Source organism: Pogonomyrmex barbatus, unplaced genomic scaffold (genome assembly GCF_055798465.1).
Source record: "Pogonomyrmex barbatus isolate J1 unplaced genomic scaffold, ASM5579846v1 scaffold12, whole genome shotgun sequence".
NCBI classification, from domain to species: domain Eukaryota; kingdom Metazoa; phylum Arthropoda; class Insecta; order Hymenoptera; family Formicidae; genus Pogonomyrmex; species Pogonomyrmex barbatus.
Genome location: NW_028297108.1, coordinates 5179319 through 5297472, shown reverse-complemented (window position 1 = coordinate 5297472; position 118154 = coordinate 5179319). Strand labels below are relative to the sequence as shown.

Here is a 118154-nt window from a genome sequence, read left to right as displayed (position 1 = left end):
CCATTCGCGCGTTGAAAGAAAAATTTCAACAAATAACAATTTACAGGAGATACAAAATGTTTTCGAACAAAATGTCAGACGATGATTCCGCGACCGATTTATTGACATTTCAAAGATGATGGCAAATTACTGTCTTTAGAGTAATTTAAGAAACGCGAATTATTATAACAGCCCGAGATGCGCGAGCGGCATGCCAATGTTCATTAGCGGCACGATTTATCGAGTGATTAGCAAAACGAGGAGCAAGGTGATCTCAACTTAACGATCCATCGGCTCGATCCTTTTTGTTTCTTTACTTAACTTTGTGAGTCACGCATCATGCGAGACTGCAGGCGAGTCATTATTTTCTGTAATAGTAATCTTACTCTGTCGCGTGCCTTTGTGCAAAATCGAATCTGCCGTAGCACTCCCCGGTACCTGCTTCGCCGGGCTTTTTGCTCCAATTTGCGCGACGATCGAATTTCCACCACCGCGCGCCTAGAAATATGAAATAGCGAAATATGAAGTGTTGACGACGTTATCGTTGGCTTTGCCGACGATTGATAACTTTGCGATTTCTGATAGCCGCGATGACTTTATTTCTCCCGTACGGAACGAAGGTGTATCTCGTGAGATCCAGTTCTCGCTCTAGTTTCTCGCTCGCTCGCCTACGGAAATGTGTGTTTTGCGTGGGCGGAAATCTTTGGCGGAAATCTACGGAATGCGAAACTTTCGCTTCCTTGCCGCGGAGGAGGCTCGCTTTCAAAGATCCGCGTTTCCGAGAATCGAACGAATAAAAAAGTATCAGTCGCTTCCTACTCGAAAGTGCTTCGCCGACGTGCATCAGCGACCTGCCTTAATGCAACGTGCATATGTAATAGCGATTAGTGCGTGCCGAGGTACAATGACTCGGTAAACGGCGGACCGCACGCAACCGATGCATGTCTTCTCGAACGTACGTCGCGTGATAGCATGTGTTAAAATATATATATATATATATATATCGTGTATGTGTGTATCCTCTCATATTTACGGCATGACCGATAGCGATATATTTAACAGCGATAAAAAAAAAAATGTGGAGACATCGCGATTTATGAGAGTAAGTCATAAAAACAGTCTGCTCGGGTTGAAATATCAGAATCCTTGAAATCACGAGAGATCATTTATCAAAAAGTGGTTTGCCAAAGAGTTTAATTATCAATATCTAAATAGTTTTATTTTATTTATCTCTGAGATAAATAAATCTTCGTCTTATCACGTTTACTGATAACGTATTCAATTATAAAACATCTGTATCTGTAGTTGTATGAAATTTAATTTAATTTTGTACTCAAAGAAAACGGATTTTGCGCCATGCTTTGACACCGCATTTGTGGATAATTGTGATTATAACATCGTTTTTTTGCGATTATGATTAGAAAGACGGAAGAAATTCATTCGCGTGAATTAATTTCATCACAACGGTTGAAAGAGCATCTTTTCGCATTTCAACAGAGTACAATGTGGGCTGCATTGTACTCCATTCGCATTGTTCGTCATATGCACGATAACTAAACACAACTGACTATTCAATTGCATTATACGTTTCTAATGTCATTCTTCGCACACCGAGACGACGTAATGAAACAGATATTAATTTACAAAATATTTATCTTTGTTCATTTTACTATGTCAAAATAGTTATAGATTTTGCTGTAATTATTGAAATTTTATAGATTTATACTCATTTGGACTTTTTTTTAGCTTTAGCTAACTATTTTTTAGCAATCTTAGATTATTTTCCATTTGACAAATACTTATATTAAATCAACAGTTTTAATATCTTTATTAAGTATCTCATGTGATTCTTAGTGATTCACGCTTGACGACTTACCTTTACATTAGTCAACATTCATCAATTTATAGAAATCCGTATATTCAGAAAATCCATCATCTAGAAGACATTTTAAAATTTCGAAGATGTTTGAATATTTAGATTAATTATAACGTTTTCGAAACATCATTGTTTTAAGATATCTTTTAAAATATTTTATTTGTATCGCATTAAATAATAATCTTTTTTTTTTGTTTCAAAATATTTATAACATTTTCCTAATAATGTTTTGAATTTTTTAATTTTAACATTTATATATTCGTGTTAAAAAAAAAATCTTTGAAATTTTTGAAGTTTTTTTAAATATGCATATTATTCGAATGCATATTATTTACAGCCGATTTACAATGTATCATCAGAAGGTAAGTTACTAACTAGAGAAATAACAGAAATTTCTTTTGTCAACTATCAGTACATTACTAGTTAACAACTGCCAGTAATTATTTATCTACTTATTTATCTACAGATGGTAACCAGGGTTCACCAGACAAAAAAATTATTTTTACAAACTATTTACATATTTTAATAAAATACAATGCAGATAATCACAGTTTTAATGAGTTGATATAAACAAGAATAAATGTTCGTGCAATCATTACAGCAACACTGATATTCGTCACGAGCTAGTCAATTCCTGGAATTGTGTATCCTCAGCAAGTTTTTTCTTCTTTTTCAAAGCTTTCATATGTTTTCCGCCTTTCAAGTGGGCTTGCCATTGATTCTCTTCAATAAATACTCTCTCACATACCTAACATAACAAAAGAGATTTTTTACTCCAAAGACACATTTTTAACACGATCTTTTTGAAAAATACAAGGTATTAACAAAGTTTTTGAATTATCGCACTATTTAATCTCTGATTAATCAAAACGTAACATAAATTTAAATAATTAAATCTTTATATTGCTATAAAATGAAGCAAAACTTTTAGCACGATAGTATGAAAATATTATGGAAATATTATATTTAAAAAATTACGTATAATGTACAGAATTTTATTTCTATCACATCTCAGAAAGCAATTTATTTTTAATTAATTATGTTAATTAATTATGTTAATTTTTTATTATTACCTTGCAATAGTTATATATATTTGTACTACTATCGGTATTCTTTTGGTTCTCGAAATTCTCGTTCAATGGTCGCTGTTCCGGCTTTTCACCTCGCAATATCGCGGAAATAATCGCTGTCGCAGGTTCTAAGACGCGGTTGTCCCAATTTGTCACGTCGGTACAATCTAAAGAATAAACAGGAGGAACCTCGAAAAAAGCAGAGCAGTTGTATGATTTATACTTTCCTCAATTTAGTTATAAACGTATCTTTTTCGTGAAAAAAAAAGAGAAAGGAAAAAGATAAACCCTTTAGTCAAATTGTTAATTGTAATATAAATACGTATATCATTAATGACGAGACGAGGTAAATGATTTACCTGCCGATCACCACGTCGAATCAGTCTGTTCATCACCCATTTATCTTGTCTCTTTGCATATCTCCCAGTGACGAGTTTTAAATCATCGATTCCTTGTTGTAATAATTTTTTTCCCTGCATAAATTTAATCAGATATCGATATTTTACTACTTAATAATTATAAGTTTCAAATATAAAACAAAAATTTGTTGTGAAATAAGTACATTTTTGTTCAATTTGTTTATGTTAATTATGCCAATATTGCTCATGTTATAATTTAATTATACGAAACCGAGTAAAAAAATTACGTGAGAAAATTTTATATTAAAAAACATATATCCAATATAAAATATCACGATTTGTTGACGCGCATTTAAAATATAAAATCGGTAATCGATCTGTCACTGTTATTAAATTTTAATTCGAAAATATACGACATATCTTTTGCGTCCGTCTGTCCCTTCTTCATCCCGTCTTATAATCGCACCGGAGATAGAATCACGCCGAGTCCTCCGGATCATCCGACAATCTTTGACAGCTCTCGCGAATGGTTTTCGTTCCGATATTAAAATCGTGTTCGTAAAAAGTCGCGACATACAGTCGTGAGAATATCGCGCGACGAGAGAAGCAAAAACGAGGACCGTAGGCGGAGATACATCGCGATACGACCGCGAGGTAATAGACTACCTATTGCGAGTCGCGCGGTACATTTTAACAGCAGAAAAATGACCGAGGATTCTAGCTGCTGGGGCGAATGGCGATCTCGGTGGTCACGCGGATGAGCGTAGCTCGTATCGAAAAGCCATCTCACGCTCGTCGCTTACCTTCTCGCTCGCACGCTCCTTCTCGGACAGTATGAGGTAAGCGTGAAACTCCTTGAAGCCGATGCTCTGGAAGATGCCTTTCGTGTAATCGGGTGACCTGGAATGTAAACATTCTCTCTTGAATCGCGCGTACGGTCTTTCCTTCCCCGTCCCTTCGGCAGGGACTTCTTCTCGCACCCCCTCTTCCTCCCGCCTATTTCGTTCATCCGTTTTTAATCGAGGTGTCGCTGGTGATCGATTAACCGAGATACCCCGAACCCTCAATTATGATGTCTGCACCTGGTGTACCGAATCACCGATCGTGCAATCGGAGAAATTGAGCGCGTCATTTTTGCCGACCTTTAAAATGCGGACGGTCTTTTAAATTTCAGTCGTGCCTGAAGTCCGTTCAAAATGGAATATTTATGGTTTTTTCGAATAGCCAAATATGTAAAGAATTTTAAATTACAGAGAAAGAGAGAGGGAGGGAGATCCTTTTAATAATAATGTACCGCGAAATAAAATTACAAAAAAAAAAAAAAATATATCAAGTGAAAAAGATGTTGAACTCATCTAACACCGGCAAAAAGCAATCAGCAAATAATCAGCAAATTTATCTAACATAGTTAGTTATGCAATTATTTTCATATATAATTACATCAAATAATATTAAAATGTTTCCCTTAGGATGTAATATTAGAAATTTTAATTAAACCTGCATCCAGAAAGTACGTCATCATACTGTTGTGAATTAATAGAAAAAAAATATTCGTCCGTGAATAAAATTAATTATAGAATTAATCGTTTTTAATCAACGAAATATTATATATTACTTAGATAACTTTACGCGAAGAGAATTTTAAGATTTCTTGGGATTCCGATAGCGTAACGAATTGCGTAATGCCACGCGCTGCGTATAGCCAGAGGAAGTGCAAAGATAACGCTGATAAGAATTTTTCTTTGCAGACATGGTCATCTCATTGCAATTATGTATAATTGGAAATGTAACATCATTCAAGTTTTGCATATCTTGCGTCTGCGTTCGGTGAAGGTTCGTTTGATTAAAAATTTAGAGTGTCTCGTTATCTCCGAGATAGTTCGCCAATCGCAAAAAAGTTCAGATCGAAATAAGAGTTCGGGACATCGTTAAACTGATAATAAATACTACGAATAAAATTCTTTTCTTCTAACGTGATATTTCGTCATTCGACTGTCACTCGTCTTATCAAAAATCCAATGTCTGTCAGTTAACAATAGTTTATTCGTTCTTGTAATAATAACACATATAATAGCACATATGTATATGTATTATGTAAATGTTTTATTCATTGATTTATCGTGGGAATGCATCCTAACCAAGATGACCGATGACATACGAGTGCGTGCGCTTCAATTTTGTGCGAATCTTATCATGCACGTCCGATTAGCAATCGCGAGACGACCTCGCTCGACGTAACGCGACTTATATACGACGGGAAAAAGCCGGCGCTATCGCAAATACGACTCACTGATTCGCACACGTGTCAATGCCAAATGCATACTTGTGCCTTGAGGAATCGGATCCAAAACGTTACATGTCGCGGCTTTTGTACCGATATAAATTCTGAAGTATCATGTCGATGCCGACGATAATTCGATTAAAGGACAATAAAAGTCAAGATGATTCTTTTTTTCTCTCGAACATTACATACTGATATCTTCTTTTATCGCTTGCCATTAATATATTCGTAGCTTCTGCATTTCTTCTCGTGCTTTGTGTAGGCGGCATCAAACTGAATTGAAAGTACTTCGTAATAAAGAATTTCAAAATTTTCGTGATTATTTAACCTTGATTTCATTTATCCTCCTTAATAATGTTAATTCGTAAATTCGCTAAAAATATAAAAGTAATCTTAAATTATTTTTAGTAACAAAAGAAGATAATAATAATATAAAATTATGCGGTTTAACAATTTAGTAAAACAACGAGTTCCAAGTTCAACTATTATTTCTAATAGCTACTACATACTAATCAATTTATTAATGTTAATGGTCTTATTCGAGGTAATACATTAATATAAGCATATAAGCGACTTATCGGTAAAAGAAAATAGTATTCTCTCATTTCCAAAAATAACGTCATTTATAAGATTTTAAGTTCAGTCGGGAAGTATAACGAGGTCCGCTTTCTCACTCTTAAGCAACCTTTAACATTTTTGTCCGAGAAACGAGCACAATAATGATAATAATAAAGTACTGATAATAGTCGCGACGATATTTAACGACAGAGACCACGGTCCGCAACTGGTAGCAGCAATGATAGCGCTTGTACGCCAGTAACAGAGTACTAGAGCTTGTGATTAAGATAACGACAGAGTGTCAGCAATCAGCGTCGCGCGAATACGTAACAGCTCTAAAATATTTTTACAACCTGTTGCCAGGCAGGCCTGTACAGGCCGCACGCGTCGCGCGGCATTACATTTTCTCCATCGCGAAATATAGAGTTATCTCGCGGATATTACCGCGAGAAGGAGAGAGATAATCGGCATTGTCAGGATTTATGGTCTTCGCGAAACAGTAGCACGCTATCTTTCCCGCCGCATCTTTATTCGATATCCACGATGATCAACGTGGATCGAATGCAAATGAGAAACGTTACTGCTTAAATAAGTAAATAAAAAAAAAAAAAAGACAAGCTTCGCGAGTTGAAACCTTTTCCGAAAATCGTTAATGTTTGATCACTCATTGGTGTAGATGAAAATCGACGATACTATACAAATCTGTCGATAAACTTTCACCGATAGACTTTTAATTGAGGAGTTCAATCGAGAAGGAATTTTTAAAAATACTGATTATACAACTTTGCGTTTACGATTTCCATCTTACAATTTATTTTGCAAAGAATTATTTTTTTACATATATTTTTGAATATTAATTGAAATACGACTTTGACATATTATCGTATATAAGGCAATTTTTTTTTTTTTTTTTTAAAGAAATAGTCGTCCAATTTTATTTCATAAAATGTTTTAAAATGCGGATGGAAATTTTATAGTAAAATCGATAACGGCAAACTTGTTTCGTTTGAAGACGATTGATATCAGATCGAGGATTTCCGCGTACTCGCTTTAATGTGACGTACATTCAACAATCTTTCAATCCTTTCAAGGCTAATCGATTTACATTGACTACGTCGCTACGACAGTCACTTCCCGATAATAAAATTATGTATGCTACATTGCGCGCGATTACTTCATTAACGGTATCAATTGTAGGTTAACAGAGCGTAATACAATAGCGCCGTATCGTTTACTAGGATCCTTATACTTATCCCATTATAATCCCCCCCCCCCCATTATAATCGTGTCCATCCTTATTGCAATCACACTTTTTACGATTACAATCACCCACTCGAACAAAACACGTTGCTGATCTCATTTGCGGAAGTGCGCGAATTACAATGAAAAGATTCTAATCTTTTTAATTTTTCTTCGCCATTTATCCGCCAGATGTATCTTCATTTACTCGAAATTAATGATGCATTATACCAATTATGTACGATTAAATTGCAGTTGCTTTTTTGGCGTCAAAATAATCGAATATTGTAGAAAGAATTTTGCAAATGTTAAAATAGAATAAGTATATAAAATATATATTTAAATAAATCTATAAATATATATATATATATATATATATATAAAATTCTCTTTAAGTAAATCCGTAGCTAATATATCTGATTCATTGATATAACATACGAAAAGAATCATCAGTGATAGTTATCGACAATACGTTACGAGAAATTCGCGTGTTATTTTTATCAGAATATTATGTATATCTATTACTAAAAGTGTATTGTAATTGACAAATAAATCTACAAAACGTGAGAAACGTTTAACTTCTATATAATTGGCCAGTTCAAACTTGATTGTTGTCTGCAATTTATCAAAAACCCAGTGAGAAATACTTTTCTCTGGATTATTCAACGACAATAAATAAGAATCTTATTTTTCTATCGATGGACTGCTATATACAGAATAAATATTTTCCAAAACTGTTTCATGTTTGAATTATGTTCCATTTTATGTCTTAATTTAATAGGTATCGATGAATAATCGATTGCAAAAGCCATAGAACGTATCGAAAGATTAAAAAAGAATTAGGAATCCGGTATATCTATTCTATCTTGTTACAATCGAGTTTCATAGGGATTATCTGTTCCCCTTGGCAATGTTGCTCGGTTATCGTCGACATTATTTCCAAATTGGATTTCTATTATAATCTGAATGTATGCGATAAGATGCGATAAGATGCTTATCTATATTTTACGAAATTGTGTCAACAATTTGTTTTACCGTTAAGATACTTCTGTCACAAACTTGTCTTGCAACAAACATTGATATCCTATTTCATAATTACAATGCGTGAACTAAAGCGATATTCCCGCAATGCATTATTCACGCGAGAAAAGAAACGGAGTTGATTGACGTTTGATGTTATGTAGATGATCAGAAATTTATTTCTTCCTGCACAATAACGTATATAATGTATATTAAGCAATTATCTTTTTCTCATACGCCATGTGTGTATCATATTTTAAAAAGAGACATGCATTTATTACGTTTTATTCATATTTGATATATATATAGATATATATAAAATCGCCATCGGCTTAAGAACGACAATTTTTCTAATAGACACCACTATCAATCATTTTCTCAAAGCTATAATATGCGAGTTAAATAACTGAACCTTCTGAATTATTTAACATCCAAGTATGAGAAAAAGAAAAATAACGTCTCGATCTTTTATATTTTCAATTTGTTATTCCTAGATTTATAGTCTAGAAAATCAACCGAGACAATCGTGGCAATATTAGAAGGTAGATTTTTTCCATTTTTCGATAAATTTCCACTCTTTTACGTTCTCTTCTTTTTACTTTTTACATGATTTTATCCAAATAAACATTTAACAAGGCGAAAGTAAGCGGAACAATCGGCTCTTAATCAGTCCTTGGGGCTTTTCACTCGAATTAAATTTAACACTGCCTCTCCAACGTGCGTTTTGCACGTGCTGCAACGATCGCCAAGTGTACACCGCCAGCGGATTGATTTGCATCGCCGTCGCAGCGGATGCACCGTCGCGCCGCGATGCGCCTGTACGCCGGGTAATGCAACCACCGGTTAATAATTAATAGTAATTGCCCGGTAATATATTCCGAGTATCGATCGCAGCGGGACGCGCCAGATAAGGATTTATCCGGCAGATCGGAAAGTCGAGCGATATCGCTGCGAACGGGCGCGGAGAGAGATCACGAGGAACACGATCTGGGTGATACAGGTGTGACGAGGTGGACGAGGAAGCGAGCTCGCGGCTGTGATTGATAACCGATCGGACCCCACCTATCTATACCGTGTTCTCCGATTCCGTATCTGTGCCGGGTCCACCTCGGCAATAAGAGGACCGATAAGAGGAACGTCGCACGCGATGCCGCGATCGGCCGCGCCTTCCAGCGCGGGAAAGAAGCGATTCATTCCGATACTCGTCTCGCACGATTCCTCCCGGTTATACCGGTTAGAACAGATCGCGATTAACTTTATTGACAGTATCGAATAAAAACGGAAAAAAAAAAAAAAAAAAAAACGACACTTTTCGAACGGTAGCGTTTTGAAATAAACAGCTGAACGTATATACACAGTAGACCAAAGCTACTTACTCCCAGCTCGAGTGCGAGTGCTATTTGAATTCTAAGTGTTGCCTCAGTACAATATACATCGTGATTACCCTGTGATTACCTTTTTTTAATATATTCTTTGGAGTCTACAATTTATTATCATTGTGACTTACCAAGCGGCGATAAGGGCGGCTGCCGTCAAAAACACGTGCGATGTCGATTAAATTCTGTCAATTAAATTCTATCGCCGACAGGGAAAGCCGCCCACCCGCGGCTGGTTGCTCTAAGATGGTTGCCCATTTCTACTTTTTCTTCGTTACGATTCTCTCCGTGCCGCATGAAAACGGTGCTATTTCGCAACGTCGCAAATCGAAGGTAGCTCGAGGCGGCGGCTGCTCGCTCATCCGCGTATATACGAACGTGGTCCGGGAATAAACGCGAGCGTGACCCTCTATTTGCATTGCACGACTTTACCGCTATCACAATAACAGTGATCTTGGCGAAACTAAAGAGAGCGCCGAAACGCCGTAAACGCCTTCGTCGTTTCGTCCGGCAACAGATTCACGAGTGATCGTCGATTGTTGATCTATTTCGAAAGTGGCGTGAAGTGAATTTTGAAGCGGGGAACCGTAAAATAAAATTACGTAACGGAAAGGCGTGAGAATCAAGTAGCGAGAATTCGTGTAGAACCGCGTTATTTTGCAGAGTAACATCGAGAATTAAACCGATAATAATTCCCATTCTACTTTCATTAAACGATTAAATTTAAATCGCATTTTCAAATCAACTTTATACTAGAATTATGTCACGTCACTGTGATTTCTTAGGAAAATTATCTTCGAATAAAGGTTTAATTCCGTCCGTGTTTCATTACGAACTACGATTTTCGGAAATCTTGTTAAAATATGTATAAGTAAATCGCAAATTAATGTTCATTTTACTTCTATCTATTCTAAATTCTAAATTCGTCGTAAGATTTCAAACGCGGAACTAGGCCACTTAGAAATTAATTAAATCTCATCCGCTATTTTCGATATTTTGAAGCGAGGAGCGAATTGAGAACGATCAATCAATCTCGCACGGTTGTCGACAAACCTCGCGGATATTATCGCGTGCCAATAACAATGGGTTTCCTTCGCGTTGATTCTTCTTCGCGTCGAAGACAACGCGCGAACGGTAAGCAAAATATTTCGCGACGGCCATCGGATTCTCGCGGAATTCGATGACGCGGTGTGAATAGTTGGTCGGATATTTCTTTCTCTCTCGTGCGCGCGCGGCACGAAACACGGCAAATAAACTGAAGATCGTGGCCTGCGACCGACCGCAGAGTTCCGTGATTTAATGTGTTGCTCTGCTTGCGTGCGAGCAACTTTTAAATTACTCCGTTAAATAACAAAACTTAACGAGCTTGCATATGTGTAAAAGGCGTACGACGTTCCGATATATTTCCGTAATAATTAATGCCGCGTGGATAAAATACGCACGATTGAACGAACAACAATTGTCTATAATGAAATATAATATGTCTATAATGAAATTGATAATTAATATCAAGCCAATTGCCACTTTAAGAGATCTTTCTCTTTTGTTTAATACGACACACACACACACACACACACACACACACACGCGCGCGCGCGCGCGCGCGCACATATTATAGCTTTCTGATAAAAGAGTTGTTAAAAAAACAGGATGTGGAAGATTTAATTTGTATGTTCATGTAACAAGCATCAACAAAATGCGCAATATGTCGAGCAACAAAAATGTGCAGTATGTGTATAATGTGACACGATGCGCAAAGTGATAAAGTTACACTGTCGCGCGATACGTGTTACTTTCCATTCCTTCCTGGGAAAAAAACGTCAGGTTTCATTCGTGCATCAAGAATACGAGTTGGTTTTAAATAATCATACTGAGAGTCGCAAATCTCTTCATCTCTGAAAAAGTTTATGTCTCTTGCCAGGTCCAGGTACGATCGAAGGGATATCTTCTTCTCTCTGATCTACGCTTTATATCCCAATTCTGTATTCGTATATCGTGTGATATTTATTTTTGCAAACGCCAATGCAAACAACCTCAAGTCCCTAGACTAGTCGCTGGACTATAAGAAAAAAATTTGCGCAACATTTTTACGCGTTCCGCGAATAGTTACACGTCGAAGTTAACTAACATCTTTTCTGATTGCCCGGGATTTCTTATTTGCGACTTCTGGCTTGCGGTCGAAGGAAGTTTGTCGATACCATTTTTTACTTCGACTGAATTTCTACCACGCTATTATTTATTGCCCCTGGCGCGCGCATTGCTGCGAAAGATCGTGATAAAATAATTAGTTTAGTAGCAAACCGCACTTTCTTCGCAGTTCCTTTCAGAACTATCTACTTGGCGCATCATGTTTTCTTCGCGCTCGTTATATTTTCTCATAATTTACTCTGTCACATTTGATCAATATGTGTTCATTTGTAATAAAATAACTTATATTTACTGTTATTGCTTTAATGTCCAATTTTTATAAATAATTTCCGTTCTCCTCGTATTCACTCCGAATAATATATTCATCATGCTTATTAATGAATCGTGATTAACCTGACTCGAGTTATTCGAACTGCTCGTGAACACGAGTGTTTAATTTTGGTATTCTCAAATCTCTCCTGCTCATCCCACACAGTAACCAGGGACTGTAATTTTTCCGCTCAACACTTTCGTCAGAGTCGATCGCGTATATTTATCTTTGAGTTAGTCACGCATTTGTTACGCGCGTCCTAACATCAGTCACGCCGCTAATTGCGCCTTTCAATTACCACGGTCCGTCGAGTAATTAGCATTCCGCGCTATCGCGTATTCCCGTTTCCGAGACGGCGAAAACCCCGTAGTCGGCTCTTGCTCATGGGAAACCGCGCCTCAGTCATTTTATCGCGCCGTTCCTTTCTTCTCTACCGTCGGGGGAAGAGACCCGAGGAAGGGGGGGGAGGGGGGAAAGGGAGGCGGCTCATTAGACGGTGATTAATTTTCGGCTCCGACTCCGCACGCTCGTAATCGCGCCCGTGCTTTTCCTCGCGGCTGGCTACTTCCTTTATTTTTGCACCGACATCCGGCCGCAGTACGCCCGCGACTTCCGGAAGACCGAGGAAGACGAGGGGCGAGGTGATCACGGACGGGAGTTCCATTCACTAAAGCGTATCTGCATTAACAGCGTACGAGTCGCCTGATCACGTGCCTCGGCGGCGTGCATCGACAACGCGGCTTGCGACAACACGCGTGATACGACTGTGCGTCCGTCATGATGCATTCGCGGTGGAAATAAAACAACTGACTTCCGCAATTTGTTAAAAATTATTATGGTGAGAAAAATACAAAAGGGATTGCATTTGTTTTCAAAAGAGATTACAAGATTACAAAGTCATTCCTGAATCTGTTTATGTTAGTCGACGTTTCATTCGATATTTCTACTATTATTCAAGTATTTTACTTATACTTGCATCGCAAATATGCGTTTCAATAAAATTTTTCCAAGATATATATTTTAAACTTCTATGTATTAATTAAATAATTAAAATAAATAAATTTGTATGCTGTCTATATTTTTTCCTATAATTTAAAACATTTATCTATACTGATAAATTTTTTTCTTATTTATGTTAACGTAATTCGATTATAATCTGGGTTTTTCTACTGGCTACTTAATATTACAAAGAAGAAACGCGTTTTTTATTTCTTGTAATTTGACTCACGCGCATTACATATGCATAAGAAAGATATACGGGGTATCCCCAATCTATCGATTAATCTTTTCATTTATAGATTTTTCAATTGATTCAAAGTTGATATTTATTTAACAAATTATCATGCTGTCAATTAATATGTAGGCGTAATTAAATCATGTAAATAGATACTAAAATCTTTAGTTAATAATTAACGTCGCATAAATTCTTTATACGTGAAAGTTTACTATTAATGAAAGTTTACTACCAAGATATATAATGTAAAATAATAAAATTTGTGTGTGGGAACAAAGATATCTATGTATAAATCGCAACAAGGTATATACATATTATATTTAAATCCTTAATAAATTTTATCAATATCTCTGAAATTAAAATAATATGCACGAAATTATTTCTATGATAAATGGCGTACTAAGACAGGCAGAATCGTACGTGCATCAAAAGATTTTATATATTACGAGAAATCATGATAAGCGTCACAACTATATATTGATCCACTCGTTATCCTTGGCGCATTCCCATTTGCATTATTCGCTTGTAATAAGGAAACTTTTATTGTATCCGCAAAGTTCCTTCAGAAGAGGCATGCTAATTAGGACATTGATTGAAATCAGTGAAGTCCCGCATCAACTCTCGAGCGTAGTATTAACAACATTCGTTATTTAATTGTCAACTATAGCATTTCCATCACAAATTCGATACGTACGTAATATATATTTCCCATTATTACGTTTAAATCAATGAATCTTTTTCTTCTCTTTGTTTCTCATATACAAATCTATTTAGAATATTTAAAAATTTGCTTACAAATGTTTAAATATTTACGTTGCTGTAATCAGTATTTAGTAATAAAAAGCGAATTATAAATTAAAGTATATTTCAGTTAAAAATCAATTTTATAAATAATTTTCTAAAATATCAGATTTTTACTATTCAACGTGACAGATTTAAAAATATCAATTGAAGTATTACGTGCATGTGGCTGAGAACGAGAGGAAAAAAGGAAAATCAGCAAGACAGCAAATCCTTGAACTTGTATCGAATTCCGCATGATGTAACAATATGCTAAGAAGTGCACTCACGTGTTGGACTTAATCCGCTGTTCGTTGTATCTGCGATGAAAGTCGAGTAGTTCCTGTATCAGCCCGGTCTCTAACATGCCGTCGACCCTGTCATTCAGTCTGTTGTCGAGGACCTTCTGCAAAGAATTTCGGAGAAAGAGCTCCATTATTAATTAAACATGACGACGTCGACAGATATCGCCCGTTAAGAAACCGTTCGACTTGGTCGCATTTTCTAGCGTTTCCGAGCGTAGCGGCTCAAGACTGCGGGCATTAAATATTCTATCGTACGACAAAATCCCTTTTCGCGATCCGAACCAAATTTGTAATAAATAAACATTTTAACGACCGGCTTTACTGCAGGAACGCATTGCAAGGCAAAGGAGGAACAACGAGTAACACGCCATGGTACATATCCGATACTTAAATGCGAGCATTTTTTAACGCTACGGATTAAGCGCTATGACAAACTTGCACTTGTAAATTTCTTCCATTTCTATCTATTTATACATAATTTTTAAATTTTACATTAAATTCTTTTTTATTAAATTTTTATATTTATTAGAAATCTTTTCAATGTAAATGAAACATTTTATTATTAAATTAAACTTAACTTAATTTTTAACGATAACTATCTCTTAATTAATTAAATTCATATAGTACTAATTACAATTTAGTATTAATTAATTTAAAAAAGTAAATAATTACACGAGTTTTGCAATTTAAAATGCGAAACAAATTAGAGAAAATATTGAACAGATTATTGACATAAAAAAAAAATTCTAATATTCGTAACACCTATCGTGCTACGATACTATCAACTGAACCGATGTCGAATAAATTGGAGTCACACTGATTGTCCCTTGTCAAGATCACGATCGCGTTAAGAATAAACGGATCGATATGTACGGCTCAATACCAAGGACGATCCTTGCTATCGATTAGCCGTTCAACGACACCGGGAATAATGTGATCGTTAGAAGAAAAAAATCCAGCGACCTTGACAGGTACCCAAAATGTTTTGCAATTGTTCCTCTTCCATACAATCTCGCTAATGGCGAAGGCGCGTTAGAAAGTGACGTGTCCTCGAGCCAGCTGACGTGCAGGATTACAGGCCGTGCGTGTCGCTGGTTTTCGAGCGGTTGTTTCGCGTGAGGTAAGGATACGTGATACATCAATTTAATATACGTGATCCTGTAAGAAGTAGACTTTATATTCTCTTCATTAGCGATATATACACGTAGATTCGCAGTAGATATAGAATGCAAACGTTGAAAGCAAACGCGATATGTAACACCTGTGCCCCTGAGGATAACGGGGAAAGCGTTCGGTATCGAGCGGTAATCGCGCGCTTTATTTCATGTATAATCAAGTAAATAAACGGCTTTCGGACTCACGTGAGACGTGAGTCGGACGCGTGAGTCAGGATGCACGAAGATGTAGTTAAACGCACGCACGCGACTGCACATAAAATTCAATGTCAAACGCGGTTGTCCGGTTCTGCGGTTTAATTATCTAACGTGCCATAAAAAATTAAAAGATGAAAGCGTGTAATATGAATCGGAGAGTTAGTTAGCGTTAATCGTACAAACGCCGAGTTCCTGTTACGTGCACGATAATCATAGAGGCACGCGAGAGGTTTAATAGTAAGAAATGTTTCTTTTAGTTTTAGTTTCCTGTTTGGTAGATTTTCGCGGTGCTCAAAGACCTTGGTCAACGCCCGAGTCGAGGCCGGACAAGTCTCCTACAGACCGTAAAGTTTAAATTAATTAAATTCAGCTTTTAGCAAACCTTACTAATGATAAAATAACTGATAAACGCTAAATAATAAGTGCTCGACTGAGCGCGATTAAGTAGCGATAATGGAAACAGCGAAATGTAGAGTGCCTTCTGTATTCACGTATTGTAGCAATGCAAAGAGTCGAAACAGACGACTCGCCGTCGTTGTTGACATAATTGCAAACACTCGTAATTAAATAAGCGTTTGGCGAGCGGCCTCGATTGCATCGCGCAATTTTGGACTTTAATCGTCCAAAATTAAAATCACGTGCGTATTAGAAAGTGATGGAATGGCAAAGTTTTAGTCAAAGATATCACCGACTACAAGCAAAGACTTAGAGAGTATGTATGCATGTCTAAGACTTTGCTTAGCGCCATTGTGCCTAAGACAAACAAGTATAATATCAAAGTTTCTTGCGCAGGTCTTTGAGGATGACCATGAGACTAATTCTGCGAAATATATACGTAGCTTAAAAGAATTTAGTTAATGTTCAAGTGGTAAAAACTATCAAATATTGAAATATCAAAATAATTAGAAAATTAATATGATATACGATATACATCTATCTTCAACCATTAATTATATGTATTTAAATAAAAAATATATTTTTATAAATGAAAATCATAATCTTGGTAAATTTCGCAGTTTCCTGATATTATCGTCATTTTCGCTTCCGTCTTTCGCGGACGTTTAAATAATTGTGTGGATACACGTAGGATTTGTCGGTGTCGCGAGAAATTCGGAAGGATCTTTGTTTGAACACCGAAGGGACGTGAAAGAGACGCGCCCGAACGCTAGCGACTCGAATGACTGTTCTCACGATCGTTCATGGTTAAAACGCGACCTCCACAACCCGTTTCGGCTGTGCGTTCATTTTAAATCCCATTTAAATGCCGGAGCCTCGCGCCCTACACACACGCCCACACACGGGGACACGTGTGGCGCGCGCACACACACACACACGCATGCGTATACATCGTACGCAGCTTTCCTCTTCTCGTTTCATTCATGCGCGCCGCGGCGCTCGAACGCGACCGTCGATGACGCAAGCCGATAGCCAGAAAGTCAGTATTTGATGACCACACGGTACATGCGCCACTATGTGACCAAACTACATTCCACGTGTGCCCGCGTGCGTGTCCCGCGTGTGTGCTCACGCTATGACAGATTTTACGACCGGCACGGGTGGCATTGAGATATACATGTATGCGTGCATGCGCGCGCGCACACACACACACACACACGTGTGTGTGTGTGTGTGTGTGTGTGTGTGTGTGTGTGTGTCAAATTCGACATATCTATCTTTTTTTATGTCGAATGAGAGGTAAGAGATACGAATGTTGGGCGATTTATAATCGTTGACATCTTGTTGAAACAGCGCCTGCAACTCCGATAATGCAAATACAAAAAACGAGAAAAATTGACGACAGTAAAGAAGTATGCTTTAACCTAAAAAAAAAAAAAAAAATTGATAAATTTATTTCTATAAATAGGTTTTAGATCAAAGACGTGTGATAATCCATAATACATAATTCATAAGGCCTACTTTGAAAATACAATGTTTTATGCTTACGATGAACTCTGTACCCTTCGCTCACGTTATGATAAAGGAAAATAGACGCAGACTCGTAAAGTCTCGTCACTTTTCGTGAAAGCGCAGTTGAACAAAAACCGCGTATTTTTACGCTCCCAAATTTTCAATGGAACATTTATAGAAAAGCGCATAAGTACTCAACGAGAGTCTTGCTGGTCAAAACTGCGAGCTAGGATGCAAAAAAAAAAAAAAAGGAAAAAAAAAGAAGAATTGCTCAATAGTCCAGAGAGGTGCGGGACGTTCCGCAAATAGCACTGGATCCACTTGCGCGCCGATCGTTGCGGGCTTTTGCGTCGCGGCCTTCGCCGAAATCAATGATCCCGTCTGGAGGTGAAAAAGTCAAAGGCCCGAACGGACTCCCGCCGGACGGATTCGGTAACCACGTGCATACGAAGCCCGGGCCGTCGCCGTGTGGGCGGCGCTACCGGGAATACGCGATTAGATCACACGGATAAGACACGATCGCCGTTCGCGGCGAAAACGAAACGGCGAAACGACGACGTGCACGTCGAACGCGAATTCCACGACGTTGATGCAACGTCGAAGCCCCGGCGGAGGACCAGCATTAATCCTCGGACGATCTCCTTCAGTTGCCCCAGACGAAGGCGAAGGATAACGATATGCGTTGTCATACCTGAGACACACGTAAAGTATTGATCATTTCGTCTCATAGACAGCACCTTCGTATTTATCTGTCGTCAACGTTACAATGTATTATAAAGTTTATTTAGTCGATTTCAGCTTCTTTTTTTTATCTAATCTGATCGTTTCTTATGATGCAAGCAATATTAATTTCATAGGTTTTTTTCTTATCATGACGTTATACACGTGCAGAAAAATGTGGAAGAATAAAAAGTACGAATGTTTAAAAAAATATTCTAAACAGATACATTCTTTGACATTTCTAGAAGATAAATATCTTCTATTCTATTCTAAAATAAGATAGAAAACTTATCATTTTGTTGCTAGTTCTTCAAAATGTGTCGTGTCAAACGCGACTGGAAAGAATTTGAAATAGTTTCCGGCAAAAGCCATTGACCAGCTCGTTTACGACCTGCCGACTTTTTACAGCGGATAATACATTTTGTGGAATCAGCGAAATTGTATAATGTGACACGCAAATGCGGAGGATTTCGCAGTTCTTTTTTCTCTTAACATGTTATGAGTTAAAGAATGAAAAAGAGAGAAAGGAAGAGTGACTCGTCCTGTAATTTGGACAAATGATTTTCGTGGAAAATCGAGCACGCCCACGGCATCGGCCACACTTTCGTGCGAATTCGGTCGTTTGCGTCGATTTGTTGAATCCGCAAGAAAGAATTGCTGCGAGAAACAAAATAAAAGGAAGTCAATACAAAAAACGATTTACATCGAGATTTATTCATATATAATTCATTTCCGTTATATTTAACAAATAAAAAAAAAAATCTGTGTTATATCCAGTAAAATTAGGGTATGTCCTCTCTGGAACATCCAATATTATAATACTTAAAAAAAAAAAAAATCATGTTTTAGGAAATATTTATGTTTTTCCAATGGTAAAATTAAAATGGAAGATTAAAAAAAATGCAACACAACTTCAAATATTTCACGAGGTCAAGAATATTAATATGCAATCAAAGGAACGTAAAAAATAACTGTATAAATCTTCAATCAAATGATAAATATTTTCGATAATGAAATGTGAATGGATTCTTAATAGTATCAATTTGAGATAAGAGCACTTTCAAGAATGACCATCATGAGAATCTTGAAACACATTTTTTCGATAATTTTTTAAATAGGCAATAAAAATAAAACTGTAACCAATTTGATATGGCGATTATAAAACATACAATGAGTATGTTTTTTAATTGAATAAAGTTATCAGAAAAAAAAAATAGAAAATAATTTCTATTACTTCTTATCGTTATTTTAAAAAAAATCTTACTTATGTAACCAAGAAAAATCTTATAATCTTCTACTGTTTTGTTCTCTTGTTTTTAAGATTTAGCTAAGGGTTTAATAAAATCTGACATGTTCGCGAAATAAAATTAACATAATTAACATAATTACAAAAATGTCAAAATAATAAGTAAAGCACTTGAGATAAAAATCTTTTTATGCAAAACTTCAATTATTTAAATTGAAAGAGTATCTATCTTTATTATTTTAAATAATAATAATAATATAAAATAATATAATATTCTTACTTATCTCTTACTGATTCTCATCGAGGTTTGCACGCGTTTGTTCCTTTTTTATTTTCGGCGACTCGATGTAGACCCGCTGGGCATAATTTTTCGATCGAAGGGACGGCACGATAGAGAAAGAACAAGAGGGCAAAGAGAAACCGCCATATACAAATATGTGTGTCTGAGATATATATATATATATATATATATATATATATATATATATATATATATATATATGCATGTGACCCAAGGCATTAACAAGACAAGGGCACGAACACGAAGGAATTCTAGCCTCTACCGTTAAACCGCAATTCTAAGAACGCGAAAATTGCTCCGCTATCAAAGAATATTGTGTATAATATATAAGCTCCAATATCGAATTATTACCAACAACAGTTACGTATAAAATTCGCTGATTAAATCCAGCATAGTTCATTAACGTTCATCATCACTTTTTTTATAATCGTGACTTTTACATAAAGAGAGAAAGAAAATTAATTAGCCACGAATGTCAATAGATTAACGGTGTAACCAGCAATTAGAACTAAAAATACGGGATGATCTAATAGCCGATTCATGTTGCGTCGATAAGGACTGAATACACTGAAGAATTTATGAGATTGAATTTAATAAATATCTCCGCGAGATCTTAGCAAAACATTAGAAAATATAGAATAAAACATTTTAAGATACTAAAACACTTAAGATGTCCGCCATTAGATTTAACTGTGCGACGTGCAGATTCCTTCTGGATCGCGCCTTCTTGGATCACGCCGCGGTTTTCTTGGATCATTTTCGTTAAGAAGATGAGGTATGCGCCATGGATGCGCGTGCGAAGACGTTATCGGGCACACTCAATTACAAGGGAATCCTATGTGTATAATCTTATGTAATCCTATCCGTCGTTAAGTGGTAAAATCTATTATGCAGAAACTCACGCGGCGCCATGCGGTGCGTCTCGTACAAATCGCACATAAATTTCCAACGTGATGTACGAGTTAATGACGCGACGTTAGTGACTTCATTCGTCCATTCGTGGCATTCAGCAGGACGAACCCGCGCTTTACCACCGCGAAAGTCATTTAATTTTATTTCGTTTTACAGCGTTGGACGGCGGAGGAACGTGGTGTCTTCCACCGGTAATCGAAGCGCTTTTATTGGCCGAGTGCTTTCCAACGTGGCGATCCTGAGTTGTACCTCCCCGAGAGGTCATACCTCTCTTACCCTCTTTCAGATATGAATTCCAGATAAAATGGAATTTTTAATGTACATGGAATTGTCAGGTGTTATTCATAGGCATTATCAATCTTCAAGAAGGGCATTTAATCGGACTGTATCCAGTCCGAGTCTTCTCATTCTATTTATCGGGAAGATAAAAGATAGTACAATATTTGACATACGATATGTATATGTATATAATAGTTACTCATTGTTTACGATATTTATATCATTCTTCGATGTAATGTGTATTCGAACTTTTTATCGCTTTTTATGAATTTAAAAGAGAAAATGTTCGACAATACACCGTCAAGTTATTTGAATCCTTCCTATTAATATGATATTTGGAAATATTTAATACAGAAAAATATAATAAAGTAATCTGTCTGTATAATACACGACGAATCGAAAAGAAGATAGAAATTCATAAGACTTAAATTCCCTTTAAAAAATTATACCATCTGTCTTTCGACATATCCATAGAAAAATTTCATATTCGAATAGCCAGGAAATTTCCATGTCGTTTATCCTGGGACAACTTTACCGCATGAAAAAACTATGGGATTAGATCGTCTTAATTCCACCGTGAGCTTCCGGGGGATTCAGCGGACAGAACGGAAATACTCGGGGTTGAGAAGTGGCTTTTGGCGTAGCTCTCTTAACGAACGTCTGGGAAGAGGTATCCCTGTCATTGGACGATAATCCTCCCCGCAACTTCCGCTGGTTGCATTAACGCGAGTGTGTATACGAACGATCGTAAAACGACGCGTCGCCTCGCGCGTCATCATCCGCTCGCTTCATCCTTACGGTGAATCCAGCCAAATAAAAGGAACAACGGCCTCCCGATATTTTCTTCGTTCTTCTTCGCACTGCCATTCGCGAGTGCATTCGACGCTGCGCTGCGGGTCGAGTTGCCGGAAATGCCGTGCGTGCCGCGGCGTCTAAAACCATTGCAGTCAGATGCGAGACGCGGCCGATAAAAAGCGAGATGGGATATGAGAGATCAACGAACAGAAAAAGCTGACGCCGATCCCGAATCGCGCTCGTACCCCTTGGGAAATTCTGATGCGATTCCTTCTTCTCAGAAAGAGCAATTTTTGATCCAATATGACACGTACCCTTCAAATCCAAAAGATAATTGACCTGCCGATATTAATGAGAGATAGTTAATTTTATTCATCGGCTTAGCAATAATAAAATAAAGATGAATATATTTTTCATAAGATAAGAACATCGTATGAAACAAGTGCTTCGATATAAAGAAATATATCGATAAAAATATTTTATTACATTATATTAATTTATCTGTTTAAGAAAAAAACCGCGCTAAAAAAATTTCCACATTAAAGAGTATTAATAGTTTATTGTTAGTCTTCAATTAAAAAAATATTTTATTATTCTGAATTATTAATACACAAAAATACCGATATTGCGATAAAATACATTTGAATAAATGTGCGATGCATTTTCGAAGATGCATCCAAGTTTTATGATGTCGTTTAAATTCTTCTTCGACACGTTTAAATTTTATGAGCAAGCGAGCTCATAACCGAATAACGACGATAGGTCGTAGCCCTTATAATTGCTTTATTAATAGCGCCAACTGTAGACCCGTGATGTTAAGAGCACATTCACATCGCGGTACCGACATCGTGGGAGGCTTGTCTAATTTTAAAAGACGCTCCGCGTGTTGAAAATTTCAGATGTCGTCACTTCGGCGATTATGGCAAATCTTCAATCATCGAAACGGCTGAGTTCATAAACCAGTGAATGAATTTCGTATAAAATTGAGAGCATCGGGAAAATATCAAGAAATTTAAAAAAAGTTATGAGCTAGATTCTAGAGCATTCTAATGATAAATATATTGGTAATATATTACCAATATATTACCAATATATTTATCATTAGAATGCTCTAGAATCTAGCTCATAACTTTTTTTAAATTTCTTGATATTTTCCCGATGCTCTCAATTTTATACGAAATTCATTTCGTTAAATATAAAATATAAAATATTTGATTTATTTATTTAAACAAACAACGGAATATTTAAATATATCATTTTTAAATATATAATATACACAGTATTTAATACTTTTATTTTTTTTCTTCACACAATGCTTTGCTTTTTGTTTATCAATTTTGTACTTAGATGCAATTTAAATATATATATATATATATATATATATATATATATATATAAAACAATTATATTTTTTAACCAAAAAGAAGAGTAAATGTGAAAAACAGCGGCGAATTACATAAAATTTTATCACATAAATACGTAAAAAAGTAATGCAATGAATCGGAAAATCTTTACAACAAAAAAGATATTGTTTTCTTTCTATTGAATCGTATTCATAACTCTTCGCAGAAGAGTTTGATTTCGCAGCTGACTGGCTTAACTGAGTTTCTCTATCGACAGCTTCCCGGATTCTGAGGTATAGATTGGAGGCACGAGTGGTGCGACGTCCGGGATGATTTTCTCGAAATCGCGATAAGAGAGGCAGGCTCGATTCATCTGGTCCAAAGGGCGAGATCGGCCGAGAAGCAATGAGTTTTATAAGATTCCTTTGAAGCGTCACACGAGGAAATTCGAGAGAAAGCGATAATGCATCTCTTATAAATGCACTCCACGTCTGGAATAATCCAAAATGAAAAGACGATTTTGAATGCTTGAATATCGTCCGCTTTTCAGCGAAATTTCTGATTTTCTCTCTTCCTCGGTATAGCATCGGAAAAGTGATAGTATCCATAATTTTAAAGAAGTCGTTTATTTATCATACGACCTACATTTCTTCAAAGTTTTGCGTGCAAGACAAATAGCATTTTGAAACGCTGTTTGAATGAAGAGAGTTTTATTGAATGAAAAAAAAAATATTTTTTTTATACAACGTCGTCACGTTACTTTTGACTTTATTATTCCGAGGTTGATGACAGTCAAACCCTCTTTTTACGATCCGAGTCCTTCAATTTCTGGCTAGCCTGGAAAGGATTAAAAACGGCCAATTGGCAATACTCTGACTCAATGCGGTCCCTAACGTAAGCGCCACGAAGGTCAGAAGTTACGACCGGAGTCTGTGAAATGGCGTGTGGATGCGAGAAATAAATTCCTAAGGACTTATCCCGCTGAGAGGAACTATTCAGCACTATGGCCCGCAATTCTTATTGTGCCGTTCGTATCACTTTTTTTTTCAATTTTATTACCGAAAGTCAAAGAAACCTGAGCAATTACAATACCAGTCGCATTTACGCATCTGACAAATTGAAGACGATAAATCTTTTTTGATCAAGATTATATCAACATATATTTTTTTGTGATAACATGATGTATACAAATAAATAATTTTTTTTTAATCAAACATCTGATATGGAGTGATAACAATGATAAAAATAGCAACTTTGTCATTACTTTTTCCTAGCCTTTGTCTGAATTACAATAAAGCAGTCGTCTAGGAACAAAACATGAGAATGACGAATAATCACGCGCCGTACGTGGAAAAAAAGCTACTTGCATAAAATGCAAGAAATAACGTTTTGCTGAATATGACCTTCGCCTTTCTTTGCTATTGAACCGGGATACAGCCCCACACTTTATTGTCGGCTATAAAGGATATTGGACGACACTAAGCCGACTCGCGCGAGTGAACACCTTATTTCCGCGTCTGAAAACAATAAACTTTACTTTATAAACGCTACTATTATTCGGCTCAAAAAGTTTCACTAGATAGTTACAATTTTTTTTTCATCGGCCAAATTATTAATAAATAATTCATGTTTATTTTAATGTATATTATATTTCATATTCTTATTTTATTTTTATTTTATTTTTCATCCGGACAAACCTCGTAAAGTCATAACGTTTAATTACACTAATTTACAGTTATTTTAAACAAAATATATTTTTTATAGATTTTTGAATGCTAACAATGAGCAAGCCAAATTTTTCCAGTACATCAGGTTTTGTTAAAACAACAAAAATTTCACTATCTTAGCAAAACTCTATTCAAATTCTTCTTAACTAAACTTAACATAATTAAAAAAATATCAAAATAAAAATATGCATTTTATAAAGAATAAACAGTACTCTCATGATTTCTTAATCAAAATTTCAAGATGTCATTAACGATCTTTAAAAAATTTTCAAATATCGCAGAAAAGCCATTTTTTTGTATATTAAACTTCATTTATTTTGGAAACCTGACATGCTGGAAAAATTTGGTTTGCGGAATCGTTTTCAGCATATAAAAATCTATAAAACGCATCTTGTTTGGTTCAAAACAATGAAAAAAAAAAATATTTTGTAAACTATTGTTATTCACGTCAAGGTTGCTCGGCCGTTTCTCTTTTCGTCGCGATATTTGAAGGTCCGGCACGTCGACGGAACCGTCTTCGTTTTTGCGAGACACGAGCGGTACGCACAGTGCGACTATCGGGTGTCATACAGGAAGACGCAAACTACGTGTTTGTCGCCGTGCTTCGAAGCCGGCCGGCCGGCCGGTCGGTCGGTCGGTCTGTCGGTGGCAGGAAATGACGACACATCCTCGGGTCGTGGTGTAGGCTCCTCGCACATAGACGACCCAGCAGCTGCCGTCCAAGTGACACTCCCCGGGCACTTTAAAAGTCGCAAGCGATCGCACGCATAAACTGCGCAAGAAGAAATTGCAACGTGAAGGATAAGATCGGGAGGGAAGGAAGGTAGGACGAGACGAGAGGGAGGGAAGGAATGAAAGAAAGAAACGGCACTCGGCCAGATGCGCGGCACATTTTAATTAACGTCCAGACATCCTCCGAGACGGATGACCCCGAACTCAGGGCCATCCGATGACCCTTTTCCCATCGCGGCGCGTTCTCTGGATAACAGGAAGCGTGCCTTTCTAGTCATTCTCCTTGTCTGGACACGAGAAATGATCTTTTTCCATACAGGCGGGATGCGGGATATGGTTGAGTATGATGTTTCTTGAGAAAATATAATTTGATACGGGTTCTACAGTTCGCATAAAGGTTGTCGATATTTTATTCGCATTGCGTGAAATGCAGCAAGCAAATTTTTATGACTATAAGATAATTTTTATCCTCAGACATCAAAGTGTAATGCTAATTTTGATTTCAATACAAAAGATTTCGTTGTTTATCATGAAATCTTTTAAATTGTTCATTGAGAATGAAATCGTATTATATTAATTTTTCTCAGTAAAAGACAGAATCTCAATCGATATACGTATCTTGCGATTATCGCGCGATATTTCTGTCCCTTGGAAATCGAGGCAAAATTCCGGAAGCGTTTCATGCGAGATATTACATTACATAACATGATATAACGTAAACGGATTTTATCACGTGCGTCTGTATAATCTGTAACAACAAACATTACGAGCGATTGAGTTACTCTTATCGATAGCCGCAGAGAATCGATCGTCTATCTTTTCATGGAATAACGTTCTCTTGAAACAAGTATACATTCGATAAATTTCACAATATCTAATTTTTATCATCAACTTATTTTATACAATTTGTCATACACACCAAATAAATCTTTTAAATAAAACTTTTTAAACAAATCTTTTATAATTATATAAATAATTATCAAATTTACAACATCGTTATCTTCTAAATAATTGTCAAATTTAAAAACATCTTCTTCATCTTCTTCAAAAACATTACTTAAAATATTTCGACCAATAATTATATTTTACATAATTCTACATAAATCTCTACATCACAAAAAATATTCGGTTGAAAAAAAAGCGTGAAAATATAAGATTTAAAAAAATTTACACATTATCTTAATTGTTATTAAAAATGTATCAAAGTAGCGAAGAGATCTGCAAAAGTTTCTGCGAGAGGCGAATCGACTCTCTCACAGATCTCTCACATTTCCATTTTCAGACGATCCTTCCATAGATAGTAGCAGTCCGAGAACGAAATCACTGAACGCGGTTGAGGTCGCGCGTTTCATTCAACTTTCTATCGGAGCGCGGAGTGACGCGCGGATGATGCGTCGGTGAGGCTGCACGCCGTCGGTAGTTGCACGCGCGGGATTACGTTGCCGGCGAGTCATTCATAAAAATAACGCGGCCGGTGCACGCGCATGCCGCTACTACGAGGGGTCGCGCCTTCGGCACACACGAGTGTGCACGGTGCAGAACACGCGTAACGCGAAACCGGGGAATGCGTGCGCACACTCGCATACGCGAGAGACCACGTACCGAGGCGGATAGCTCGCCGCTAGCGAAGCTAGTAAGGGGCCGTAGAAAGTAGCTGCGGACCGATTCGAGTCAGACGAATTTTACGCTCGTCGCGCACGACGCCTTCGGTCGTCTCGAGTATCATTTTTCAACGTACGCGCTCGCCTCGTGCACTCATCGATCGTGTCTGTCGATAGAGCAATTATCCAAAAAAAAAAAAAAAAAATGATTCTTTTCTCCAAGGTTCGCTTGGACTCGTTTTATAAACGTTTTATTACGCGTTTTTTTGATTCGTATCCTTTAATGCCATAAATCGACAAAGATTTTCATTCAACAATAATGAAAACCTGTCACCGTGAAAGAAAGTAGTTTGCGTAGTATATTCGGTGCGATATAACTCATTTTTTATCTTTTCAACGTGTAGATATTATACACTGTATACGTAAACTGTAAAATGTAATAATTGTAATAATTGTATTACATATATTAAATCTTAGTTTATGATTTTATTTGCAAAATTCGTCTCTTAGATATATATTTAAATTTAAATTTATTAAATATATTTTAATATATTTTCATTATTTCATATTTGATGCCTACAACATGCTTTATTTAAAAAACTTGTTATCGCACAATTTAAAAGAAAAGGATAATGATCTAAGAAACGCCGAGCGTCAAACGATGTTCGATCTACATGGTGATGGTACAATTGCCATGCTACTTTATGATGCCCCTATCTGGAAGGTACAGTTTAATTCTCCATAGAGTTTGCATAATTTACTCGCGTCTGCGTGGACGATAAGTCATAAAAGACGGCTTGTAGGGTCTGGAACGTAACCTGGGAACGAAGTTACATCTCCATAATACTTTGCGAAATACCTAAGACGATATGAATTTTAAAATGTACACAACTCAGCTTTTGCGATTATTCAAGAAATTTTCAGAACTTATACATGTTAAATTATTAAATTAAATGCTATTAGTATCAACATACTAAATATACACAAGTTCTATAAATTAATAATTTATATAAAATATAGTGAAAATACAATAAATTTTTGTCATCAAAATTATTTAAGATTTTTAGTAAATCTGACGAAAAAACATAAGCATTATGTAAATAATATATTAAAAATAATGTAAATTATTGTAATATTATTTTGCAAAAATAAAATAATTATTATTAATTTTTCACTAAAGTAAAGTGACTATTTACATTATCATTAAAATTAAATGATATTGAGAATTATTTCATAAAAAATGCATCGAAAAAATAATTTATATTCTGCCGTGGAATATTTTTCCTTAATGTGAATACTAAATGTAAAAACATATCTTATATTCATAGTATTAAAATGTAAAAAATTAAAAAAAAGATTGTGCATGATGTTGTTTAGACAAACGGAAGTATTGCAAACATAGCCTTGAACTTCTCGGGCAAAGGAAAAATTAAAAAAAAAAAATATATATATATATATATAAACGATGCAAAAGCATCAATATGCAATATGAATAATTTTATAAACAAACAATCAGATTGCGCAAATAAATCGAGAAGTAGAGATATCGCAAATAAAAATATAACATAAGAACGATTTAATCGTTTTTAACAGCTGATAATAGCATTTTTTTTTAACTGCTGCTCGCTTTGAATTTTTTTAATATGTTTACGTTTCTCGTGATAAACATATTTTTCTGCCACTGAAATAGCAGCAATTAATATGAACGATGCAAGAATAAGCATAAACCGATTAAAATTAAAATAACGAAGAGTAATATTAAATCGAGACAAATATCTTTGTGCACGCTTGCATTAAATTATGCTAAAATTGCATCTAAAAAAATATTGAAATGACGAACATAAATTTGCCTAGATAATTTTCAAAGAAGTTTTCGATCAAAAATAGTTATGATTTATTTATAAATGCTAAATGCATTATTTATAAATGCTAAATGCTAAATTCTTAAATATACCTGCACACATATTTGCACACATTTTAATACACATAATAATTAATACTGGACGGCTCCAAGAGATTTTTTCGAGCCAACTGATTCATCTTGATGATTAGAAAAATCGCTTCGTACAAATTCCGCTCACGGCGATATACCAACCGCCAACGACTTTCCCGGGGCAATTTTCGCGATAGCCTCGTCTCGGCAGTTGGCAGAATTTAACGTGGCCCGAGCGATCGTAGGGCGTGCTTGTCGTCACCGGGATTTTTCATGAATCCGCGCTTTCGCATCCGCAATGCGGACGAAATGCGGCATCTCGCAGGCGAGTATCGCAGGCGTCGTTTCTCGACGAAAAATCACCGAACGGGCTCGTTAGTCTTAATGACTTGTAAAACGAAATTGCTACGTTAATGACTGCGCGCCAGGCCTGTATCCTTTTGAATCGTTTCGGTCTGAATGGAGACTCCATCATGACAGCATTAATCGCGGCGGATGACAGGAAAACCGATCTACGCGGCCGCATCGTAATCGCATATTTTTTTATTTACACTGCTGAAAAATTCTTTTTCAATTTTAACGAACTGCCAACTAGACGCGTGCATCCGGCAACCTTAGAACGTCGCGCGGAAGATGGAGAGCTGAGCACCGAGTCGCGAATGCGTATGCACTTAAACGCGTTTATGCCTCATCATAATAATTAGTATCTGTTCCACAAATTAGTCGCCACGTCCACTTCCGTCTGTCTTTCTTTCGCGTTGGTGACTCGTTCCTCGAGAATTTTCGGCTCCCTGTGCCTCTCTTCTTGCTTTTCACGAGCAGGAAATTCTCGTTTCCAAGACGAAACGCGCTCGGATATCTCGACAGAAAAAGAAATGGTACGACAAAATGCTCGTAACAGAATACAAACGTTAAGAAATGTAAGATTTCTCATGATATTTTGCATGACATGTTTGTGATGTTTATTAGCGAAGCATTTAAATCAATTGCATTTGCCATAATTATAGTACATAATTATAATAATATATAAATAAATATTGTATAAAAAAACAAAATTAATCTGCTAAATTAATAATAATATAATGCAATGTTATATTTAAAAAAAATTATTCTTTTCTCAGATAAATAACTCACGAATTGTCAATTAATATTGCTTAATTAAATATTATTTTTATTAATAAAACTATAATTTTTTAATTTGATTTATTTCTTAATTTCTTACTCCGATATAACTGTAAATTTTTTTATGTGATCTATATACATATACAAATGAACACTATTGTCAATGTTATATTACTATCGCGATCGTATTGACAGATGTAGACCTTGATCAACGATCTAGCTATATGTAAATATAACGGGAGAGATGGCACGTGACAATTTCTTCGTTGGTGTTCATAAATTTCGCTCCGCTCTCAACAACGTTCGTCGCGTGGGCGAAATTGCTCATATTTTTATTTTAACTCGACCCATTTCCCCGCAAAACGATCTATCGAGATCGCTCCCGTGAACGGAGGTTTATCGCGGAAGTGAAATAAGACACGTGACATTTATTAATAATAGAAGCGCAATGACGGAAATCGGGACGTTACTTAATGACCGAGTGACATGACTGCCATTACGGTTTCCTAGATTATAACCGATTCAAGCCACTGATAATTTTCGTATTACTCTATTTATATGTGATCGTAGATATATAATATATCGAGTATATAAGGAGTCCGTAAAATGTTTCGACGCTGTCAACGATTACATACGACTTCTAACGATTTCGACATAAGAAAATTGACCACGAAATAATATCGATTCTCTGAATTTATTATGACACGGTTTCTTAACCACGGTCTCTCCCGCTATCCCGTATTTATATCTCATTTATATTTCATTTTTCACTGTCTCACTCATATTTTCATTCTGTTCACTTTATATGCATATCTTTTTTTAGAATCTTTAGTTATCGTTTGGAATCGGAAAGATTCTTTCGTAACTCTGTAACCAGCCTGGGCACCAAGATTCTCGATCACGCGAGAGAACTTAATCGATCCACTCTATCAAAGGTGGCGGTTGCAGCCGATAACGGGAAAAGCAAATCGTATCGCCTCTCACTCTCCAGCGCCCAATGGAGAAGGGGCGGAAGTTCGTCCGCGCGATGCTGTATGCGTTCTGTATGTACTTGCATGTGTGCAAGTAGTTGCAAAGGATCGATGGAAAGGTAGCTAGGAGGGGGGTATTTGCACCATAGAAAAATCTGGCATTCCAGTGCGGCTGCTCGCGAAACGCAGTCAGTGATCCATGCACGAAATGATGACGTATGAGCCACATTAAGCCTTTCTCACACTACCTACTTCATTCTTTTCTTTCTTGATGAAAGCATTCTCGTTAGCGTAGGAGTAAGATTGCCGATAATAATTCCGAGCACATGATAGCAGTGATTATTTATTAATAATTTCACTTCACTATCTGTTAGTTGCTTCCAATTAGCAGGAATTTTCTTTATTAATTAACCCGTTTATTACAGTCTTCGATTTAATTATACATGTAACATTTTGGGGTAAAAGATAATCTAAATACGTGAAATTTGTATTTTTAACTTTATAATATAATCGAAGGACTGAGCAAATATAGAAATACGTTTCTGTATTTTTTATTATAAAAAAAAAAAAAAAAAAAAAAAAAAAACAATATATATTGAGAATGCAGTGGGTCAAAAAAGACTCGAAAATCGTATCAGAGTTAAGACAAAAATCAAACGATCGCTGAATAAAATCAATCTTATATATATTATTTTTATCAAACGTAGAGATCTATCGTTATTATCTACCGTCCACGCATGACAGAAGCATAATGAAAATTGCGTTAAACCTGACCAGAGTGTACTACCTCATGCGAAATGAAGCACAACTCCATTCATTCCCAAGCACATTACAATACGGACGTAGTCCACTTGGTTGAGAAATATGGTGTGAACGGGACCTTACTCGAGAACGCGCCGTTACTTAACGCCGCCGCTCTCGGGGAAAGTCTTAGACCACAGATTTGCGGTAATGTAAGGCTAAAGAAATTCTCAAACGGCCGTTGAGCGGGCACCGGTACACAGGCAAGGTTGCCGAGGGATCGACTTCCGATTTCGAAATCGCATGCTGGACACCGATCGTTTCGCGGTATCTAGGATACGGCGGTTTCGAGCGTGGTATTTGTGTCAGACGGCTTTGCGATTTTTGATATCGCCGCGTATTAACATACACCGGCTAACGCGGTGCTTTTACTTTTACAACGGCAAGTATGCCTCGCTCGAACGTCAGACGAAGGTTAATCGATTCAGTTGGAGTAATTAAACGTGTCTTGCAAATCCTCGCGAGTCCGATAGTTTAACTGCGAAACGACGTGGCATACATACATCGAAAAGTATCTCGCGCCTTTTAACTTACGTGGCAGAATAAAATTTGAGAGGAAGAAATGTGCAATCGCGTGAGCATTTTTTTATTACATAATCCAAGAGTAGTTTTGGGAAATTTCTAATTAATCGGAGAAAGTACTAATCGATAAAAGTCTTGTTGTATATCGCACATCGCTTTCGTTTATATTTATATTATGTTTTTTTTTTATGGAGTGTGTGTGTGTGTGTGTGTGTGTGTGTGTGTGTGTGTGTGTGTGTGTGTGTGTGTGTGTGTGTGTAAATATATATATTTCTATCAAAATAGCCGGTCTAGTAACTGTCAAAATAAGATATCTCGCATAATTGCAGCCAATTCTCTCCGAGACTGGTATTTATTGTCAGAAAGTATTTCTTAATTTGCTTTCCAATTCACGAGCGAGTCAGCGTAGCAGAACCGCGGATAAATTAATAACGCGGAAAGTGTTAGTGGAGAAATGATAGTTCTCGTGACAGTAGCTGTCGATCGACACTTCCGCTCTGCCAATTCTAAGCCATACTTCAGTAAACATTTCCGATGAAGTAACACTGTAGCCTAGAATCGAAGTTTCTATTCATTTTTATCCAAATACGTCGACGATTACACATTAGATCTGACAAATTGACAAGTGCAATCAACACACATCGCCTCGTAATTAGCCTGCATTTTCTTAAAATGTCATTCACTCAAAGCACGCATGATTTAATATTTCATTGCGAAACGGTGACAAGACTCTGACAAGACTGCAATTTCTGAGATCATAAGCTGATTAAAACAAATAAATAAGGCGCGATAAAAAGATGTGTCGCATGAAATTATAACTGATAGCAACGTTTCCTATATATAATCTGTCTACTTTCTACATACAATTCTTATTTCCTATCTCTTTTTATCTTTATATTTGCTACTACCACGTTATAAATAATCCTCGTTACTGACAGGAATTCTCATTTTATTTTTAACTTAACATCTTTTTCTTCAAAAGCTTAGCCGAGTAATATTTTCAGTGATCTCTGTCACGGGAAGCCTTGGATAGCGATTTCTTTCGAGAGAGTAGGCGGAACGGAGTGTCTGCGGTGCTGAAAGCGGCACCATCGATTATCCCGACCTATCGGAGGCGACGATAAACGAGACCGGGCCGCGTTCGAAGGCGATAAACTTTATCGTTTATCAAGGGAAACGAGCGGCGCACTACTGAGAACGTGATACAGTTACTTCTCAGTTGAGATCCAGAGTCAAAAACGGACGGGCCGGTCTCGCCGGTTTCGTCCTGAATTAACTCGAAGGATCTCGAGAATTACGTTATGGCGACAAGTCGGATAAAATGGGCGTAATCACCGATAATTAACGCTTCGCTTATGTGACGCTCCCGCGCGTTTCTTCCGCCGGGTGAGCGGCAATAATTTCTGTCCTTCGGATTTTTCTATCGCGCTCGTAAAATGAAACATTTATCACGACGCGCTGAATATGAACGCTGCCGATTAGCGCATTATGCTTCTGAGACTTCGATAAAACGAAGTTCCCCCCGGGGTATACCGAGTACAATAAACTGTAACTACGCACGACACGATAGCACTTTATGGTCACAGTGATTACATAAACGTTTTTTTTTTCTTTTGTTTAAATCAGCGATTCAAACCGGATTGTATTTTATCCAATTCGTTTTACTCTTATTTTTGTCATATTTAAAAATAAAAAATTCGATACGTAAATTTTTTAAAATTTTTACAAACAGTAGAGAGATTCTTTATCACGAAGATAATATCTCTATATTTGAAGATAGAACAAAATTTGAAGATACGATTACGAAAAGAATTGTATGCTTGCTTGAAAGTTTATGTATATGACACGATTTTACAGTTTCTATTATAAAAATCAATGATAACATTCTCATAAAAAAGATAAGACATTTTGAAAGATATAATGAAAGATGTATTAAAACACTCGCCGTGACACTTAAACGGAAAACGAATGCTTGATAAGAATGCTTGATAAGAATTTACGTAAGAGAAGTTTAAAATCGCAATCTAAAATAAATTTAATTTATTATAATCTATTTTACGATGTCGTAAAGAAAATAGTGCGTCTAGATCTTTATATCATCTTAAATAATCATTTCGTGAAATTCAGGACATGTCGATCTCTCTTTTTCTATCTACTAATTTCTACGGCTATTTCGTTTAAACGCCCATCATGAGATTCGCATTCAAAGGAAAATCGAATCGAAAAGCAATAAAATATACTGACAGAGACAAATTGCAAGAAGTAATGGTCCGGGAAACGCGACGGCGAGCTCAAACAGAGGGAATAGTTCCGTTGTTATTTTGGTAATACATCATATGATCTGTCTGTGACAGTAGTAGGGTGATATCGATCGTTCACATATCGAAGGCTAATCTATCGAAAGAACGTGACCACGTATGTGGAACGTACCTTATTGCAGCGAAGCCATAGGATAATAGAGTTCGGGTATCTCAAGGGTCCCCCTAATCCGCAGCCACCGGCGGTACGCTGGACTTTTAAAAGCTCGGAATGCGTTTTCCCGTGTTGGTGGAAGATCTCCAAAGATCTGCAACAGATTAAGAAAAGACCTTCAACCAATCTTTCGCAGAATTTTACATCCATTTTAACTTATCTTTTCTATAATAATGTAAAGACATGTATAAACAGAAAAAAAATTAGTTTTAAATCAAGACTATATATTGTATAAGCAAAAATATTATATAATTTTCTAAGAAAAATTTTAGTATTGATGATATAGATGATATATTCTCATATAAAAGAATATTATAATCTTCATGTAAAAAGTTTTTTATCTTAAATTTTTTATCTTGAGCAAAAATAATACTTGCATCAATAAAATTTAATCAATACAAATTAAGAATAAAATTTTTAGGAAGGTTATAATATTCTTGCTTATATATGAGAATATTTTTCTTGATTTTAGATTTCTTTTTATATAATTCCATTTAAATTTGAATCCTCTTTGAGTGTGGCACTTCCGAGAAATAATGCCTCTTAAAGTCTCGTAAAAAGAAGAATTACATTTCGTGTTATAACGAACTAATCAATGTGAAAACTAATATTACTTAATATTCTTATCATTGATTCATATCACTAGATATTAAATTTTATTAACGGCAATAAACTAGTAACATGCAACAATTAATCATGTATCATATGAAAATAATTTACCAACATAAAAGAATATTATGTAATTAAATTAAAAATACATTCACTATCATTGATAAACGTAAAAATATAAACAAATTATGAAAATTATATAATAAAAGAGAAATATATACATAAACAATAAAGATAGATATTGTCCGTGTGTTATTATACAATACACTATTGAAGATAGAGTTTTCATTGTGCTTCGTGAATTTGTCACTCGCGAAATCGTGCGTTTATTTTACGCGCTCGACAATACCAAAGTTTGCAATATTCAAGATACTTTCATCGCTGGGAAAGAGGAATTTTTCGTAATTAGCGAGCGTCTCGATGTCTCTCGGCCGGATGCCTAAGGTGATCGAACTCGTGTCTCGAAGATTTATGTTGAGCGACAAGTGACCGCACGAAAACATTCCGCAATTTAAAGAGAAAGATCGCGAGCGGTCGCCTCCCTCGTGAAAGCGCGAACCGGATTATTAAAAGCTCGTTCATCAAGCGATTGGAGAGACTGGAATGGTACTTGGTAATTAGCGCGCGTCGTCTCGTGCTCGTTAATTACACGGCGTATTACGCACCATCGTGATCCTTATCCGAACGCTAAAATAAAATCCAGGATAAAATTAGCAACGAGCACTGCTTAATACGCGTTAAATCTTCAGGAATCCGTCGTGTTTTCAAATAACCGATAAACACCGAAGTCTCGCATTTGCAATACAAACTAATTACGAGATGCAGTCGTGAGTTATTACTCACCGTGCATGTGATTGTAACAGAAATACGACTGTTTGCGCAAATATAACACGCCGCGGGATTGATTCTTCGTTGAAGCTGCAGCAATTTGTTTGCGAAAGGAGCGAAAAAGACTGAATGAGAATGTACACGTGACACAGAGCATATCTGACGAGTGTCGTCGCGCGTGTATAAATATATATACGACGTTGACATACGCCGATGATGAAAACAAAAGTCTCTATAAGCCTGACCAGAGAGCTGTCTCCAGAATTAACGATCATCCCGGCTTCCTCGATCGACAGCGGGAGGTCGCCTAATTCCGTGACTGGGTCGTCATCGAGTAAATGGATCTCGCGACACGCGGATCCTCCTCCCGGGAGAGGAAGGCTCTAAAGGCGGGGTTCAACACGGGCGAATTTGTCGACGACGTCGGGTCTGAGTGTCGCTTTCTATTTCCGTGACAATCGTCAGTGCCTCCTTCTAAGCGAGGTCCGACGGAAGGTGAGGACAAAGGGAGGAAAAAAAAAATGAAAATTAGACGCACGACGGTGCATCGTTTTCTTGGAGGAAACGGCGCCGCGGATGAAGTAAACGATCGAACGTCTCTGGCAATCGAGCGAAATTTTATTAATTTATTGGCCTAGCTTAAGCTACAGAACGAAGACATGCAATATGTCATTCATATGTCATTTCATAGAATTTCAGATTGTGTAATGGACCAATTCGAATCATTAGATAAGCAAAATATAAATATTCATAATTAGATTAATCATCTTAACATCGCTAAAAATGGATATTTTATAATTATTAAAAAAATATTTTAAAAAATTATTTATAATTTTAATATCAGAAAACCTTTGTGATCAGGCTCATGTCTGATGTTCAATCAATGCATGCTCAATCACGTTGAATGTGATTTTATTAAAAAGATAGACTACTGTGATTTGTAAAAAAATAATTTAATTAAATAAATTTAAAACGTTTATTCTCAAAAACATCCTCTTGATGAGTGTAACAATTTTTATCGAAAAGTTTTAAACATGTTTCACAATTTTTCTGTGTAATCTTTTTTTTCTTTTTATAAAATCATATCAAGAATTTTTCGCAAGAAAGGAGAGGATTCTTAAAAATTCTTAAAATTCTTAAAAACATAAAGACATTGTACGAAATATACGATTATACGTATAAATAACTATAGTTTAAAATCATGAAGGAATAGCAACATTAAAAATCTTCTCGCAGGATTTCTGCAGAAGTTCCACGATAAGATAATTTAAAGTTTTCCAGCCACCTCGCTACTTCCATCTCCACCGTTTGCATATCGTACACTTGGCATTAGTACGCAGATATGCTAAAGAATTTAAATGGAAGGAGTTGAAGTAAAGCGTGTTAAAAAGTTACACGTGAATTGTTTCCGGGACTCGTCGTCCTCTCTCGCGACGTGGTATGGAAACGCGGAACGTATATTCGAAGTTATGCAAGCGCAATGTCGCATTTCACATGTCACGCGTTCCTGACGGGCCGGCAGGCGAAATCCGATCGTTCGCCGGGAATCTGCCGTCGTTGAGGAAACGGAGACTCGGAATTTTTTTTTTTTCGAAATACTCAACGCTGATAGAGTCAAGAATATATATAATAATACATCTCCGGTTCGCAAGCGAATGGAAGTTACGTCACCGAGGAACGCGATAAAATACGACAAAAATATCGTTTCGCCGATTACGAGTCTCAAATGTGGATTGCGCGAGTCACCAAAACCTGCCGGCTGGGCGAATCTGAAACGTACGCTAATCCTATTCTCGGAATTTACACAGAGCGAACGCGTCGGTTCACAATCGAACGCCTAAACATCCGGCGCAGTATCAATAATTAATCTGACGCTTTCATCGAGCCATCGTGATTATTGAGTCAAAGCACACCACCCACCTACTTATCAGTCACGGGCCATATCACGTCTAATGGCGTAGCTTGTAAAATGATGTCGTCGTAACTTCTTCAAAGAGCGCAAACGTGCGATTCTTTCGTGCTAATCGACATTACGACACGGTACGACGACTTTTTGTATCATCAGAGTTTGACGAGTCGTAAATATTCTCTGACGTGCAGCGGATGTACTTTACGATAATTAACAAGATAGCGACTCGCGATGCTCTTTCATTACATAATAAAATGATATGTCGTGTAATCTACGGCGTATGTGTGTATCTTGAAACCATTGAATAACCGCTGATATTTTTCACGCAAAAACAATATTGCTTCTTGCAAAAACAGTGTACTAAATATATCGCGATATATAAAATTATCATATAAAATAATTAATAAATTTGAAACAGAGATAGTTTCCATTAATTAAAAGAGACAGTCCTCTATTAATATGCATACAACCTTTCTGGGTTCCAAACGTCAATTAAATTATTTGATTAGTTATTTAATTAACTAAGAGCTTACACATATGAATTATTCAAGTATTTTATTTTTTATTAATTAAAATTCTAAAATAACTATAATTAAAGCAGGTGTTTCAAATGAAAATTTCTATTTGAAAATTAAATTTTAAAATAAAAACACTAAATTTGATTACAGATTTGATTCATTATCTTTTGTAGTTGCCTTTAAAAGCTAAAAGGTCTACTCGATACTTTCCTAAGCAATATCATTTTAATTATATAAACTATTTTCGTGTGTCGAGTCTCTCACACTGACACTGCAGTTTTCAATTCCATTATTCAGCACAGCTATACTCTCGAGAGTCATTGAAGCGAAAAGCTACGGAGCAGATCTTCGGAATCGTCCTGTCGATCGTGCGGAACGCCCCGATGACGCTCGAAGATATTCTCGTCAAATACGAAATTCCGAGTGCAATGCTAAACAGGAACGCAAAAGCTTCATCGGTTCATCGGCCGTATTATTGACGCAAATTCAGACTAATCTAACGAATGTGATGCTGTTCGATCGAATAAAAATAGACATTTGACGAGGTCATTAAATAATCCCCAAAGGGTTTTAGTTCATTGTGAAACATCGAACATAGATATCGGTATCGCGATACACGTTTGCAATCTTGTCAAGATCCGTCTGGCGTAGTCCGAATTTCACATCGTCGAAAAATAAAATATCAAACACAACTGTTGGGCACATTTCTTAAATACTTAGCTGGATTTCCAGATTGACATACATTGAGACATTAATACGAATAGCGAATATGCTATTTAATCCCAAGATAAACCTGTTAAACCTGCATATCTAGTCTGCTAATCTGCAACATGTCGACGTAAAGATACAAAGATGTTCGTCCAAGAGATACGTCCGGCGGGAAGAACTCGGGAAGAAAAAAGGAGAATTTATCGGACGATCCCGTTCCGATTCCGATCCGCATCGCAGCTTCGATTCGCCGTTTCTTGCGCCTTCCTCTTTTCTCCGGGGCCGCAAATCATCCGATACCAATTGTGCAATTCTCAGTGGCGCGTAATCGACGGGAATTGGAAAAGACGGCGAGCGGCAAATGAAAAAGGCGACTTTCTCCCGGGACGAGTCAATTTAAAGACACCTCGTAGCGCGTCACTCCCACGACACGCGATTCCACACCTCGATGGTTACTTTGTTACTTCAAGTGAAAACTGCCAATCTGTGAAACGCGATGCGAGCTAATGTAATTAATTCTCGCGTCGATACATTCTGGCGCCTATACTTATAAGGCGCTTCTACCTATAAAATCATTACAAGGTAGGTGAACAAGAGGAGATAATCCAATTATCTAAAAATAGACGAAGGAATATCATAATTCAAATTTCACGACGTTTGACGTATCTGAGAGAGAGCGACAGAATAAAACCAGAATAAAATCAATCGATGCAATTCCAACGTTATCACTATTTATCGAAGAGTCGAAGTCGTATCGCCGAAGCAATATCCAATGTGCCACCGAGAGCGGGACACTCGCGTGCCGTCGAATAACGCACGCGGTGAGGTCGTCGAATATCCATTCTTTATTTTATTCATCACCGACAACGACTCTCTCGAGTCGATCGAGCTGGCTTCGTTCCACTCGTTCGCGCTCGTCGCTCGTCGCTCGTCGCTCGTCGCGATTCCCAATCCATGTCTAGCGCGTCTAGAGCGTCTAGAGCGGCCTAGCGCTTCGCGAGTGTTACTTTGCACAACGTATTTAGGACGGCGGAATGGGGTCAGCGTAAATCTTGGCGATACCGAGCAAGCCGGTGCCGACAAGCGGGCGCGCGCGCGTTGCGAACGACTCCGCACGGTTCACCCGGCGCGCGATTCGTTATGTCCCGTACTTTCCCCTACGTTAGATTTCTCGAGCCGCCACCACATCGTGCTCGCCGCCGTGCGAGGTATAATGCGGTTAACGCGAAATATGCAAGGAGAACGTACGCCGGCAGAGATAATGCGAGATTAGAATTTTACGAGCCGTGCCGCGCGGCAAAAGGCCACTTTCCACTCGCATTTTCGTTCGCAGGCGAGTCGAGCCGTCGCCATAAATCCTGTCCAGGCCAGCCACGGGGTATCTGCGCGAAGGCTACGATATACACGTGGTACGTGATACTGTTATTCCTACTACTGTGGTGATTTCCCTCTTCACGCTTCGATAATTAAATTTTAACACAATTAATTGAAAATTTGATGGGAGCATTAAAGGAGACATAATTGAGAAATTTTAATACCAATTGTTTGTAACAAATGGTGCTAAGTTTTATTGCACTTAATCTTTTAAATTTCAAAGTTATATGATTCGATAACAAGGGAAGAGAAATTAAATTTTTTATACAATTGTGTATATTCGGTAGCATCAAAAAATATAATTTTATCATATAATTTCCTATTCCAAGAATTTTTACCTCTAAGTCTAAGTGGTTTTAAATTTATTTAATATCTTATTTTTATCGTAATTATCATAATATATATGAACTTCTGTGGAAAAAAAATTGCTATTAAATAAAGTTTCATTTTACAAAACTTGAATTTTTACTTTTCCCTGCAATGCTTATATTTAATATTTATATTAGTTAATAATGGGTTAAATACTCGTATATTTATAATTTCTAATGGAAAAAAGTTCAACAAATCAATATCTTAGTGATTTGCCTCTCGTGAAAATTGAAACAATACATAATAAAATTAGCATCGTTTCTTCCATCTATGATTTGTAGCGGTTAACATTTGCAGCACTAAGAGAAAAGTACGGTTCTCAAGCACCTTGCACTTTATTACAACCAACGTTCCAGTTATCGATAATTACACGATGCAGATTATCTTAGCGGCGATGAAAATCTCTTATGATCTACGTTAAAGCACGATCAAAAACTCCTATTACGATGAACGCATCAATTGCCTTGAAAGTTCCCGATAAAGAATGACATTTTTTAGATATATAGATATATAGATTTTAGATATATAATTAAGAAACATGTGCAATTTTGCGTTTTAGAGTTTTATGAAGAAACAAAAAAGTCAACTAATAAGCACAATAAAGTCGAATATCTCTCCCAAGACTAAAATACTACATCGATCCCAAACGTGAGAGAGAGAATTGTGTCAAGAACGTACCATCTTGCACTGTGTAAGAAGTTCATAGACGAACGAAATCTGGTATTTCGTCTCTCATAAAGTATTCCACTGAAAAAGATCTTCGTCGAGATAGTCCACTCCAAGTGGCAATGACAGGAGTACCTGGCCAAGGTTGTGCCAAGACTGGAAAGAGAGAGAGAGAGAGAGAGAGAGAGAGAGAGAGAGAGAAACCCAAAGAGAAAGAGAGGGAAAGAGGGAGAGAATCATGGGTAAGATCTATCTCTCGGCGGAGAGTAGTCCTGGAGAGGTGCCAAAGAGGAGGGCGAGCAGACCTTAGTCATCCCGCAGGAGTTTCGCCTCGCGGCGGACTGAAGTAGGAAGAAGCGGCAAAGGCGAGGCTGCGACCGTCGGCTAATAAAAGACAGGCGTAACGTAATTCCACCCGCGCTCCAATAATAGTGCCGTCGTTTAACGGTGCTTCCGTCGTCGGCGTTCCCGTGCCGGCAAGACTATTCTCATCGCCGAATCGCGTACGATTATTCGGGGAATTCGGCTAACTACGGGCGTCTCATCGCGAGAAAATGAGAAGGTTTAAAGAGAATCAGCAGAATCAATCAAAATCGCGGGATCCATCAAATGGTTAACGGCTGCGCCGTCGTGTGCGTTCGGTGGCACAAAGTTCATCTATTTGTTACGGGAGAACAAATATTTTTGACGTCATAACAGATTCGTTTTTTTTTTTTTTTTTTTTTTTTTTTTTCCCCCTTAAAACAGGTAGATTTTGATCAATAATCAATCTGCAAAATTTTTCACAGAGAGATTTCGCCTCGCTTTGAAATTCTGCAAAACTGCGCAAAATTGCGCAAAACAATTGAAATCATCGAATGAGATTCTGTAAGTGGTAAGCATGCGTGTGCTCCGAATACGAAGTACTTCCTAATCATTATCATTGACAACCGGCAATTCATAGTCAAACAAGGTACAGACCGCCTGTTCATATTTAAGTTCCGGCGCTAATAAACGCTCAGGTTAGCGCTCGGGGAGGGGGGGGGGGGGACTCGCAGAGAGACTCTGGTCTCTCGCTCTTTTCTCGAGGTAGGTCGATACATCCACTTAGGAAGCATCGAGCATCGCCGCGGTGTGAACACAGGTGTTTAGCGCGTTCTCTTCTCTCCGCGCCACGGCGCGAAGGGGCGGTGCGGAAAAGGCGGGGAGGGAAGAGTTATCGGGCAGAAAACGAACGACCCGGCAGGACTCGACGGCACGGCCGAGATACGGGGCACCGTGTAGGAAACAGTGCGCGGCCGTGCGATAGCGAAATAATTATTTTTCTGCATGAAACGTGAAAGTCAGCGCGCGCGAGATGATAAAAACGTCTAATAAGCCATACACCGTGCCGGCAACGTGCATTATCGCGGTGTGCGGCAATCGAATCGATCTGCCGCTCGGCAATAAACTCGTTATCCCATTACGGTTAAGGGTAAAGGTAAATGTAATAAAGATAGAGTACACACAATGTAACGGGGGAGGAGGGGGGGGGGGGGGGAGGAAGGGGACAATGTAAGAATACGCCAACAAAGAGCGCGCGTGATCAATAGAATCTCGTGAATAAGCAAGTCGATTCATTCGATTGCCATCCATTTCGGATTGAACGAAAATTATACAAATAGTTTTTGTTTTGTAAGAAAAGAATTCACTACATCCAATTTAATTTTATTAAATAAAATCGCAATCATTTCCATTCGCATTATATTCACGTAATATTTACCTGCATTATTCATGGAATACTATGTGGAACGAAATTTTTGGAATCGTAAAGTAAAAGATTTGAATTTTTATACCTTTCTGCTGTTTAAAAAGAAACATTTATGTTAGAGACATTATAAGTTAGAAAAGATGAAGACGAATTAATCAAAAATTACGCGCCGAATAAATTAAGCGGACGGCCAATTTATCATATGACCATAAGATTAAACGGGATATGTAAAAGACGTACGAATAAATTTCCAGGCTGCGTTATTTGCCAGATTCACTTAACAAATAAATTTACTCGTGGCTTTATAAATTGCGCTGAATGATATGTGGACAGCGATTATCGTCACATAAAAGGATTGAAAGAAAAAGGAAAATGTCATATATTTCACTAGGAATATTTTTGAAGAGAGATAATGTTGCTCGTTACATGATGACGTATTCCGTAAGCATGCGCATATACAATTCCTAACGTGAAGTTTAGATTTCTTTCTGAAATAGCGTTCTTTCATATCGCCACTTTTTCACGTAATTTTTCGCTCATCCGATTAATTACATTAATCTTACTTAGAAATTATCGTCTAGGATATTTCTATGCTAAATACGAATTCGCTCGATAAAACGTCTTTGAGAAGCTAAATTCCACATGTCTATGTCAGCACGAATATTTAAAAATATTTAAAAAATAGCATCTGATGATTTAGAACAAATAAATTTCACAAAATATTGAAGGTTACTATTTTAATTATCTTTTCCCTCCAAAATATTTATCTGCAACAAAAATAGCGTACGTTATTTGCGCCACATAATTACATAATTGATAGATTAGCATTACGAAAATAACCAGATTGTAGCAATGAATTTAAACGGACTAGGAATAAATTAACCTATCAACTGGAATTATTGAAATTATTTTACTGGAGATACTTGAAAGTCCGGCTTTGTGGGTCAGCCACAGAATGCACGACTGTCACGCGTGCTTACTCACGTTAAACGGCTACCGAAAACTTTGCTTTTATTTAATAATGAGCTGACGCAATTTAATGAGCGAGCGTATATGAAATCTTAGATTTACGATAGAATTCGTTTGCCGGGTAGAGAGAACTTATTTCTAAATATCTTGCATTTATGAAATCGATAATCATACTTAATCATTGATCAAAGTCCTCTAGATAAAACCTCAAATATCTAAGAATTATACACATGATGTTTAAATTTTGATTTCTCGACATTATATAATTTCATGTTATAAAAGCGTCAATGATTGAATATTTAATATCTTGTTGATATATACGTTAAATTATTTGGGTTTTCTCCAAGAGAAATTGGTCATACATACGGCATTTATATTGGACATGCTGTACCACATTTCATCATCTCGTCTTGACCGCAACTGTAACGTAATATTCGGCAGATCGACGTCCTTTGATCTTAAATTAGGTCAGGTACAAGAACAAACAACTTTCTTTCAATTTAGTGATACTGGAGAAATTTGATTTAAATCTCATATTTACATAATGGAAAAATCACGAATATATAATATTCGCAATTCTCCAAATCATTCAACTTTGCAAAAAGTTCGCGATAGTAAAGCACAATGTGTTTAGCTCTTTCAATATTTACGATATTGGAAGCTGTCCAGAAATTTAATTGCAAGATGCGATCGCGCACTTCGTTAAGAATCTTAAAACTCGCAATTGTTGCGTACGAATATCGCGCGGGGACTTCGTTAAGAAGCCAAATTATCGAAATTATCGATCCAACAGAAATTCCTTAAATTAATGCGACTTTTTCCGCCATTCCGTTTTCTTTTTTCGGCCGCTCGCGCTTGATCGACGAGTCGTTTCCCGCAGTCGATCATTCGATCACGAATCGTAATTATCGCATACTCGGATCGTTATGGAATTTATCAGTGAGAACACGCCCTACCAGAACGTTACGTAACGGTGCAGCACCGGGAGGCACCATGGTGTGTGTTTCTTGCGGAACAGGCGCTTTATAAGTAGTCCGTTCGTTGTGCGTCATATGTATACGCACGTGTCGCTCGTTGTGCTACTCACCTTTTTTTAATGTTACATTTTCCCGGTGCCTTACGATCGTAATTCCAATGGCTCACATTGACGATAACATATGTGTCGATTTTTCACGAAATGGGACAAGTATCGCGCACAAGTCTCCCAAGTATGACGCCATGTTTAATAGTTCGTGCACTTTATCTTACATCCACGCAAATTCTCTTTCTATGTGTAATCTCCGAAAGTGTAGGAGAACAAAGTGGATACATTCGATATTGCTGATGACAATGAAATAACATGAATGTAATATTGTGATGTTATGTGTCGTTAACGGGGATAAAATTCACATTGCAAGACTGTTACGGCTATCATTGTTGATGAAACGGATGTCGATCTATTATATGTAGCAATACGAATTATTCCCAATAATCTCGCAATTTCACGTTACGTATTGTTATTATGATTCTAGATTTCTTGTTTGCGATCTATCGAATGGAAAGTACAGATTGCACAATGAAAGAAGGGTAAAACAATTTTTTTGAAAGCGGTCTTTCCTATGCAATTCCCTATATTCCTAAATCAATTCGTAGAAGCAAGGAAGACCATTCGCATGTTAATGACTTAAATCGAGATGTTATAAACTGGACATTTTGAGAATCTATTCTTTCATGTTAAAAGGAACAAATTATCAATACAATTTCGGCAAACTCTATAAATTTATATATGTTTTTAATTTTTTTATTCGCAAATATATTTGGAAATGATTATTTAAACAAAATATATGCCTTTGTAATTTTGTTTATATCTCTATTAAACAATCAAATCACCACGAATAATGACTCTCGTGATATAACTCTAGCAAAAGCTTGGCATATGATTATAAGCGTTGACGAAGAGTGTTTAACTCGAATACACCATGAGCGTATTCGTGGATGTTTAACTAACTTGCCGTACGACCCATTAAGGCGCGCGATTATTAATGACAGGCCGAAGTCTCGAAGAAGGAAGAAGCTGTCGGGGTGGTTGGACCGTGAGGAGCCATTAGGGGGTTGGAGTGGCGGCAACACTTGGCACCGATTCAAACAGTGATTGCGGGTCCCTGTCTCAGCGGAGCGCGTCCAGAATATTTCGTCCTCGCTTTCCTCGAACGGTCTAGACCTTCTATTCTTTAGACCGTGTCCAGTTATTTTTTTTTTTACGGTCCGTTTTGGGAGGATCACAACGACTCTGTAGTCGTGACTCTGAATGCATCGCCGACAAAACGACGAAATATCCTCTGGCGATTTGTATCGCGAAAAAGCGCAGGGAAACAGAGACAGAATATGTACATGTTTGAATATTGCTTATAGAAACGACGGAGGAATTGAAAAATGTTGAAAAGATTGAAGAACTTGCACAAAAATTTCTGCGAAAATTGCCGCAATAACTGGACAATGTAAAAACAATATAGAAAAAGAATAAAAAATAAAAAGAATAATTATTTAATATTTTACTTTACGCGTTATTTAAAAATATGCCGCGTGTTACTTAATAATCCAACATGTGTAAAAAATTTATTTAAAAAAAAGCAAGAATAAAAAATAAAATATATATGATAAATTCAATGTACTTTAAAAAAATAATCAAATCAAAGTATTAAAATATTCACTTATAATGATGATGTAGATAATAAGAATTAAATTATATTATATATTTTATATATTTATTCAGTAATTACTCGCAGTCAATGTAATATATATTAATTCGTTACCAGCTATCTAATTATTGTATTTTTTAATGTGCGGAGGTATACTCGAACCGATTCGCGGCACGAAAGGTCTCGGCCGACGAGATCGAGGCGAAGTGTACGTTCCTTCTTTTTTTCGCAAAGACCTAAACGACCTAAACTATACCTGTTTAATTACTTCGGAACTTCGTGCGTTCCGAAGATCCCCGGCGGCTGCGTGGCGGCGGTATCCTCCTAGGACGAAGTAGAAGTATGATCGAAATTTGTTTCGCGCGCGCCGACCGGAGATCGAGGGAGAATGAAAAGGAGAAAGAGAAAGGAGATAGGCGGGCGGGGAGCGACGGGGAGATGGAAAAGGAGCGTGAAAGGATCACTGGGCGTGTCCAGACAGATCGAGTCGAAAACCCGCTGCTTTATTAAAGCGGCGGGGTCAATGGTGGTACACCAGCCAACGATAAAGACACGACATTCCCTTTACTACTCGCCTCTTAAGTCACTCTATCGCGAAACGAAGAGCTGTATTCATTAAAATGGCATTCACGTATTCATGTATTCATTAAATTGGAATGACTTTCGAGAATATTTTCGCAAAACATACCGTACTTTGAAGTTATTCAGCTCGTCGAGAAATATAGTAAATTATAAAGATTGTAATATTACCGATATTAAAAATAATTCATTTACATTTAGAATTTCGCAATTGAATTCTGATCTCAGAAAATGTTAGACTTTGCTTGAAGAGATAGCGATTATTTTCCGAGAAAGAGATTCTAAGACGTAGATATATGTTAAACGTAAAAGGAACGATATCTTGGTATTTACCATTGAAAATTAGAGCACAGTTCGATAATTGGCAATAATAGCCATTCAAATATTCCACGGTGCAACTACTCGTAAGATAAGAACTGTAAGGTAAGAATGTGAAACTCACGGCGTGCGCGTAAGATAACATCGATCGTGATGTCATTGTATAAGAGAACACCGATTCGAGAGAAGAAGATAACTGCGGAGGAATCTCGCGAAACAAAAGGCAGGCAGATTCAAATAAATTTCAGATGTTAAAGGGGGCGAAGGCGTTGCTTTATCAGCGCCAGGTACACGGCACGTATCGGCCTATACGCTCCCCGCTCGCCACTAATCAAATACCGCGATCTACATAATTTGTTTAGGAGCGGCCATAAATCATTGCTCGCGCGAGTAGCTTATCTCGAGTGCTGATTCAGTGAAATTAGTATTACCGTGAACCGGCCGCGTGCGCACGCTCTTTCTTTCTCCCGTTACTCCGTGCATATGATATATAATACGCGCGAGAGAAAAAGAAATTCTGCATCCCGCTGCCGCCCCCCATCGCCGCCGCCGCCACCACCATCGCGGAATAACTAAGAAAAGCGAGTTGCAAAATCGCTCGCATACGATGATTGAAGGCCATCCTCCAGATATTTTCTTCAACGCCACTTATCGGTACGGGATACCTCTCGTGACGTCAGAGGTGGAATATGTTTAGTGATTTTTAGTAAAGTTCCTTCGAATACTTGTATGTTACAACAAAACTCGTTCGATGCGGTTGAGGCAGTCTTAAAAAAGAGGCTTTATCTAAGAGGTTTAATTGCCGTTTCACGCAATGCTGATTAGCTCTCTTTGCTTACATCATACACACACACACACACACACACACACACACACGCGCGCGCGCGAGTACACACGTACTTATGTTAGTATGTATGCACCCCCGTAAGTACACGTGGAAAATACATGATAAAATAAATTGCGCGCATGCGTTATTCTAGTAATATAATAAGAAAGGTGCATCGTTATTACAGATTGCATTAATCTTTTTGTATTTGCAAAGAAATTCAATAAGAAGACCCATTCGAAGCAATTTGAATAAAGCCTTGAATTTGATAAGAAGTCGACGCGTTGATGCTCGTATTTAAGAGACCTAATTACTCGAGAAAAACAGATATATATTATAAAACTGTCTTTTTGCACTCGCTATCTCTTCTCATCAGAATAAATTGCCGTAACATCTTAATAAAAGATATTATTATCACAACACGTGCAAGGACGCAACGAAATATCCCATTAATCTCCTTTATTAAACTGTCGTACGTGTTTTTCCGCAATTACGTTACGTAATTAAATTATAATACAAAAAGGTATTCGTAATAAAAATATATGCTCCGTAAATTAATTAAATTACGTCAGCAAGCTTATGAAGTCTTCGGCTGCGGTTCTCGTGGTTTCGTACGCTGGATCAGAGAAACCATGCCGACCGTATGTCTGCTAAATTAAGCCTGATTTACAGCCTTTACTTCGTGAAAATTCTCTCTTCCTATTCGTACTACCGTTTGTAACCGCAACTTCGCCCGGCTATCCTGTGATTTATAAGGAAAGCTGTCTGTATCCTCGAAGTGCGTAACATTGAAATGCTTTCTATGTTACAAACAGAAGGGTACCGTTATCGATACTTTGTGGAAAGTGATGAATTTAAGTGAGAGAACTCGGGAGAACAGCGCACTAACCAAACGCTTAGATACAATGTTAGAAATGTTCTATATCAGTCTACGAATTGCGCTGTTAATTAACCCTTTAGTCGGGTCAGTTTTCCAACTGCGATAGGAAACTGGACAACTATATGTAACTAGAAGAACGAAATTTGTGTTTTCCTTCCTTCAAAAATTGAATTCTGAAAAATTCTTGAAAAATATGTAAGCGCCGAAATTTTGCTTAAAAATGATTGTAGAGTATAAAATTGTGTTAGAACTAATGAGAATTGTCGCTAGAACTGTAATAAATAATCAGCACGACACGTTTCCGCCGAATGTCGTGCTGTTACGAATATTCGCAGCTGTATACCAAATTTGAAATTAATTTTTGAAATTTGAAGTCCTGAAATGCTATATAAATGCTATATGGAATTAATCTAGAATTAAGGGAAACTTTAGATGTCACAATTCAATTGCCCCAGATTTTAGAGGAGGAATGTCGTGTTGAAATGTGAAGTTAGCACGACATTTTTAATTTTTTATTTTTCACATGTTAAAAAAATGTGGAACTTTGTTAAATGTTTATCAGAAATTGTAGAAACTATGAAAAATTCTACGGGAGATATTTTGTAAAAATTAATAATATTTCGTGCCAATTTCAAAAACACGAAGAAAATTGCAACTTAGGAATAGGAAAACAAGTAATCGTAGCTCACATCGCTCAAGTCGTTCCACGTGGTTCACGAATGTTTACACGCAAATACGCGCGACACATGACAGTGAGAACAATAGTCTGCGACAATATTGTCTTGTCGCAGAAGTCGAAGAAAAGAACGAAAACAGTGTGGCTCGGTGTTCTCCTCGTCGTGCTGAAGGGAAGGGCATCCATCACGTTTTATCGACATTGCGTGCCAAGCACGAGGAGTACGATGACACGCGTATGCGTGATATTTCAATCCGACACGGTTTAAATCATCACACATGAGCGCGAATGAGATTCCCCTGATTTCGAGAAATTTTATCTCAAGAATACTTAGAAAAATACATCGTCGATTAGAAGTCTCAAAAATATAATGGAAAATATTTGCAAATATTTTCACATTAAACACAAAAAAAAACATTAAGACACAAAAAAGTTTTCAGAAGAGGGAAGATTATCATTACAGATGATAGAGTCTATCATTACTGATAGACCCTAAGAAAATTGTATTATCTAATAACATCCTATTATTGTATGACATGATTAGTCACGCCAAGAAATAACCGGAAGGCTAATTGAATAGTCGTTTGACCGATGCTTCCGAAGCGCAGCGAGTAAACACAACTTGATGTGCCTGTAAGCGAAATAACAGGATAAAAAAAGATACGACAGCTGGCGACACACGACCTAACTCAACCTAGCCTAACCCAATCCTAAAATATTCTATAGGGTTCGACGTCTTTTCACGTATAAGATGAAAGTGCGCGGGATAGCCATCGCGAAGGAAAAGGTGCTCCGAGACGCAGCTGCCGTCGGTAGCCATATTGTGAAAGCGTAACAGTTGTCCAAAAGACATGCTTGCTTTACTTTGCTTTGCTTTGCTCTGCTCTGCTCTGCTCTGCTCTGCTCTGCTCTGCTCTACCCTGCCCTAATTGGCCATTGTCGGTCGTCTTGGCCATCGGCATGTCGCATTTATGCCGAGGAAACTCGCCGATTGTAAACGACCCGCGTGGGCTGGACACGCAAATCTTACAGAAGTAAAAGTCGGGTCAGAAGGACGGGAAAATGCATCATTCTGTCGCCTCGACGTTCATTGATGATGTTAGTCACGGCGTGATACACAATAAACCGTTAATCATAATTAATCACAAACAGTGAATACACGAAGTAATTTCAATTATCCGTGATGTGTTTGACACGGAAGAAGGATTTCTCGCTTGATTAATGACAATTGCGTAAAGGTCCAGTTTATGAAGATTCAGATATTCACCACGCGTTGTATCGCTGTAATCGTAAACTGTGAACGTGGCTTTATACGCGTTCGCGAGTCTGCGAAAAACACCGGCGAAGTAACAGGTGGAATTCCGGCGAGAACCGGGATTCTTTCTTTCCGCGCACATCGAATTCATGTGCGCCTCGAAAAAAAAAAAAAAACGCGATCGAAGTATAATTATAATATAGATACAATTATCAAATAAATTTAGCATATTAAATCATATTTATAATTATACTTATAATATATTCATATAAATTTTATACTGTGATTAAGTTATAATTTTATGACAATTTTACGATAGATTTTACGAATTTTAAATCTAAATTTAATAAAATATTAGAACTAAATAAATCTCAGACATGCATTTAAAAAGCTAGAAGAAACGAAAATTTCAGATAAATTAAAAAGATTATAATATTCAATTATATCATTATCTTAAATGAAATAAAAAAATTCTGATCGACATCTTTTTAAATATTATATATTTAATTCTTTTTTTATCATTTAATTCTTTTTGAAGATGAAATATATAACTAGCTAATCTTATTAAATTAGTAGGTAACGTATAAAATTCGCTACTTTTTTGATCTGGATATTTTCTCTCTTTGGCAAACGATCTATATGTTATATTGATATGATCTATATGTTATATTGCCAATGATAAGCGTGAAGATTTCACAAATAACTATCTACTGACCTACGATTATAGTCAAGATACGTTTACATTTTACGAAAGCGTGATATCTGTCGATTGCTTAAGCAAGATAACATCCTCAGCTGCTTGCAATGAATGGAATGCCGAAGTCGAAACAATTTGATACATTGCCTGCTATATTTCTATGATTGACATTATCTGATTGCATACATAAACGGAAATAAAAATTTCTGTGGTTACAATCGGAACTATGCTGAGAGTGAGAGAGAAAGAGAGAGAGAGAGAGATCAATGTGATAAAAATTATTCAAAATAGGTTGACTGATTATCGCTCAATCGCGATTTATCGAAGCAGCACGTTGATAATTAAAAACATTGTAACTTCGTAAATTATCTCTGCATAATTGAAATTTTAATTTTTATCATGCATAATCGGATATCGCTGCATCTCTCGTTTGACATTTCTTACATTCCTTAGATCTTTTTTAAAATAATTCCAAAGCACATTTTGATTATCGTTATCGATATGAAAGTTTTATCGAAACAATTTATTTTTAATGAATGTTTAGAATATTTTTTCAGAATATCCTTTCAAATTCTACGAGTCAATTTTTATACAAGAAACAATATATGAGAAATATAAATACTATACTTTAAATACTATGAAATTTTTAAACATGTTCATCAACATATTAACATAGAGTTTGCACGTGTGCTCGCGAATTGCAAAACTCAAATTATCTGCAACATCATTGCGTATCAGCCATCTAATTAATTATTCAATTACGAGAACAATAGCGCGTGGTAAGCCAGTTCACAGCCTTTGCTTATATATATCAAGGTCATTTTTTCAATCTAGTCTATTTCAAGACAATTCGATACAAGAATATTGCTGGAAGTAGAATAGAATTTTATCGATCGAAGCGTTCCCTCGAAGGATATTTGATTCGGATAATGTCAAGCAAATTACATACAAGTGCCGCATTAAAGCCTTGAATAGAAAGCGCTTACTTATTAGTGAGAGAAAACTTAAATATTAGTCATTCGACGCGCCAGCTATTAAAGCAAGGTCAATTCAGCTGTTAACTCTTCGTTATCTCTTACTCTCCAAATTTTTATCGATTCATTTTAAAACAGAATTTCAAAATATCATGGATTGTAACATCTTAGAAAATTTCCATGACTCATCATATTATTCAATGCGAAGAAAATTCGATAGTTCTGAAAATTTACATTCGCGACTAAAATTCAACGATTCAAATATTGCGTTTGGCGCAAGAACATAAAAAATCAATAATTACTTAGTAATAATTTTTATAAAATAGACAGATTTCGAAACAAGAATTTTTCCGTGAAATATTTTTCCTTTAACAATATGTCTCTTTTAGGTAATAATGGACTCAATTTATATTATTGCAACGAGATGTAATGAATGTATATATCAGGCAAAAGCTGGCACGAACTAATAAAATTGTCAACAAAAGTAGGTCAAAATTTTATCAGTCAGCAGCGAGAAAGCAGGATTTCATAAGTTCAAAACGTTTTCGAGAGTTTACGATCGTCGCCTTGAGACTTATTTGCACGACAACCGAGTGGAAAATGCTAATGAATTCAACGAATTAAATTAACACCTATTACATGGCAGGGATACCGACCACTTGATTAATGCCCGTTTCTTTTAATATTAAACATAATGCGACAAGTGGCATTACAATGATTGTCGGATATCAAATAACTGTCGCACTGACGAAGTTGGCCGCATGGTGCGTTTCAATAAAACACTAATCGTAATTAACTGTTCGCAGATGCGGGCGAAATTGCGTTTAGACTACACGAAACGATAAATAATATTTATCGTTCGAAAGTAGCATTTTTATATATACACGATATAAACTCATAATCGATTCCATTTAAGATATTCATTGATATTCCGCTTTAAATATTTATTAGTTATAAATTCGAAGTGAATGCCGGTTTTAAAAGATTGATAAAAATTTCAGATTGCATTTGCAAAATGCAATTTAACTTTGCTAGATGTCGCGCGCTAAATAATTTTATACGTAACGTGATCAAAAGTATGTCTATATATCTATATGTATATATAGAGTAATTTAGATCAAGCCTATATTTTTCGTTTAAACAATGGCAATCAGCATTGTGTATCAATGATCACATGCATTGCATGTCCTACCTTATGACTTTTCGCCTGTTGTTGGGATGCAATTTGCACGCCATCTCCGGATCGATCTCCATCAGTCTTCGATGAAGCTCCTCGTTGCTGCTGTCGCATAATCTCGCGTCGAATTTCAACTTCTTCGGCGCCGTCTCATCATCGTCATCGTCGCCATCGTTCAATCGATCGACTTGTACGTTATATCGATCGTCCGATCTCTTCTTGATCGACGCGCTCGGATTGGTCGCGGTTGAATCGACTTGCACCGACGGTTCTTTTGGATCAGTTATAAGGATCTCCCATAGCAGAGATTCTATGTAATAGTTTGTACCACCGACGACGATCGGCAGTTTCCTCCTGGCCAGCAGGTTGTCTATCTACATCGAATAGGAAAAGGAACAGTCGGAATAGAGCGTAGACGGGAAACAGGACCGAGCGATCCGCGCGGGAGACCGTGGCTAATGATCGTATCAAGGTCTTCGCAAGGATCAGGGGCGTTCCGATTGGCTTCGTTCAAGATCTTTATTTTACGAAGTCGATTTCGCGAACCGAGCTGTGAATCCGTCGCGATGGTTTCACCGCACGCGAAAGACCCAGCCGAAGTGTAATTATAAACCTTGACACACGCACACGCACACAACAATAACTCCTGCGCCGGCCGGCCGACCGAAAGAAAGGAAGAAAACAGGTATCACTTTCGACATCTCTGATTCATTAAGCATTCTTTGTGCGTTTTTCATTAACACGCTCTAAGAAGGATGACTTGCCGACCTGATTATTTTATCTGATTATTTTATCATCTTCGGTCTACAAGGTCTTTCAACATTATCATAATTTTCAGAGAAACGTTATAATTAATATGTTATGATGTAACTGTTGATTAGATTAGATGCAAAAAACCCGATGCAAAAATAAATCGTGCCAATTGCATTATTCATTTGTGTAACTTATTACGGTAATCGTTATTATTGCAAATTATAAGATTTCCCGCTAGTTTGTAAAATAAATGATATACGAATATAAAGTTCGAGTTTCAGGTATCTACTAAGTTAATCTGTGAAGCTTTAAGAGATTGTAACGATCATCCTTATTGTCGCGACGTTAAACGCCGGCCATCTCCGTAAGCTAGCGTAAAAAAGAGAACAAGATGTGACGATTACGATCGGTAGGACCATGTCCCTGAAGTCGATTACGGAGAAGTTGGTCAGCGGATCCATGACGTCAAGCATATGATGCGGCGCCGCCTGTCTTTCCGCTGGGGTTACCTTCGCGGTAACGATGTCCAGGCCTTTGTACACCTGCGGACCGGGAGAGAATCGCCGTAATTAAAAGTAAAATAACGAGAGACCGGCGGGACGCGGCCGCAAAAGTAATAAGTAAAGAATGATAAATAATGGATGAATAGAAATAATACGAGATCAAATGATTCCGTTAATTATACCGCCTGTGTGGCTTGCAGCCGGTTAAATGCGACAAATAATACAGGCACGAAGGCTATATCCAGCAGAGTTGCCAGCATGAAACCACGCTCGATTCGTACACACATAAAAGTCGAAAAGCGAAATATTTATCGAGTCAATTGGTATAAAATTTTTACCATCGTTGTTGCTACAAAAATTAATTAATTAACGAATAAATATAATCGTGTCATTTTTTTTTTAAAGCCAAGAAAAGTCTTTCTCACAATCTCTCTTTCTCTCGCTTTCTTTTTTCCTTTCTCTCTCTTTCATAAACACATATAAATACAAACCGTATGTTACATCTTCTTTCTTTTTCTTTCTTTCATTAAAATTTAATAAAATATATAGTACTAAAGTTAATAAAATTAATTGTCGGTGATTATCTTAATAATTCTTCAAATTCAAGAACTACTGTCAGCATTTCTTCGTAGATATTTGTCAAATTTATATTTACAAGCAAACTAAATAAATAAACAATGTGATGTTCAATACAGCAAGTATGTAATGTTCATTAATCCAAGATCAAACATGAATAAAGATGTAAAAAAAGATCAGATCTTCATTTTTTTGAATTTTATATTTCCACTTCTCTTGCATTTTTAATTAAAATTATTTAAAATAATTCAAGAGAACTCTATAAGAGCCACTCGGATATCTTCCTTCTTCATTGATCCTTCTCTCTCTCAATATGGTTTTTAAAACTTGTTTTCTCCATTCATAAATAATCTTTAATTAATACTGTTTCTCAAGCGGTGCTTTAAAGACACATCGCATACTTCGAATCAAATGCCAAAAAAATTTTCCATCTGCAACTAGAATGCGAATTACAAACGATGTATTTATTATACCAAAGAATCGACGTTCCTTCTGGAACGCGCTAAATCTATGTCGCTGCTGAAACACACTTAAATCCCGCAACCAACAAAGATTGAGGCAAGTGTCTAACCTTCGTTCCACTTCGCTCGCCAGCGTGAATGAGCTCGATCAGAAACCTCGTACATCGCTCTTACAACGATGAAACGTCGAAGAAAAGTATAGCGCGCGAAGTATCGGCAAACTTCTCAGGAACAATGACCGGCTACCAATTGAACAGCTACTACTCGAATTCATCAAGAATCCCCTTGAAGATGTCAAATGTAAGAACCAAAAGATTTTAGAGATTTTATAGACACTAGATTGACGACGTATTAACAAGTGATGCATAATTTACAAAAATTTACAAATTCGCCATCAATCAATAATAAGTATATTTTGCGGTAGAAATAAGTAAAGAAAAAATAAAAATAAAATAACTAAAACTAAAAGAGAAAAATAAAATGTTACTTTTGCTATTTTTGTTAATAATAATAAAGTATTTAATTACAATTGAGTTATAACTGCTGTCGTTAATAAAATCTCAAGAAATAAAAAAAATGTTCATCATTTTATATAACATTAAAGACAAAATAAAGTAATAACAATACTTCGCACGTTTTCTGACTTTATCATTTTAATGTAAATAATAAATCAATTAATATTTTCTCCTTTATCGAAACATTTATATATTTGTGGATATATCTTGTACTTTTCGCATTGTTACATCCGCCTTCCTTAATTCAAGAAGAATCCGATATGTATAAAGTACGTGCCTGGAGAGTCAATAGAGTCTTCAATCACTTTTCCACTTCGTTAATCGTACAGTTACCAAACGAAGTTTCATCGATATTTCGTGATTCGCTTACATAATGATGAAGACGTAGAAACAAAGCGAAGGAAGGATAGAATTCGTGTAGAACACGTACTCGAAATAGAAACGAAGTCAGACACAGTGTTAACAGACTTTGTCTCACTCGCAATCAAATTAAGATTCTGTTGAGTTTTTTAAATTACGTAATGCGCATAATGGAATTTTTTACATCCAATTGAATTACTAATTGAATCAATTACATGAGTTCTTATCGCTCAGAAATACAATGTCGGCCAATTTTGTGACTTGAGAAAAATAGCCTTATCAACATTATCTTGTCAATGACGCAAGTCATTTGAAGCCGCAGGTGGCAATCATATGAATGCATTTAAATCGCTCGGAGAACAACGACTATTATTACCGTGCATAAACAATAAAATTTACGGCACTTAAATTACGGTAGTTAAATTAAGATGTTAAATATCGGTCAATTCGATAAAATGCCAACTAAATTTCTTACAAATGCAAATCACAAAGCATCGGGTCGATGTCATTGAAAATAAAATCTGTCAATTTTAATAGTAACCAGCGTGCCTGGTATTCTGTCAGATGTGATGCGCTCGAATGGAACAGGTTTTCAAAATTCTAGTTTACAATCGATATCTTGATATGTCTTGAATGGCTACGTTCCTAACCTTCATTATCCTTCATTCATCAAACATATGTCGGATGAATTGTTTTATGTTCAATGAAAAAAACGAATGTAGCATCTCAATGAATAAACGATCAAAAAACCATTCGAAAAATGAAGATCTTCGATTAATAAATCATTTATTTAACAATAAATTAATTTACCAATAAAAATAAATTAAAACAAATCGTATGTTTCGATTTTCATTTATTATTAATGTAATAATTCTTAAAAAGAAGTAATAATTTGTTATATAAATATAAATACGAAGAAATAAAAATATGTACTGAATAATAATAAACATAATTAATTGTAGAAAATTTTCAAGGATCCTTCTTTCCTCTTTTTTAAATAAAGATCCCAAATTAATAATATTTTATTCAATATAATTCAAGATAATAATTTTTGATCTTTCAAAATATTTCGAAATAACTTATTCACATTCAAAAAATATCGTTTATTGATCGGTGATCATTACATAATCAAGGATGTCGCAACCGAAAATGCTAATTGCTTACTTCACACATTTTATCACACTATAATTCACATGCTATTTCGAAAATGATCTCAAACAATTTGCTTCGTGAGATCTGCACATGGATTAGCGACTGCCGTTTTTGCCGAACTTATTACTTTCAATTTAACACGTCCAAAACGACATTATCTCGCACATATACTGTCAAGATATAAACGAAAGAAAGAAAGTGACAAATTTTAAATAATACAAGGACAAGACATTAGCAAAGTTCAATGACAGAAAGACCAGACGGTGATCGTTGCCTTTCGTTCTCAAAATTAGCGGTAGTCGAGTTTCTCCCAAAAGTATTCCATAACTCCTTCATTCCCAGTTCTAAAATAGTCGAATAGTCGATTTTCGTCTAATTGAAGAACATTTTTCTTTATAACTTTTTTTAATTTTCTTATACTTTTATAAATGAATGAAAATTAATGCGATGGAAAATTATATACATAACACAAAGAATAGTTTCTAATAAAAATCTATTTAACTTCTAATAATTTAACTTCTAATAAAATCAACAGCTGAGATATTGAAGCTTGCGAGAATTGTTAAATAGTCAGTTCTAAATTCGAGCAAATACGAATTATTCGATCTGCTACATAATTAAGAGCACTGCTGAAACAATAGTTGGAAGGACTTACTCAATAGCTTAAACAGAGCGAGCTTATTTCGCTTTAAGTTTATTTGGGATTTGGGAAGAAGCGCGACATCATTTATCTTTCTCATCTCGTTCGTCATTTCGTAACCAGTTCGTCAGTGGAGGTAAGTAGCATTCCACGATGTGACGTTGGCGGAAGTCGCGGCCACTTTAGACGAATCTAATTCGAGACTTCAGAAATAGACGAGGGAAGGAGCGAAGAGCAGAACTCGAAGAGGGCGGTATGCGAACGTTTCCTAGACTCAAGGTCGCGAGACTACGGGGCCTGGAGGAGAGGAAGCCACGTCGTGTCGACCAATCGGATAAACGGAACATTTCTAACGGTGCTTCGATACGAGAGGAACTTTATACGGACTGGATACATCCTGAGTCGTGATTTATCGATAACGCTCAAGGAGCTTCTCGCTCGACCTCCATCGCTGCTAGTGGCAATTATCGAAGTCACTGGCAAATCACGGGGTAATTATGCAAAATTTACTGATCGATGCGTAAGTTATTCGAGCTCCGGGACAGGACCTCTGAGGAAATATAGTGTCGTAACGATCACTTCTGAGCTGAGCTTTCCATGATGAAATCAAAGCCACGAAAGAACAAGCGAACTTTTTCGTGATCCGAATAAAATATTATTAAAATATGTCCTCGCATATCATTATGCAATATTTGTTTAAAATTTAGTCACATTGTTAATAAAAAAAAAAACGAGCAAAGAAAGAGAATTTATTGTTTCGTTAGGAAGCGACTTTGCTCGATGGTTGGATTCAAGCGATTTTTGACTTGTTCCAGAAAACATTTTTCAAGCGAATAATATGTCAAACATGAATAAGCAAATCAGATTCATCATGAAATGATATTCTCTGAAACGACTTTCTTCTGAAAGAAACAGACTGTGGTTTACCGAATCTTTAATGCGGTAGGTTTGAAGAACCTACTAACCTAATCATGATAAATTGAGAAGGAAGTCATGCTGAGTTTTGTTATGCTGAATCAATAGAAAGGGCAGGTAGGTCGCATAGCAGCACGTTACCATTGTCGCGACATTAGAATTGCTTAGGCGAAATCCGAAATCGCATAAGCATGTGCGGCACAGCACTTCACAGGAACTTCACAGGATGTCTGACCGCTGCGACATGGTGACTTCCTGGAGCGCAGTAGGGCAAGTAGAAACTTGAATTTCGCCTCAGGTAAGACACTCCATATTAGAAACGTCAGTCGCCATCCTCTTAATATTCATCAACGATTACGAATTTGATTAAGCAACTTCCAAAAACGATTTTATAGATTAATACAACAGCAAGTACTGTCTCTGATTTCTTGTACGCGAGCATGACAATACAATACGTAACTTTTTACAACAAACTCGTTATTAGCAAGATATTCTTTCAACTAAAGCTAAAAAAGTAAGTTGAATTTTCTGAAGATATTAATATCTTTAAAGATAATTAAAAATTATACAAGATACACTTTTGCATCTCAAATAATATGATAATCACATTTGTTATGCGAAAACGAATAAATCAAATAAAATGGCAAAGCATGACATTAACATCAAAGAATATAGAATATATAACAAAGAAAACCAGAATTAGGGCAACATTTATTTTTTGGAATATGTTGGAATTAAATTCGCATGAACAAAGCTATTGATTAAATTACGTTATAGTGAGATAGTAATTTGAATAAAATTCATGGGATATATAGGCCACGAGTGATTTATTCACGCAATTATCTGTAATTGTTTAAAAATGTTTCGCATGAAGCACGAGAGAAAGAAAAAAAAGAGAACGAGTCTTTCTTCCTTCTGAAGACTTTAAGCGGTGTTCATATGCAAACGGCCGCATGCACTTAAGAGTCCCCGAGTTCGTCCGAGTTCGTCGTGCCGTAAAAATTCTTAGGGATGCGGAATCTCTCTTTGTCGGCTTATTTTTCACGACAGTTACTGTCCACTGAGCTGACTTTGAGTTGAAGTCAATGAAAGTTAGGATTGGGTGAACGCTGACGATAATGAATCGTCATAAGTCCGTGACTATACGAGCATCTGTGACTATAAAAAAAATTAAAAAATGCTAACGATTAAACTAACGCAATGCACGCTTGAGCAATTATTTACGTCACACAAAAATTAATCTCGAATAGAAATCTATAGCTGAAGTAAAACTCGATTGACAAGTTTACAAATGGGAAAATTATACAAAATCGCAAATAGATTAGATTTGAACTTAATTACTCAAGAAATGTTAAATGAGGTAAAATACGCATCTACTTCATTTCGAGATTTCATAAAAGTAATATATAATTTAATTATTTTTCTTATTATTATTTTGCAGACAGTATGTCTATAACTATTTTCTTGAAATATACAATAAATATTCTATAAAAATAAAATACGCAATATGTATTCTTTAATAAGTAATTTAATTTTCTATTAAATTTAATTAAATAGGATCCAATTTTTTTTTTTTAATAAATTGTGAAAAAAAAGTTTAAGCTATAAACAATTTAGAATCAGCAACTTTCCAAACAGTAGTACAAATTAAAAATATATGAACTAATTACAAATGGTTAATGTAGGAGAGATTAAAAAGAGTTACGACAGACAATGAACGTAATCTATCAATTTTTGCTAAAAAAAATATATTGCTGCAAATTTAAAGAAAACTGCAATCAAAGAAAAAAATAAAACGATGTTTAATTATATTTAATCATTCAGCCATGTGCAATTTGCGATGTTATGAAGTAATTGGTGAGCTCCGGATATTACGAGGTATGCAATTCGGTGATCTTAATGATAAGTATCATTCAAGTAGATTAATCTTAAGGTACGACAACGAGAACAAGTCCGAACTTGTAGGAAGCAGATGCCGGCTCTTGAAGTATTCCGCGAGGACCGTATCGCTTTGGAGTACCTGCACGAAAACTGGTCCGGTGAAGCGAAATGGCGCATACGAACGATCTCGTCTCCACTCTCTCCCGGAGAGATGGACCACTCTAGCTCTAGCTCTCTCTCTCTCTCTCTAGCTCGCTCTCTCTCTCTCTCTCTCTCTCTCTCTCTCTCTCTCTCTCTCTCTCTCTCTCTCTCTCTCTCTCTTTCTCGAACGGATCGTCCGTCTTCGTTCGGCCGCCGTCACAAAACAGCGTCCCCGCGTGTTCTCGACTCAAGAGTTTCTCACGTCATCCTCTTATCAAGTTCAGAAAACCGGTCCTCTCTCTTCCTCTCCTCGTTATCCGCGATCACGCACAAATCATCGACCGCGTAGGCGAAAGATGCCGATTTATTGCCTCCGGTCTTTCCTCCCTTCCCTCTTTCTTTAAACATTTATTCATCCATGTTTTTAATCTTCAATGGAGTAAGAATAATTTTCATATATCTGCGAGATTTTACAGAAGTCGTCATGCTTTCTACGTTATTTTTCGGTTAAAATATTTTAAACAATGCAAATGTTTAAAATGTTAATTTAATATTTAATAAAAGATTTTATATATTGAATATTTTATAGAAGTAAAGGATTCATAATAAAATTTAAGAGAAAGTGTAACATAAGGTCATATTATAAGAATAAAATTGTAATTTTTCACATTTTGTAAAATAAAGTCTCACTTTTGATCGGTGATAAGTTGATATTTTCACAGAAACAATATCGACAAGGCATATGGTAGTTGACAGATAATTTTGAAAGTAAATATATATCGACCGCTCGATGAAGGATCATACAATAACAATAAACTGTCAGTATTAGCGAGTGCGACTTAAAAGCATACTTCTCTCTCTCTCTCTCTCTCTCTCTCTCTCTCTCTCTCTCTCTCTCTCTCTCTCTGAATCTTTTAGTTATCTCTATCGGAGTCTGTACCGTATCCTAGCGACGGCAGCGTGTGCAATATATTGCGGTGAACCGTATTTAAGGGTGGCACTTTCGTGAACGAGATGGATTAAGGAGAACACTCGAGATCGGCTCGAAGGTGTCGTTGCTACACCCTGATTTCACGCGAGAGTAAGTTTAACAGACGTAGAATTACGAGGCGAGACGTGAATAGCTATCGCACGAATGCGCGCGTCATCCGAGAAACCGCGAAACTGGCCGCGACGTTAGACTCGCGCAAATCCCTTGTAACTGGATTCGTGTATCACTCCGTATGCTTGGCATTTACGATAATTAGTACGAATATACGATGCTAATAGGCTAACTCGCCCGAGTAGATGTTCCGCACGTACACGAAAATGCACGTGCACAGCTCGGGCTTGTTCTTCTGCCTTTATTCGCGCTACTATTTAACCGTCAGTTATCACTTATAATTATTATATATAAAAAAGTTTATATTCGTATCTCCTAAATATATATACCCTATATTTTGTAATGTTTTGTTTGTGTATTCTCATTAAATATTCAAAATCTAATATTTAAATCTAATATTTATTATACACACCCTTAGAGAATCCCCATTAATAATCGCCCCTAAATAAAAATTGGAAAGTTTTCTTTTTCTTTCAAATGCAATTTAACAATATTTAGGGATTTGAACTGATTGGTTAATTAAACCAAGAAATACTTTTGATTTTATCTCGACAGGGAATTGAAGATTCCTAATTATTGCTATCTTCCATGACATATTACGTGCGTTACGATTACCGACCGTATTGATGAACAGCAGCGTCATGGCGTGATAAAGTAATTAGTAGTAATTAAAGAGGGCGAAGAAGAGATAATGAACATTTGTCTTTCTTATTCCTTATCCTGCCAAATGATGACGGACGTATTCTTTGTAATTCTTGTATGAGGGAATATTATAGTTTAGTCGATTAGTCACATAGGTCGCCGTACGTTAAATGAGATATAAGAGAAAATTAAATGCTCGTAATAAATAAATTGATAAAAGAAGAGCGATAAAAGAATACTAATCGTGGGCCATTTTCTCGGTCTAGAAAAGCGCGTGATCGGATTAATTAAGTTTTATGGTGATACAACGGGGCGATTTATCGATGAGCCTATTCATAAGGTAACTCTTCGATTTTTTCCCTGATAAAACCGATAACGCAGCATCTTGTTATCGGAAAGATTACATTCAATGCATAATATATGAACCTGCTTGCATTGTCTTTGAAAAACGAAATACCTGTCTTTTTCATGAAACCCGTTCCCCTCTGGAGAAGTAAATTGGAACGTGGAACTGCAATATTTCCCAGTTCAATTTAATTAATGACCAATTAACCTTTAAAAAAAACATATATATAATTTTATCGCTCGAGAAAGTAATTTTTTGATGAATGATTTGTTTCTATGTGTTTGTGTATATGTAATATTAATAATTTGAGATACTGATGTCTTTTCATGATTAAACAAGTTTTCTTAACATGGACATAACGTTATTTTATTACGTACACAATTTATGCATTTAATAATTTATGATTAAAGATTCTCCACATACATACACACATACATATTTGAATGTAACTGGACTCCTTAATAGACATGATATTCAAAATTTAAATTAAAAAGTCTCTCTTTCTCTTTTTCTAATTGATATACTATAAGTTGTTCCATGTTGATTCCCGTCACTAGTAATTAATTAAATAAAATGCAAATTTCTCATGTTTATTCAATTCATCTTCCGCTTGTTAAACATTGACATTTTGTTATGCTTTCCCAAGAAGATCGTAAATTCTGAAAAGGAATCTTCCTGAAATCTACCGAGTCTCGAAGTATCAAAAGACTTTCAGCTATTGCTTTGAAGAAGCGTAACCTTGGTACGCAAATTACGCAAGCTTCACAAGAGAGAGAGAGAGAGAGAGAGAGAGAGAGAGAGAGAGAGAGAGAGAGAGAGAGAGAGAGAGAGAGAGAGAGAGAGGGATCGTCGGATACATACCACTGATTATCGTTAACTATTCTGAATCTCATTCATGAGTGATCAACAACGTGGATTCCCTAGCAAATCGCGAAAATCTTTGCATTACGACGATAGCATTTAAGATAACAAGCCAAGATCTGGTTCTGCTTTAACATCTTATTTTAATATAACATCTTGTTTTAATAACGAGTTAATATTCGCATCGCAAATACTGTCGTATCCTATTGCAACATTTCTACAGAGAAACACTCTTATGATAAGAGCTCTGTTTACATCTAACGTTCGTAGAAATTGCCCCATTCAAGAAATGACAAGTGTATGACAAGTGTAATTATTAAGTCAAGTTACATTTATAAGGTATTTTCCTTTTTGCGCTAATTATTAAAACTAAAATATATTTTCAGAGAAACGTTAGGATTAATTATTAAGATTTATGTATTAATATAAAAAAAAATAAATAAATAAAAGAATGGAACGAGATTTGCTGCTTTACCTTACTTTATTACGATATCTTCCGCGATTGGTATCTATTCTGATAACTTAATAAGCATTCTAAGAGCGGAAAACTTTTTGTAGTATTAATATTAATTAAATCGTTACATCAGATCTCTTAGAGTAATTATGTGCCAGCATTCAATGTTATAATTATCACACTTTGAGAATATTGTAAAATTATTAGAAATTAAATCGCTTTATAAAGAGATGTATACAAGTATTTGAGATGAACGAATGTTGAGCAGCTGTACTGAGATCGAGATCACGATTCAATTTCCATTGGTTTGATCCTCGAATTATCCACGAATTCAAGCGGTTTTAATCCGAAAAACGTCTAGATGCTTTGAGGTCGATGACCCGCGAAACTAACGTATTTCTGTCATTGAGCATTAACGAACGCCCGCCTACGTGAACATGACGATCAAAAAATCTTGTTAAAATCTGATAAAATAAACTTTGTACTGCGTAAATATTGTTTTACTGTTAAATACGTTTGTTATCATTTCATTAAATAATGACGTGTATGCACATAGTTCTATGCACTATATATATTTTCTAGAAGCAATTCTTTAAATATCCATAAATAAAATAAGGAAATTAATATTTATTAAATTTTAAATCAACATTTTCTTAATTAAAGCATCAATTTTTAATTTATGTAATTAAAAGATAATTAAAAGTAATTTTAAATAAATAAAAAATGATATCTTTTTATTCGATTTTTTAAACATTTATTTTAATTAAAAATTAATTTTACAAGATTAAAAAATAAATATAAAATTAAAATATAATTAAAATAAAATTAATATTACAAGAAAAATTAATTTAAAATACAGAAAATGATAAGAAAATGACTCAATTAAAATATTATAAATGCATTTATTTGAAAATGTTTTAAGAAAATAAAATTAATTAGCACTATTAATATTTAATTAAAATATAATTAATATTAATATTAAAGAAAATTAATATTAAAGAAATATTGATATTTAATACTACAATTGCAAAAAGTAATAATATTTAACATTAATTTTAAAAAATATTAATATTTAATATTATTTATAGAAGATACAAGTTTTCAAGCTAATACTGAGATCGATTGTTTTATCTCTGTTCTAGATAAGAATACATCACTTCACTTGGCGCCAAAGAGTACTGATATCTTACATGAATAATCATATAATTGCGATAACGACATATCCTGGAATTATATAATACATTTCAAACGAATACAGTAATTTAATCACGGAAGGACAAACTGTTCTCAGCATTTCTGATGACAAAAGAGATGACACATCAATCGCACACATTTTGAATTCAAATGCCACATAAACTGTATTGTAAAAAAGAAAAAATATGTATGCAGTAAAAAAAAATAAAAAATATGTATGTAGTAGACAATTAATAATAATAATAATCGCCTACATAATTATATACTCACAATAGTGCCGTTAAACATAATTTAACACAAATATTGGCATAAATAACACATAATTTTTATAATTAAAACTGAGATTAATAAAATATTTTCACTGCTAATATTAAGTACATTAAAGATAAAATTAGAAGAGACATGTAAGTATTTGCGATTATAAATCAAGCTCGATATTTTGAATATAAAGATAAATCGAGTTGTTATATTCTATCATGTAAAATAATTTATATACATATATAAAGTTCTTCCATGTCTTATTTAGTCTGAGGTTTTTAGATACGGGATAATTTACAGTCAACTATGACATAATTTAAAACAGTAAGCGCCGTTAGATTTAATGCGTAAAATCCATGATCTTTCTCGCGCTACTGGTTTCTTGCGACGATTTATGCGAATAGAGTTTCATAACTATTCTCAGTTATCTTAAAACATCTAAGAATACATTCTTCTCGTATTATATAATTAATAAGATGACGAGAAATAGTTTTGCCTCGGGAAATAGAATTGGAAATCTTTTTATAAAAAGGTTCTTTTCCCAGAACGTCCATTTAAACAATTGACCCAATTTCGATATATACAATTTTAAACAGGATTTGGATCCTGAAATGCGCTAAACACGATTACTAGTAATCAACTTTAGCGTGCAATCTCGAACACCTGCCGCTTCTAAATTAGTGCACTTCTCAGCGCTATCGTGTAAAGTTAAAATCAATAGCCCCGTATGAATAAAGGCAAAATGCCAAAAAAAAAAAAAAAAAAAAAAAAGGCTTGAAGTGGCTTGTGGCCTGATCCGTTAATGTTATATATGAACTGATGTTAATGTTGATTGGCAATTACATCACTTCAGCGTTCTATAGAGCTAAATACATTCATTAATCGCTCGTAATTGTTATGAGATTTCACTCGACATCTTGATAAGGGCCTGCACTTGCAACTCAGCGCCGTAATAAAACAACGGGCCGCATGCGTCCCGAGACATCCACGTCGACAAAAGAGCCTCGTAAATCTCGCGTCATCGCGTCGCCGTGGATTTAAAACCGGTTGGCCGGGGAGAGCCTGCTGCATAACCAGCTATAATTCACGAGTTTTACCACGATTTTCGTCCGTCATAATGCGCACGGTCACAGCTATCGAAGTGCACTTCGTTACGCCGATTGTTACATTTCTATGCGCATAATTATTGCCAAGGTCGGGCTTTGGTCGAGAAAAGTGGCGCTCCGTTTTACGCGCCTTTGCACCTGTTCTCAATTTGATACCCTTAAAGATGATAAAGTCATTCGCGTGTATAAAAAGCTTCAATTAATATACACGAATTCGCGACGCGTTAGCGTCCATGATATAATTTTATCGCTAATATTAGTTAGTTAATTTTCTTAATTAATGTACATACAGAATAATAATTAATGTCATTATGTTTATCGCGTAAACTTTACGCGCCGTTAATTTAAATATTTCGCGCGTATAAATATAAAGAAATGAGAAGATCGCAAGATAAATGTAATTTCTAACGGTCTCTAATTAATAATCGCGTGAAAACCTTTCGTAATATTTCACTTGTGCAATCGTGAAAGTAACATCCTAATGGCGAACTCTATTACTCTATTACTCTCCATAGGCATACTCTAGTCGCAGGGATTAAAACGAAAGTTTCCATGCGTGGCACGCAGTCGGTTTGCCGAAAACGGCGAACACTATTTTCAATTCAAGGACCAAGGTACGTTGCCTTCCGCGGATCAGCCGTCGCGATAAAAAGTATCAACGAATTTCAACCCAATTGTACGCTTCGTATTGCGAGATTAACGGCGCATATCCATGAGAATACGTTATTTTTAACGTTCATTATTTTTATCCCCGTACGCGAGCAGCGAAGTATTATTCGAGCCCCGGAATAATGCCTCGGGCAAACATCGTATTTCGCGCAAAACACGGCCTCTATCACAATGATATTCGCGATTACGAGTTTACGCAATCGAGCGAACGGAGCGCGTCGCGAGACGAATCCTCGCGTTAAATTTGTAATCGCCCGCAATTACCCTTTCGACAGTGCGCAGTTCGTTACACAGAATTACAAACTAATTATACTTTCATACCGCACGAACGCCAACATACTCCCCCGGCGTATTCTCTGATGAAAGGTCTCGCCTAAACGTTCACTTTCTCAAACCGTGTATCAAGTGTGCCGGGTTTAGCCTACATAACTCGCAGTTATGCACGTGCGGTATTAATACGTGTAATATATATGTGTAAATATATATTACATATATATCTATATTTATACGGCGAGAAAAACGCATGTATCGGCACTGCCAAAAGGGACAAAAGCGCTCGTGCGCGAAATGAGTTAATTACGCGTTTCTAGATGTAATAACAACTCGTAATTTATCTTGTAGATGACCGCGACGCAGAATTAATTACGCGATTATCACATAATCCTAGTTCTGAAACGGCTACTTTATATTCAAAGTAAAATTCCCCGCCATATCCCTTCGAGATATAAGTCTCTGCCAAGACAGTTCTTTAACAAACTTTACCAGAAATTACCATTCTTTCTTCTTTTTATTTTACAATTTTATATCGTCACCTACTTTTATGAGATGTTACTTCCAGAACAAGAACGGAATCCAACAAAATCTCGTAAAATTCTTACAAACTACCGAAAAACTTTGCGGCTCTTGGATGCAGCGGATCATCTTAATGGATACTCATAGCAGAATCTGTCGCGATGTTCCGGCGAAATTCCATAGCCTTCTTAACGGCAATATATAAAATTCTATGTGCTGAATATTTCAGAAATCTGAAAGAGCAACTTTCGATGTTCGGTGTATGCTCTTCGATCCGACTAGTTTTTAAGCAAATTCTAGATTTCTAGATAACGTTTCAAATAAATATTTATTTATCACATAAATCTCATCGAAAATAGTTAAAAATAGAATAAGATTATTCTGATCGACCTACAAATTAATTCCTTTCGAATATAAATTATGTACGTATTAATACACTTTTTATAAAAATGAAAAATTCAAAGCAGGAAACGAAATTTAATTTTTGAGATAATTTCAGATAGTTAAAAAAGTATTTAATAAGAACAAACCTTTGCGTTAAAATTTCATTTTATATCTGACCCACTCGTCATATCGATTACTTATTTGATTCAATTTATATTCTCAATGTTACATCTTTAATAGCAAAGAAAAAAAGCAACATTGAACTCCCGCAAATCAAATCTTTTATTCATGCAGAATGATTTGTTTATAACATTAATCAGATTTTTAGGGCGGATCCTTCGATCAATTAGAACCAAACCTCTCCTTGATAAAAACCCAACGAACAAATGTCTCTAATGAAGAAACGTTCTGCGTCTGGCATACGAAGCCAAGCTTAAGTGAAGAGACTAAAAGCGTCGTGCGACGCCTGGTCGTGCGAGATACGTCCCCGGAGATTTCGCTCGTCGCAAGAACGAAACACGAACAATTCCGGCACTGATCGCGACTTCCCGAGCGAGGCCGCGCCGTTTGATGTTCGACACGGACCGTGGGTCCGCGAGGGCGGAAATTTGCGGACGCCTCCTTTTTTTCTTCTCGGCACGCGAGTGTGGGCGTCACGTCGTGACCGCCAGGGAGCACGTGATTTATGCACGCGAGTGAAGTCACGCGTGGCCACGAGCGGGAAACGAAATTGGAGCCGATACGCTCCGTGTGAAAAAGCTACCGAAATAAACGGACAGGCGCGCGAGGACGAGAAACTGCCGGTTAGACCTCGAGAAGAACGACCTTCCTTCGTGCGCGAGAGTGATGCGCGGTGGTCTCGAGTATCAAAATCAAATGAAGATCTCGAAATTAAAAGAGCAATAGAAACTGTCAAATGTGGATATTTATATGATTTTTAATTTCTGAGAAAAATTTTCTCATCGGATAAAGATCGTCTTCTCCTGATTGTTCTTTAGTTATCAAGGAGAAACTACTCAAGGAGAGAACGTGTAAATAATTCGAGAGATAATTTATTTTAAGAACTTCTTATCTTGTTAGAAATAATACAGTATTCACGTGGATGGTTCCAAATAAATCTCAATTTAAGAAACTTATATCAGAAGCTTAAACAATTTCTGAGAATATCGCTCCAGGCGAATCTTAAAAAAAGTTAATTTCTTTTTTCATTCGAAACATTTCGCCTCTCAACTCTTTTTTCATTTACCTAACATTAACTGGATACTATTTCTTTTTCAAAATAATAATATAAAAGCTAATAAGATATTGGACAAAATAACAATTTGCCTAAATCACAATTTTTCACTTTTTTTAATAGTTGTTCTATTTAAAAATTAATTCGCCTTACAAAAATTTTATTAGACATATAAAGTATTTGACAAAGTGTTAATTCTCCTTATTTCAAAAATTTAATTTCTCGTAATCGTATAGAATAATATCCGATAGTTTATGTATTCATAACAATAATTCTATCTTTTGATTGAAACAACGAAGAAAATTAGCTTCTATTGAAGATAATAAATAAATAGCGTGAGAGAACTATAAAGAGTAAAGAGGGAATTAATATTCCTTAAAAAAAAAAAAAAGCCTTCGATAAAAAGGGAAGATAAAATCAATTTGTTCGAAATCAGAAAAATAGAGATACTGACCTTCGACCGTTCAGGAAAAACGTCAGGATGTTAATTCGGCGGAAGTTTGTTCGACCGGAAATGAATGGGTTCTCCGGCAGGCCTGCCGGAAAGATGGAATTCGATTTACATCGTGACACGATCGCGTCACGATTGATCCTCGTGTCAAGGCCGTGGCGATTAGATTATCATATGCCCCTTGTGTTCGTCTACTGACGTGTTTACATACGTGCGCGACAATCAAAATGGCTAATTTATGGACTAGACTCTCCGCGCGTAACAGACCTGCGACCTACGACCTCAGGCAAAATAGAGAAAGACTCCCGGTCATTGTATTCAAAACAACGAAGACGCCGACGATAACGATGACATGATTACGTCGACGATAAAAAAAGAGTAACATATCGTTTAGCATCCTTGATTGATTAACGTTATAATCATCCCAGAGAAACACAAGTACTAGTTGGGAGCGTTCTCACACGCGCCTTATCATCGTTACGTCATCGCTTCACGCAGCACGCGTCACCGACATCAAAGAGTAATTTATGTTTCCGAAAGAGAGAGAGAGAGAGAGAGAGAAAGAGAGAAAAGAAAGAGAGGAAGAAGCTGTTTCTTCTCGCGCATTGAATCGCTTTAACCGAGTGCCTCATCAAACGGATTTAAAAGTCAGCATTACGAGCAGGAAAATTTAGGAGCGACCGTTATAGGCGGACGGATTTCACTTTCGGGCGTGTAAATATTTTGTGACGTCACAAATAAACGAGACGGGGAATTTCTCTTTTAGAGGAGGAAGGGCTTTATCTAACTTGTAGCTGGGGATTTCGGGGAAACACAATGAACTATATCTCTGAATATTGTTGGCGGATTCTTCAAAGAAAATTGCTCCATTGCTTATTATTATTATTATTAAATAAATGAGAATATACCGCGGAAAGAAGATAAATACAGAGAAAAAAAAAACCAATATTGACATAAACGGAAATAAACTTTTTAATCGGTGTCCCTTCTATTCGATACTAAAAATATAAAAATATAAAAATAATAATTCCGACAATTGATTTTATTTTGATTTTATTTATAAAAAAAATTATTTACAATAATTTCAAAATGCAGACATAATAATTTCCAAACAAATGTTATTGACATTCCTGGAAAATTGCGCTTTCATTTAGTCATTCGCGAGTGCTACTACGAATTAACATTGATATTCGAGAATATTGATCACGAGGTTCGTTTTATCACAATCCACCACGCGCTTGTGCCTACATTAAAGCACTTCCGCCACGCGCTCGCCTCGTGTAGGATTGAAAATATCTCTTCCTTCTTCCGCGAAATTTTATGCGACAAACAAATGCAAAGTAGATCGATATTTCTCAGAAAAGTGATGTTTTTCCGACCTTTTCCGTCTCGCGCGAGTCTCCTCGTGGACGGTAAACAAGTTTGAAAATCGTGTCGCGGTATCCTAACCTCGTTAGCGGAACGTCGCGTCGGAATTTGAGCGAAATGCCGTACTCACCTGCATACTGTCGGCCGAGATGATCTCCCCGGAAAAACGGCGCGCCAGCTCGATGCCCAGCCGCGATTTTCCACATCCGGTGGCGCCAAGAATCACCAAAATTGGCACACGCGACATCGCCACCTCGCCGCGATCGACCATCGTAAGCGCGGTACTGGACGCATGCGCCGTGCTCCGCTGACGAGTGTCCGCACGGTCCGGTGTTTCGCTGCGACGGAACGATGAAACGCGGACCGCGCGCAAGATTTTAAAATAATGAGAGACGAATGGCGAAGATGACGAGAAGGATGATTCTTTCAAGTCTCTTGTTTTATACCGCGTACACAAGTCTGTCTTATTGTTGGACAGTGAGATTTTTATTCATGATTTCATTTATATATTTGTAATTTATATATATTATCTATAATTTTATATATTAAATTAATTTGAAGATTGGAAATAACCAAGATCTACCAGATAACATCACCTTGAGATGTTTTACTTCTCAAACTTTTAGATTATAATTTTAGTGAATTTATATGATTATAATTTTAATAAGTTTATAATTTTAATGAATAATAATATACTGAATAGTAATGTAATATGAATAGTAATATAATTAAATAGTATATATACGTTAATGTATACGTTAATGTATACGTTATTTAAATAGTAAAAGAAGCTAAGAATTTGCTTAATAAATTGATAAATCAGTAACTGAATATGTGCATAATTTTGATAATTCATATTTATTGCAGTTTTTGAGACGCGAGTTTTTAGATATATAGATCCGTATATAACTTTTCGTGACAGACACGTTGTGACGATGACGTAACTATCTCTACAAATAGCACGAATCCATGACGTAACGAACTGTTAAATTTTGAGAGGCGTTTTGCGATATGCATTGACAAAATGAAACCGGAATTTGCATAAGAAATATTGGCAGTGCGATAGTGATCAATTCCTCCGACTACAGCCGGTATGCAAATAGTGCGCGAAACTTAGTCCAAAGACTGATGCAATTTCGTGTATTAATATACTAACACTTAGTATACATACACATGCATACACGGTAATTTCATTTCTAGACTGCTCCATTCTCCCAATCTCAACCTTTCAAATACATGAATTCGCGGATATGACATGACCTAAGTTAATAGAAATTCTAAATATAACAACCGGTATCGCCTCTTTTTCAATTTCGCTCTTGGCGTACTATTTCAAGTTATAAGTATCAACATCTACGAGACTAAACTAAACATTTATATAGAAATCGCGTTCAAAAGAGTATCCGCTTTTTTATCTTTCTCAATAAATTGGAGTCTTCCCCTCTTTTCTTTTTTAATGTAAATTTTTTACAATCATTCAAAATATAGATTTGGATATTTTTATATTTAATTGTTAAAGAAAAATTTCGTTAGAAATCATTTGAATTAATGAATCAAAGATTTCATTATTTATCTCTACACATTTCCAATATAAATTATTAAAAGTTAAAACGCTACTGTCATTTTAATATTTTCGAGACAATCGATACATGCTGATTAAGAAATCACCATATCATTTATGTTGTGATACGGAAGTCTGCTATTTTGTCCGCACAGACGTGAGAATTTTCCTCATTATTCGTAATAAATCCATGCTAAACAAAGAGGTGTTTATCGTTCTATATGCGTTCGTATGATTATACATTTGAAACCAGCGGAAAGGCGGAATCACGTGCAAAATGGTGCAAACAACGGGATACATTCGTGGTGCAATACACGCGCGCGCGCGTGTGTGTGTGTGTGTGTGTGTGTGTGTGTGTGTGTGTGTGTGTGTGTGTGTGTGTGTGTGTGTATGCTTCGACACGTGTGTCGAATGCAATGAACGTCATTCTCGAGTTAAATGATTGCACCATTCGAAGCCTACATTTCTAGGCTCGCGGAAATAGCAACGACGCCAATGATATTCATTTCCATTAGCTGATGAATAGCGCAAGTGTGTAATAAGGTCTCAGCATAAATAATGTCACTGTGTTATCGATATGAATTTTTCACGTTAATAATATTGTCCGTAAATAATCATTAGTACGACAGTGTTTGAAATAACGACTAGGAAATTATTAACAGTGAAAAAATGTTTTCAGCGGATAATTAATTCTCTCAAATTTCCTTAGTGAAAATTACAATTTTTAAACAAAATTCTTTCCATTTAATTTTCTAACTTTTAATTTATTCTTTGTTATGTGACAAGTGATTATTTTACGCATCAAGCAATAATAAAAATTTTAGTCGCTTTATTAAATTTGATATAAACAAGATTATATCATAATGTAAAATTCGATATATCGATTATATAATGAATATTTACCATTGTACGAAAAACAAGATATTCAAATGCAGAACAATAGTTGTTCTGTATGAGACAACTGTTTTCAATCCTTTAAACATTACTACATTATTAATTAAATATTGATAAATCATTGTCGAGACACACATAAAACCTGCCGATAAAGAATACGTATTAAAGTCTCCATTCACTCTTGACACTAATTTGCAAATAATAATAATAAATAAAATCAATTTAAGAAACTACATTAAATAAGATTTATCAATATTTTATCAGATAAATAATTTTTGCCAAAATTTTTCCCAAAAATTTTATTTATGTATTTATAAAATTGTCTCTAATTATGAAAGTATTAAAAGCTACATAATATGCATTTATGTAAATCCACATTTTCCCGTTGGTTTGCATTTGCTAAATGAAATAATCGCTTTTAATAAAAATAAACATTAAATCTTCGCCAGTATTTAATTCTTCTAATGGCTCATACGATATTTCTTGGCATAAGGCCAAAAGTTCCGTATAAAGTTTAGATTTTACGAGATCGCGTTTCTATTTAACATCAGTAAAGCATTCAAAGCAAACAATGGTCCGTAATAACTAACAAAATATTTAAGCGAAAATATTTATAATCGACGAAAATTAAATATCTCAATAAAATAAACTTTTTCTGCATTGCGATATCGTTCTTTCTGCAATTAAAATCGCCATGATGATTATCGCATAATTTATGTGACGCGTAATTTACATGTAATATTATATATAATTACACAGCGTAAATTAATTTGAAGAAAAAAGTTGGCTTCAAAAGTAAAAAACTGGCGAGCAGAAAGATTAATGATTTTCTGCGGTATTGCGCAAGTGCCCACGCAAGAAGTTTACGCTCGACGCAACCCCGCGCTCACGTTAAATTGGCAATTGATAAGAACGCGAATCAACGTCAGTATAACGTGAATACGACCGCCGGTGTGTAATGCAACGCCGACGTAATCCAACGCGCAGCACAAGCTTAATGCGAAACGGAATGTCGACGTAATGCCGACGTAACGAAAAACATGATGCGCGCGTAATGCAACGCAACGCGGATGCGAAGGCGAGTGAGGCGAGGTGAAGCGTTGGCAGTTTGATTTTTCTATTTAACGTAATGCACCAACGCGTAAGCGCGAGTGTCGACGCGAACGCCATGCAAATTCACAGGGCGAGTATAGTGGGTGCAGCGCGAATGTAACACAATGTAACGCAGCACGACGAGGAGGCTGATGCAGACCGAATAACAAGTCGTTGCATTTTAGCATTTATCATTTTACGTTCATTTTATATTGAAAGTCAAAAACTATAAATATGCTTTACTTATCTATGTTTCTTCATCTTATACGAAGATCGTTTTTCAATAACAAACGAAGACTTCAATTTAATTATAATCTGAAAATTTTTCAAAATACACTTTGCTTTGCAAGTGATATCGATTCGATGTAGTGATGTATGAAACAAGACAATTTTTTTCGCTATATCTTTTTGTACAAAAATTATAATTTCCTATCATTTAACCGAGTACAAGCGTGGTGTAGCAGACAGCGCATTAGTTTACTACACGAAAGATCCAGGTTTGCGTCCCGACAGAACCAAGAATGTTTTGATACGCTTGTGTATCATATTTGGCGGTCTAGCAAACCGCCGAAAGAATATCCTTGCCACGAAAAAAACTCACCTTTTTCAATCAAGCCGGCGTTGGAAACGTGCGTGTTCCTTCTTGTATACCTGTAAACAATCAGCGTGCGTACCGCAGGTATTAATAGGAGGTCAATCCAACCATCGACATCTTACGAACTTGAATCATTTATCAAGGATATTATCATCTTTTCTGAAATTTTCATTGATGATTTTCATACATTTGCGACATTATGAATCAAAAAGATTTTCAATTTGACAACCCAAAAAATTCACAGAACTCATATAAATAAGAAATGCGACAAAGTAAGACAGGATTTTTCTAAACGAGAATAGAATTATTCTAAAACATTCTAAAACATTCTAAACATAATATCGAGATGTATATTTTTTCATTAATTCTATGATTTACAGTTTTTAACTCAACGAAGAATCATTTCTAATCGCAATTAACGCAAATTTTATGAGAAAAGGTGAAAAAAAATATTCGCGCTCGGAGTCATTAAGGGGCCATTCTGGTTCAAAAATCAAATTTTTTTTATGCATTTTCTGAAAATACATTATCTCAAAAAAAACGTAGCTCAATTTTCATGAAGAAATTCCAAGTATTTTGAATTTTATAGCTATTTTTACATAGGAGTGCAAAAGTTGATTTTTCGCGACGTGGATTCCCAACCGTCGGAAAACTATTGTGTATTTGCCCGTGTTCCAAACTGCATTATTTTTACTATATATCTGAACTTATATAATGTGATATAAGTAATTAATTATGATAAGTAATTAATTGAGGATTAATTTTTTTGTAATGTCTAATAAAAATAAAAGAGGATAAATAAAAGAATATTTGTTCTCATTCTAAATAAAAAATTTAATGTAAATGAAAAATATTTTTAGTTATTTCCATTTTCATTCTATCACTCTATCCCGTCAAGCTCTATGTTTCCATCATTTTTTCGTTTCATATTATTTTTGTATTTGTTTTCTAATAATTTTAAGTACAGGAAGAATCGTGTATGGGTCTCAATGTTTTTCGAAATAAAACAAAATCAATCATATTAAAATATACAGAATTTTATTCATAATTCTTGTACAAAAAAAGGGATGCGCGGAGACTATTTCTAAACTGTCTGTTTTAAAGGTGTTTTATATATGTATGTGTACATATACATATATACATATTTATATATATATACACACACACACACATATATATATATATACATATGTACGCAAATATAGAAGTATAAATATTATCCCTAAAGTAATTCTTTTCGTACTATTAACTTCAGGTATAAATATTACTCTTTTTTGTATTTTATCTATAATATATATTCTTATATATTTATAGATATTCCTTGACTCCGTTTCATTATGGTTGTATATAAAGGTCTGTACAATTATAGAACAAGTTATATGAAATTGATTTTTAAGCTATTACGTCTCGATGATGGGTCCATTCGATTAAGAATATAAAAAGGAATATCGAAAGAAATCATCATCGAGAGACTTGTCATTGTTATCGATGAAATCATTTTATTTCTGTGTACATATGTAGTTTAACAATCTTCGAGGTATAGGTTCCATGAATTCGGAGTGCATCGTTGCTTCGTCTCTGTACTTAATTTTGAATTTACGCAGGCAATAATGAAACAATATTTGCAAACAATATTGTCGTTAATATATATAACATAATGGTATTTAATCATTCCGATACAATATTATTATATATGTATACATACATGTAAGATCGAACTTAAAATGATACAAAAAATTTTTTTTTATTTTTTAATCTTTTTTAATTCACAAATTTTTATTTTACGAATTTTATTTTATTTTATGAATTTTTATTCACTCACTTTTTGAGTGATTATCTAACAAAATCACAAAAAAAAATCACGATATAAAAAATTAATCTAAAATTATAAAATTTAATTACTTATTAGATATATAGTTTTTTTTTTATTCTATCTCGCCGAAAAACCTAATTGAACTACCAATTATTGGGAACATCGAGATCGAAACGCGGATAAAGCAACTTCTGTATTGTAGTGTTCGTTCATCGTCTTGATGAAGGAACACTATGCCGTCACGAAGAAATACAAGAATGCAAGGTGAAAAATGCGGAACTGACATAACCGACATTCTTTTTTGCTATAACGTAGCTTTCTTGTATATCTTCTCGTTCTTTTTTTTTTCTGAAATAAATTTTCTTGGAAAAATAAGAGATTCTATTTGCATATAATAATAGTTGTCGTTATATATATGTATATATATATATATATATATATATATATATATATATAATTTTATATATATAATTTTATGAATATATATATAATTATATATATGTTTCATTTCATAACGATATTTGAATTTATATAAACTTAGTTATATGATGATATAATTAATTTTATTATTTTATTTTTATACTATTATGCCGAAAACATTATTATCGGCTCAAATAAGCTATTGCATCGCTATACAATTCTCTCGTTCGATTACCGCGAGAAATGATAGCAACGTATATAAAAAATGGATAAATGAAAAATATCTTTTCTTATTCTAAATAAAAAATTTAATGTATATGAATATTATTATTTCCATTCTCATTCTAACACTCTATCCCGTCAAGCTCCATGTTTCCATCACCTTTTCGTTTTATATTATTTTTATTTGTTCTCCAACTTCAAAGATCGATATACATAGTCTACACATAGTTTCTTATAACAAGGCATATTCACTTATATTTTTTTATTGACATGTAAACTTTTTCTTATATGAATGATTTTTAGGTTTATTAATTGTATTATAGTTGTAATTAGTAAAATTAAATCTCGGTCACGTCTGGAAAATCTACTTTTCCAATCAAACTTCTACTTCTACATTTCATTAAACAATTAATAACGACAATTTAATAAAATAATCTTTAACAAAAGACGCAAATCTCTGAATCATAGATCCGGAGCTAGACGGAATGGATAATACATTTATATCAGGATATCTTTAATAATTTCCAGATTTATATCTATTTATGAAATATACGTGCTTTTAAAAAAGTAGAGAGAATAATCACTAATTAATTAACAGCTTAATAATCAGTCTGAAAAATCCTATTACATTTTTGAAACATGACTGTTCTTTTATAATTTACATTCAAAGTGCATTCAAAGATATCCTTTAAATATCACAAATTAAATATTCTGTATTCACACATTTTCTCTTATAGAAGTACAAATAATAAATCTTGTTCCTAAAAGAATAGAAAAGAAAGAAAAAGTTTCGAGTTCGTAGTAATCTATCGAAGTTTATATAAGCGAAAAGGAACGAGAGTTATGATGTTTTCAATCGCAGTGGATTTTGATCCAGGTTATTGCTGTCATGATGTACTTCGTACTAACGCGCTGACTTTTTTTTGTTCACTCTTCTAACGTATTTTTACATATGTAGATATGCAGGAAATGCATCATGATGGCACAGTCCACTGCAATCGAAAACATTAGTACATTCTATAACCCATAGTATCATAAGCCCCCGTTTCGAATTAAAGCTAGATAGTGACACATGTCACACTTATTAGTAAACTATGTTGCAGGTACGTATTTAATGTTTCTGACGGATGCGAGGTGTTCGTTTCAAAAAGTCCGATTGCAATACGGACAGTTACTAATTTGCAGCGTAGTGGAAACAATGCTATTTTTCTTAACTTTCTATTTATCTATATTTTATTCATCTAGCAACGAACTTATCAACATAAATGTAAAGATATAAAAATTCGAGACTTTGCAAAATAAATAAATACGAGTGAAGGTTATATCATAAGTAATTAATCTGTTTCACAAAAGTAAGTTTTCTATAATATCTCTTCTTTCGCACAATTTTCAATGATCAATATAAAATCGTACAATCTGTTAAGTCAGCGATGTATTCTCTGGTTATATTGTTTACTATGTCAGTAAAATACAATTTATTCTCGAAATTTGTAAGCGTATTCATTGTTTCCTTATATCTTTACAAAAAAAAAAAATTACGAAATCAAAATGACAATCATTAAGAGCGAGTATACATTTATTTAACGTACCTTTTCATGAAATTTAATTTATTATTTTATTATTTAATTATTTTATCTAAATCTAAATATCAATAATTCGGCTAATTCAAGATAACTAATTGTTACTAATTCTTATTTTCTCAACATTTGCTTATATACTTTAACATCTACTTGTATATAAAAATGGAAAAGAGCGTTCGTTCTTTTTTTTGTACGAAATTCTCGCTCTTAAGTATCTGAGCTGTAATCTCAAATATGCCGAAAAGGATGAAAAATAGATAAAAAAATTCTTCGTGAAATAAAACAGAAAAAAAAAATGAAAATACTATAGAATGTAAGAAACCAAAACCAAACATCCTCACGATCCGCCAATCAAGTGACTTTTATTCTGAGCAATTTTCAATAAATGCCTTCACCGAGAGAACTTATTAAAACAATCAACGGAAACAAATTAAGGAAAGAATAAAAGAAATGCAATTTAATTTAAGGTATCGACTAATGACGATCCCATTTCTACAATACAGACTGATCAGTCTGTTTCAGTCAAATTTTTATATTTTACCTAAATTTTTATCATTTTCAATTTGGCACTACCAAAAGAATTCACAGAACTCAAGACAAGGTTTTTCTAAACGAGAATAGAATTTTTTAAATATAATATTGATATATACTTCTTAATTAATTCTACGATTTACAGTTTTTACTGTCAACGAAGAATTTAATTTTTTTAACGCAAGTTATATGCCAGAAGTCAGGTTAAAAAAAATACTCGTGCTCGGAGTCATTAATTAAAAAAATTAGCAGTTTTCTTTTCCAATTTATGTCGATGGCTTATAAGAAAAATCTGCAAATCATTTTTCTTCAAAAAAATAAAAAAAAAAAACATTTGTCTTATTACCCTTCGAATCTTTCGCAATACAAAGCAAAGTTCAAAGTATAAAAAATATAAGAGTATACAATGCATGCAAATCAAATGTTGTTAGATGCATTTTGATACTCCTTTGACGAACCCGAAATAATTTTATCAAAACTTCCTAACTTCTCGCACATTTGCGACATTTAAACTTATAATCATGTATTATAATTTCGGTGAAAACCAGACAAAATTTTACTAATATATAATAAAGAGAACATTTTAAACATGTATTAAAATGTCAAGGACATAAATGATAACAAAATTTTGTTTCTAGAGGTCCTAAATGATCATTATCAAAAAACTAAAAATAATTTATAGCATGCAACTAGCATACATATATATATATATATATATATATATATATATATATTGCGCATGCATGTATATGCTTTCTATAATTTCTATTTAATTCATTTATACGTGTCATGTATGTTTCGTATATGCGCACGTGCATTGGTGTGTATGTCAGTTGTGTCATTAAAAAGTTAACATTCTCAATTCTTGACCCATTGCGAGTCCTTCAATCTTCATTCCTATTGATGAGACTATTGCTCTCATTGTTCTAGCGCATTGACTCTATTTCCATTTACTGCCATTGTTATTCTATTTATAACTTGAATTTGGATTGCGTGCAAAAGAAGCTGCGCGCTTGTTACACATGTCCGCGTGACGTGACTGTTGTATTGTATTAAAGTACTTTGTGTGTGTGTGTGTGTGTGTGTGTGTGTGTGTGTGTGTGTGTGTGTGTGTGTGTGTGTGTGTGTGTGTGTGTGTGTGTGTGTGTGTGTGTTGGTGCGTGTGTATTTCTCACTTTCACATTTATCGTTCATTTTTCTCTATAGTAAAAAATATGTATACAAATACTGTTATCTATAAATGTAATGAACACATCATTTTGCTTTTCTTCGTTTTCTTTCTCTTATATATATATATATATATATAGTATATAAAATCTCTTCAAAGACACTACGCATTCTCTGCTTCGCGTCTTCGATCTTTTGCATATCAACCATCTCTATATGTCATACATAATTATTACGCGTTGATTATTAATGCAAAATATGCTGATATTATTAATAAAAATTATTAATACAATCGCATATGCATTTCACGTGCATGATTATGTAGAGCATAAACTCTGTGTATGTGTACGTGTGTAAACTTTAGGTGAATTAGTAGGTGAATAAATGTGTATATGAATCATATAATCATTGCATATAGCATCTCCTTTGAAATTATATAAAACAATTGTATATAATGCCATATGACTGTAATAATCATTTTTATTTGAAAAGTGCCGGCAGCACAATGCTGCAAAAAGCACAATGCTGCAAACTGAAGCTGATAACAATGATATGAGAATAAGTATTAGAATAGTAATAGTCATAATATTAATAAAATTATTATTTTTTGCGTTGGTAGTGTCATTTATTAATTTCTATCATCTGTAACATGTGTGTAATGTATAAATATTTAATTATATGTGAATGTATCTGCAAAGAAAATCTTATATATTTAAAATATATCTTTTCTATATTCCTTATGCGAGAAAGTCTAACGAAGATATTCTACAGAACAAGACAAAACAATTAATTAATGAATTAAGTTAATCGTCGGCGTCAATAAAATGAAAGTTTATGCGGGATCGAGTTGCATTATAAAAAAAAAAATCGATCGACCCCACGTTACGCCGGTTTCTTTTTTCGTTGAATTACTAATTGAAAGAAAATGAAACAGATCAATAATTTGCGACATTGAAACTGCTTCATCTTATTGCACCTAAATGAAAGCACGATGTTAGTTATTCAATTAAGTCTCATTGCAAGATATATCTCATAGCAAAAGAAAAAATTGAATAATTTCGCGCAAAAATAGGTACAGATATATTCGCACAGAAATCTAATCAAGAAGATAAATTGATTTATTCAAGAGCGACGTATGTAAGAAATAAAAAAGATGGAAGATAGAAAGAGATATAGGTAAAAAAAGGAGAAAATTAGTAATGATTTTCTTATTTCTGTCTGTAATTAAAGCCGTTAAAGGTAATAATTCTATGCGTAGCTTATTCGATATGTCGCTTTGCATATAAAACGACTCTCATTTTGTTGTTAGTTATTCAAGATTAAGTCTCATTGCAAGATATGGCAAAAGAGAAAATTGTATTTTGAGTTGCAAAAATAGAAAAACAGGCACAAATTAGATATATTCAAGAATCTGATCAAGAAAGTAACCTGATAGTCAAAAAGCGAGGTATGTGAGAAGTGAAAAAGATAGAAAGAGATATAAGTAAAAGAAAGAGGTAAGTATATAGTTAATAATATAATTATTTTCATACATCTCTCTAATCAAAGTCGCTAAAGATAATAACTCTATGCGTAACGTGTTCAATGCGTCGCTTTGCATATAAAATGTCTCATTTTGCAAACAACTGATCAAACAATCGGAAAACCAATTTCCTTGTTGTTTACAGTTGTATGTGAATCAATGATTATTTGCATTTAATTTTTTGTACATTTTTCTAATATAATTTATTGGTAGAATGATAACAAAACAAAATGGGCCACACATAGACGGTTCTTATATGTCCAATAGGCGCGCGCGAACTATTCCTACCTACGCTACTTGACTCATCACGTCACTCTCTTACTAACTAGGCCGTGCCCGAAAGCGGCCACTTAATCTTTCATCAGGATGACACGGAGTTCTATGTAGGAGTGAACTTTTCGTACTTAGCAGGTACCGAATTTGAGAATGAACCTGTCTATTACGAGTCACTCGCTCCTACATGTGAAACTCTGAATTCCTTTTTACTCTCCTACACATACACACACACACATATATATATATATATATATATATATATATATATATAAAATGTAAAAAGTAAATTAGAACCGGTCCGAGACCGAAGCGCACCCTAAGACTGACGAACCGGTTCGGAACCGGTAGTCAGGTTGTTGGGCAATATCGCGATAAGGTCTTCTCCGACTGCTCGGACGATTCGTTTTATCTGTGCGATGGAAATTCAAATGCGTTCGCCAATGCCGAGGTGCAATAGGTCGCACGAGAGCATCGGCATCGGAAGGCGGAAAGCGAATCGTCGATTAGAGCGCTGTTAAAAATACGAGATATCAGAAAAAAATATCTTCGATCGAGCTAGTTCAGAAGAAGACCAGGAGAGTATCTTTCCCGAAACAGAACGGGTTTTGCACGATTTATTGTGCTTCGTCAATCGCTATCCCTATAGCATCTTTCTTTTGCCAAATTCATTGCAAGTCATGTCAATGTTTCCATTGATTATTATGGATGTGTCTAATTTGTCGACATACGCATCGCGGAAATCGAAAGTCGTGTGTCGTCACTTCAATGTTTCTAAAAGTATTTTCTTTAATAATTTTCTTTGTTTAATTTTTTGTTTAATTTCGTTATAATCTTTAATTGTTTCCTTCTTGTCTTTCGTTCTGCTTCTCTATGAGCTCCTGGATTTTCATCTTAAGGCTTTGTTGACGCTTTTTCAGCTGGTCAATCTCGGGATCAAAAGAAACGCTTGTATTAATCAGTTGAAGAATATAGTCTCTCGCATTGTTCAAAATGGACACTTTCGAAGCTTTTTCATTGTTCGCAATTATTGGGACACGTTTTCTTAACTGATTAAACTCGTTTTTCAAGTGTATCCGCCGTTGTCGCTCCATTGTGTTATGCAATTTTCTTTTTTCCTTCTGTTCTTGATTTTCATTACGATTTTTGCTACTCCTCTTTGTCTTCTTCTGAGGACGGCCACGCTTTAAAATAGAAGTGACGGGGGAGGAAACGGAAAGAGATGACATTTGTCCGGTGATTCTCTTACGTTTTACGGAATTTCGACCTGGTGGTCTACCACGACCTCGGCGTGAAATCGGTGCATTCGCGAGCACACTGGCGTCTCTTTGCATCTGATGAATGATCGTTTGTCTTTCGCATATCCTGGATGGAGATATCACATCGATCTCCTCTTCTGTAACAGAATTGACGGATTCGTTTGTTAGATTACCAATACAATTATGAAAGTGTATTATATTACGAATGATATATATCATGCAAATAACACAAACGTAAAAATGCCATGCTTGCGTGGTAGAGTAAACAAACTTAATAGCATTAAATGCATAATACTATTAGTAATGTAATTCGTGCAACGCGGTAAACATATTCCTCTGTCATCAAAATGCAACAACATATCTTTAACTTGAAAGTTACCATAACCAAAAGTGTAAAATTTTCTATAAAAAAAGAAAATCTGACGATAAATTGGTACTAACGCTTCCACAAAGTGTATTAATACAAATTGTCATCCTGAAAGATGAATAAAAATTATATAATCGACATGTAACGTAAGCGAGCGGTTTTTTTTTTATATTGAAATTTCGCCAAAATTATTGGCGGATGTGTGATAATACTTATCAAAATTCCTGCTTGTGGTCGAGTAATTATAGAATAAATGTCGTATTATAAGTATAAAATAAATAGCTCGGAATCTATATATATGAAAATTATAGTAGCATGTACAAATAATCAGTTAATAATTAATAAATATAGATAAGAATAATAATTTAAATAATTAAAAATAATTATAAAAACATATATAAGACATTGAATTATATTTAAAAAAAATGATAAGAATAAAAAAATGATAAAAAATACGGAAGTATTGCCTTTCAAAAAAAAAACTTATTTAAAATAACGTTCCAATAATATAAATTATAAACGCGATAATTGAGAGCCTTTGACAGTGAATCTTTTTCCGAGACCATGTGGTCACGGAGGCGTTCTAGATGATATACACGAAACCGTAGGCGTTTCTGCAAATTATGCCATTCGCGGCGCCTGGCACAATCGATGGAAATCCGGTTGGTCCGGATTCTTCGTGCAGATGCGACCGCGATTCTCGCGACAAAGACACTTCCGTAATACGATTCGCATTCGGCGATGTCGCATTCACATGCGTAAGAGAGATCGCCTGCCCCTCCCTTCTCTCTCTTTCTCTCTCTCTCTCTCTCCCCCCTAACCCGTTCGCGTCTCTGAATTGTTGTAGTATAATTCCATCGAAATGCGCGATCATTTCGTATTTGCCGACCACTTTATCTTATCTTTATTGAGTCAATTCTCTCGTTTGGCATTCGAGATGATTCATACGTAATAAAGCGCAATAGGCCGTTATTAATTTATTATTTACTCAATGTTTCTGTATGCTTCTCGCGTCGCGATTGTCGCGCGTCGAAAATTAATCCGTTCCTTTAGTTCCTAAAATCCGAAATTTGATAAATTTCGCGAACATCGTAGCAATTTTTTTCTTCTTTCCCAGTCAAAAACTTACGAGAAAAAATGTCGGCGACGAGTGCTTCATAATTTTTTCGGCTAATGAACTCATCGAGAAGCCCTTCCTTGCCAAGTCTTATCTGTAATTTTATGCCACAATCTTATGTCCTTCGTGGCCACAAGATTGTCGTACGCACGCAAGGACGTCCCGCAGTCTCATATGTCTTTCGCATTTATGTGGTGTAATAACGGGAATTCGACAGACAACTTTGGCAGCTTTCAGAATATACTTATTACTTTAAATAATATATTAAAGTGTTCACTAAAGTGTCATATTAAATTGGCTTTTTTATTATTTCTTTTTAATTTAAGAATTCGTTTTTTATTGCTTGTCGAAGCCATCCGGGTCACGGACGATTGCACTCTCGCGAGTACCGCAGGTATCGCAGGAATCCGCGCGTTAAAACTGTGTCATTCAGAAAAGAATTTAATTAGCACTGTTCATTTAGAGTTTCCATCTTCCAGCGTGCATGCCCTTTTTGGCACCGCTCCATAGGTGCCGTAACATTTCAGCCCGAGCTCATAAACGAGGACAAGCGGAAGGAGACACTCGAGGCACGAGGAAGAAAAGGCGAGACGCCTGTCAAGCTCGCACGCGCACCTATGCACGTGCACGAAGGCAGCCTCGCGTCAAGGCGCTGCCTTCCACGTGCCTGATGCATTCAGACATATGAATCTCGCCGAATCTGGCGCGACGCCAGGACGCTCGTCGCTCGCGGTGGAAAAGGCGCGAAACGCCTAAAAATAGCGACTAAATCACTAGGCTTTGATTTACTCGCACGCGCCTCTGTCCCGGCGCTACGACATTCGCGATCCAATTCCTCCCCGTAACCGGACTTCGAATAAGCATTTGATAATCACTTGGTGTATCCCTCAAGAAGATCACTCAAGAGATAAATGTTTCGATAACAGTTGAAGGAAGTAATCGCTATCATAATATTAAAAATAATTTTGACTTTTTTTTTTTTTCTTTTGAGAATTGCTTATATAAGAGATCGTTCAGTACTTCTTCTTTTTTTTTTATACACATTATATAACGCAATTTATCTCTCTCAAGTTTGTTTATTAAAGTCAAGTAGAAGAAACTCCTCTCTTTCTCTTTATAACCATTGACATCATTATGCAAATATCGGCAAATCTCGGCCGAGGGAGTGCCTCGAATTTTTCGACGATGTTCCGCGATGTCTGCGGTCATATTTAATTAGCACAGTGATGTGCGTGACGTGTTGCAAGCACATGAGGAGAGCAAAACTCGAGCAGCGTGTAGCGTGAGTCGCGTGTGCGGCAGGAACGCGGAAGTAGCCGACGTCGCGTTTGCAATTGAGCGTTAGAATATATGCTGATAATCGCGCGACGACTCTAGGCGCAGCAGAATTACGGCATTGGCATCCGTGCCGAGACATTTAAAGGCGTACCGTCGTGCCGACGTGAGCGTCGTGACGCACGCACACACGGCAAGGATATCGCGATTACGAAATGAACGCAGTCCGCATGATGAAATAACGATCTAACGCCGGTTACGTTGCACATAACGACTAATTCATTAACTGATAATCGGCCGACCGACTCCTCCCCGCAATAAAACGTTAAAGTACTAATTGAGGATCTCGCGAGGAAATGTGATAGATAACTAGCGGCAGAAGCGAACGCCTTAGTTCGCCACGAAGCCGATTCCTTCCGGCAATCTACGAGGCAAAGATCACCTAATGATATGATATCTAATTACCATGCCTCCACTGTATCATGACGATAATTCGTTTCGCAAATTGCGAAGGATGTGGAATCATTTTCATTTATCGACTGCGTGTTCTTCGTCTCGGCCTTCGTCTGCGCGGAGCAACGTGCACGCGGTTGTAACGTTACATAAAAAATTAGCGTCGTTCCATCAAGGAAAACGCAGCACGGCATTACGAGATGCAGCCCGCTCGAGAGGTTCACCTGACTCCGCTAAAAGTTTCTCCACGTCCCCGCTCGCTATCAGATCCCGTTGTCCCTCTCTCTCTCTCTCTCTCTCTCTCTCTCTCTCTCTCTCTCTCTTTCTCTCTGTCTTCCTTTCCCCTACTCGTCTAGTGTTTAACAAATATCAGTATCTCATGAATGTGCGGCCTCACGCGCCGTCGTGAGGAGGCCGCAATAGTGGTCGGCGGTCCGTCGCCACCGTCGTTGCGATGCAAACGTGTCGGCGCAGCGCGCGTCTCGATTGCGGGAAGAGGAGGGAAAAGGGGGACACGTCGGATCAAGTACTCGCGAGGCCGAGAAAGGGGGGGGGGAGGACCGACGACGGAGAGGGGCAACGTCAATTCGCGGCAGCACGTGCAGCCGCGTAAGAACGACCTTGGGGGTCAGTGCTCTCCGCGTAAGCAGGCCATAGTAGTACGTCGACGCGAATCGATCGCCTCTCCTCTCTCTCTCTCTCTCTCTCTCTCTCATTGAGATAGGCGACGCGACGTCGATAGAAGAGGCTCGGAGTAACGGAGTGAAGAAGAGACAGAGGCGGAATGGAGGCCGGGAGGATGCGAGAGGTGCGACGCGGAGGGGGGGATCTCCGCGCCGTATCGAACGCGACGCGCGGAATAGCTTAGGGGATGTTTGGGCGTGGATCCGGGATGAGAGAGAGTACTCCCGCACTTCGGTTTTCCAGGTAATGCTCCCCTCGACTCGGGATGCTGACAACCCCAAGAGCGGCGCGCGAAATACGCGGCGGGATAATTTTCAGAACGTTGCCTGCCTATCGACGAGATAATTGTCGAAATATTTTCGTAGAAATTACTTCACTTCAGAGCGATTAATGCAATCGATAACGAAAATCCCATTATGATTAATTAAAAGGAGAAAGTTCTTTAATGAGGAAAAAAAAATTTATTTACATTCCGTTAAAATTTTTTCACAAATTATTTTAAGTATCGTCTGTTGCGTATACAAGCAGAAGTTATCGGTCTCGGCATGAAAAATTATTTATTAGACTCACAAAAATCATTAGGCATGCAGATAACTAGTGCATACAATAAAACTAGTTCAAGGGAACGCGTACATCATTTTCTTAATTATGATAAGACTAACTCGTTAATCTAATGAAACATTTTTATGAATTGAAGATCAGCTAAGAAGAATAGAAAAAAAAAAGAAATCAAACAAGAATAGAGTGTGAGTGCTTCGATAAGAGAAGAAACTAATCTAATCGTATCAATTAAAAGTTGAGTATGGCATGATGTTCGATTAATAGAACTCTCAAACGCGACGCCTGAGTTTCGTGTTTCGTGCGATAACTGTATAAGACCTAATACGACGACCGATAACCGTCAACCGATAATGAAAGATAAACTCCGTGACCTGCACGAACTTCCCTTCGAACAGCTTTGACGTATACGTAAAGCGGACCGCCATCATTCATCGGATTATCACTTTCTCCGGCGTCTCATACAACACTTCGAGATCTAGGCGAGGTCTAGAAAAAGATCTTCGTCCAGCGATGATCCACTTCTGTTGACCCAAATGATCTCTCATTCCCTATTTCGCTCATAGAATTGCCGTTTTCATCGTGTCGTCAAATTCCCTACGCTTCTGGGTTTTGTGAATTAATATTTCTTATCTTCTACGCGATTTCCTTACGGAAATCTTAATATATTGCAGTTTAAGAATCGTAATATCATAAAATTAACAAAATAACAAAAATTATTTAAAATTCGATTGAGCAGAGATAAAGATGACTTTCTTGATTAAAAGAAATCATGAAATTCCACCATCCAGATTAAAATTCTCCAGCTTTACATTAACTTTGCAGCGAAGGCGATATTCACCAAGTTTTCCGCAAAATCTATGATTATCTTGGAATTCAAGTAAGGCACGTTGTTTGCACTTTAAAGTAGCCTCGAATGACGATTCTTTTTCTCATGCCACATATGCGAACGTGACGGCACGTTTCTCTTCCTGGTGAATCGTATATAAGGCGAAGCCATAAATCTCTTCATGCCGGAGCCTCGTGATGTCTTGTAACCAACAAGCCATCCAATCCAGTTACGAAAGTGAATATCGTCGCGCGAAGGGATTCGAGCATTGGAATTCACCGGGATTCGGCGATGCCGAAATAATAAGAAGAGTACACACAAGGAAAACGTCTCGTGGAGAATAAAACAAATGCGGTGCCGCGTAAACGCACCCACGTCGTGCCGCGCATTATTGGCGAATCGAGTGGTCGGCTCGAGAGCAAAAGAGCATGTTTAAAAAAGAAGTCACACGCCGCGTTCCGGCCCCGGTGAGCATTCCAATTACGCGATCTTGTCGTTTCGTTAGCTCGCATACAAATACAATCGCGAAGACCTTGTACGAAGGAGGGGATAAATATCTTTACGGCAGATACAAGATCCGTGTCTGGAGTCCGTGTCCGGGGTCCGTGTCTGGAAGGGGGAAAGGAAGGGGGTAGTGATGACATCCGTTACGGTGACCAGATGCAATCAGAGCACTCCCACGCGCTAATAGTCGGCCGCAGATCAACGATGCATTTAACAAACAGCATCATGACGATTCCGTTCGCTCGCGAGAAAGTGCGGTCGAATGAGTCATCTATGCCTTCCACGCGCGAAAGTAGGCATCACGAGTATCACATCGGATCATTGAAACGCGAATTAGAATGCGATTCTGTAGTTTTCTAATCGTAAATACCATCGTTAAATTTTGTAAAATAAATAACAAGAAATGACGAGAAACACTGTGCAAAATTTTATAGAATTTGTAATAATATAATATAAAAATTAAGTAATTAAATTAATCCGGATAAAAATTAAGTCGTTAAGATTAAGTAATCTCTTAAGATTTTTATTATGCTAACGCATTCAGATGGTATTAGAAAGAGATGGAAGTCTTACCGCGCGAATTACTCGGAAAATATCAATCTATTCGCTGTCATTTCATCATTTCTCTTTCTTCTCTCTCTCTCTCTCTCTCTCTCTCTCTCCTTCTTTCCTTCTCTTCTCTCTCGGCTTCCCTTCTCCATACCTTTCCACCGCACTATCGTTTCGAGAATAGGCGATTGACATACCATCTTGGACGAGAAATGCAATAAGAATGAGAAGACGACGGTGAGCCGATCGAAAGGAGAGAAAGAGCTCTCAATGAGGGACAAAGCAATTGCAAGCGTAAAAGCGTAGCCATTTAATGAGTTGCATAATTAATAATCAATGTGTATAGTAAGCTGAGGTTGTCAACAAATTCATCTATTCAATATTTTAAATAAAAAATATAGTACAATTTAAAATTACGTATAATTTAATTATTATTTTTATATAATTAATATTTTTTTGCAATTTAGAAAATAAAGACTTAATTCAAATTACTAAAATAATCTTAATAGTAACTTCTTAATAAGAATAAATGCAATTTTTGTTAATTAAATCATTAAATTTATTACTTTAATTAAAATTAAAATTAAGTCAAATCATATTTATGTAATAAATATTTTTTCTTTTCATTCATTATTGTTTTCTCAAAATAATCATTAAGATGAAAAGAAATGGAGAGATAAAAGATCGACTAATTAATATATAAGAAATATAGTCAAGTTATTAACGACACTGGATCAGCATTCTCAAATCGGATTTTGTCGATCTGACATTTCGGACATATTCGTTTTAGTCTCTTAATTGCCGGTGCAAGAATCAAGGCATCCTGGTTAATCAATCAGACAATTCTCTCTCTCTCTCTCTCTCTCTCTCTCTCTCTCTCTCTCTCTCTCTCTCTCTCTCTCTTTCATTTGTACGATATCGGAAACGGTTATGCGAAACCGAATGCGTCGCGCCTATGCGGGAATAACCGATAAATCTGTTCAACCAAAAATGATAATTACAGTGTTATCTAAGCCTTTGGAATAGCATTTAAATAATTTACGCGTCAGATTTAAAATTATAATGATGCCCGTGCGTAGGGGTATTACTTTAAGCAATGTAAAACAGATATTAGCTCGTATCGCAATTCTAAACTTAGCTTACACAGGCCCAGACATGATATTTTCACATGTAACGATGAAGTTTAACGCTTCTTTCAATTACCTAAGGTCATACAAAAATTGGCGACGGTTTTCAATTCAAAAAAATCAGTTTTGCAATTCGACATCGAGTTTTTCGTTAAAGCACTTTTTTGTCTAAAATTACATCCACCGTTGACCTTTAAACGAAGAATCCAAATGTACCGTTTTATTATTCCGAAAGAAACTACACTCCCATTAGAAAGTCCTAAAAGCGACTTTAGTCGGCGCTCTTGCTACGGCACTTATCTGAAGTTTCTCTCCCACGCGGTCGCAGTTAATGAATGAATGAATTGCGTCATCTTACGGAGATGCGCTTTTACGTACAGTCCCTGCACAAAAATAGGCACCCACTTGCTCTTCTAAGGGAAAGGCACAATTATAGCTAGTGGGAGGAAGAAGTGAAAGAAAGAAGAAAGAGGAAGATGGTGAAAGTGAAAAAGTGATGCGCTTTATTGTGAGAAAGAAAGTAAAAATAAATAGTAGCACCTTTTAAACTTTCGGAAATCACTTATTTAATAAAAAATTACAAAAATACAATAAGGTGCAAAAAAAAGTATTGCCTTTTAAAACTCAGCAGATTGTTAATAGAAGAAGTAGTAAAAGAAGTGATGGTATAAGTATTATAAAATCTTTGAAATTTGAAAGAATATGTGTTAATAACAGTGCGAAAAGTTAGAAAGCGAGAAAAAGAGAGCAGTTAATTTCTAAATTTCCGATTACGTTCGTAGAACGTTAACTAATACCTCAGCGAGATGCCAAACCCGTCTGCATGCAGAACCGATATTGCGGAGGAAAATTGTTTTGCAATAACCAGAAGGCGCATTACATTCACGGTGAAACTACATTTCAATGATATTAGAATACAACCCACGTCAACCGCCCGTATTATATATGTATTTTAATAATGGACTGCTTGACATTTTCCTCACTTTCGTGCGATGACTTTCGCAACGTTAGTCAGAATAAATTTAGTATTAAGCTATGTAATTATTCTGCCTATTAACTTCTAATTTTTATCTCTCAATCGGAGACTTTACGAGCTCTGTCATTTTTCATGACAAAAGAATGTCAGAATATATAAATTCTAAATGCTGTATTTGGAATAAAGATAATATCAAGAATGTCACGGGTTATCAAAATGCTGATCAATGACATTTATCATTATTTCTATGAGAAATACAAAGCGGTGGAAACGAGAGAAGGACATAAAGTAGGTCGGTCGTGGAATTAAAAGATGCGGATAAAAGAATTTTGTCGCCATGCGCGGAACGTTTCTGACTCCGGTCGGAAAAGCCGTGGCGTTTCACCTGTTTCCCCGAAATTGAAATTGACTTTCAGACGCACATAGCAGCACGCACGTGACCGTCGTGTCGCTTGTATTTGCGAAACGCGTGACTCCTGATTCCGATGCGACGCGCGCAAGTAGTGGCGTTCCAACGCGCGGCTTTCCTGGAAGCTTCAACCGAGGAATTTGCATGAGGAACGGAACCCGCAGTGCGGCCTATACCACCGATGGTAAAAGAGCCTGGGCGGGGTTGCGTGCGAATACCACGAAAGGTAGCTTCAGTCGTAAGATGAACCGGCGTCTTCCTTGAAATGCGTCCGGCGACGACGCCAGATCGTGCAAATTGAACGCGGGCGAAGCTGATCAAGGCGTGAGAGAGAGAGAGAGAGAGAAATTGCCGCCAACGCACGCAAGTTAATTGAAAGCGGATCTTAAGTTCTTTATAAATTCGTTAATAAAATAATTACTGAATATTAATAACTCGATGTACGTATAAAATTTTGTTTTCATTGTTTTTGTTAATAAAATAGTTATATTAAAATCTGATATTCCGACATCTTAAACGTGTGAGTGAACTAATATATATATATAATATATTTATAACATATTTATGTTTATTTCAAAATTTATATTTTTTTATATCTTCATCTCTTGATCGGCTTTTATAAAAGTGAAATTTTTAAATAATATAATTTTTAAATCGATCGTGATATTTAGCCTCCAAAAGCAACTTCCTAAATAGTTACGCATTTAGAAGCGGCGAAAAGTCCGGCTTGCTGCTGAAAACCGATCCGCCGACGTTAATCACGAGATTCCGAGATGCGATCTCGATACGGCGAGCAAAATGCACTCGTTTTTTGCCGGCCGCTCAGCCATCCCGGTCCTCACCTGGTGATTAATCTTGCAAGACGCGAGATCGAGTGGTCGGCTCGAGTTCGTGGAATTTCACGATCGTCCTTCCAATTGGGAATTTCCTGGCTCCCTAGACTACGGTCTACTCTATCGCAGATCGATGTCGTTACTAATTACATATATCCTCGCATTCGCAAGGCATCACGTAATTAGCGGCGCTAAGCGCTTGGCGCCACGAACCGACATGCGTGTACTCGCAACTTCGATTTGCGCAAGAGGAAAATTCATAGAAAAATTATTCATGCGGAAAACTAAATTACTGTGTTTTAAAATATTTACACTCAAGCATGTTGATTTATTGCAGCATCGGATGAATATTTAACAATGACACCGCTCAACGATGCAAATTCATAGTCATAGTTAAATCTATCCGACAAATATTTAGTGAAAAAATATGAAAAATGGTCATCGTGTCATAAGGAGTGCAGAAGAACGTCACGCATGACATCGTCATCTCCACGCGAGAAACTATTATGGACAATTGACCGATTGAAACTGAAACGGACATGTTTCTTTGACGTATGCCAATATTCAGTTCTCAGCGATGAATCATCCCCGTTACGTCGGTACAATGAATCATGTGACAAGGCGGATCCGCTTTTCCGAGGAAAATCCGAACGTCAATTTTTAGTTCACCGTTCGACTCCCGTCTGCTTGGAGTATTTCCAACTTTGTAATGTTAGAGCGTACAAATGCTCACCGATGTTTCTTCAAGGAAACACAGTTGAAACATCCACGAGATACAAATAAACTAAATTCCAATAAGCATTTCTACGACAATTTCTAGGATCTAAACGTCGCGCCTTTAAATATAAATTTTCATTGCATCGACGAAAATAGCATCTTAATTTCTTTCGTTGCAACATTATTATCTCATTATTTTCTCAAACAATAATATTTTTTTATCAAAAATAATTATAATAATATGATTTAATTCATTTATTGAGATATTCATTATTCAAATTAGGCAAAAGACAGATGCGCCGCGGGGGCTACGTGCCTGCATGATACGCCGCTGAATATCCCTCCCGTCACACGGTGCACGATTGCGGCGCGAATGGCAAAAAGGCTTAACCGCATTCCGGCGACTATTTAAACCACCACGGCGGGGTCCCACGCCTGACCGCAAGCGGCGATCGACCGAGCGGGCCAGCAAACCGGCAGACCGGCCGGCTTGCCGACTATTGGTTGACGTCACTCGGTGCCGTGCGACCTTCGAGTTCCCGCGCGATGCGGACGCGCATGCTCTATCGATCCTCTCGGTTGTGCGAAAGGAACATCGCGCTCAAAGAAGCGCCCGGCGCGAAGAAACGCGTCGTTCGCGGAGCGGCCTTATATCGAAAGACGTGCCGACTCATGATTGACAAATATATATATATATATATATATATATATATATATATATATATATATATCGAATAAATATCAATTAAAATGACAAAATATTTTATTATTCGATTTCATTTTAAACAGATTGAAATAATAAAAGAATAAGAATAAAAGAATAAAATTATATAACAAATTTAAATCCAGTTCGACATTTATATAATGAATAATAATTTATTTCACAAATTTTCTAAGTAAAAAAAGTGCAATATAATTAGACGAGATGATTAAATTTCATCGATACACATATATTACTTAAAAATCCGTCTTTCTAAATTGATTATTTCATATACGTTGTAGTTGCAAAAATGTTTATTAAATTTTCAATGTATCTTGAGAAATGTATTAATTATCTTGTATTAATTATCTTGGATTTCAGATAATGAATTCGTTAAGCCTTATTTGATACAATGGAGAGAACGCTCAAACACGTGATGCGATCATGAAGACCATTCCGAGATCGTCAGTATAAAAAGAAGCAAATAAAAGGGAAAAAAAAAAACGAAACCATACGGGTTCAGTTTATCTGCGCCGGATGTCGGACGCTTCGTATCTTCTCCGTAAGAGAGTAACCTACAGCGAGAAAAAAAGTAATCAATGTGACCCTCTCCCGGATGAATGGGAGACAAGGAGGCCACCGGTGCAGAGGTCTGCGAAGATATGAAAAAAATGGCGGTGCCTACGATCTTCTCCCCCCCCCCTCCAAAAAAGAGAGACAAGGTCAGTTAATGGTAATCGCGGATTACGTAAAAATTGAGAGTCAATTATGTGCGCGGCATATCTCGAAAACCGAATGATCTTTCGCACCAAGTAATTGATCGATCGAAGGAATAAATCAAACCATTCCTCGCGCAAAAGTCATCTCGTGGCATAGTTCGTGGAATATGTGACGATGATTACGCGCGCAAAATAAAAAAATGAGCCTCACGATGAAGCACGTGCATCAAGCACCGAGTAATTTACGAATGCAATTACGTGTTTGTAAATCGGTACGCGAGCGGCACAAGTATTCGCGCGATGTACATCTCTCGCTAAGTGCGGCCATGATTCTTGGCCCGCGATAACGGCAAACGTGAATTTCATCACGGGACTGATAAAAGGGAAAAAAAAGAGGAGGAATCAGGCTCGGACGGTCGTATTTAAGCACTAAAGGCGGAACGCGAATATGGGACGCAAAGTTAACGGCGGAGAAAAATATTGGGAAGCGGTTTGTAATTTCCTGCCCGATCGCGACCAATCACCTGTGCGTTTCATCGACCCGGCTGACCGCGATCCAGACCGGCGACTTGCGCATCAGTGAATCGGCCAATTATCAATTACGATCGGGTAACGTCAAGGTCGGATCTGCGACGTATCCGGTCACATGCCGCCAACGTCATGGTCATGGTTTTGATCAGGTCCATTGGGATCCACAATCGTGAGTCCCTTAACGAGCCGAAGGCAGAGAGAGAGAGAGAGAGAGAGAGAGAGAGAGAGAGAGAGAGAGAGAGAGAGAGAGAGAGAGAGAGAGAATGCGGCACTTTGAAGAAACCCGCGATTCGAACTCCCACTATCTTGCCATTTGTGAAACGCCTATTGGTGCTTCATACTTCTCAAGATCTTCACAATGACAGCTACTTAAGTCATTCGTGACAATGTTTGGGATTGCGATATTGCGACATCCGACGTTAGGCGTTACTACTCATTCAGATCCGTCGCATCAGACGATCTTAAACCGTGCGTCTTCGGCAAGATATGTTTAGGCGACAGGTGGGTTTATCGCTAAGGGAATCAGCAAATTAAATAAAAAACGAATTAAATTAATCCGACCACCAGTGACGGCTCAGATCTCGCGCTTTACGTGCACACAGATGCAAGAATTTTCCTCTTTACACTCGCGACGTTTAAAGACAGGAGAAAAGAAAGAGGGGGAAAGAAGAGATAAAGAAAGAAAAAAAGTAATAGAAGAGCTAAAAGCGCTGAAGAGCTAAAAAACAACAGACTACGTCGATCGATCAAAGGCCGAGCGCGTTGAGCGTATTCGCTTGGCGTTTTGACCCTTGTCTTGTATTCCCGCCAAAACCGCCAAGGCGGCTTTGTTGCATGCTTGCGCGAGAGACGGAGGACGATCGTTTCTAATCGGTGAAGCACCGAGCGGCGAGCGAGAGGCGCGCGGTCGTCGTACGTAATCATCCTTACGAGCCGACACACACGTGTACATGTCTGGGTCACGAGCGCGTATGCCGTCGCGTGAGCGCAAATACTCTCATGTATCACGTATGTATATACGTATGCGCCCGATAGTAGACGATGTCGCCATGTGGTGCAACATACTCTCAGGTGGCAAACAGGCGCTATTTTGCTGCCGAGCGACGTCGCCGTTGGATTCCAGCGCTGATGGCGATTACGCGCGCGGAATACCCTCTCGCGGCATGGTTTAGGCATGTTCCGATTCCCCAGAGTGATTGCAAATACCTGGTTGAAGCCGTAATCACGCGAGAAACTGCACTTATTGTTAGTGTCACGTTCGCGACGTTCAATAAGCGCGCGCATTAGAGATGCAGCTTTTAATTAAATATTTCTTAAAATAAATAAAACGTTTCCGACGTAATAACTTCAGATAAATATTCTAAATAACGAATAAATTGTTAATTTTTTTAACGATTTTTAAACGATTTTTTTTTATCACAATTATTTAGCAACAAATTATTTTTATATTTTTATAAAATAAAATGTTTGTTTACAAGGACAAGTAATTTTTTCTGCACTTATTTATTTTTATCTCGCGTGTTTCATCGCTCGAGGTAAAATCGTTCGGTTTGGCAAAAGTCTAAAGGCTATTTGGAGATTAGTAGAAAATCTTTTCCGCAAATAGAACACCTTGATTTTTGCAAATGACACGTGCATTACATTGCCCTCCTTTGCGCGCACGAGGCTACTTGGAAAAAAAGAAACATTTATCATAGCTCGTGGTTTACTAGTGTTATGTAACTCGCGTCTACTTCTTTAGTAGAAAATTATTCTAAAATTAATATACGATATCGCGAGACACGTGAAGAAATGGCGCCTGCTATGAGGAAAATATACTAAAAGTTCTTCGCACATAAACAACCAGAAAATAGTCGGAATGTCATGACGTATGATAACGATAATAATGTCATCCGGTGTCTTGAGAATTTATCGTACAATCATTGAATGCGTTTTCGAGCAACATTTTTTTATCGTGCTGCAATTAATCAATAATCACGATTTCAATTCTCAACTTGCACGTTATTGTGCAACTAGCGGTAATGTTGACGATCAATAATTTGTCATGCACATCAATGCGATATTTTTAAATTGAAAAATCTAAACATGAATAAATTTTTTTATTACGTACCGTAGAAAATTATATTATTATAGATAGATTTCGATTGATTTGTGTATGATACGAAATAAGTAGATATTTATATTTGTAATCGTCAAATAAAATCTTATTCTAACTGGAATGAAATTTTTGGCAATAAATTTCTTAGATTTAGAAGATGCTTAGTAATATTAAATTAATAATCAATTTAGTAACATCATATTATATTTAAATTTAATATAAAAATCAAGTTTTATGAGCAAATAATAATTAGTGCATAGTTCAATAACATAAAAAGGAAATTATATAAAATTTACAAAAATTACTATTAAGAATAAAAATCTGATGATTGAAAATATTTATTCTGCACAATTATATCGTATTTTTACTATTTTCTCTTCGTTATTTCTGCTATTACAAGCGGTTGCTATTACAAGCGGATTTCGCCCGCTCAGGTTTCAAGACAATAGTGATATTTCACAGAAAACTGACGTCTTCGAGATCTTAATTCACGATGTACAAACCGATAGATAACTTTTCCTGACCTCGACACATTTTGCCGATGCGCGTGAAGATACGACAGGAGAGGAGATTTTCAACGGTCGGGTCGCGGCGATCTATCAATTCGTTCCTTCGTCGATGGTAATCAGTGATCATTGGTGCCATTGAGAGAAAGAAACAGTGCCGAGAGAGGCCGGCAATTAAGTAACTTACACGATCACGTTCGCAACATCCTTCGTCAATATTAACTTAGGACAGGGGAATGGCGATGCAGCGCAAATCAGACTTATTGTATTGTATCCATGGTATTGTGAAAGACGTACGAGAGAGCACCCGATATTTTTTGTCCTATACACTGGAGACGACTATACACAAGGATGAGAAAAGATGATGAGAAAAAGATCTACCACCGTGAAAGACCGCGGGCGTCGTGCGCGGAAACGTAATGCACATCGTGCATTTAATGATTGTTTAGCGAGACGATAACCGTTTCGCTGAAACACTCCTCGAGGGGATACACTGCAAATATCCTTCGAGTCCTAGAAATACCATCAAATGCCTTCAGCATGGAAATTCATAGGAGATCCATACGGTGGTTAGCATAGCATTTACAAGTTAAACAAATTTTAAGACGGTGGAAGGACAAGAATAAATCTCGGAGGATTCACGCGCGTCTGAGTAAATAAATACTGCATTTATACGAAACAATGTTCCGCGGAAATTTACATAATACTCGGGGACTTTGAATAAAGGAAAAATTATATAATACATATTATCCGCGTAATCACGGCAATGTTCGGTCCGTGCAACGTTGAAAACGACGTTACGTCGCAGCGACGATGACAGTACACGCGCTACTGCAGTGTTAATAAGAAAGAAATGCATAAGCGTTGTCCGCGAAATCTAGTGTCACTTTGAGACACACGTCTCTTACATCGGACACATTATCGGACACATCCTTCGACCGTTGAACACTTTTCTCTTTTTGTTTTTTCCTTTCTCTCTCTCTCTCTCTCTCTCTCTCTCTCTCTCTCTCTCTCGCCTCTCTGTCCTCTTATTTTTTTACCCGTTTTTCTTTTCTTCCATGACATACTGACGAATTAATTCCGCGGCGGTATGAAAATTCTCACGGGATTTCTCTCGTAATAAATTACTGTCCGAAAACGTTAGTCTGCCGACCTCCGCGCTCGCGCACGAAAACGAGTTTCTCAGTCGTCGCGTCCGTTCGCTCGTTCGTTCGCGGGATGACGAGTACCCGAGTCTCCGATTAGCATACTCATGCGGGTAGTCGAATTCCCGAGTGCACCCAGGATGTCATATCGCCGATTGAACGGATTTCCCGCATAGATCCAGTATTGAACATTTATGTTATCGACAAATGTTTCGAGCTTAGTACTGTACTTCTTTATTTCGTTCTTGTCACATGTGTTCGTTTTACTTCGCGATTTTTCGCGCATTTTAACAGTTTCAGTACGATGTAGACTGAAATGCGAGAGAAAACACAAGAGTACGTAAAAACACGTAAATTTAATCAAATCTGTCGATGTAATTTATAAACATGCATAAATTACGCATTGCGAACGACATTCAGATTTATCGAACAACGATTCGTATGACTCGCATTATTACTGTCCAAATATAAATTTTTGCTTATATGAGACATCACGTTTTTATAATGTCAAACTTTATAAAAATTTACATTTATTCATTATAATATATATATATATATATATATATAGAGCATATTATTATCTAAATCAAATTTAGCAGTGTTGAAACATTAAATATAAACAGTTATTTTAAACCTGGGCTGTTTTGTTAAAAGAGACAACAATCGTTCTTCATTAAATCGCAAAGAGAAAAATCCAAAACATGCACTTCATGCACTTACCGGACTCGGTAAGTGGATGTAATCCTAATCGTTCCATACTTGTGCGTGCAGTCATATCTGCGTAGCAATGATCACTGAGATGATTTCTCATGATATCCTCCTGTCGTCGATTTTCCTCGGCTTTTCTCCGCTGACTTATCGAATGCCGTCTAACTCGCTGATACTCGGTTGACAACCCTTGGCGTGATGTCGATGATTCATTTGAGGAAGGATAACGTATGTCATTGTGCCCGGATGTCGTCGGCAGCTCCTTCTTATCTTCATCTTCGTTCATCTTCGTTTCTGGTTCGCTCAAATTATCATTGTTTGATTCGCTCAAACTATCATTGTTTGATTCGCTCAAATTATCATTGTTTGATTCGCTCAAATTATCATTGTTTGATTCGCTCAAATTATCATTGTTTGATTCACTCGAATTATCATTGTTTGATTCGCTCAAATTATTAGTATCTAATTCGCTCAAATTATTAGTGTTTAATTCGCTCAAATTATAAGTTTTTAATTCGTTCAAATTATTAGTGTCTAATTTGCTCAAAAACTCAATGATTCTCTGATTTAATTGCCTGATTGTATCGTTTTCAACTTTTTTTCTCTTTGGAGGCAAAAGCGGAAGCAAATCATCAATCTGATATCCTCGTTTCCTCGCACCACGACGCATATTTTCACAAACACTTTCAGCCTCTTTGATAGTACTTTCACTCACTTCAGAGCTCGCAGATATGACCAAGTCACATACGTGGTTCACGAAATTACGCCTGAATGTTTTTTCAAACGGATTGTACGGATTATATCGATTAGAGGAACCATATTTATAGGCAGCATTGGTCAAAAGATGATTGCCGTTCGTCTTTAGATTCCGAACAAATTTATTTCGTTTTTTCAGACAGAGGCCAGACTTATTATAGTTATAATTATCTGTGTTATTATCGTTATTCAGAATAGATTCTGATAGCTCCTCTTCATAACGTTTTATAACTTCCTTAGTAGTATCCAAATCAGACTCGATCAAATCAAAACTAATCTTTTCCTCTGACTTTGACTCTGACTTTTGCTTGAAGTGTGGCTTTTCACTTAATAAAAGAATCTCTTCGATCTTCTGTAATGGAATTTCGAACAACTTCTCTATCGCTTTTGTATCGCTCTCCGAGTCTGAATTGCAATCGGAATCTAAGCTTGACTCTGATTCTATCTTCGGTTTCGGTTTCAGCTTCGACTGCGGAGTTTTGAATTCCAGTTTTGAATTCCAGTTCGCCTCCGATCCCGCCTCCGACTTCGGCTTGCTGATTGATTGCTGCTGTGGTACTGGAAATCCACATTTTTCTTTAAATTGAAACTCTAAAACATAAGAAATTAATTCATAATTTTACAAAAAGATCTTTGTACTGTAATGATAGTGCATTATCACGTATTAATAAAACAATATGTAATTAATGATATCAAAAATAAAAATAAACACTGCAAAAAAGATTTTTGCAGATGTTGCATACAATTATAAAAATAAATAACCTTCTCCTCATACTAATATTATCATTTTGTGTTTTTCTATTATTTGACAAAAATTAATCATTTTATATTATATTTAAAATATATAATATAAAAAATATATATAGAATGTGTTAACAAAATAGATCTATATATTAATCAAATATTTATATTCAATTATACGATATTTAAATAACATTTATTATTTTATTAATAATTAAAATTAAATCGATAAAAAAGGAAATAAATGGTATAAATCTACTATACATCGTATATCATTATTAACATTCAAAATATATTATTAATCGAAAGGAAAAAGCGAAAATGCAAATATAATATTGTGCAATTGCATATCATATTCTTATTCTTCTCGTAACAATTAATTTATAACGTGAAATTATGTAAAGTCGACAATCCAAAAAAAATTTAATAAGGAATAAGAATTATCTTAAAATCTATATTGAGCATTTTAGTTAGCTGAATTTAATTATAACGATTAAAATTTAAATTATTTTACGCATATTCAATAGAAATGTAAAAACAAAATAAAAAAAAAATACAAATTTACAAACACATATGTCTATATTTGTGTGTAAGTAATACGAAACAAAAAATGGTAAAATAAATCATTGATTGTTCGCAAAACTGTTTCTGATCATTAATAAATCATTGATGATTAGTTGTAATTATCATGTTGTAATCATAATACTAGAATAGTTGTAATCATAATACTAGAATAGCTGTTTATCTGAATAGAAAATTGTTGTATCCTACTTTACGCGTTATCTCGCTTTGTTTACACTTCTTTGGAATATATTACTAAATATATAATACAATATTATTTTTTTTAATATATGTATATATTCAACATTTCTTTTTGATCTAATTTAATCGATTACAAAATTTCTTTTTCCATACTCGAGTAATGTGATCTCTTAAAATTATAAATATGCGCGCATGTGTATATATGTGTATAGTTTATCAAATGTTTTCCTTGCAGTTGATTAAAATAAATGATAAAAAAAAACAAATAATATTAATCTGCTATACATCGTATATCACTATGCTTTATTATGCAACATTCAAAATACATAAGTTAGAAGGAAAGAGCGAAAAATGCAATATAAATGCAATATTGTGCAACTGCGTATCATATTTTTCTCGCAACAACTAATTGTCATGACGTAAAATTATGTAAAATTATATAATATCAACAATCCAAGAAAAATTTAATAAAGAATAGGAATCAGATAGGAATTAATCCAACAACCTCCTGAGAATTCGGTGTTTAAAAATGGTTGAAGCAACGATTGAAAATATGCGGAAATGCCAATTATATTGCACGATGATTCATCGCTTGACTGTTCCGACGAGATGCGCGCTGGGATCCGAGACTGTAATTTCGCCTAAAGCAGATGGAGAACTGTGTGTACGGATGACGCGTGTGGATGATCCGCGTGAATCAAGATTACAGAAAGATTAGTTTTACTGATATTAATGTATTAGTATATCCTTTCCTCTTGCCGTATTTGTGCGTGTACCAAATGTTCGCTGACGATCGCTATCTATGTAATTGTCGCGATGATATCTTTTATTTGTCTCAGTTTTATTTTTCAAGCAATGTGAAATGTAATCTTTAATGTTAAAACAGTGATATCTAATTTTATACTCGATTGATTTTTTAACATGAACTAAAACAATGATAAAGGGAGAAGTAATAATAGGAAAACAATAAAAGAAAATATTGAGAAAAATACAAATATTAAATAAAATATAACAGAAAAATAGAGAAATATTGAAACACAAAAGAATTTAATAGAAAAAAAAAAAACATTAGATTCATTGTATTCAAAAAATAATGTAAATATAAGAAACATAGTTCTTATATAGCTTTTGTGTATTGTACGTCTTACAGCGATCTTTATATTCTAATTTCACACCATTTCTCGACAATATTGACAACGTGACAAAGAAAAAATTTAAAGGTAACCGGTGTGGGAGACAAACCAAATAACAACATTGAGGACCAAAGAAAGACCGTTTCGACTCGGCGAAGAAAAAAGCTAACTCGCTTTCGTTCATGGCTCCGAGCACACGGACAACGAATGATCACGTATGCAAACAAGCACGTGTGTGACAAACAAAACAATTTAATTATTAGATCACCCGTGCGAGATAGTTGTAAAATATTATATTCTTTTTAACAAAAATGCCTGGTCAACTAAAATTTATATGATAAATGGTACAAATGGAGATATATCAGTAATATATATATATATATATATATATATATATATATATATATATAATTAATCACATTAGAGAAGTAATACAAAAATAACAGTCTGTAAGAAAATTATTACCTATAAGAATAATTAAAACGAAATGTTGATAAAGGTAGATTTTGCATAATATGATCTCGAACAGTGTTGACAATATTCGGGTGCCCGGATGCTTTGGTTACTAAGCCCGTATTGTCACACATCTGTCAGTAATGTCGGTAGTCAAAATCAGCTGTGAATACCGCGAACGTGTGTGACACTATAAATTATAGCATAATAGTAAGTGGCAAAGATAATAACTAAACTAAAGATAATGACTAATTATCAAATATATATTAATTTCGGATCTTTGAATCTTTATATCTGTACTGATGGGGCATATAAGGCAAAGATAAAGACATTCTTCTTACGTAATGGAGAGCTACAATTTAATTCCATTCGGCTGAAGCATTACAACACAAAATATTATAAATATTCCCCCCCATTCGATTCAATTGATATTTTTTTCGCGTTTATTATTTATGTATATTTTTGTAATCGCGTTTTAGTTAATGTTCTAGTTTTAGTTTAATGTTCCGAAATTAAATCCATTCTTGATTGCAGTAAATAGATGAGATAGGTCAGAATATGAAGACAAGTCACAGTATCATAGCTCCATAGACATAGGTCAGGATGATAGAGGCAGGTCAGTATACAGGGCAGCATACAGGGTGTCGTAAAATATTTCAAATACTCTAAATTTTTTTTTGGAATAGATTTTAAACAATTTTGTAAATAATCTAAATTTTACTATTCGCTTCATTTTTCTTCGTCAAAAATTATGAACAATCGATGTTACATTGACCGAATTTGATACGTATGTTTCAACGTACCGGCATATCTATTAATATCCCACGCGCACATGTACGATATCGAATTCAATTTTTCATGTTTCTATCCCGTTCGTTCGCAGGCGCGGCGTGCCGAAGGACGCGGCCGCACGGTCGCGGTCTCTCCCCTTTAGAAAAAGCGGTTTCACCGATGGCGTAAAGTCGCCGTGGCCGAATCGCCGGTACCGCGCTACGTGAAAGAAGTTATTCGAGCTAGATCTGATAAGAGACGGCTTTCGTGCGTGTACTTTCGAAAAAGTATGACGCGCGTGACGCGCGTGACGCGTGACATGATCGCGATTCGCGATCGAACTCCCCCCTCCCCCCCCGGTTGCCTACACGAGTCGCGAGAAACGAGAAAACCGGTCCAGATGCAGATAGGTGCGGGTACGCCCGACTTCCGCCGAACATTATCGCTCGAGCATGTAACAAGCCGACAACTTTTCCGTGGGTTGCTAATTAAGGGTGAGCCGGTACGAAAAGCCGCACCTGAAACGACGAAAAGTCGCGCGGCCGGCGTGGTTGGCACGGGCTGGTGATTAAATTAGAGCGGGATAAGCCACGCTCGTTGTGCCGATGATCGATGAAAGCACAATACGCGCCAAGTACAAGAGCATTTTTTCATCGTGTCATCCCCGTGGCCTTATCGCCGGGTATGTCAAACGTCAAAGCGAACACGCCGCTCCGAGCCGCAGAGCGGTCCTGTCGAAGTTGAATTGCAGAGACAAGAGCAAATTAGGAAAAGTTGAAAAATAAATTGGAAAATATTTTACAAAGGAATAAATACATTGAAAGGTTTCTTGGCAAAGCGATCAAAGAAATTGCGCGTTCGTGACTTTCGAAGAGAAAAAAAAAAGCTTGGTGAATGCGTAAATATTCTTTTCTTTGTAAATATATGAATAGACAAAGACACAAATGGATTTCACGCCGCGTCACGGGTTTGAAAAGAAGGCAGGTCTCTATTCTATTTCTAGCCCTGAAATTTTATTTAAAGAAGAAAAGAAGAACGTAAATGATTTTTGGAATATAAATAAATACTTCTCTATAATGAAAATATAAATTGACAATACATAAATACACAATGAAAATACAAAGGCAAGACAAGATATCCACTTCAATTTTTGATGGAAAAACTATCACAGAAGATTATAATTTTCTGACGGAAAAACTAAATAAAGACAAAAATATCCTTCGAAAAGAAATGAGACTCATATTCCTTTATTTTCGTCAACGATCGAATTCAAAATTCATCGGGGGTATAGTAGATCAAAATAAATCTCGTACAACATTGAATACGATTATTTCGCTGTCTCGATAATATAGGTAAATTATGTATATTCATAAAATACGATGTAACAAAAATATTATTTAGGAGAGAAAATCTCGAGTAGGCAACGATTGAATGAAAAAAAAAAAAAAAAAAAAAAAAAAGGAGAAGAGAAACAGATACGGGTAGACGTTTCGCGTTGCGTTTTATGTTCGCCGTAGGAAAGATTCTTTCGCGTAGGTAATAAAATTCGCGTTGTAAATGCATCGGATCGAGCTTGTTCCGTACGTGCGTTTCCGCTCGCGTGCGGCGCGCGGCGAGCGTCTTGCCGGCACGGCGCAGGGACGCCGGCAATCTCGTTACGCTCCGTAAGGATCCTTTTAAAAAGCGCAACACGCGCAAATCGGATTCCTACGAGTGAGCGCACCACGCGTCATATTCATTCCCATCGATTCCCGATAAATCCGAGGCTCGGAGTCGCGCTCGAGGCAGGTAGGAAAGTCCGATGAACCGGCCGCACGAGCGAAACCGCGCGCAAGTACAGTCGCTAATTATAGAAGTTATACGTTAATCGTATTATCCGTATTTATATCCTGCGTTTCAGTCGCGCGTAAATATTCATCAGAATCTTTGCTTTTGTTATCCTCCGGTTTTGCGAAATCGAAATAAGAAAAAAAAAAAGAAGAAGAACAAGAAGAAGAAACATATAGAACTTACTTGATTAAAAAAGGAAAAGATTTAAGATTGTCTTTTTTAAAATCTATTCCACTTTTTAGTAGGTCAGATCTAGGTCAGATCTTAGGTCCAGTTTTCATCCAAGAATTACATCAAAAGAGCTCGAGTTTAATATCGCTGTTAATAATTAGTAATAAAACATATATGATTAAAAAAAGTTGTCTTTTTAGAATCTGCCCCACTTTCTTGTGGAATTTCTCGCGCAAGCAGCTCAATCAAGTCTAAGGGTCATATCGAAGTGCTCCTGTTTAATACATCGCTTTTGTAACTCAGAGATTTCAACGCGATATAAATTGCATCCCGCAGTTCGCGCAAACGATCGATTACGTTCGATTAATGCTAATAGAACGTATGTTCGAATTTGACCTCAAGTACTACTCTAAAGGTGTCGCATCGTCATGAGTGCTATGTGCGTACGAACCTTCACTTTTCGGGAACAAACTTGGAGCTCTTGATTGGTACTCTTCGTCGAGTCGACTTGGTTCACGTCGAGTCAACAGCCGCAAACTATATGTCAACTGTTCGATTTGTTTATTCGTATCGTCGAAAACAGAATGAAAGAAATTTTTATAAGTCATACTATGAAGTAAGGACGGGTGGAAAAATTTCGAGTCTGTCTGATGCAGATGAAACGGGTGCATCTTTGATGGATGGCAAGAGAACGGGTTAGGCATCGTTGGGGTAGGCATCGTTAAGGTATCCATTTGTATATCCGCCAAGGTTTTAATCACGATCGATGCGAAGTACACACTGAGACACACTCCACTCCGAATCACTCTTTAGTCGCGAAGACCTCTGTGATTATGTACAAATATTCTCGCCGGGTACACCCCAACGTACGTTACGCACTTTAGTCTCCTTGTTACTCCTCGCGCGCGCGACGTGTCGCAATGCAAAACCGCGTACGTGCTTCGTGCGCTCGCGCGTAAACTATCCGAGAGCTCTATCTCTCTCTCTCCCGTGTGCGTAAACCAAACGTAAAGAAAACAAAACTAACGGAAAAAAGAAGAAGCATTTATTATATCTGGTGATCCCGTCGTTTATGCGTCCTGATCGTTTTGCTGTCACTGACGGCGCCGCGCCAAAACGATATACTGCCACGATCACTACTACTACTGCTGCTGCTAACGCTCACGATACTTTCGCTACCTCTGCCACTGTCGTATTTTGTCAGGCCAGGGATGAATTTCATTCTCGGCTCGTGACTCTCGAACGACTTTAGGCACCGGCGACTCTACTTACTCTCGCACTGTCACGCGCAATCGTTAACCGGCAGTAAATGCGTACCTCACGGCAGGTCAGACGTGACTGAGGAATCTCGCTTGTCTATCTTCCATCTTAGCGAGACGTATCCCTACCACGTCGACGGCGGCCAGGAGCGGCGCCACAGCAGGGAGCCATGCCTCGTAGATATGGTGACCATATCCTCCTTTATTTTAAAGGTTAATCCTTTGGGTAACTCTTTTAGATTTATTGATTTTTTTCCAAATCTTCCAAATTTTGTCTTTGATTTGTTTTTTTATTTAGCCTTTGTTTTACGAGAAATTCTTTTCAAACTAGCGTTTCAATGTCATACTAACGAGTAAATTTTTAAAATAAAATATATAAAATATAAATATATATAAATATTTATAAATATTGTATAACTTAAACTTTACTTATTATTGTATAACTTAAACTTAAACTTGTCTTGAATTAATTATACTTTTAATTTTTTTAAATAACATTGCTCAGCTTAGATCCGTTTTCATTTTCTATTATTTTGAACTATTAGAAAACTACACAGTGTCTTATTTGGTATATTATATACTGTGAAAATTTCATAATGCTCAAATTACTGATAGTCAATTACTGATAGACAAATTGGTTTGGAAACATATAGAAACAAAATTTTCAGATTTGTCTTTTATTTTCTTGAAGAAAATATGGTCACCATATTTATAGCAAACGTTTCGTTAGGATTGATGAAAAAATTTTCAATACATTTTCTAATAATTAATATATTGTGCATTTTCATTTAGGCAGTGTGATAGATATGTTATTAAGAAATTTAAAATGAAGTATAAACTGAAATATAAGCTGACGAAATATAAAGTGAAATATAAACTGAAATATAAACTGAAATATAAACTTTGAAATTTAAGCTGTTTTTTAAATTGTATTGTAATATTCTTCCTCTCTCCATATTTCATTCCTTTCTTTCTATATACAAGATAGAGAGTCTCGGACTCTGAAGTATCTCGATAACAAAAAAAATTTTTTAAAAATGTTCCATACAAAAGTTATAGGCTTTAAGAGATGCATCAGATATTTCAGGAGTCCGGAACATTTTCCCTATGTATATTAAAGTTTACGATATGCGTATATATTTAATATTTATTAATTTAATAATTATTTTGATAATTTTTTAAAATAATTTTTTAAAATAATTTTTTAAAATATAATTATTTTAATTTAAATGAAATTTACGTTGTTTATATTTTTTAATACTAGATACTACAGATGCGCGCTGCGCGCGCGTTACTTATCTTTTAAATAGAAATAGGAGAAAAAGAAAAAGAATAAGAGAAATAGAATAGGAGAAAAATTAATATATAAGTGTTACACTATTAATTCCTTGATACATATCTCACGATAACAACTGTTAAAACGATCTCCGCGATGATAGTCGTTCATAAAGTAAGCGCAACGAGAGGATTAATCGGCATCGCGGAAAAGAGGCAATGATAAACTCCGATATGATTAATTGGTTTTATTTTTTTAAAACTGGGATATACTTTCATTAACATAATAATGTAATTCATAAAAAATAAATTTAGTCATATAGGATAATCTCAAGATGATCTTAAACATAAAATAATCACATTTAAATATAATCTTTTTTTATATTTAAAATGATTTGAAAATCAATATATTCTGTATAATTGAATTTACTTTTTTATGAATTATATTACTAGATAATAAAAATATGTTATCCCATTATAAAAAAAGAAAAAAATAGCGATAACGTTGAAATCTCAAATATAAACTTGAGAAAAATTTTTGCTTATCATAATATTTGTCCTTTTAGAATTTGTCCTTTCATGTATTCTCTTTAGTATTTTTTATGATTAAAAACAACAGGAATATTCCAAATATTCGAGGAAACTGTATATTAAAAAGAAGAAAATGTTGTTACTATATATTAATAAGAAGAAGATATAATATATATTGTTCGATATCTCCTATAATAATTATTAAATATGTCTCTTTTTACAAGAACTATTTAGAGAAGATATTTATAAGAAAGGTTTGCTTGTCAAAAATAATTCATCATCAATAAATTGTCGAAATCTTATTTCTGATATCAAGAAATTATCGAAAGTAAATTGATATCAAGAAATTCTTTCAAGGACATTCATCGCTATAAATCGTTTTATAATTTCTTTAAGCAGGCGATTGAATCAATGATAAGAAAAAGAAAAAGAAATTAGAAAAAAAATTTAAGTTTCTAACTACTCACTCAATTTAGTACCGGGTAAAAAATTTCTTTGGGAAAAATTCTTTGGGAAATAAATTAGTATTTGTTTCCTCTGCATCTTGCTGCACTTAAGAATTGATGCTATTTGAAATTTGCAATCAAAATCACACTCTAAAATATTATATTAACTACTGTCGTATATTTATAATGCTCTCAACTATCTTCTTCTAAATCTTTCTAGCTTGACGATCTCTTATAAACTAAAGTTCGAGCAGTTTAAAAATGTATATATATTATACCTTATCCCTTCTCCGAAGAAAATTCAACTTTCCGAAAAACTATTGGATTGGTGGAAAAATTGAATAGAAAGTCGTCTGAAAAGATTTGAACCTATGAAGATGGCATTATTCGTCAAAACCAATGAAAAATAGTTAATCTTTCAACTTCAAAACTTACTGGTGCCTCGACACATTAAGCAAGCACAAATCAATAAACAACATTGTATTAAAATTAAAAGTCACACATTATGCTCTGGATATGCTCTGGAGAACAATCGCGAGTGCATGGAAATATATCAACCTCCTATCGAGATACTCCTACGTTTCTCTCTTTATCATACACGAGCAAAGCCCGTTTGCCACGTAGATTTTCTATCCGAGCAATCGATTGGAAATTTTCCGAAGCGGAACTGATTATGTCCGTGTGTGGGCGAGAGAGCAATGAAGCATCCTCGGGGATAACTTTCCCGGGACATCGCGAGAAAGTCCGTGATTCTGGGTTGCTTGCAAAGAGTATTGTTGTAATCCGCCCGCTCGTCGCCCATTGTCGCGTTACGTGAACGCGGCATATCCCGAATGAATCGACTTCTCATTTTTCCGCCACGTGCATCGCGTCGTAATGTCCAGCGTCTCGTGGTCGCGCGCGAGCCCTTGACACACAATGTTGTGCAATTCGTAACGGCGCGAAAAGAACAATGTCGGTAGCGTCGCGTTACGTCACGTTCAAGAGCCACGCGGTAATTCTGCGAATTCTCCAGCGGAAACGGAAAGAGAAATTAATCGGCAATGCCATCACGAACGCATCACGAGACACAGTGTATCGATTCAAGGCCAAAGATGGTATTATCTCTCGCTCGTTCGCGATTTTCTATTTAGGGAAAACGCGTCGTCTTTTTATTCGTAATAATTATAAACTTAAGAATATTTATACGTTTAAATATGTTTAAATCTTTATTTAATTTGGACTTAACACGATGAACTTAAACTACAACGATCTTGCAATATCTCGCGGATATACCGCGAACTTTCTTTTGCTACATCGCGCTATGTTTTATAGTCTATGTCGCCAGGGAATCTCGATTATTAGCGACGCTCCTGAGGCTGATAGGAGGCCGCGCCCGACCCGAATAATCGGTCCATAATGTTGTATATTTTATAAGAATTACGAGATTTTCACACAAGGAATCTATCAAATGACATGCCGCCAGTGTAATCGAAGGCTTCTGATGAAGCACCGCGATCTGTCGTGTTGTACTTCGAGAGATTTCTCGCGTTCAGCGATGACAGCGGGACTATTTCTCTCGGCGTATTCGAGAGAGATACGGTTGTCTCTTGGCGAAGCGATAACTTCAAGACGCTCGCAGACAGATCAAATGGCATTTCTTAAACACTAACGAAGGATTAAATCTACTTCTTTGAAAGGGACGTTTCGCTCACGTGAGAAAATAAGTAGGTGAGATTCATTTCTTGGATTGATTAAATTGCATTATTTAATATTGCATAATATAATATTACGTTTCTCCGAATGCATGCGTGTATTTCTTATAAACCCTTTCTTTTACAAAGCCCGCGCTTCCCGAGATTAATATTATAAATTGAGCTACGCCAGGGTCTACCATATAAACGATATCCTATTCCGCGGATGACATTTACTGTCTGCCCGAGTGTCTCGGCGAGATACCGCATTCAAATGAGGTCGATTTGTCTAAAAAAAGAGTGAAATGATTGCGCGATACCGCAGCTGTAATAAAGAAGACGATAACACGGGACAGGATAGTCTTTTATTTTTTTCGCGCGTCCTCGAACGCCGCGGCACTCGTATTTCATGATTCATTCGACTATTTATGCATAGGCACTCGATATCGCGGACGTGGACAAAAAAAACCTGCAGTATCTCATTGTAAACCATACGGAAAAAAGGATCCAGACGGAGGTCGATAAGAAACTAGAGGTCAAATAAGAAATTTTGACGTTTCGATCTATGGGCGCGAGATATCGAAACTATTCATATGATTACACGTTCTCGTGAAGAATATCTCAATCGAGCGATGACGTGACGGGATTTTCATAAGAGCGAAAATTTATCGAAAATTTATTAATATTTTATTTATTTCACTGCAGACCAGATAGCGGTAGACTTACAAAGACATTTTCTATCAGAAATAATCTTTCGCGTTTCGTACTATTTTGTCTAATCGATAATTGCAACGAAAAATAAATATTAATAGATTACACATTTTTTAGGAAATTTTTATAAATGTTTTATGTTGAATAAAAACTATGTACATATGCAATGTAAGAAACTTTCAGAAAATTTTAGCTAATACTTATTAAAAAGCGATTACCGTCTACTAAAAAATTATTAACTTAATCAAAGTTATTAACTTAATCAAATTAATTAAATTGGTGATACAAATAAATGGTAGATTATTTAAATTTCTCTAAATCATTTATATATCTATTATAAAAAAAAAAATTGTTAGTTTTTTGAAGTTTCTTAGATTAAATTTTGATAATATATGTATCTCAAGATAAAACTATTGTATTCATAGAATACAATAGAATTATTGTATTATAGAAATTTTTTCTTATCAAGTTCGATCAAATCTCTATTGAATCCTTTTTATCATAAATGAATATTAGAAAACTGTTAATAATGTTTACAGAGAATAACAGTTTTATTAAATTTATTGTGATAGATATATATCGGAGAGTATTATCATATTGATAGTCCTAAACAAATTATATGTAAAAAAAGAAATTTTTTAGGAATAAATTTTCCATAGAAAAATCTATTTGTACAATGATAAAAGGAATCAGTTGACAGAGATTATTTTCAAGAATTTATACGTGTATGAATAGCTTGATTTGGAAATATTTTAATGAAGGTCTACAAACATGAAACTCTCTGAAAATCTGTCTAATTTTAGAAATCATAAAATTATCACGTATTATGAACTAATCCTAAGAGAGATAATTTTTATTCATCCGACTACCTCACACGAGATTCGTAATTTCGCGTCACTTAATCATCTTTACGGCTTTTTATTGGTACAAATTCCTCGATTATTTCTTTTTTTTTTTTAACTGTTTTTTATCATAATTAGAAACATACGCGTAATATTTTCATGATAATGCACTTTGCTCTATTAATAGAGAGAGAGAGAGAGGGAGAGAGAAATAATTCCTAAACAATATCAATAAATTTTAATTAAATGACTTTGAAATGTCTTTTTGCTTTCGATTGAAATTAATTAAGTTTTTTAAATATATAAGTATTTTCTATGATTAAATACATAATAATGCGTATGTAGCTATAATACAACAAATACTATAAATATTAAAAATTTTTTCTCTGTGTAAAAAAACGAATCGAAGAATCACGGCATGAACCATCATGACTTGATCAAAATACAAAAGATAGTTCTTTTCGTGGTCAAAATGTAAGCAAAGGAATAATAAACATGTGCAATCATAAGACAAGGAAGACGTGCCACTGTTAAAATGTTTAAAATAATCTAAACAACATAAAATAATGTGATATAAGGCAACAGTCAAAATCGAGAAAAGCGAGAGGCGTGAATTCTTTTATTCAAGAAATTTGAAAATTCTGAACATATTAATATATATATATATATATATATATATGTGTGTGTGTGTGTGTGTGTGTGTGTGTGTGTGTGTGTGTGTGTGTGTGTGTGTGTGTGTGTGTGTGTGTGTGTGTGTATTAGAGATATGCTTGATGTTGTTATAAATTAGTCGAATTAAAATGACAGATATAACAGATACAAAATAAAATCGCTTTAATGGAATAATAAAATTGTAAAAGTTTTTTTGTTTTTCTACTATTACCTTAAGCAATTAAGTTGTAATAATGGTACATGTAGTAATAGTTGTAGTAGTTAAATATGTTATGCAAATTCTAAGCAAATAAATTAATTCTTCGATTTTTACTTTCAATTTCAAATATATTAGAATAGTTTCTCTCATTAATCACAGACATTGTAGATCCATGAAGAGTAAATCAATTTAAAACAAAGAGTCTTGCTAAATAATAATTCAAGTATCTATCCCTAAAAATTTTAAAAATAAAAGAGAACAAAACTTCAATCATTTATCACTAAGTTCAGTAATTTATAACTAAGAATTTCGAAAGACTTTTACCTTTTCAAGATTTTTTATGAAACCCAAGAAGAATAAAAAAAATTTCTAAAATCAATCTATTGAAAATGAAATGAAATTTTT

At 35.8% G+C, this 118154-nt stretch overlaps 2 protein-coding genes across 4 annotated transcripts; both read right to left on the bottom strand.

The window, feature by feature from the left end:
• Positions 1-2175: 2175 nt before the first annotated feature.
• LOC105430910 (tRNA dimethylallyltransferase) lies at positions 2176-74092 on the bottom strand. Of its 2 annotated transcripts, XM_011644698.3 has the most exons (9): positions 73921-74092; positions 56190-56327; positions 55048-55406; positions 35252-35387; positions 14521-14636; positions 4088-4184; positions 3285-3398; positions 2929-3114; positions 2176-2603 (listed from the first exon to the last, which is right to left on the bottom strand). In XM_011644698.3, the coding sequence occupies exons 1-9, from the start codon at positions 74059-74061 to the stop codon at positions 2472-2474; spliced, it is 1419 nt and encodes a 472-aa protein (XP_011643000.1). In that variant the 5' UTR covers positions 74062-74092; the 3' UTR covers positions 2176-2471. The 2 variants fall into 2 exon arrangements, with proteins under 2 accessions (XP_011643000.1, XP_088928121.1); XM_089071995.1 differs by lacking the exon at positions 56190-56327.
• A 4856-nt stretch (positions 74093-78948) lies between these two features.
• On the bottom strand, positions 78949-111503 carry Myc (bHLH transcription factor Myc). 2 transcript variants are annotated; one of them, XM_011644696.3, is made up of 3 exons: positions 110593-111503; positions 103537-104871; positions 78949-86856 (listed from the first exon to the last, which is right to left on the bottom strand). In XM_011644696.3, exons 1-3 carry the CDS (start codon positions 110873-110875, stop codon positions 86297-86299), a joined length of 2178 nt encoding a protein of 725 aa, XP_011642998.2. In that variant the 5' UTR covers positions 110876-111503; the 3' UTR covers positions 78949-86296. The 2 variants fall into 2 exon arrangements, with proteins under 2 accessions (XP_011642998.2, XP_011642999.2); XM_011644697.3 differs by having other exon boundaries at positions 103576-104871.
• Between the last annotated feature and the right edge of the window lie 6651 nt (positions 111504-118154).

What these genes read in the sequence shown, in the direction of transcription:
- LOC105430910 (XM_011644698.3), bottom strand. Translation starts at nt 74,061, where the DNA reads ATGGTCGATCGCGGCGAGGTGGCGATGTCGCGTGTGCCAATTTTGGTG. An exon ending in TCTCGGCCGACAGTATGCAG is followed by an intron (nt 56,328 to 73,920) that starts GTGAGTACGGCA and finishes CCCGGTCCGCAG; the next exon opens with GTGTACAAAGGCCTGGACAT. An exon ending in CAGCGGATTAAGTCCAACAC is followed by an intron (nt 4,185 to 14,520) that starts GTGAGTGCACTT and finishes TTTACATTCCAG; the next exon opens with GTCACCCGATTACACGAAAG.
- Myc (XM_011644696.3), bottom strand. Translation starts at nt 110,875, where the DNA reads ATGGATACCTTAACGATGCCTACCCCAACGATGCCTAACCCGTTCTCT. An exon ending in TTTGTTCCCGAAAAGTGAAG is followed by an intron (nt 104,872 to 110,592) that starts GTTCGTACGCAC and finishes CTTATGTTTTAG; the next exon opens with AGTTTCAATTTAAAGAAAAA. An exon ending in ACATCCACTTACCGAGTCCG is followed by an intron (nt 86,857 to 103,536) that starts GTAAGTGCATGA and finishes ATTCTGTTACAG; the next exon opens with AAGAGGAGATCGATGTGATA.